The sequence below is a fragment of the Lithobates pipiens genome, unplaced genomic scaffold (assembly GCF_037356315.1).
Source record: "Lithobates pipiens isolate NorthernLeopardFrog02 unplaced genomic scaffold, aLitPip1_a1.2 Scaffold_27, whole genome shotgun sequence".
In the NCBI taxonomy this organism is placed as follows: Eukaryota; Metazoa; Chordata; class Amphibia; order Anura; family Ranidae; genus Lithobates; species Lithobates pipiens.
Window position 1 is genome coordinate 22,036,550 of NW_027507788.1, and position 134,281 is coordinate 22,170,830.

General features: G+C 44.3%; 1 protein-coding gene across 2 annotated transcripts; it reads left to right on the plus strand.

Annotated features, from left to right (window-relative positions):
* The first annotated feature begins 28,180 nt into the window (after window positions 1–28,180).
* On the plus strand, window positions 28,181–121,291 carry LOC143933647 (pregnancy-specific beta-1-glycoprotein 7-like). Of its 2 annotated transcripts, XM_077456599.1 has the most exons (12): window positions 28,181–28,306; window positions 34,245–34,556; window positions 49,146–49,430; window positions 52,263–52,538; window positions 60,145–60,384; window positions 64,448–64,759; window positions 66,331–66,450; window positions 73,189–73,262; window positions 79,257–79,316; window positions 89,410–89,471; window positions 114,189–114,250; window positions 119,138–121,291. In XM_077456599.1, the coding sequence occupies exons 1-11, from the start codon at window positions 28,210–28,212 to the stop codon at window positions 114,196–114,198; spliced, it is 1,848 nt and encodes a 615-aa protein (XP_077312725.1). In that variant the 5' UTR covers window positions 28,181–28,209; the 3' UTR covers window positions 114,199–114,250; window positions 119,138–121,291. The 2 variants fall into 2 exon arrangements, with proteins under 2 accessions (XP_077312725.1, XP_077312726.1); XM_077456600.1 differs by lacking the exon at window positions 89,410–89,471.
* The last annotated feature ends 12,990 nt before the right edge of the window (window positions 121,292–134,281 follow it).

A 134,281-nucleotide genomic window follows, 5' to 3' on the forward strand; every position in this document is an offset into this window, starting at 1 on the left:
TATTTAATCCCTCAAACTTCCATTAATATATTTGGCACTAGCTTTTCTTGTTGTGTGTCTAATTTTTATCAGGTCTATTCAATAAGTGTCAGAGAAATTGCAAAATCGAAGCCAAAGTGGCTGAAGTAGTAAGAAAAAAAAAAGGCTCTCATTGGGGGTTATTTACGAAAGGCACTTGGAAGCGCAGTCACTGTAGATCTGAAATGAGGGGAAGCTCTGCTGATTTTATCATCTAATCATGTGCAAGCTAAAATTTAGTTTTTTATTTTCCTTCTATGTCCCCCTCAGATCTACAGCGACTGCCTTTCGTAAATAACCCCCATTGAAATATTTTTAGTTCAGCTTTTTTGGCCTATATTTTACCATTTCCCTAAAAAAATTACCGCATTTCACTGCATAGAGCATTAAAACTGATTTTTATAAAAACATTTATTAAAATATTTGAATACAATTAATACATAACACTAGATTACATCTTTGTATTTTTTTTTTTTTTTTTGTTTATTAGGGTAAACATTTAACAAAACTTAAAAAAAGAACATTTATTTTACCATTTCCCTAAAAAAATTACCACATTTCACTGCATAGAGCATTAAAACTGATCTTTAATAAAAACATTTATTAAAATATTTGAATAAAATTAATACAAAACACTAGATTACATCTTAGTTTTTTTTGTTTTTTTTTGTTTATTAGCGGGAACGTTTAACAAAAAACTTAAATATTTTTAGTTCAGCTTTTTTGGCCTATATTTTATCATTTCCCTAAAAAAATGAATGCATTTCAGTGCATAGATAGAGCATTAAGACAAAACTGATCTTTATAAAAAACATTTATTAAAATATTTGAATAAAATTAATACATAACACTAGATTACATCTTTGTTTTTTGTTTGTTTTTTGTTTATTAGCGGGAACATTTAACAAAAAACTTAAATATTTTTAGTTCAGCTTTTTTGGGCTATATTTTACCATTTCTTTAAAAAAAATGGCCGCATTTCACTGCATAGAGCATTAATACAAAACTGATCTTTATAAAAACATTTATTAAAAGATTTGAATACAATTAATACATAACACTAGATTACATCTTTGTATTTTTTTTTTTTTTGTTTTTTTTTTGTTTATTAGGGTGAACATTTAACAAAACTTAAAAAAATAACATTTATATTATGAAAAAGAACATTCTCAAAAACAATAAAAATGATACAAAAAAAGAAAGAAAAAAAAAACAACACACACACAAAACAAATATTGCAGTAATATGCGATACTCTGTGAAACAGTGATAAAGTGCGCTAATTCGAGACGCTAAACAGCAAAAAGACAACTATGCATAAATGACTATCCCTAATTAAAAATAAAATAAAAAAATACAATAATATGAGATAATATGTTAAACAGCGATAAAGGTGCTTGAATCAAAAGCAGGTATTCATCTGATTTTACATAAAAAACAAGTCCCCAAATAATAAAGTCCATGTCCATCAAAAAGTGATGAGATGTGAAGATCACGTGCTCAAAAAACAGTTCTTGAAAGTTGCGAACACAATTGTTCCCACCATCCCGGCATCCACCAGGAGTGTGCCCTAGCAGCTCACCTTCAACAAAGACCACGACAGGTCTAGCAGCGCTTTGGTATACAAATCCTTAATGGCGGTTCACCTTCCACTCTCCTCTCCTAGCCTGCATTGAAATCCACAGCTGGTCTGACAAGGCTTTAACCACTTCAGCCCCGGAGCATTTGGCTGGCCAAAGACCACAGTGCTTTTTGCGATTCAGCGCTGCGTTGCTTTAACTGACAATTGCGCGGTCATGCGACGTGGCTCCCAAACAAAATTGACGTCCTTTTTTCCCCCACAAATAGAGATTTCTTTGGTATTTGATCATCTCTGCGTTTTTTATTTTTTTGCGCTATAAACAAAAAAAGAGCGACAATTTTGAAAAAAGCGCATTGTTTTTTACTTTTTGCTATAATAAATATCCCCAAAAAATATATAAAACATTTTTTTCCTCAGTTTAGGCCGATATGTATTCTTCTACATATTTTTGGTAAAAAAAAAAAAAATCGCAATAAGCATTTATTGATTGGTTTGCACAAAAGTTATAGCGTCTACAAAATAAGGGATAGTTTTATGGCATTTTTATTAATATTTTTTTTTTTTATCTAGTAATGGCGGCGATCAGCGTTTTTTATTGTGACAGCGACATTGTGGCGGACACATCGGACACTTTTGGCGCTATTTTGGGACCATTCACATTTATACAGCGATAAGTGCGATTAAAAATGCACTGATTACTGTGTAAATGTGACTGGCAGTGAAGGGGTTAACCAGGAGGGGGCACTGCAGGGGTTAAGTGTGTCCTAGAGAGTGATTTTAACTGTGGGGGGGGGGGGCTGTGTGTGACACAACACTGATCACTGCTCCCAATTTCAAGGAGCAGTGATCAGTGACAGTATCGCTAGGCAGAACGGGGAAACGCTTGTTTACATTAGCATCTCCCCGTTCTTCCTCTCAGTGAGACAATCGGGGGTCGGGACCCGCGGTCAGACTTACGGATTTTGCGGGTGGCGCGTGCCTGCTATCCAAGCCTCACGAGATCACATAAAATTAACGTGATTTCGCACAGTGGAGCCAACCTGCCGCAGTAAAACTGCGGCGGCTGGTCCGCAAGCGGTTAATATATATCGATCCTTTATGAAAAATCCCGTTCTACTCCACTCTCCTCTCCTAAAAGCGCCACTAGACCTTTTGTGGTCTTTGTTTAAGGTGAGCTGCTAGCATATAAACAAGGAAAAATAACTGAAATCCATATCAGATCTCATTAATACCACTTACCTCTCTGCACACCACACCCCAGCACCAATTTTAGAAAAACCTTAGGCTGCCCATACACTATACAATTTTCTTATTACATTTCCTTTAGATTTACCTTCATCCATGTAGTGCAAGGGCCTGCCTGATTGCATACAAATTGAAAGGGTTTAGGTTTGACCTCATATTATATTTGGTAAAACTAAAGGAGCGTTGAACAAGAAAATTGTATAGTGCAGGGATACACAATTAGCGGACCTCCAGCTGTTGGAGAACTACAATTCCCATGAGGCATAGCAAGACTCTGACAGCCACAAGCATGACACCCAGAGACAGAGGCATGATGGGACTTGTAGTTTTGCAACAGCTGGAGGTCCGCTAATTGCATAGCCCTGGTATAGTGCATTGTATAGTGTATGGCCAGCCTTACACACAGCAGGGAGCAATGATAAAAATTCAGCCACAGTGACCCCTGTGGTGGGATGACTATTGCACAACAGAACTGAACCAAAAGTTGCAGCAGACTTGCAGAATGTTTGCAAAGAAAGTTGATCTGGAGTCATGCAATGTCGACTTGCTGCAATTGTGCAACAAACTTGTGAAGCCTGGCAAGTCTAGCAAGAGCTTAGCAAGTCATTTTAAAACTTGCAGCACAATTACTTGCTATCTGGGAGATTTGTGGAGAGCACGACTAATAGTTGTCCTGTGGACAGATTCTCCCACCTGAGCTGTGGATCTCTGCAGCTCCTCCAGAGTTACCAGGAGCCTCTTGGCTGCTTCTCTGATTAATGTTCTCCTTGCCCGGCCTGTCAGTTTAGGTGGATGACCATGTCTTGGTAGGTTTGTAGTTGTGCTATACTCTTTCCATTTTCCGATGAGTGCTCTGTAAGATGGTCAAAGCTCGGGATATTTTTTTATAACCTAACCCTGCTTTAAACTTCTCTACAACTTTATCCCTGACCTGTCTGGTGTGTTCCTTGGCCTTCACGAAGCTATTTGCACACTAAGTTTCTCCAACAAACCTCTGAGGGTGTCAAAGAACAGCTGTATTTATACTGAGATTAAATGACACACAGGTGGACTCTATTTAATAATTGGGTGACTTCTGAAGGCAATTGGTTCCACTAGATTTTAGTTAGGGGTATCAGAGTAAAGGGGGTCTGAATGCAAATGCACGCCACACTTTTCACATATTTATTTGCAAAAAAAAATGGAAAACCATTTATCATTATTCTTCCATGTCACAATTATGTTCCACTTTGTGTTGGTCTAAACCTGCTTGTGTTACATCAGAGGGGTGCGGGGTCACCCATACATCACAGGGAACACCGGGTTTCCCCTTGCATCAGAGGGGGGCGGGGTCAGGTGACGGGTGGCCCCGCCCTCCGTATATAAGAAACGTCAGACCGCCGGAATCCTTGCAGTGTCTCCTCTGCGGAGACAGAAGAAGGATGGATTCGCTGCGCTGGATGAGATGAGCCATCGCTGGAGAGATGACCGTCCGTCGCTGGATAGCAAGAATGGATTACCGCCGCTGGAATCTTTTTTTTTATTTTATTTTTTAATAAAGGAATTTTTCAAAAGTGTGTTTGTCTTATTTAACTATTTTTTTACACTTTCTTTGTGAAATGGTAGGGGTACTTTTGTACCCCCTTACCATTTCAAACGGGGGGGGCGGGATCTGGGGGTCCCCTTGTTAAAGAGGGCTTCCAGATTCTGATAAGCCCCCCGCCCGCAGACCTCCACAACCACCGGCCACGGTTGTGGGGATGAGGCCCTTGTCCTCATCAACATGGGGACAAGGTGCTTTGAGGGGTCACAGACCCCCAAAGCATCCTCCCAATGTTGAGGGCATGTGGCCTGGTACGGTTCAGGAGGGAGGGGGGGCGCTCTCTCGTCCCCCCCTCTTTTCCTACGGCCTGCCAGGTTGCGTGCTCAGGATAAAGGGTCTGGTATGGATTTTTAGGGGGACCCCCACGTCAATTTTTTTTTAAATTTGACGCGGGGTTCCCCTTAATATCCATACCAGACCTGAAGGGTCTGGTTATGGATATTTAGGGGGAACCCCACGTCAAATTTTTTCTTAAATTTGAGGCAGGGTTCTCCTTAATATCCATACCAGACCTGAAGGGCCTGGTAATTAAATTTGGGGGACCCCCACGCTTTTTTTTTTATTTATTTATTTTTTTATCAATGACTTTCAATGAGTGTTCTCTGTATTACGGAGCCGACAATTCATAATAGCTGCGAGTGATTTTAAAGGACTTTTTTTCCTGCATAAATGACACTTTGTGCAGGGACAGTTCTAAGCACCAGACACATGCGCCCCTTCACAGGCATACTATAGACAACCCCCCCCTACGAAATTTAAAGGAATATTACACTTTTATTGTTTCACTTTAATCATTAATAAAATCACTGCTCCTGAAAAAACGGCCGTTTTTAAAACTTTTTTTTGCATTGATACATGTCCCCTGGGGCAGGACCCGGGTCCCCAAACACTTTTTAGGGCAGTAACTTGCAGAATCTTTTCTCTCTGTCAAATCTTTTTTCTCTGTCGAATATTTTCTCTATATAATCTTGGACTAATAGAGGTAAGGTTAGGCACATTCGACCACAGGTTCTATAGACAGATTGTTATCGTCAGAGTCATGTCGAATCTCCTATTCTATATCGAACTGTTGTAACAATGAAAACCAAAATAAAGCATTTATTTATGTCGGATCTTTCTTTTTTCGGATTCTGTGCTTTCATTATCGTTTGTCAAAACGAAAACGAAAATAGCTGAAATTCGGACGAAAATGCATTCGGACGAAAACGAATGCACATGTCTAATGTCTAGTGTGACGCATGATTATCTGCCATGACATTGTAAGTGCTTGCATGAAATGCATGTTAACAGATGAGATGTGATGATTTCATGTATAACAACAACATACATAAGTTGGACTTGATGGACTTGTTTTTCCACCTCACCTCCTATGTAACTATGTATCTATGTAACAATATTGATGTAATTTATGTTAAATTTAGCAGCATATGATACTCTATAATCTGATCCTGAGGAAGCTACGCAATTAAGCAAAACATGTCGACCAGCGAATATAATGCACACAACTCCAATCCTCGAGCCTTATTTACTTTGAAGTAGATGTATATATAATGGGTCTAATGAAAGGACTCGTGTAGCATATTGTTTTAATGGGATGTTAACGCAATGTGTGTGATATTTTAACAATTGTACAATAAAGTTTTTATATTTTTATACAAAATTAATTTTGTCTCATGTGAGTGCCAGTAAAGTCTTCCATTATAGCAAGATGCTTTCTTGTATATCTTATTTTTGCTAAAGCTGTAGCATGGGTAGAGGTCTTCTATTTTTTCCACTGCTCTCTATCCTGCAGCAACCCTCTCTGCATCAAAAGCAGCCGGCGGGGGAGGAGAGAAGGGAAGCCGGAGGCACTGTGGGAGGGGGGCCCGGGCACACACGGGGGAATCATGTGGGCAGAACAGGGAGGGGGATAGGTGTGGAGGGGGCAATTACAGAACAATGTCCTGTGCCTATGTCTCTCCCTGCAGCAGCTAAAAGCCAGTGGGAGGGAGAGAAATTGGCTTTTAGCTGCTGCAGGGAGAGACACAGACACCTTGTTCTGTAATTATAAATAAATGTAGAATCTGCGCTGGACTATAAAAAATAAAGCAGCTTGCTGAAAATTGTGATACCAATCCCTGATAAATATAAAGAAAAATGCAGCACTACAACTCATAAATGCATAAATTATCAATACAGACAAATATATGTACAAAGTGCAATATGAAACATCAATTAAGTTGTAAACCAACAAATTAATAAAATCACTCAATCAACTTTTCAAAAAGCTGTGTATATCTACAACCATGTATAAATGGCAATTGTAAAATTTAAATAAACTTTGTAAAACGTTTAGATAAATTTTGTAAAAAGTTTAGATAGACTTTATATTCTATATTAACTTCTTCGCACACTTTTCCAGTACAGAACCTATTTCGGTAAATATGGGTTTGGCAGGACTTGAGTTGTGATTGTCTATCCTCTCTAAATATTCTGTAATAATCCAGATCACACCTGTCCTCACCTCCTCCAAGCTGCCTGATTGTTCCTTTTTCCTGTGATCTTGCCAGGTGCCAAGCCCAGGAACCCGCCACCACCACTTCGTATAACACTCAACTCCAAACAATGTGCTCCACATTGATGACGCTCAAACCATTAAAGTTTATTTGACAGGCAACACACACTGCGACCTTCCAGCTTAATAGTGTTGCGCTACCCTGTAGGAGCCGCTGATGAATATGGGTATCTCCCACTCTGCACAGCTAGGCACACAATTTTTCCAAACACACTGTAGTTAGAAAACAGTCCTTGCAGCTCCAGTGTAGCAGAAAAGAGGTCTTAGTGCTTAGCTATCCTATTCCTGTGGCTACTGATCCCAGTACCACCCCTTCTGGCTGCAGCTGCCCCTTTCACTAGCCCTCCTAGCTACTTCTCCACAGTCCTCACAGACTGACTCTACATCCATCTCAGACTGCTTGTACCCAGTCCCTTCAGGCATGCCTCTCAGTCCTCTAAATGTATCACTCACCAGCCCTCCTGGCTGTCTTCCTCCCTAGAGATTTGCCCTGCAGTATTCTCCTGCTCTCCTCTCTTTGCTCCTGTGCCTCCTGGTCCAGATCCCTCCCTGTGTAATGAGAAGGGGCCCCTTCCGCATCTGAGGCCAGGCCTGAATTCACCCCCCCCCCCCCCAGACTAGGGGGCTACCCTCAAAGGCCTCTGACAGTCTAATACTCCATCTCCAGCTTCCACCCAAACTCCACAACTTATTTGTTTGTGATTGGTCAGGTCCCTCATGAATACTCCAGGAAGCTCCTCCTCCCCTCCACTGCCATTTTTCTGGAATCTTCTGCTAGTTTCCAGAAGTAGGGGGGGGGGGGGCGGTCTTAGAGATGCTGCCTGTGAGTCATACCAGCCTCCCAAGCCACTCGACCCTGACCCAGAAAAACACACAGGCTTGGCTGCCAGCCAAGCCTGAATTTACCTATACTAACAAAAAAAAAAAACTAACACTAGCACTCTGTAAATCTAAAACTGACCATGGTGTGTTCTACTGCTTATTATGGTCAGTTTTTAATAGGAAAGCAGAGGGACTGGCAGGAACACCAGGGATAGCACCCAACGAAGCAGTACAAAGAGAACAGGATACTTTTTCTTACAAGTACATGGTACAGTCGACACATATTAGTGTAGCACTAACCCCCGAAGGAGCTGCTGGTTTGATTGGGCTTACCGTTACCTTCTTCATCTCGATTTGCGTCTTGGGGTTTCCCATGGTAGATGGCCCAGAAACTTTAGAGACTGACGACAGATCCGCTTAAAGGGATTTTTATTTGCAAAAACGTAGTTAACAAACAGTCTCTTAGTATAGGATCAGAGGGTTAGGAAGAAAGTTCAGGTACTCTTAGTGTCAAAGTCAATAATAAAGCACTTGCTTACTTCGACTAATTCCAGAGAATAGCCATTCACAGCTGGATGTTCATTCAGTTGGACAGTCCCTCTCTCACAAGGCCTAGCAACCAACAAGGTGCTTAAATCAGGAATAAGTCTCTGCCACAGACGTTGTTGTAGAACATGTAGGAAACCAGGACTTGTAGAACACTCGTGTGGTACCAGTATCTTTCAGTCGGTTTGGCTATACCCACGAGATTGGATTCACTTAGGTCCCTCCCCTAACCTTAAAGCACCCAACCAGACTGTGTTTCCATGCCTGCCGGAAGAGACAGTGCCCCCTATGGCCAGGCTGAACACCCTATGGTCCAGTCAGAGTGATGCTGAGGTCCAAATTTGGAATAATTATACTCAAACCAAATTGCAGTTCAGGTGTAACATTAAATTAAAAAAAACACCCGCAGCTGTACTGTGGCAAGGTGGCACAGCTGTGTGAAACAACGTGCCTGTACGTCGTTCTGCATAACAGCCACTGGGTGGCGCGCGTGTGCGCACACATTGGACACAGGGGGAGCCAATCAACTGGTCGATGTTCGCCTGAACCCATTGATCGTTCCCCAGAAAGATAGAACGACGGTCTACCGATGTAAACAAGGCAAGGAAACTGTGATCTTGTGTTTCTGCTAATCAGGAACATGGATCTCTGTGTCCATGCAGTGAGCCCACCCCCCCCCCCCCCCCACAGTAAGAAAGCACAAACAGGGAACGCACTTAACCCTTTGATCGCCCCTGATGTTAACCCCTTCCCTGCCAGTGTAATTTACTGTGATTTGAAAAAGTACTCACTGAAATTTTCCACATTTTGTCATGTTAATCAATGATGAAGCAATATGAAGCAAAGCCCGGCCAATCGGGAAGCGGGCTTTGACACCGGTCACCAGATTGGCCAAAAGGAGGAGCTGGAAGCCACCATGGAGGAGAGGACTCGGAGCTGAGCCGCTACACGCTGCCTGCCTCCGGCGGACACGGAGGAGAGGACTCAGAGCCAAGCCGATACAAGCTGCCTACCACCTGCGTGATGTGGTACGTGCTGGATGTACCGCTTGGGGGGGCTAATTGTGTGCCACTCGGTGGGGTGATGGGTGGTTGCTTGCCTCCCAACATATGTATTACTATGTGGGACAAAAAGATATATGAATAAAACTTTTTTTTTTTTTTAACCAGTGACGGCTACAGCGCGGATCTCCTTTGTCGGGATTACATCTATTGACGTCGTCCCGTGCACGAGCGGCCTGCGCGCCCCCTGAGGGGCGCGCGCGGTGCGCTCTGTGATCGGCGAGTCTATGAGACTCGCCTGATCACGGATCCGAGCAAGGGGTCGATCCCAACCCCTTACCACATGATCAGCTGTCAGCCAATGACAGCTGATCATGTGATACAACGGAGCCGGTAATCGGCTATTATTCCTCCTCGCACTATCAGCGCGAGGAGAAAAAAAAAAGCCGATCACCGGCGGCCGTGATCGGGACATCAGTCCCGATCACGGCCAGCCCTGCCAGTGCCCACCTGCTCCCTGCCAGTGCCACCTCATCAATAAATAAGTGCCCCCTGTCAGTGCCACCCAGCAGTACCCACAGTGCCACTCAGCAGTGCCCACAGTGCCACCCATCAGTGCCGGCAATCTGCCTCAACAACGGTGCTGCACCCCAGTGCCACATATCCGTGCCCATCAGTGTCATCTACCAGTGCCCATCAGTGCCGCCCATCAGTGCCCAGCAGTGACACCTATCAGAGCCACCTATCAGTGCCACCTATCAGTGCCCATCAGTCCCATCTATCAGTGGTACCTATCAGTGCCCCTTAGTGCCACCCATCCGTGCCACCCATTCGTGCCACCTATCCATGCCATCTTATCTGTGCCCATCTGTGCCCATCAGTGCCGCCTTATCTGTGCCCATCCATCAGTACTACCTTATCTGTGCCTATCGGTGCCACCTTATCTGTGCCTATTGGTGCCACCTTAACTAAGCCTATCAGTGCCCACCAGTGCAGCCTATCAGTGCCCACCAGTGCAGCCTATCAGTGTCGCCTCATCAGCGCACTTCAATGAAGGAGAAAAATGACCTGTTTGCAAAATTTTATAACAAACTATTAAACATGATTTTTTTTTTTTTTTTGCATCTTTTTTTGTTTGTTTACCAAAAAATAAAACTCCCAGCTGTAATTAAATACCACCAAAAGAAAGCTCTATTTGTGGGAAAAAAATGATAAAAATTTCATTTGGGTACAGTGTTGTATGGCCACGCAATTGTCATTCAAAGTGCATCAGCGCTGAAAGCTGAAAATTGGTCTGGGCAGGAGGGGGGTTTAAGTACCCAGTAAGCAAGTGGTTAATATATAGAAAAAGATTTTCTTATGTATATTCGTGTATTATAGGTGTCTTCATTGCTTGAGTATACTTGTTCTATAGGCAATACTCAAGATGTGGTACTCAGGCCTATAATATATGAAGTGTATTCTATTTGCTCAGTCATGGGCAACTAAATATATACCAAATAGCGATATCCTGAGACTGGTCAACACAACCAGAACTAGCAAGTGTTGATGGGCCTGAACCCACCGGAAACTGTCACGAGATAGCAGGCTGTCAGCTGTGGCCAGGGAATTCTCTGCCCAACAGCCACAGGTAACAAATGAGTAGAGATGCTAGTGATATCATTGACCAAATATGGCCACATGACCATTGTTTCCTGCAGGTTTAGACTGAAGTGAGTTGAGCCCAAAGTTTATCTCATCAACAGTTACTTGCCAATTTTGGTTGTGGTGACAGTTCTGACGTTCTTCTTGCTGGTCTCTGACTGGTCTAGTCTTCACCCTCACGGCTGATGCTGTCACGCCAGAACACTTGCACTGGCAGGAGTGCCAACCCTCATTTGAGAAGACTAGAATGATGGTTGTGTTTCAGGGACTTGGATTATGACAAGTCCATCCCCTGGAACAAAAAGGAGGCAATCATAATCATTAACTCCCGGTAGCCATCTATCATGTGGCCACTTCCTGTTGGTCTGGGCTGAACTAGGCTCAGCCTTAACCTTAGCTCATTACTACTGGCAAGGTCAACGGATACGGTTGTGTCCATTAAGGTAAGTATTACTCTGTGTTAGCTTAATCCCTAGAAAACCTAGTAACATCACAACCAAGAGATAAGTTTTAGTATAAGTGTGTGATGGGCTGACCTTTTCTAAGTACAACCCAGAGTTTTTAAATTACTTTTGGATGAGTAAGGGTTAGACCCAGTGGCGTAACTAGAACCTTCAGGGCCCCGATGCAAGAAACCATGAAGGGCCCCCCTGAACCCCAGCCAGGGCCCTTCCCTCCGAGTCCGGTGGTGGAACTCCAGGGCGTGGTTACAGGTATGACCTTTGTGAGCCCTGTAGTTCCACCACTGGTATCAGTAGTTTTTTTTTATTAGTTTTTTTTTTTAATTTTTACGTGCCCCATTGGGGGACTGTCCCTGTCTGGCTGGGGAGAACAGACATCAGACTGAGTGGCAATGCATGGAGAGGGGTACTCTGAGGAGCCGGCCGAGGACACAGGTCATGCAGGGAATGCACAACTAAAGAGCAGCCAGTGCGATAGTCGAGCATGGAGCTCTGCTAGTCACCCTCCACCTCCAACCACCCGTGTGCATGGTGCACTGGTACCCCTAGCTGCCTATGCTGCTGCCGGCCATATGTAGAGGGGGCTGCATGGGCCCTCTGCATCACAGGGCCCGGTTGCGGTCGCAACTGCTGCACCCCCTATAGTTACGCCCCTGGTTAGACCTTCTTTAAAAAAATTTTCAAAAGCTGTTTGTGTCAGATCAGGGTCAATTTCCCCTTGCTTCCAATGACCATTACAGAAGAAAATGGGAAAGGCTACCCAATGGGCAATGAAAACTGGACAGAGGTTTAAACCATTGACCACAGTACCAAAAATGTAAATTTATTTAGATCTGGTTCATACCAGTGCGGCTTTGAAGGCGTGATTTCAAAGCCGCAGATCTGTGCGTTTTACACCTCCGATTTCTTTGCGGCTTGCAACTTCCTTTAACAGAAGTCTATGCAAGTCACAATGAAATCGGAAACAAGTACCGCAGAAACCTTTTTCAGAGTCTCTGCGATATGAATTGTGGCAATTTGAACATTTCAGATATGAATTGTGGTAATTTGAACATTTCAATTGCCATCAATAGGGTGGGACTTGTCATGTGATTTGGAACTGTCAAATTGCGTGACAAATCACACTGGTGTCCATGAGGGTTTAGTGCTGAAAATAATTGTAACGCTCATTAAAGTAAAGATTAACCATTTTACCAGAAACCTTTTTTGCTCTGAATACTTCCTCTTCTGAGAGATAACACAAACATTCTAATAGTTAAAAAAAAAAAGCATGATTTGATAACCTGAAGGGACTTTCACCTAGGTTATATGACCCTTTAATCATTTTCTTTTGGTTTTGGTTAAACAAAGTACAAGTATTCAATCCACAAACAATATAATGTAGCGCTAACAAGTGCTGAAAAAAACATATGATCAATAAAAAAGAAGAAAAAATGAATAAACTCCAAGTGTTCAGTAAATACAAGAAGGCCTTAAGCCTTGTACACGCGGTCGGAGAATTCGTCGGAATGTGTCCTATCGGACCGTGTCGTCAGATAATCCGACTGTGTGTGGTATGCATCGGACTGATTCCGTCCGAATCTCCGTCCGACCCAATTTTCCAACATGTTGGAAATATTTCCTGACCAACTGGGCTGGTCGGACGTAATCTGATCATGTGTAGAGAATTTTGATCGGACCAAGTGCCACGCATGCTCAGATCAAATTCCTACATCAAAGCTATTGGCTACTAGCCTGAATCTAGAAGAGCCCGAAGCGAAAACGAAATAAAATGAAGAGATAGCGCAGGGCGGGCATGACAGAGTTAACAGGGTACAGAGAGGGTTAGGTCTTTCTTGATTGGAGGAGCGGTGGGGAGGAGGGGACAGGAGAGTAAAAAGGAGCTGGCCCCTCCCCCCTCCATCATCAGTGCAGAGAACAGGAACAAGCTTGCCGCCCTGGGCAGCTCAGGACGGGCACGTGGAGTGGAAGGGAGGTTTGTAGCGGCCGGCCGCGGTTTGGGCTGGGTCGGTCGGGCCCAGCCGCCATCACCCGCGATCGCGGCGCTCGGGGGGGGGGGGGTTACTACCCTGGCATGCTGCGGCTGCGCGACCTGCGCATGCCGCCCGTTCGGAGCGGGGGCGGCAGGCACCGGGTTCAGGCACTCAGCACGGCCCGCGGCCTCCGGCGGGCGGAGGGGTCTCAGCGTTTCTCTGCAGCCCTCCGGATAGCGGCCTTCATTCCATACGGCCCGCCCTGTCGTTCCGATGGGGGGCCGAACCTCGGTGGCGGGACTCCCGGCCTTGGGTTGCGGGGTGGACCACTGCACCGGGTGGTGACCCTCGTGGTCCAGCCCGCGGCATCGGCGGGGGCTAGCGGATGGCAGAGCGGCGGTGGGGGCCGCACCCAGCGATGGCCGCCTGGCCTCCTCTGCCTGGGCAGGCAGCTCTCCTTGGTCGGGGGACATGGCGGCTCGGGGCCTCGCACAGCGCTGGCCGCCGGGCCTACACTGCCTCCGCAGGCGGCTCTCCGCGGGCGGGGCAGCACCCGGCGATAGCCGCCGGGCCTACACTGCCTCGGCAGGCGGCTCTCCGGACCGGACATGGACATGTGCTCGGCAGGGGGGGCAGGCTGGGGGGACCGAGGCGCCCCACCCCCCCCCCGTTTGTGGCCCTCCTAGAGGAACGCGCAGACCCAGCAGTGGCCGCCGGGCCTGCACTGCCTCGGCAGGCGGCTCTCCAGACACCGGACATGGACATGTGCTCGACAGCGGGGGGCAGGCTGGGGGGACCGAGGCGCCCCACCCCCCCCCCCCCCCCCCGTTTGTGGCCCTACTAGAGGAACGCGCAGGCCCAGCAGTGGCCGCCGGGCCTGCACTGCCTCGGCAGGCGGCTCTCCGGGCACCGGACAAGGACATGTGCACGGCAGCGGGGGGCAGGCTGGGGGGACCGAGGCGCCTCACCCCCCCCCCCGTTTGTGGCCATCCGGGAGGAACACGCTGACCCAGCAGTGGCCGCCGGGCCGGCACTGCCTCGGCGGGCGGCTCTCCGGGCACCAGTTTTTGGCCCGGCTGGGGGGACCAGGAAACCCAAAACCCAGTTGGCGGCCATCTCGGAGCCAGCTGGTGGACCACGCGGGTCGGAGCCCCGTCGGGCAGACCTTGTTCAGCTGCGGGCGCCAGGCTGCCGTTCCCTCAGCTGGCAGTTCCAACAGACGAAGACGGACCGGAGGGCTTCCGGCCTCGTGGATCATCTCCATCCTGGGGGATGCTTCCCCAGAAGGGCTGCACCTCACGGGGGACAGTTGGTCAAATGCGGCGAACAAGGAGGCGGAAGGAGTGCCCCAGGATTGATCGGCGGCGAGGGTGGCCAGTCTTGCGGATGGTGGGACTCTTCCTAGGCAGTCAGGTATGCTACTTTGCAATTTTCTATTTCTTGGTAGTTAGTACGGGTAGGGGGAGGCCACAGTGGGGGGTAGAGGCACTCGCGCCTGTTTGCATGCGGGTGTTCCCCTGGGTTCGTCCGTCCTATCGTCACGTCGGTGCCAGGGCGGTACGGGAGTGCGGGAGTTTAATGGTTGGGGGAAGGGGCAACGGGTCCGGTCTGCAGCCGGGTTTGTGCGGAAGGGCATGGGGCTCTGGCCGGGACAGTAGGGGGAGAGCGCTGCTGGCCCAGCTGGCGCAGAGCGACAGGGGGGCATTACATGCCCTTGAGGTGGGGTTTTTGCAAGGGCAATAGATGGGGATGCCGGGTTTTTTCCATGTTGGGTGCGGACGCAATTCGGGTTTCAGTGTTTTCAAGGAAAGGGGGGCCGGGGAGCAGTGACCCGGAGACAGGGGTGCTGGGCCGCATGGGGCACGGGCAACAGCAGGGCTGGGCCCGGCGGAGGGATGGGTGTCCTGTCCTACTGGGGGAAATAGTGGGGGGGTCCTAGCTGAGGTGGGGGGCCCCGTCCTACTTGGGAGGGAGCATGGTGGGTTGTGCCGACCTGAGTTTGGGGGTTCCTTCCTGCCGGAAGACTCGTGGGGAGGGGCTAGCGTAGGTATGGGGTTTGTTTCATTTTCTTGCTAGGCACAACGGGCTTTGGTGCTCAGTTGCGTGGGGGGTGCCCTACTGGGCACTACACAAAAAATAAAAAAATAAAAAATAAAATAAAAAAATAAAAAAACCTACATAAATAAACAATCACATAAAAGGCAAAATGACAACGTAGATAAATATATAGTGAGGGTTGGGGCACAAACGGTAGTTGCCTAGTGGTTTGGGTGTGGTTGTAGTAGGGGGTTCTTTTCTTAACGGTGGATATCGGGGGGCTAGGCCCATCGGATGTATGGGTGTCCCTGCTCGACGGTGTAATAATGGTGGTTGGGTCCATTGGAGGTGTTGGGGGGTCCTGTGGGGCTGGGGGATATCAGTGGGTTGGGCCCATCGGAGGTACAGGGCCCCTTCCTATCTGAACTGGGGTCGGTCGGTCCCATCGGAGGTAGGGGCGGCCCCTTTTCATAACGGTGGAGGGGTGTTGGGCGGGCCCATCGGAGGATGGGTGGCCCTTCCTGACGGTGGAGACGGAGTGGTCTGGCCCATCAGAGGTATGGGGGGATTTTTTACTAATGGTGGAGAACTGTTGGTTATGCCCTTCGGAGGTATGGGGGGCTCTTCCTAACGGTGAAGTGATGTTTGGTCGGTCCCATCAGTGGTATGGGCGGCCCCTTCCTGACGATGGAGAAAGGTTGGTTGGGCCCAGCAGGTTTGGGTGGCCCTGCCTAAACTGTTCACATATGGTGGTGGAGCCCATCGGTGGTATGGTGCTTTTATGATGGTGGAAACTTTTGATTGGGCCCGCGGTGGGGTGTGGTTTCCCTTCCTGACGTGATGGTGGTGGCGGGTGAGTATCTGGTAGGTATGGAAGTAGAGACTTATGTATTCACGGTGGTGACTTCGGGCTACTGAGTACATATCTGGTGAGTACGCAAGCAGTTCAGTATACCATCGCGGTGGTGACATCAGGGTGGCAAGTAAGTATACGGTAAGTAGTAGAGTAGGCAATGGTGGGTTTATGGGCCTGCACGGGCTGTAGATGGGACGTTAGCTTATTGTATTACCTGCATTAAACTTGTTGGTACGTGATGGGGGATTTCACAGTTGGTGATTGATGGCGCTTTGGGGGGTGATCGGGCAGGTTGGTGATGGGCTATAGGCGTTTACGGGCGCGTGTCCGGCCGGACGGGCTGTGGGGTTTCCTTCGTGGGCCGGGGGAATAAGGTTTTCCTCTTGGATTCAGAGTATGTCGGTTGGGAGGTACGAGGCATGGCCATGGGAGTGTGCTGGCCATTAAGGGAGGTAGGTCTGTGTAGGGGTGCTGTGGGGCGCTTCCAAGGGGTCATTGTGCGGGCAGTTTCGGCTTCCACGTCATGTGGGGTTTGGGGATCAGCGGTCCTTGGTAGGGTGTTGCCACCTCCTAGGGGCAGAACGTCATCCTAAAAGCAGGAAGGCTTGGGAGTTGGGCTGCTTCATAAGGGGATATTGCAGTATTCTTGTCATTGGTGCATCGGGCAGGGATGGTACTGTGGGTCCCGGGGAGAGGGTTGCGGGTTAGTTTCTGGGTTCAGTGAGTTGGGTATGTTTCTTTAACTCGCAGTGCTGCTGTCGCTTCATTGCCATTTGGAGGACGAGCGCTATCGGTGTCTCCCCTCCCCACACGCGAAAAGTCGGGACACGTAGAGCTCTGTGCAGTGGTAGCTGCAGAGGACTGGGTTTGGGGCCATTGTTTTTGTTTTTCGGGTTATGTCGGCAAGGGGGTTTCGTGGTGCACAATGGCTTTCCCTGGGTTTGCGGCAGGGGCTGGTGGGAGAGGCCAGCTGGGTAGCCTTTCCAGTAGATTTGGGGGGCATGGTACTACGGTACTAGAGGGGTAATGATGGGCTTGAGCGGCTGGTCCGAAGGCGGGGGGCCGTGGCGACGGTGGGGGAATGTCCACCATGTTCATATTCCTCGTCAGTTTGTTTGAGAGGTCATGGGCGTCGGGTTATTTCCTCGGGATTGCATTGTCTCACTTTTGCGGCAGTGGGTATGCGGCCAGGTGTGGGTCGGGTTCAGGTCCGGTTTTCAGCTCATTTGCGGGGTAACCGAGTTGGTCCTAGGGGTATATGTGTGTATACATACATCTCTGTAGCTAATATTTTGTTTTGTTGTTCCTTTTTTCCTCTTTCTTTCTCACATCCTGTCGACGATTTCAGGTGCGGGCAGGCTGCCAAGGTTTTTTCTTTTTTCTTTTCTTTTAATTTTTTGGGCCCTTGTATGGGTTTCAGGGGACAAGTGAGGCAGACTGTCGGAGTGGGGGACACTGTTTTGGGCATGGCTATACGAGCGGCCGGCTCTCTTTGAGCAGGAGTGCCGGGCAGGCTGGGGAGCGCGGCATGCCTGTAGGGCGCAGAATAGGCACTACTGGATGGGGCCCGCCGTATACTGCCGGTCAAAAGGTTTGTGGTTACCATGTGCGCTTGATGTCCATGTGGGTGGCTACGAGGGTGCTGAAGGTGGAGTTGGGCACACACGCGGGGCTTTCCTGGCGGAGGCTGTGTGGGGGCCCCGCAGCATTGCCCGTTTAATTGTAGATTGGACTGCCTGGCAGCTGGGGCTGGAAATAGTTAACTAAAAAGGGTAATGGGGATGTCGGCCTGTGTGGGGTCAGGAATGTTGGCTGGGCAGCAGGTGGTTAGAGCTGGACATGGATACTGGTAGGTGCTTCTGGGGTAGGGAAGTGACCTTTATTCTGGGCGGAGGAATTTGGGGGCCCGGGGGTTTGCAGGTGGCAGCTGGAGAGCGTAGGGGTTGGTGGGGCTCCCAAGGGTAAGGTGTTCCCCTTGGGCGCTGTGGCGGGTGTTGGTCTTGGCTGGTGAATGAAGAAACCTCGGATAAGGAGAGTAGGGACCCATTGGTGGTATGGGTCCCGATGGTGGTATTCCAGCTAACGGTGGTTTTAGCTGGAATTTGGTTAACGGGTGCACTGCGGTCAGTTGGTTGTCTCCGAGCCAGTATGTCGGCTAGAGGCCTATTAGCAGATATAAAAGGTTCCGCAGTGCATTAGTATTATTATTAGTATTATTATTATTAAATAGAGGGTATGTGTAGTGCCCGCCAAGACCAATGCGAATATCAGATGTTTATGGTTATGTTCATTTAAATTTATTAATAAAGGGGCTGCTACGGCCAATTTTACCCCAACTTGGTGTGGTCTCTATTAATTGGGAATGGTAATGGGGCCTGTAGCAAGGTTTGTCCGTTAGCATAGAGGGACAGTACATCTGTTATACAATAGTCAAGAAGAGCCCGGAGCGAAAACGAAATAAAATGAAGAGATAGCGCAGGGCGGGCATGACAGAGTTAACAGGGTACAGAGAGGGTTAGGTCTTTCTTGATTGGAGGAGCGGTGGGGAGGAGGGGACAGGAGAGTAAAAAGGAGCTGGCCCCTCCCCCCTCCATCATCAGTGCAGAGAACAGGAACAAGCTTCCCACCCACCCTCCCTGTTTGTTTTTCGTACTTGACTTTGTTTCTTCCGACAGATCGGTGTGTACTCAGGATGTCGTTGCAGCGGGCGGGTGTTGGTCTTGGCTGGTGAATGAAGAAACCTCGGATAAGGAGAGTAGGGACCCATTGGTGGTATGGGTCCCGATGGTGGTATTCCAGCTAACGGTGGTTTTAGCTGGAATTTGGTTAACGGGTGCACTGCGGTCAGTTGGTTGTCTCCGAGCCAGTATGTCGGCTAGAGGCCTATTAGCAGATATAAAAGGTTCCGCAGTGCATTAGTATTATTATTAGTATTATTATTATTAAATAGAGGGTATGTGTAGTGCCCGCCAAGACCAATGCGAATATCAGATGTTTATGGTTATGTTCATTTAAATTTATTAATAAAGGGGCTGCTACGGCCAATTTTACCCCAACTTGGTGTGGTCTCTATTAATTGGGAATGGTAATGGGGCCTGTAGCAAGGTTTGTCCGTTAGCATAGAGGGACAGTACATCTGTTATACAATAGTCAAGTCCCATCGTAACGAAATTACGTCATCACGTTCAGAAAGATCGGATTTTTCGACAACTTAGTCCGATCGTGTGTATGCAACAGTTTCGGATACAATCCATCAGACTAAATCTGACGGACAAAATCCGACGGATTTGGTTGGCAGAATCTCCGACCGTGTGTACAGGGGCTTAGAGTCCTCATAGGACAAAAATATGATATTTCACATAATATAGAAGCTAAAAGGTGATCTTGAAGACATCTTAAAGCAGTGAATTCTAGGTAAAGACGAACAAGATGGGTACTCTTACCAGAACCATAAGGTCATTCGTGCATATAAAGATAAATGGATCTCCACAGGTCTGCCAGCCGTTGAGATTGCAGTCTTCTGGTCATAGGAGGAATGATCCGTATCATCCCCAAGATTCCTTTTCCCAAGGGTCCCGATGGAATGGACGGACTAACTCAACTCCAACAAAAAAAACAGGAATGATGGATAACTCCAAACTCATATAGAGGATCACATAAGGGACAAAAAAGAACAACTTCCCATAGTGTAGATGAAAAAATATATATCGGATAGCTGTTTATTGGCATAAAATCTGCGAATACAGGATATAAAATAAATTTTTAAATAAAAATAAAAACGTGATCACATAAAAGGAAGCAATACAGGGAACATGACTACCATCCCCATACGTGTTTCGTCCCATAGGACTTCAACAAGGGCATCTAACTGTTCCCCTGTATTGCACACAAATATATAGACTACTAAGTACATTACAATTCCAATAACAACCTAGATTCTACAATCGGTAGTAATGTCTTTTCTGATAGGACAAAATCACTCACATAATAGTAGTATTCAATCAACTAGCAAAATCCTGAGTTTATGAGGACTGAAACAGCAACCTATGAGCAGCTAAGCGATGTGGCGGTGACGGTGTAAACTGAAGCCACAGGACATTGAAGGGCAAAATGCCTTGTTCTTGTGTTGGGACTACATTGTTCAAATGCTTCCCAACACAGGCCTATGGAGCTGGTGTGAACGAGCCCTTATCAGTTATATGGTTCTGAGGACCTCACCCATCTAAGTTATGAACAAGAAGAAAGGGGGAGTTTCCAGCAACATTTTCCCCAATCTGTTTTCCTGATACAGTACAGTGAGTGGGTGTTGTAATTGTATAACATGTGTGTAATTGATATGATCACCAGGTGAACATGAACATAAAGGAAAAAAAAACTTAAAAAAATAAAAAATAAAAAATGCAGCCATCACATCTAAAAGCTGTAATAAAAATGTTAGATCTGTTGATTTATTTGATACGATCTGTTGATTTGATTGATTGATTTATTTAATGACAAGAGTTAGTTCTATGCCGTGTGGAGCCTATATATGTGCTTTGATGAAGTCGTATGTACTAATGTTTATATACAGTCACACTTGCAAATATTTTTATATGTTTATTCTCAAGTTTATACAGTAAGTCCATTGCTGAGTACTGTTATGTTTGTGTGAAATATGTGGCCTATGTTAAGGCTGTCATATACCGTGTGTTTTTTGTATCTGTGTTAAAATTCTTAATAAACAGAACTTTACAAAAAAAAAAATTTTGTTATTGGTTTTAGATATATTTTACTGGCCACATGATTGTTCCAGGTCAGTGATTTAGAAAGTACTAATGCCAGAATCACACTGACAAACCTGGAGCCTCTATACTTAAAATTACCCTGTCACCACAGGGTCACTTGAAAATTAACTTCCCTGGCGGTACGATTATTTCAGATTTTAGGTGCTGAAAGCGGTACAATTATTTTGCATGAAAATTTGGCGTTTTATATTGTAGGCCTGTAATTCTTAGGAATAACTCACTTAAATCTGTCCAAACCAGAGTCTAGCAGACATCCCGGGTATGATAAAGTTTGAAAAATTAAATCATAAATTATAATATAATAAATAACTATAAATAATTGTACCAAATAATAAGATAATAATAAAAAATATTCAATAATGTAATCAAATCAAAAACACTGAAATTTGCTCAGTTGCAGAATTGTCACTGTCATTACTTTTCAGTATTTGATGACGGATCTCCCCACAAATCGCTATCGCTCAATTCTGCGAGTGATTCCAATTTATTATCGCTGTTTTCTAGCTGGTCTAAAACCATTTTTCATGTAAAGGGACAGTTTTGGTTGCTATGGACAATCTCCAGTTTTCAGGCATAAAGAACAGTTTTTATAATATAAAACTGCATGCAGGACACTGGACAGAACACTAGGGACAAAGGGGATGTGAAATTATTACATACAGCAATGTAATCTGTAAGATTACATTATACTGTATGTAATGTGTGTGTTTTACTTTTTGAATTTGGTGCCGTTCTCCGTCACCGTGCGTCGCAACGCTCGCAGGGAACGGAGCTCTGCGATGTGATAGATCGAGCGGAGGACCGCTCGCTCGTACAGCGGGGAGACATCGCTGGATCCAGGGGACAAGGTAAATAAGCTCTTCCTAGATCCAGCGATGCGGTCTCGAGTCTGGCTCGGGGTTACCGCTAATGGTACTAAATTTTCACCCCGAGCCAGACTCGGGAATACCGCCAGGGGGGTTAAAGTGGACGTTCACCCTAGAATTACTCTATGAATATTAAACAGCCATTTAGAATGAGTTCTTTGATAAATGTATAGCACCATGTTTGGATTCTGTCAATGCTCTGTTTGTCCAGAATTGAAAACTGCTTGCCATTCACCAGCGACACCAAGCAACTTATGGTGCCACTTAGGGGTTTATTTACTAAGGCTAGAGAGGGCAAAATTAGTCACAATCCTGCATAGAAACCATTCAGCTTCCAGGCTTTATTGCCAAAGCTTAATTGAACAAGCTGAGGTTAGAAGCTGATTGGTTTCGATGCAGAAATGGGACTAATTTTGCCTTCGCTAGCTTTAGTAAATAAACCCCTAAGGGGTATCCCCAAACTTTGTACATCTTGTAATTAAAAATCCAGATGGGGAAGAGGGGGTGTGTCCAAATTCCGGTATGTGAAGAACCCTTTGTTGGAGCTCCAGACCACGCTTTCATTATCCTGAGAAGCCCCAGGCTTGGAATTTTGTCACCCATCCATCAGATTCGCCTTGGGAACACACCGGGCGCATGACCATGGTAAATAAATATGTTCCGAGTATCGATATAACGCCCACGGATCGGCTCACTTGCTCGCTTCGCACACGAGGTGAGCCAAGATGGTGCCCAGTCGGCAGAAGTGTAGCACAGCTCTCCAGCTCTGAATGACCACCTGTGGACCGAGGGGGAAATGGACTGGTTAGAACCAACTGACCCTCTAGTGAATCCTCTGCACTCTCTTTCGTCAGAACCGGGGGAGGGTGGCTCCAGTGCACAAATAATAGACACAATTAAGAGCTGCCATGCAGTGCTATTTACACAAATCAAGACCATACGGGTGGACTTTGCCTTACTGAAAGATGATGTACACAAAATTAGACACAGGGTCACCAACGATGAACAGCGTATTAGTGCAGTGGAGGATGATCTTAACCCACTGATGGTACAAATGAAGGATGTAGCAGTGGACCACAAGTTCCAGGAGGCTAAACTTGGGGACATTGAAGACTCTGAAGGAATAACCTCCACTTCCTGGGATTTCCAGAGGGATTGGAGGGCAAACGCCCTGAGGAGTTCCTAATGTCCTGGCTAAAGCAAACCTTTGGAGCTGATTGCTTTACCACCTGTTTGCTATAGAAAGGACCCATAGAGTCCCCTTAAGGGCCTCTCAGCCGGGTAGATACCCCTGGCCCATGCTTGCCTGCTTCCTGTTCTTCAGGGATAAACAATCCTGCACAGGGCCCACACCATGCCTGAACTGACAACCACATTACTATCTTCCCAGATTTTTCTGCTGCTACACAGAAGCAACATGCAGCCTTTCAAAATGTGAAGCAGGGGTTGAGAGAGCACATCTTGCCGTATAGTATGCTTTATCCAGCCAGGCTGAGAGTGGTGCACTAAGATAAAACTCAATTTGTCACCTCTCCTAAAGAAGTGAATCACTGGATAGAGTCGTTGAGACCTGCATAACATGATCTTGCAACTCTCCTGGACTGATATATCCACTTGGGGACTGGAGGGGACCCTCCAGGCTGATGGTTCTGGAATGCTGCCCACTGTACATAACTTACTTTATTTCCGGTTTCAGTAATTCTTGACTGTCCAAGGGCTGTCGGGTTAATATGAATAGTTCTGCAATCAACGCTGTTCACCTACTGCTCTGCTGAATACCACATACTCATCCTTGATCTTCCTGTCTGGCTGGACTGGGAGAAATACCCCCCTCTAGGGTGACTTTATTCACTGGTTCATCGTTTGGGGTGAAACCCAGTGGGATCTTTGGGGCTATGGGCAGGGTGGGGAAATGGGGTTTGGGATCCTCTGTTTTGGCTCACAGTTTTTTACTTTTTGTTCTTTAGTTCTTTATGTTTTTTTCTTTACCGAAAAGGTTTTGTATGCCTTCTATTAATGTTAACAGTTGCCTTATTGCATATATGTGTTTCTCTCACTGTTGCCCCCAGATGAGGGGTGGGGGTGGAGTGCTCTGGCCCCATCTAGAAGGCTCAGTAATTTCCTAGCTTTGATTACTCACGGTATCAACTATGCAGACTCTTAATAAATTATATTGGAATGTGAGTGGCCTCAATTCCAAGATTAAGCGGGCCTTTGTTTTTAAATACATACAAAAACTTAAACCAAGTATCATCTTCCTCCAAGAATCACATCTGGTTGGCTCCAAAGCGCTAGTCCTTCATAGGGCGTTTGGGGGCAGAGCATTTCACTCTACGTACTCAAACTATGCCAGGGGAGTATCTGTATTGGTGTCCAAATCTCTACTGTACACTACCAGGACTGTCAAAATAGATCCTTTTGGTAGGTTTGTAATCCTGGTCCTTGTCATTAATAATAGACCATATACATTTCTGGTGTTGTATATACCACCCCCGTTTACAGTGGGGATGTGGGAAATGGTGATGGTGGTCCAGGTGGTGGAGGGACCTATAATTCTTGCAGTGTCATCACCGGCAATAGATAAGTTATTAATTAATTAATTAACGTTGATGCTAAAATACTAGCCAAACTCCTGGCCACACCATTAAGTAAAGTGATAGCTTCAGTTAGTCATCCCCATTAGACAGGTTTTATAGCTGCAAGGTTGACAGTCATGAACCTACATCACCTCTTCACTATTGTGCAATCGGAAGGACCTACTCCAAACACCCAGGTGGTGGTGTCATTAGACACCCATAAAGCTTTTGACTCCATTGAGTGGCCATATCTAATAGCGGTCCTTGGGCGGCTTGGATTTGGTCCCAAATTCATAGCCTAGGTGCAACTACTGTATGCCAAACCAGTAGCCCGACTGAGGGTAGATAATACCATTATGGATTCCTTTGCAATAGCTAGGGGCACTTGGCAGAGGTGCCCACTGTCGCCCCTGTTGTATATAAGCATCTGGCACAATTTTTCCTTGGTCTCCTATTGATTACATTATCGTACACCATTTTACTATTGTCCCGTTCATGTGTTTTGGCATCCAGTGCCAAATTGCCTTAGTCCCCCATTGATTTACTTATCAAGCACTATTTTCCTGTTGAATAGGGTAAAGGTACAATCGTATATGATGGACACTATAGGCAGTGGGGTTGGGGGGGGAGGCTGGGGCCCCTAATGGGTCCCCAAAAAGCCCCGGGTCTCAGGGATGAATCACTGTATTAGTAGCCCTGAGTGCCGACGAGCAGGGACTGATCTGATCCTGAGCACTGCCAAGTGCCGCCGAGTGCGGCCGAGTCACATAGCAGGTCCCACCTTCTGGAGCCTGCAGCGCCTATGATGGACATCCCACTGGTCCAATGGCAGGACCGTGGGACGTGTGACATCCATCATAGGTGCTGCAGGCTCCAGAAGGTGCTAATTACAATGCGGCCATCATGCCCCATGGCTCCCTGCTGTGATGATGGACACACCGCACACCATGGCTGAGTTGAGCTGCAGGACACATGAGGTCTCCTGGCCAGGTAGGTCAGTGTGTGTCACTACCGGCAGTTATGAAGGTCAGTGTATGTAGTCAGGTAGGTCAGTACATGTCAGGTAGGTCAGTGCATGTCAGGTAGGTCAGTGTGTGTCAGGTAGGTCAGTGCATGTCAGGTAGGTCAATGCGTGTCAGGTAGGATAGTGCATGTCAGGCAGGTCAGTGCGTGCCAGGTAGGTAGGTCAGTATGTGTCAAGTAGGTCAATGCATGTCAAGTAGGTTAGTGTGTGTCAGGTAGGTAGGTCAATGTATGTAAGTTAGGTAGGTCAGTGTGTCAGGCAGGTCAGTTTAGTGGTCAGCATTGATAGGCACCGGTAAGCCAGGCAGCAACCAGCAAGTGAGCTTACCCCCGCCACACAACCCTACCACCCAGGCAAAAAAAACCTGGTCTTTTTGCCACCTAGCAACTCCCCAGGCTTGAAGAGCAGTTGCTCCAGAGCTTAGTAAATGAGCAGAATTTCTGCAGACTTCTATCATCCAATCATGTGCAAGCAAAGATACAGTTCTTTTCATTTTCCTTGCACGTGATCGGGTATTCTTTGCAAAGTGAAGCTTTACCTAATTCACTAAGCTCTGGAGCAACTGCATTCAAAGAGTGCAACTGCACTTTGCAAAGTGCACAGTCTATTTGCCTTTAGTAAATCAATCAATAAGCCCTTGTACACACAGTCAGACATTCTGATGGAAAATGTCCGATCGGACCATGTTGTCGGATAATCTGACTGTGTGTGGGCTCCATCAGACTGTTTCCGTCGGAATATCCGACGGACAAAGTTTTAGAGCTGGGCTATAAAACTTTCCGACAACATGATCCGATCGGACTTTGTCCGATTGTGTGTAGAGAATTCCGATCGGACAAAGTGCCATGCATGCTCAGATCAAATTCCTAGACCAAAGCTATTGGCTACTAGCCTGAACGTAGTCCCATCATAACGAAATAACGTCCTCACGTTACGTACGATCGGATTTTCCGACAACTTTGTCCGACTGTGTGTATGCAATGCCAGTCTCGGACAAAATCCGTCGGACAAAATACGACGGATTTTGTTGTCGGAATCTCCGACCGTGTGTACAAGGGCTAAAAGGGGCTCAAAAGGTAGGTAGGGGCAGAGACAAGGGTTAAATCCAAAAGGGAGGAGTTTCTGTGCAAATTTTTTTTGAGCCCTGATTATTATACAGGATATATATAGTGCCAACAGTTTGCTCAGCACTTTACAATATAAAGGGGGGCAGTACAATTACAACACAGTTCAATACAGAAGAAATAGGGAGTCCCGCAGCTAGCATCCACTAGGGGGAGGTAGGCGCAGGGACGGCATGACATGTGCTGGACTGCACAGTCGTCGTTTTAAGGGGAGGTGGGCTGCTTTAAGAACGTGGGGTGGGCGGAGCCGGGGCGGAGCCACGGCGGCCATCTCGTGCCAGCAAGGGTCAGTGATAGCAGTTGCAGAGCGGAGGAGGAAGGAATCCCCACCCACCCTCCCTGGTTTTTTGGTACGGGGTTTTGGTCTCGGGTGCTCGTTTGCTTCTTTGGGCGGTTCAGGGGTCTTTAGATGAAGAAGTGAGGTACAGGTAAAAAGGCCTGTTGTACCCATCCATGGGATGGGAGTGGTTGTAGGTACTTCCAGGTTACGAGGGTTTAACCTGGAAGGGTTTAAAACGGGTAGGTCACTGCTACAGTTGGTTATTGCCTCCGAGACAGGGGTTGCCGCCTGGAGGTCAAAAGGTTACAGTTGAAGTTGTAGGCAGTGACCAATTTGATGTTGGGATGCTATGTACCCATGACCCCTTGGAAAGGCTGGGAAAGTTATTTTCGTAATTAATGTTGGTATTTATTAAAGATTATATTTTGGTTAATAATAATAAAAAAGTTTAGGCCTGATGGCCATTTACTCCAAAATCTGTCCAGTCATTTTTAAGAGGGACAAGGTTGGGAGGGGGCGGGAAGCCGGGTTTAAGGTTACGAGGTATATAGATACAACACTGGGTTGAGTCCTACAAATGTCAAGGACCAGTGTGTATGCAACACAAGTGTCGGACAAAATCCGTCGGACAAAATCCGACGGATTTCGTTGTCGGAATGTCCGACCGTGTGTACAAGGGCTATGAGTTTGCCAGCAGGTTCCAGTGCTAATAGCTGGACAACCAGAGATGGACACCAAAAAAATGGAGTTATGCATTTATCAAGGTACATTTTTTTATATTGCTGTACAGTACATGTGACTGTGAGTCTCTGTAAAAAAAAAAAAGATGTATACTTTGCTTTCCATCAGCTCATGTCTTCAAACTAAGTAGCTTTGCTGCTCCCCACATTGAAGATATTCAACACTTGGGGCTCCCCCTGCCACATGTTGTATTTCATCTCATCAGCTCATACATCACCATAGGCAAAAAAAACAAAAAAATAAAATAAAATGCATTTTATAGCTAAAAAAAAAGACAAGAGTTAATTCAGTCTATCAACATCCATCCATAGCAGATACAGCATATCAGTTTTGGTAGGACTGACCCTTGAATCAATCTCTGCACATAGTTAATTGTCAGCACACTTCTACTTCCTACACACCAGATGCAAATGAAGTATTGCTGTTATAAATACCTTATTGACGTTGTGTACACACAAAAAACAGATCACCTTCCTCATTACCATCTTTATTGGATGATACCCTGCCTACTCTCACACAGACGCACACACACTAGCAGAACCTTGAACACAATGAACACAAAGATCTTCCAGTGGGCTCTTGTTATTTCAGGTAAGGTGACCGCTTTTGGGGGGTGCTCTACCTAAAGCCTTGTACACACGGTCAGAGAATCCGTTAGAATGCGTCGTATCGGACCGTGTCGTCGGATAATCGGACTGTGTGTGGTCTGCATCAGACTGATTCCGTTCGAATCTCCGTCGGACCAAATTTTCCAACATGTTGGAAATATTTTCCGACCAACTGGTTTGATCGGACATGTTCCGATCATGTGTAGAGAATTCCGATCGGACAAAGTGCCACGCATGCTCAGATCAAATTCCTACACCAAAGCTATTGGCTACTAGCCTGAACGTAGTCCCGTCGTAACGAAATTAAGTCGTCACGTTCTGAATGATCGGATTTTTCGACAACTTAGTCCGACCGTGTGTATGCAACAGTTTCGGACAAGATCTGATGGGCAAAATCCGACGGACAAAATCTGACGGATTTGGTTGGCAGAATGTCCGACCGTGTGTACAGGGGCTTAGAGTATATAATTATGCAGGTTTAGTGATCTTGAGGGATGCCCCACTTGAAATAACCAAGGCTCTCTGAACTAATTTCCAATGGTCTGATCCCACAGCTATGCATTTTTTTGGAGCTTCATAAAGTAGCTGTAGACCCTAACTGAATGGCATGGCTTTCTAAAGCATTGTGTATCTTAAACCATTTTTTTCATGTTAGTAAAAAACAAAAAAAGGAAGAAAAGTAATAACTGTATTTTCGATTTCCTGTATACATGTATGTGGTCCAACAACAGCTGAATATCACTGCTCAGGGGAAGTTTTCTTATTATGACAATGGTAGGACATGCCTATACAATGAGCATGGTCATGGTTGCCCATGCCCTCCACCCAAAAGGGCATGACAATGCAGGAGAGCCGTTGGGGGACTGGGACAAGCTCTTACAAGCTCTTGCAATCCTATGACAGGAAGTGCCCGGACAAGGACCTTCATGGCAGGATCACCACTCATTATTTTAATGAAAGCTGAAATATTGAAAAGATTATGGGCTTGGTTTACTAAAAACTGGAGAGTGAAAAATCTGGTTCAGCTGTGCACGGTAGCCAGTCAGCTTCTAACTTCAGCTTGTTAATTTAAATTTTGACCAAAGATAGATTTATTTGTAAACATTTAGGCAAAAATAGAAAGCATAATTTCAGAAGAAGAACCTCCTAACAACTGTGAAGCATGGTGGAAATGCTATTGTTTGGGTTTGCTTTGCTTCCTCAGAACCTGGGCAGCTTACAGACATTGATGTAATAAAGAATTCATAGTTGACTCATAGGGGTTGTTTTACTAAAACTGGAGAGTGCAATGCCTTTCTAAAGCATTGTGTATCATAAACCATTATTTTTGATGTTACAATATACAGTTTTCACTTTGCTTCCTTTTTTGTCTTTTACTATTATCTATAGACATGTATGTGGTCCAACAACAGCTGAATATCTCTGCTCAGGGAAAGTTATCTTATGGTGACAATGGTGGGACATGCCTACACAATGAGCATGGTCATGGTTACCCATGCCCTCCACCCAAAAGGGCATGACAATGCAGGAGAGCCGATGTGAGACTGAGATAAGCTGTTGCCACCCTATGACAGGAAGTGCCTGGACGCTCTTACAGTAAAGAACCCTCTACATAGTTTAAGGTTAAACCTCTTTTCTTCTAATTTTAATGAGTGTCCATGAGTCTTGTTAAACCCCCTTCCGTGAAATTTTTTTATCCCTATTGTGGGGTCACCAGTCCTGTATTTGTATATTGAAATCATATCCCCTCTCAAGAGTCTCTTCTCCAGAGAGAATAAGTTCAGTGCTCACAAACTTTCCTCATAAATAATGTCCTCAAGACCTTTTATTAGCTTTGTTGCCCTTCTTTGTACTCGCTCCATTTCCAGTACATCCTTCCTAAGGACTGGTGCCCAGAACTGGACAGCATACTCTAGGTGCGGCCGGACCAGAGTCTTGTAGAGCGGGAGAATTATAATTGTTATCTCTGGAGTTGATCTCCTTTCTAATGCATGCCAATATTCTGTTTGCTTTTTTAGCAGCAGCTTGGCATTGCATGCCATTGCTGAGCCTATCATCTACTTGTCTACTTGGACCCCCAGGTCCTTTTCCATTCTGGGTTCCCCCAGAGGCTCTCCCCCCAGTATATAGACTGCATTCATATTTTTGCCACCCAAATGCTTTATTTTAAATGTTTCTACATTGAACCTCATTTGCTATGTAGTTGCCCACCCCATACACAGTATGTCTAAAATCCTAGCAATTATTACATTATTGGGTTTACATCATCTGTGTAAACCTTAATCTCAACATCAACTGTCTATTTGGGGCTTTATCGGCAGAGAATAATGCGAGGAACAACTTTAGCTATTATAGGGGGGCTTTATCATGAACAATCTGATATCAGTCTAGACTTCAACTCTTATTTCCTTGCATCTTCTCATTATTTTATATCTGAGCATAAACAAAAACAACACATCACCCCTATATTAGGGGATTGTGAACATCCCCTAATATAGAGGTGAGCACCCTTGGCACTTGCGAAAAGATGCTGATACATGGCAAAAAACAAAAGGTCTGAGGGGAGGATAAGGAAGAAGGGGGGGGGGGGGTGAGGAAAGAGGGTGGGAGAAATAAAGGACCAAAAGTGGATGCATGGAGGGAAATAGAAGTATCGCCCCCCCCCCCCCCCCCCGCCGCGCTCTGGTGCCCTCCGCCACTTACCGGAGCCGTCAGCAGCGGCAGAGGCGATCAGATCTTCACCCTTGGAGGGCATGGAGACGAATGAGGGGAAGATGGTCACCCATCTCCATAACAATGTAAGGCGGAAGCGATGTTATAACGTCACTTCCGCCCATAGCTCTGAAAGGGCCAATTTATTTATTTTTATGACAATTTTATTTTTATTTTTATTGCATTTAAGGGTGAATATGAGATCTGAGGTCTTTTTGACCCCAGATCTCATATTTAAGAGGTCCTGCTATTTATTCTATCACAAGGGATGTTTACATTCCTTGTAATAAGAATAAAAGTGACACCATTTTCTTTTAAAAAAAGCCTTGTAAAAATAAAAAATAAAAGATAAAATAAATAAGCCCCGCCGAGCTCACATGCAGAAGCGAACGCATACATGAGTAGCGCCCGCATATGAAAATGGTGTTCGAACCACACATGTGAGGTATCACCACGATCTGTAGACCGAGAGCAATAATTCTAGCCCTAGACCTCCTCTGTAAGTTAAAACATGCAACCTGTAGAATTTTTTAAACGTCACCTATGGAGATTTTTAAAGGTAAAAGTTTGTCGCCATGCCCAATTTTTTTTTAATTTAAAAAAAGTGTATTTTTTCCAAAGCGCAAAAGTTATAGCATCTACAAAATAGGGGATAGTTTTCTGGCATTTTTATTATAATTTTTTTATGTATTTTAAATGGAGGCAATCTGCGATTTTATTGGGACTGCAACATTATTGTGGACACATCGGACAATTTTGACACATTTTTGGGATCATTGGCATTAATACAGCGATCAATGCTATAGAAAATGCATTGATTACTGTAAAAATGGCACTGGCAGGGAAGGGGTTAACACTAGGGGGCGATCAAGAGGTTAATGTGTTCCCTAGTGTGTGTTCTAACTGAAGGGGGGGGGGACTGTGCAAGGGAGATGACAGATCGCTGTTCATACTCTGTGTGAACAGACAATCTGTCTGTTCTCCCCTCAGAGAACGGGAAACTGTGTGTGCAACTATATGAGGCTTTAATGTTTGGGTTTACTGTACATGTACTTTACTTTTAACGAGGATTCAATTTGGAACATTTGGATTTTAGATTCTATCACCTTGCCAAAGCCTTTATCAGGTGTTTTCATATTATCTGTGGACTTTTATATATTTTATCTTACATCGAAAGTCGAGGCAGAAGTCATAAAACACAAGTTATGTATTAATAAAAAAACAAGATTTATTTCTTATGCAGCTAGTGTAAGTACTTTTGTAACTGTAGGTGTTAAAGTAGAACTAAAGAAAAAAATATTTTAAACCTTTGTTTTAACATAAATTCCTATGTGCCTCTGCGTTTTTTGGTTCAATTGATTTCAATAGAGAAGCTGCAGAAAAGCATATAGTAAATGCAGCAAAATCGCGGTAAAAAAACGCGGAAAGCACAGCAAAAAATACTGCAGAAATGCTCAAAAGCCACGTGCATAGATGTGAATTGTGCCTAAGGAATGCACTGATACCTATATTGGCATTGGTGCCGATACTGATACCGGTATTGGTGACAATACAAAGCATTTGTGTGAGTATCGGTACTCGTGCAAATGCTCCCTATACCAAAACCGAAACTTTGCGGTACGATTTGCGTCAATACAAAATGAATGGGCGCAAATCACACTGCAAAGAAACGCATGCGATTTAAACATGAATTCTGTGCGATTCACAAGTCGCAAGACATGTCAAAATCAATGGTTACCTATGAGAACCGTCTTAACTGGTTCAATTTGTGTCGGTCTGAGTTTGAAAATGCTTCCTTCACTACTTTGGTCTGACATGGGCACAATTTTAGACCATTGATTTGAATGGAAGTCAGTATCATCATCTTAACTTATCCAACTTGTGGCATGCAACTTGTGCTCTGAGGATCTTGAGAGGAAACCCCAAGCCAAAATGTAAAAAACAAAACAAAAAACTTTGTTGGGTCCCCCCCAAGACCATACCAGACCCCTTCCCTCTGGTATGGATTTTGAGAGGAAAAAAAATGTGTGGGAACCCCCCACAAATCCAGACCAGACCCTTATCCGAGCATGCAGCCCAAAGGGGGGGGGCGAGTGTGTGCCCCCCCGGACCATACCAGGCCACATGCCCTCAACATGGGGGGGTGCTTTGTTGATGGGGACAAAGGCCTCTTCCCAACAACCCTGGGCAGTCGTTGTTGGGGTCTGCGGACAGGGGGATTATTGGATTCTGGAAGCCTCCTTTTAAGATTATTGGGATCTGGGCCCCCAGATCCCGCCCTCCCATGTGAATGAGTATGAGGTACGTTGTACCCCTACCCATTTCCCCCCCCCCAAAAAAAAAACTGTGTAGTGTAAATAAAAACAAGAGAAGGTTTTTGACAATTCCCTTATTAAAAGTGAAGAATGTCCCCCGTCCATAGTTCCAACATGTCTTCTTTCTCCGGTTCCGCCACTGATGTGTTCTTCCAGGTCTTCTCTCTCAGGTGCTGTGCTCTTCCTCCGGTTTTCTCCCCCTGTTGCTTTCTTCTCTGCCACTGCTATCTTCTCCACCGCCAATCCGGTCCTCCTCTGATGCTGGCTCCCACCTTTGTGTCATCTCAGATGTCTGCCTATTCTTATACAGCCATGGGGTGTAGGCTCTGTCCCTTGTGACATCACATTTAGGGCATGTGGCCTGGTATGGTTCCCACCCTTTCCTGACCTACCAAGCTGCATGCTTGGATAAGGGACTGGTATGTTTTTTTTGTTTTTGTTTTTTTTAGCGTGGGGTTTTCCCTCAAAATCCATACTAGACCAAAGAGTCTGGTATACTCTCGTTTTTTTGTTCTTTTGTTTTGTTTTGTTTTTGCTGTGGGGTCCCCCCAGAATTTTTTACCAGACTCAAAAAATAGTATCGGTACTTAAAAAATAGAATCGGTACTTGTACACATTGTAGAAAAAATAGTATCGGTACTTGTACACATTGTAGAAAAAAAAATTGTATCGGTGCATCCCTAGAAACCAGTGTACTCAAACAAAGCCCATGCACACACAGGGAGGACATGCGAAGTCTATGCAGGTAGTGTCAGTGTTGGGATTCGAACTGGGGGCCCCCGGTATTTTTTTAGGTTAACTTTTATTCAGTAAAAGCAATTAATCAGAATAGTTGTGACTCGCTCTAAAAGCATAGAGAAGCCTTTATCATGACTTTGCATTTTGATTTTACAGGTGCGCTTTCATCATTTGCGCAGATTAGCGCGCCTATTGGTGGATCCGGATACCTCTATGCAACGGGGATAAGCATCACTCCGCTCCACCAGAAAGCCTGGACAATGGATGGTTCATCTATTGTAATTGCAGATCTTAAGCCTGATTCAAATCCAGTATACCTTGGTCGATGCCTTGGAAACAAGTGCGAACTGTTTGAAAATGGGACGCTGAGAATTGATCAGCTGATCAACACAGATAACAAAACTTACACGGTTACTACCAGGCTTGGAGGTGTAACGTCGACTGAAAGGGTCCCGCTTAATGTATATAGTAAGTAACTCTACTTTTCTGCAGAACTGTTTTTTTATGTGAAAATGTTTATATGATTTTATTCCAATGCTCTTATAGTGGAAGTACAATTCATTTTCACTGAGCATCCAATCTCTTCTTAAAAGGTGAAAAAGCGGTGCATTTCCTGCATGTTGGTAGGCAGGCAACCCCAGCAAAGCAGTATGGCTTCTTTCTCATTCTCGAGATTTAGCAGCATTAATGTACAGTATGTGAACCCTCACTATGTAAAATATCCCATTCCCATTTAACCACTTTAATACCAGATACTTTTCATCCCCTTTCTGCCCAGGCCATTTTTTTAGCTCTCAGCGCTGACAATAGCGGTCATGCAACGCTGTACTCAAATACATTTTTAATCATTTTCTTCTTTCTTCTTTTGGTGGTAATTAATCACTGCTACTAAAAAAAGAACAGAAAATTTTGAAAAAAAAAAAAAAAGATTTTCTTTCTTAAATTTTGTAAATAAGTATTTTTTCTCCTTCAGTGATATGCACTGATGAGGCTGCACTGATGGGCACTGATGAAGGGGCATTTATGGGCACTGATTAGGTGGCACTGATGAGGAGGCACTAATATGCCGCACTGATGGTCACTGATAGGTGGCACTGATGAGGCTGCACTGATGGGCACTGATGAGGGGGCATTTATGGGCAATCATTAGGTGGCACTGATGAGGAGGCACTAATGGTCACTGATGAGGCTGCACTTATAGGCGGCACTGATGGGCACTGATGAGGGGGCATTTATGGGCACTGATTAGGTGGCACTGATGAGGAGGGACTAATATGCTGCACTGATGGTCACTGATAGGTGGCACTGATGAGGCTGCACTTATAGGCAGCACTGATGAGGGGGAATTTATGGGCACTGATATGCTGCACTGATGGTCACTGATAGGTGGCACTGATGAGGCTGCACTGATAGGCTGCACTGATGGGCGCTGATGAGGGGGCATTTATGGGCACTGATTAGGTGGCACTGATGAGGAGGCACTAATATGCCACACTGATGGTCACTGATAGGTGGCACTGATGAGGCTGCACTTATAGGCGGCACTGATGAGGGGGAATTTATGGGCACTGATATGCTGCACTGATGGTCACTGATAGGTGGCACTGATGAGGCTGCACTGATGGGCGCTGATGAGGGGGCATTTATGGGCACTGATTAGGTGGCACTGATGAGGAGGCACTAATATGCCACACTGATGGTCACTGATAGGTGGCACTGATATGTGGCACTGATGAGCACTGATAGGAGGCACTGGTGGGCACTAATAGGCAGCACAGATAGGCAGCACAGATAGGCAGCGCTGATGGGCGCTGCTAATGGGCACTGATGGGTGGCACTGATGGGTAGGCACTGAAAGGCTGCACTAATTGGCTTTACTAATGGGCACTGATTGGTGTCACTGATGGGCACTGCTTGGTGTCACTGACGGGCACTTATTGGTGGCGCACTCTGTCAGTGTAAGGCAAGGAGAGTTGATTATCAGCACTTCCACATTTACATGTGACCATCTGTGATTGGACACAGCCAATCACATGGTTAAAGGACTGTGTCATAGGAACACGGCATGGCCATGATCGCCACGCCGCGCACCCCCATGGATGTGCGATAGTTCAGGGGCATCATCATATGATGAGAGCCGCACTGCTCCTCTGTAAATTGACGGTGGGCGGATGGCAAGTGGTTAAAATAGAAATAAAAGACGAAATATGTATGTATACATATAAAAAACATTATGCATACGCTTTTTCTATGTTTTAAAGGTGAACACATACCCTCTGTTCTCCGCTGAATAAGGCGTTTAGAGAGCTGGGGGAGGAGAAACAGCAGTACACTAGTATGCCCAGTGAATGGCTGTGCAGGGGGCATGACAGGACAAGTTTGACCATTGGAGGAGAACGAGTTGAATTCCCAGCAAAGCTAGAGAACTGACCACACTGTGCTCACATGCCTAGTGTGGTCAGTTCTTAAGTTCTTAAGGAAAGCAACGGAACTGGCAAGAACACCAGGGATTTCACACAAAGGAAGTAATACAAAGAGAGCAAGATACTTTTTCATACAAGTACATGGTATAGTATGCATATATCACACCAACAACAAGTCAATGCAATTTGTCTGTATGTGAACACCCGATAAGATATCAAACTCGGCTGTCCTCACTGAACTGTAAATGCAAACAGTGTTATTTTTTTTTTTTTAACAATTTTACAACCCCCCCCCCCCCCACACACACACACACACACACACACACGCACACCAATGTAATGGAGATCTAGAATGGAAGAAATGTTTTGGACTTCAGCCTGGTTGACAACATGGCTCCCTCCACACATACAGTGGAGTATTTGAGTGTGGCCACAGAGAACAGGAAGGGTGTTATTCCCACGATTACCATGTGAAAAAATAAACCTTAAATGAAGAAAACGAATGCGGCCACCTCATCTAAGAGCTAGCAAGCTGTAATACATTACATTATAGTTTTTGGGTTTAGGCTTCATGGGCATATTAAAATTCTCCTATCTTCGCTGAATCTTTCTGCCAGGAGCTGGCAGAAAAATCAAGCATGAAAACGTGCGTTTATGCGAATTTACAGGCATGTGGCATTTAGAAGTGTATGAACTGGATGAAAAGCCTAACCGACCCTGCCTACCGTATAAAAAATATCTGTATACTTACCTAAACCCACCCATAGGCTCCCATAGTTCAGCTGTTGTCCTGCTGTCCTTTCTCTCCCCTGCAGCAGGCACTTACTGACACAGGGGAGCCAGAGCTGTGGGATCATGTGACTGGACTAGGGCAGATCAAATATAGGTACAGTGCTGTGAAAAAGTATTTGCCCCCTTCCTGATTTTTATTTTATTTTTTGCATATTTGTCACACTTAAATGATTCAGAGGGTAAAACAAATGTTAATATTAAACAAAGCTAACCCGTGTAAATACAAAATACAGTTTCTAAATGAGGATTTAATTTTTTAAGGGAAAAAAAATCTGTCCAAACCTGTCTGGCTTTATGCGAAAAAGTAATTGCCCCCTAAACTTAATAACTGATTGTGCCACCCTTGGCGGCAACACCTGCAATCAAGCATTTGCGATAACTGGCAACGATCTCTTTCACATTGCTGTGAAGCACTTTTGGCCCACTCTTCTTTGCAGAATTGCTTTAATTCAGCCAAATTGGAGGGTTTTCCAGCATGAATGGCCTGTGTATGATCATAATACAGAATCTCAATTGGATTTAAGTCCGGACTTTGACTAGGCCACTCCAAAACCTTCATTTTATTTTTTGTTGAGCCATTCAGAGGTGGACTTGCTGGTGTGTTTCGGAGATCGTTGTCCTGCTGCATAATCCGAGCGCACTTAAAGGGGTTGTAAAGGTAAATTTTTTATTTTCTACATAGGTTCCTTTAAGCTAATGCATTGTTGGTTCACTTACCTTTTCCTTTGATTTCCCTTCTAAATGTTTTTTTGCTTTGTCTGAATATCTCACTTCCTGTTTCTCCTCAGTAAACTTCTCACCATCATCCGAGCGGTGGTTAGTCAGCCAGAACAGCTTACTGAACAGCTTACTGAGGAGGAACAGGAAGTGAGAAATTCAGACAAAGAAAACAAAGAAAAAAAACATTTAGAAGGGAAATCGAAGGAAAAGATAAGTGAACCAACAATGCACTAGCTTAAAGGAACCTATGTAGAAAATAAAAAAATTACCTTTACAACCCCTTTAAGCTTGAGGCCACAAACTGATGGCCGGACATTCTCCTTTAGGACTTTCTGGTAGAGCTCAGAATCCATGGTTCCATCAATTATGGTAAGTCATCCAGGTCCAGAAATGTGTTAGTTTTACTCCAGATGAAACAAAAAGTTCAACTTTTGTCTCATCAGTCCACAGAATATTTGCCCAAAAGTCTTGGGGATAATAAAGATGTTTTTTGGCGAATGTGAGATGAGCCTTTGTGTGTTTTTCGGTCAGCAGTTGCTTTGGCCTTGGAACTCTCCCCTGGATGCAATCTTTGCCCGGTCTCTTTCTTATTGTTGAATCAACACTGATCTTAAGAGTCCATTGACACAGGGGCAACTTTGGATCCGACTTCAATGGACTCTTAAGGTCCATTTCTGGTAGAGTTCAGAATCCATGGTTCCATCAATTATGGTAAGTCATCCAGGTCCAGAAATGTGTTAGTTTTACTCCAGATGAAACAAAAAGTTCAACTTTTGTCTCATCAGTCCACAGAATATTTGCCCAAAAGTCTTGGGGATAATAAAGATGTTTTTTGGCGAATGTGAGATGAGCCTTTGTGTGTTTTTCGGTCAGCAGTTGCTTTGGCCTTGGAACTCTCCCCTGGATGCAATCTTTGCCCGGTCTCTTTCTTATTGTTGAATCAACACTGATCTTAAGAGTCCATTGACACAGGGGCAACTTTGGATCCGACTTCAATGGACTCTTAAGGTCCATTTCTGGTAGAGTTCAGAATCCATGGTTCCATCAATTATGGTAAGTCATCCAGGTCCAGAAGCTGCAAAGCAGCCCCAGACCATCACCCAAGTCGCCTCAAGTCGCGCTACATGAAAAAAATCGATGTAAGTGAATGGATCCGTCTTAATGCACACTACTGCAGTCTGTCCGACTTCAGAAAAGGTTCCTGTACTACTTCAATCCGACTTCTAGGCGACTTGTACCCATAGAATTCAATGGAAGTCGCCTCCAAGTCCGATCTCCATTTATATTAAAGCGGGAGTCCGCCATTTTTTTTTTTTAAAAGCCAACAGCTACAAATACTGCAGCTGCTGACTTTTAAAATAATGGCACTTACCCACCCAGCGCGCCCGCGATGTCGGCACCCGAAGCCGATCTCTCGATCGTCTCTCGGGTGCTGCCGTCCCCATCTTGGGTATGGGAATCAGGAAGTGGAGCCTTGCGGCTTCATTTCCCGGTTCCCTACTGCGCATGCGCGAGTCGCGCTGTGCAATAAGGATGGTCCCCGCTGTCTCTGGGATCTGTGTGTTTCCCAGCAGGCAGCGGGGGACCTTCGGAAAGGGGCGTAGATTCTGCAGAAAGGGGCGTATCTTCTGAAGAATCTACGCCCGAAGTGGGTTCAGATATCTGTACTGTACAGGTACCTGCACCCCCCTCCCCCCTGAAAGGTGCCAATAGTGGCGCCGGAGGGGGGGAGGGCTCCAATGAGTGGAAGCTCCACCTTAGGGTGGACCTCCGCTTTAAAGTGACTTAACAGGAAAAGTCGCCTATCTAATGATAAAAACCGGCACGGGTTCCCCTCCAGTGTCCAACCAAGCCCTTAGATCTGGTATGGATTTTAAGAGGAACCTGGAGCTGCCTAATAAATTACTTTAAAGAGGAAGTAAACCCTGATGAGTTTACTTCCTCTTTCATTCCCTGCAAAGGTAAAGCATAATGGACTACTATGCATCGCATAGTAGCCAATTATGTGTCACTTACCTGACACAGGAGCCAGGCTTACCTGTAGGTCAAAGTGTGTTGTAAGGGTTTACAACCACTTTAAAAACCTGTGTAGTGTGCTTTTTATTGACACTTTTTTTCCCTCAGGTGAATGGGTAGGGGTATGATGTACCCCATACTCATTCACATAGGGTGAAAGCCGGGATCTGGGGGCCCCCTTAGTGTCCAAGTTGCCTCCCAAAGTCGCGCTGCAAGTCGTGTGTGAATGGGTTCTAACTGAAGCAAGTGAGGTCTGCAGTTCTTTAGATGTCATTCTGGGTTATTTTATGATCTCCTGGATGAATCTTCAAGCTCTTGGAGTAGTTTTGGTAGGTCGGCCACTTCTGGAAAAGTTCACCACTGTTCCAAGTTTTTTCCACTGATGGATAATATCTCTTACTGTGGTTCACTGGAGTCCCAAAGCCCTCGATATTAGACTTGTGCACAATGGAAAATTTAGTTTAGTTTCGGTTCGTTGTCATTCGTAAAATACATCATTTCGTTCTGTTATATTCGTTATGTTACGTTAAAACGTTTTCGGATAATTCGTTATTATTCGTAGAGTGTCGAATTCATTTGTTCGTATTCGTTGAAATTCGCTATTTATGTATGTATAGACATTCGTGATAATGATCCGTAGTTTGGAAAGTTGTTTGTTTATTGAATCTTTTAACACACACAATGACAACGTCTCTTCTCCTCGGCTCAAATACAACACAACACCCTTCTCACTCAGTTCTCAGGAATGCACTTTGCCAGTAATCCATCCTCCGGCACAAAATTAATTAGCTGATTGGACTATAAGATTTACTTTGAGCTGACCTTTTGTTTCATTAGATCTTTAAAGAATTACCGAATCATTCATTCAAATTAATTCGTTATATTTCTTTCGTATTCTTTGTAATTCGTTATTTTTTATTCGAACATTCGGATGCATCCGAATGTCCGAAAGATGAAAAATTCAGCCAAATTTCGATTCGTTAGGAAACGAATTGCACAAGCCTACTAGATATGGCTTTATAACCCTTTCCAGACTGATACATGTCAGTAATTAAGTTTCTCACCTGTTCTTGAATTTCTTTAGATTGTGGCATGATGTGTTGCTTTTTAAGATCTTTTTTTTCGCGTGCTTCACTTTGTCGGACAGCTTCTACCTAAATGATTTCTTGATTCAACAGGTCTGGCAGTAATCAGGCCTGGGCGTGGCAAGTGAAATTTAACTTGAAATGTGAAATGTGGCTAATCACAGTTCATTCATGACTTAACCTGATTCACACCTATGGCATTTTTAATGCTTTTTGTATTTTGCAGAATTGCACTACAGAACGTGTTCCACAGGACACAATGTTAAGGCTATGGGGGGGGGGGGGGGGGATTATTCTTTCACATAGGGCCAGGCAGGTTTGGATAGCTCTTTGCCTTAATAAATTAAATCATTTAAAAACTGCATTTTGTATTTACTCGGGTTATCTTTGTGTAATATAAAAATGTGTTTGATAATCTGAATTATTTCAGTGTGCAAAATATGCAAAAGAATAAAGGAAGAAAGGGGGCAAATACTTTTCACAGCATTGTAAGTATATTGGTCTTTTTTATACAGGTTAGGCAGGATAAGTAGGAGAAGGGGGAGGGGAACAGTTTTAGGAATAAATATAGTTAGGCTTTCGTTTCACTTTAGGCAAAACAACTATGAACAGTTGTGCTCATAAGTTTACATACCCTGGCAGAATTTATGATTTCTTGGCCATTTTTCAGAGAATATAAATAACTAAAAAACTGTTTCTTTCATTCATGGTTGGTGTTTGGCTGAAGTCATTTATTATCAATCAACTGTGTTTACTCTTTTTAAATCATAATCACAATAGAAACTACTCAAACGACCCTGATCAAAAGTTTACATACCCCAGTTCTTAATATCGTGTATTGCCCCCTTTAACATCAATGACAGCTTGAAGTCTTTTGTGGTATTTGTGGATGAGGCTCTTTATCTTCTTAGATGGTAATGCTGCCCATACCACTTGGCAAAAAGCCTCCAGTTCCTGTAAATTCTTGGGCTGTTTTTCATGAACAGTACGTTTGGGATCTCACCCAGAGGGGCTCAATGATATTGAGGTCAGGAGACTGAGATGTTCTCTCCAGAACCTTCACTTTATTCTGCTGTAGCCAATGACAGGTCGACTTGGCCTTTTGTTTTGGATCATTGTCATGTTGGAATGTCCAAGTACGTTCCATGCACAGCTTCCTGGCTGATGAATGCAAATGTTCCTCCAGTGTTTTTTGATAACATTCTGCATTCATCTTGCCATCAATTTTGACCAAATTTCCTGTGTCTTTGTAGCTCACACATCCCCCAAAACATCAGCGATCCACCTCCGTGTTTCACAGTAGGAATGGTGAACGTTTCATCATAGGCCTTGTTGACTCCTCTCCAAATGTAGTGTTCATGGTTGTGGCCAAAAAGCTAAATTTTGGTCTCATCACTCCAAATGACTTTGTGCCAGAAGGTTTGAGGCTTATCTCTGAGCTGTTTGGCGTATTGTAAGTGGGATACTTTGTAGTATTTGCATAGTAATGTTTTTTTCTGGCGACTCGACCATGCAGTCCATCTTTCTTCAAGTGCCTCCTCCTGCTACATGTAACCACATGTTTTCAGAGCTCTGTATTTCACCTGAGGTTATTTGTGGGTTTTTCTTTGCACCCCGAACAATTTTTCTGGCAGTTGTGGCTGACATTTTAGTTGGTCTACCTGACCGTGGTTTGGTTTCAACAGAACCCCTCGTTTTCCACTTCTCGATTAGAGTTTGAACACTACTGATTGCCATTCTCAATTCCTTGGATATCTTTTTATATCCCTTTCCTGTTTTATACAGTTGAACTACCTTTTCCCACAGATCCTTTGACAATTCTTTTGCTTTCCCCATGACTCAGAATCCAGAAACGTCAGTGCAGCACTGGGTGAAAGATGCAAGGGTCTGTCAGGAGTCCAGAAACACATTAACCTTTCATACACACACTAATTACAAGCAAACAGATCACGGGTGAGGATGGTTACCTTTCATAGCCATTCAAACCCCTTTGTGTCAACTTGTGTGCATGTTATCAGACCAAAATCACTTTTGATCATTGTCATTTGGGTTGTTTCTGTTGTGATTATGATTTAAAAAGAGTAAACACAGTTGACTGATAATAAATGGCTTCAGCTAAACACTAACCATGAGTGAAAGAAATGTTTTTGTGTTATCATTCATATTCTCTGAAAAATGGCCAAGAAATCATAAATTCTGCCAGGGTATGTAAACTTATGAGCACAACTGTGTATATTGCATTTAAAGAATTTTCTTTTCCCTGTCTGCCTTCACTGGGAAAACCCCATAGCAGAGATAGAGAGAGCAATAAAAACCAGTCAGCAGTTTTATCCTTTGCCCACACTATTCAACAGGAAAATATAATGTACCAGAAAACTGTCTATGCAGATAACGGGTATCTGTAGATAAAAACATACTGCACAGCTCTGACTGAAGTTGCATAATGCCATTGCTATCCGTGTAAGCAAATGGAATACCCCAAGGATGATGCTTAGACATTGCTAAGTGAGGCCTAGGGTTTGATTCACTTAAACTGGAGAGTGCAAAAACTGGTACGGCTGTGAATAGAAACCAGCTTCCAGTTTATTTATTTTTTGCCAAAGCTTAACCACTAGGCGTCCGCGCTATGGCCGAAAGACGGCTACAGAGCAGACGCTAACTGCCGGGAGGCCGTCCCTGGACGTCCTCCTGTTTACTTCTGCGTTGCCCGCTCCCGCGAGCACGCATCGGGGAAGTTCTGTGCTGGCCGTGTCCCCTGGACACAGCCAGTCACAGATCGCTGTAAACGGCCAATCACAGCGGCCATTTACAGCGCAATCGGTGTGCCCAATGAGAGATGATCTCATATGTAAACATAGGAGATCATCTCTCATCGCCGGCTTTCCCTCCTCACACAGACAGCGTGTGAGGAGGGAGAGATGAGCGGCTGCAGCGGCCGTAAAAAATTAAAAAAATAAAGTACCCACAATGTCACTGCCACCTGTCCCCAGTGCCACCTGTCAGTGCCATCTGTCCCCAGTGCCACCTGTCAGTGCCATCTGTCCCCAGTGCCACTTGTCCTCAGTGCCAGCTGTCAGTGCCATTTGCCCCAGTGCCACCTGCCAGTGCCTTTTGCCCCAGTGCCACTTGTCAGTGACATCTGTCCCCAGTGCCACATATAAGCGCCATCTGTCATCAGTGCCAGGTATAAGTGCCATCAATCATCAGTGCCACATAGTGCCATCTGTCATCAGTGCCATATCAGTGTCACGTGTCATTAGTGCCACATATTAGTGCCATCTGTCATCAGTGCCATGTATCAGTTTCATCTGTCATCAGTACCACCTGTCAGTGTCATGTGCCATCTGTTATCAGTGTCACGTGTCATCAATGCCACGTATCAGTGCCATCTGTCATCAGTGCCACATATTAGTGTCATCTGTCATCAGTGTCACGTGTCATCAGTGCCACGTATTAGTGCCATCTGTCATCAGTGCCACATCAGTGTCACGTGTCATCAGTGCCATCTGCCATCAGTGCCACATCAGTGTCACTGTCCTGGTGCTCCAGGGCCTTCAAAAGTGTAATAGGTAGTCAACAAGTTAGATGTATAATTTATGCTTCTAGAACACGTGATGGTGCTCCTTGCATGTTGGGCCTCTCTGAGTGGCTAGGCTGTGGAAAAGTCCCCACATATGTGGTATCATAATACTCAGGAGGAGTAGCAGAATTTATTTTGGGGTGTCATTTGTGGTATACATATTCCATGTGAGAGAAATAACCTATTATGCCACGTACACACGTATCAGACTATCCGGCGGACTTAGTCTGACGGACAAACCGCCGGACTGCCCACCGGACTTTTCGAACGAGCTACCTGCCCACACACGGTACTTTTGCGGCGGACTAGGTCCGGCGGACTTAGTCCGCTGGACTATCCGCCGTACCGCCGGACTATCTGCCGTACTTTTGAAATGAACGGACTCGCCCACACACACAGAGGAAAGTCCGTTCATTTTGAGTTAGGTAGCCGGGACCAGCAAAGGAGGTGTCGCTGCCCCCGTAACCTGGTATGGAGTTAAAGGGGAATCCCTACGCCGAAAAAACGGCGTGGGGGTCCCCCTCTAGGTCCATATCAGACCCTTATCCGAGCACACTACCCGGCCGGTCAGGAAAGGGGATTGGGACGAGCGAGCGCCCCCCCCCCCCACCTCCTGAGCCGAACCAGGCCGCGTGCTCTCAACATGGGGGAGTGCTTCAGAAGGCAGTTCTGAAGCTAAAACGGGGTCCGAGCCGGTACTAGCAAGGTGTACCTAATAAAGTGGCCGGTGAGTGTATATCTATATAAATATAGATACACTGTATGTATATATATATATATATATATATATATATATATATATATATTTATATTTACTCTCAGATAGTTTGTTTAAAGAAAGTATGTAGATACTAAGTACAAGTGATTACAGAGTTAGTCATAATCAAGATACCGACCAATCTGCAACAACATAATCGCTACAGTATTTCTGCTGACTCTACATCTGTATGAAATTGTACACTAAGCTATAACGCAACTCAACGACCAATTAAAAAAAAAATGATATCCCATCAATCAAACCAACATTGTCTTCTATCACCCACCACGACCACACAGCAACACTCAGACTGGGTGATGGAGTGGCAAGAATGGGAGCTAATCATGGGTGCTCTGCATTTAAATGTACTGACAGGAAAGAAACCAACAGTAGGAGGCAGCAATATGAGCAGAGAGATGACCCTGATGAGCCTGTTCCTGCTCTTTTGCTGCCCAATCAGCAGCCTGGAGTGAAAAGAGGAGAGCACTAGGTTCTAGGTTGGCTGTACAAAAGAATGATGTACAAAATAAAGTTAAAGTGTAACTTCCCTTTTGTTGAGAAAAAAAAAACATTCCGCCATGAGTGATCTGTGTACATTACAAGGATTTTAACAACCTTTGTTGCAGATTGCTACCTTTTGTTATTCTGAAGAAATCCCTCTGTGTTTGTCTGTGCCTCTGTACTGAGTGAGTCTAATGGGAGTGGTTTCATAATTAACTGTCAGGTGTGCAGCTGCAGAGCACTAACGAGGAAATCTGCTGGGCCTGCATCCCTAGACATGCTCCTATTGAAGGTATCTCTCCAAAAAATAAATTTTTGTTACAGGGGATGACTGAAATCTGACTTGTATCACACAGTCGGAATTTTGAGATGAGAGCTTTTCGTTGGAAAATGCTCCATCGCAATTTAGCTGTGCGAAGCAAAAGATTGAGAGCAGGTTCTCAATTTTTTCCCGACGGAGAAAGTTTCGGAAATTCTGATTGTGTGTATGCAATTCCGACGCACAAAAACTCACGCATGCTCAGATTCAACTACGAGATGGAAGCTATTGGCTACTGGCTATTGAACTTCCCTTTTATAGCCTCGTCATACGTGTTGAATGTCACCGCATTCTTGGCGGTCGGAATTTGGTGTGACCGTGTGTATGCAGGACAGCTTGAGCGAAATCCTGTTGGAATTCCGTTGGGAAAACCACCAGCTTTTTCCGATCAAAATTCTGATCATGTGTACGCGGCATTAGGCAGACTTCGAGGAAATTTGGCGAGCCAATCACACAAGCAGGAAATTATGTTTCTGGGGGGCGGTCAGTATACATTCTGTGTACAGAACAGCTCCAGGTAGCCATATTGCATTGCGTTCTCAGAAAATTACAGCGGCTGCAGATTGAAAAGGAAAGGTCATTTTTAATAACATTCAATTACAATATGATTAGTGTCGTGATTATATGCGCTATATTATTTTTTCTTTATTTGCTATTTTTTTTTTCTCCAGGAAAGTGGAGTTACCCCTTAACCTTTGCAACCAATTACATTTCAGTTAACATTAATTAGATCAGTAAGAATTGCAGTTGTCTTTGTGCACCATTTTATTGAATCTTGACTTTAAGTTGGTTGATTGGGTGTGGTCTGTTCATATGGCATTTTTTTTATTTTATTTTAAAGCCTTTTAAAGTTATCAGGGTCTTCGTAAGGCTTTCGAGGTAATAGTTAACTTAGTCATATGTAAATTTCCAGTTATCAGAAGTTCCAACAGATAATAGTGTTGAAGTTCCTTGTACCAATATCTTCCATATAATAATTATCCACGCTTCCTGGCTGGAATTTGAACTCACAAACTCAATAATTTAATTTTTTTTTCTTGGAATAAGAATTACTTCGTCACATTACATAGTTACATAGTAGGTGAGGTTGAAAAAAGACACAAGTCCATCAAGTCCAACCTATGTAAAATTAGTATTATTATTATATTTTTATATTATTATACATATTATTACAAATATCTACTATTCTATTTTATAAAATACAGTAAAACCTTGGATTGCGAGCAAATGAAATGAAAGCCTCCGCTGGACAATCCGCGGGAGTTTGCAGCGGAGGTCCACCGGACTTTTCAAATGAATGGACTTGCCCACACACGGAGTAAAGTCCGTTAATTTTGAACGTAACTCCATGTAGACGGGACTAGCAAAGGAAGTCAATGTCACCACCTCTATCGGTGAGATTGACACTTTGCTAGCCCTGTCGCCTGGTATGGATTTTAAGGGGAACCCCTACACCGAAAAAACGGCGTGGGAGCCCCCCAAAGTCCATACCAGACCCTTATCCGAGCCCGCAGCCCGGCCGGTCAGGAAAGGGGGTGGGGATGAGCGAGCGCCCCCCCCCCCCAACCATACCAGGCTGCGTGCCCTCAACATGGGGGGTGCTTTGAGGAAGGGGAGGCCCTGCGGCCCCCCCAAGTCAAAGCACCTTGTCCCCATGTTGATGAGGACAAGGGCCTCTTCCCGACAACCCTGGCCATTGGTTGTCGGGTCTGCGGGCGGGGGGCTTATCGGAATCCGGGAGCCCCCTTTAATAAGGGGCCCTATTCCTCCTGCATATAAGATACTATTCTGCCAACTGACGCCAGCAATGGGGGTACCATTTCTCCCACTGACACTATTCCTGGGGCACTAGTCCTCCCTATGATACCAATGATGGGGCACTATTTCTCACCCTTATACCAGATGTGGTGATGTTTACCCCCATTAATGCCAGGACAGAATTTCCACTCATGCTGGCCACAGACTGCCAACCCCACCCCAAAGTCTAAAGAACAATAAACTGGCCCTTTGTTTTGGAAGGTTGGAGACTCCTGGCCTAGCACGTTGTCCTATATTTGGGCAGTGGTCCCTTAATGGAAGAATATTGGGCTGTTTATTGACCACTCTAAGCCCTTGTACACGCGCTCGGACATTCCGACAACAAAATCCGTCTGATTTGTTTCCGATGGATTTTGGCCAAAACTGGTGTTGCATACACATGGTAGGACAAAGTTGTCAGAAAATTTGATCGTTCAGAACATGATGACGTTTGTTCGTTGTGACGGGACTACGTTGCGGCTAGTAGCCAATAGCTTTGGTCTCGTAATTTGATCTGAACATGCGTGGCACTTTGTCCGATCGGACCATGTTGTCAGAAAATTTTATATCCAGCTCTCAAACTTTGTTGGTCGGACATTCCGACGGAAAAAGTCCAATGGAGCCCACACACGGTCGGAATATCCGACAACGCGGTCCGATCTGACATTTTCTGTCGGAATTTCCTACCGTGTGTACAAGGGCTAAGAAATTTTTTCTCCCCCTGCTTAGAAAGAGACACTAAACTCTACAGGTTAATATACTTTTATGTGTTGTGCTAAGTGAAATGATGATGACCAAGAGTTTACATTATTTTTAATAATGATTTGTACTGGAAATAATATCTTTATATACAATTAGTAGAATTCATCTGATCTAGGAAAATAACCAGATTGTCATTGTTTTCTCTATTTTGCCTTCTTCTTGAGGAGCAGGATTGAAAATTAGTCAAACCGATCGAACTTCCTTGTTTTATCTCTTCCTCACCATGGTACCTGTGATGTGGCTTCTAGTTTATTGTGCTGCAAAAACAAATATCCTAACTTTTCTTATTTTTGTTTACTCCACAGACCTACTCACTTCCCCAACTATCAGTGTTTCTTCCTCCATCCGCCCGGTGAATGGTACCACCCTGCGTCTAACATGCAATTCAGGAGTTCAGACCGTGCACAAGGTCTACTTCTATCAAAATGGCCAGGTCGTTAATTGTAACCTGCCTCATCTGTCCTGCAATGACTCCAGCCCCATCTTAAATTTCAATCCAATCCTGGACATCGACACTGGATACTACACTTGTGTCATCCAGAATCCAGTGAGCCAGAACAGTAGCACAGCTCTGTTCGTAAATGTTGCAGGTAAGAATCAGATTAAAATGATGAGATGTGCTAAAGATAGCTAAGACAAAACTAAAATTCAGCATTTTTGCCCATTTAATTTCCACAAGCAGGGCCCTCCTATTTCTTCTGTATTGAACTGTGTTGTAATTGTACTGTCCACCTTTATATTTTAAAGTGCTGAGCAAACTGTTGGCACTGTATATATCCTGTATAATAATCAGGGCTTTTTTTTCTAAAAAAATAAGCACAGGAACTCCCCCTTTTGGATTTAAAGCAGTAGTAAACCCGCTATTTTTTTATTTTTTTAACACCTGCAAAGCAAAAGGCACAATGAGCTAGTATGCACCGCATACTAGCTCATTATGAAATACTTACCTTAGAACGAGGCCCCGACATCTGGCCCGATCCACGCCGAGGGAGCTGACATGCTCCCTCTGCGTTTCTTCCGGGTATCGCGGCTCCGGCGCTGTGAGTGGCCGGAGCCGCGATATCGTCACTCCCGCGCATGCGTGCGGGAGATTTCATTCCGGCCGGTCGGCCACTACCGGATTTTCAGGCCGAGAATCCCCTTGTGCGCATGCGCCGCTGCCGTACAGGTTTAGGAGATATTTTTTTTACCTACAGGTAAGCCTTATTATAGGCTTTCCTGTAGGTAAATGTTAAAAAAATGAGTTTACAACCACTTTAACCCTTGTCTCTGCCCCTACCTACCTTTTGAGCCCCTTTTAGCCCTTGTACACACGGTCGGAGATTCCGACAACCAAATCCGTTGGATTTTGTCCGACGGATTTTGTCCGAAACTGTTGCATACACACGGTCGGACAAAGTTGTTGTAAAATCCGACGTGATGACGTTATTTCGTTACGACGGGACTACGTTCACGCTAGTAGCCAATAGCTTTGGTGTAGGAATTTGATCTGAGCATGCGTGGCACTCTGTCCGATCGGAATTCTCTACACATGATCGGAGTATGTCCGATCGGAGCATTTTGTTGGAAAATTTTACCAACAAGTTGGAAAACTTGGTCCGTCGGATACTCCGACGGAAACAGTCCGATGTAGACCACACAGTAGGAATTTCCGACAAAATGGTCTGATCTCACACATTCTGTCGGAATCTCCGACCGTGTGTACAAGGGCTTAGAGAACGCAGAACCAAGTACCATTTGTGGTACTAAGAAATTTGTTGAAATCTGTTAAAGAGGAAGTAAACCCTGATGAGTTTACTTCCTCTTTTTTTCCCTGCAAAGGCAAAGCATAATGGACTACTATGCATCGCATAGTAGCCCATTATGTGTCACTTACCTGACACAGGAGCCAGCGAAGTCGCGCTGTCCCCTGTAGTCCGCCGCATCCATCTTGCGTGTGGCGTCTCGCAGCTCCGCCGCTGTCATTCGGCGAAGCCGCGATGACGTCACTCCCGCGCATGCGCACGGGAGTCGACAAATGCGGCAGCTCCATTTTTGGAACTGCCGCGTTCAGTGCGCCTGCGCGCCGCTGTCTACGGCGCATGCGCCGTAGACAGCGGTGCCCGTCTTCGGGCAAATATCTCCTAAACCATATAGGTTTAGGAGATATTGCTAGGACCTACAGGTAAGCCTTAATCTAGGCTTACCTGTAGGTCAAAGTGGTTTGTAAGGGTTTACAACCACTTTAATGATAAGAAAGAAAAGCAGTAAAATAGATCCCCTACAATATACAACAATATATAAGAAAGACGTGCAGTGCTAAAAAAAATCTAAAATAAATAAATGAAACGTTCATCAAAAATAAATTGGTTGAAGACAATCAAAACAAAGTCCTCTAATTGATAAATCCGGATAAGGACACATAGGAAAGCCACCACCAGCACCCAATACTACTGATTCTTATGCCCCATACACACTATCAGATTTAATGCAGATTTTTTTCCTTCAGATTTACCAAAACCATGTAGTGGAAGGGCCTGCCTGATTGCATACCAATTAAAACTCATAAGGTTTGACCTCATATTATATGGTTTTGGTAAATCTGAAGGAAAAACTCAGCAGAAAAACTGATAGTGTGTATGGGGCTTTACCATCAGTGTGTAGGGTACACACAATAAATGTATAGGTTATGAACCCAACAATCCTCCTTCACAGATAGATCACCTCCACAGAGAGTCAAAACACCTCATTCAATAAGGGAAAAAGACCTCCAAGACCTCCTCCATAGATAGGAATTCCACGGATAAACTCCAGCATCTTTGGTGATGAAAGATCTGAGAAGTTCATAGGGCTCTTTGATGGTCACTTCTACAGAACCATCAAAGAGCCCTATGAACTTCTCAGATCTTTCATCGCCAAAGATGCTGGAGTTTATCCTTGGGGTTTTTTTGCATTAAAATTTTAAAAAGTGTATTTTTTTCCAAAAACTGCATTTGAAATGTAACCTAAAAAATTGCAAAACCCACCAATTTATTCTCTAGGGCAGTGGTGGCGAACCTTGGCACCCCAGATGTTTTGGAACTACATTTCCCATGATGCTCATGCCCCCTGCAGTGTAGTTGAGCATCATGGGAAATGATCTGAGCATGCGTGGCACTTGATCCGATCAAAATTCTCTACACATGATCGGACTTTGTCCGATCGGCCCAGTTGGTCGGGAAATATTTCCAACATGTTATCAGTGTTCATTGGTATCACACGGAATCAGTCCGATGCATACCACACACAGTCGGATTATCCGACAACACGGTCCGATAGGACACATTCCGACGGATTCTCCGACCGTGTGTACAAGGGCTAAGACTTCCTGAGTAACAGACATTTCGCTATTTGTTCTTGTCTGGGGATTCTTCTAAAACCATATACTGTGTTCTGATTGACAGTCAATGTTTCTGAAGTGACTATTAGCAATAATGCTACACGTCCAAACACTGTGGACAAGGATTCCGTGGCTCTGAAGTGTTCATCATACGGAACAGATGTAAGCTACAAATGGACATTCATGGGGTCACCACTGCCACCGAACCCCCGATATCACCTTACGAACAATGGTTCCACCCTCATCATCAGTCCCGTGACAAGGAACGAACAGGGGCCTTTCGTTTGTGAGGTCGGCAACTACTTGAATAACGACATCAGCAATCCCTACTACCTGACTTGTAAGTGCCTTGCAAACTTCATAGCCATGCTAAAGTGTACCCATTGGCTGTATCTTAGAATGGCCATAAATGGTTACCTATCAATCCAGTGCTAGAAAGCTTGATTCTTAGCCAATGCTTGCAGTACTTCTATGTGCAGGTTATTTTTCCTACATAACATAATGGGATCTCCTTGTGTGATAACGAGAGTTCATTTTTGCTCCTTAGGGAGGTAACTGACAGTTTACTCAATTTAGGGCAGGGGTGCCCAACCTTTTGAAGAGCGAGGGCCACTTAAGTGAATTGGTAACTGGTCGCGGGCCACAATGAGTGGAGTGGGAGGATGACAAATCCGTGTCCACTGACACAGCTCACTCTACTCTGTGAGCTCTCTGATCCAATCCGATTCGCCCAGATGGAAAGGGCAGATCCCTTTCTATTTTTTTTAGGTAGGCGAGTGTAAACAGACACAAGTCCACTTACATCTGCTGTTCCATAGAGGTGAGGTCGGACCAATCATGTGAAATGGGCCTAAGGCTGCTTTCACACCAATGCGCTGCGATTTGCCTAAACCGCAGGTGAAGCTCAGTGTAGATTTTCTGCAGGTTAGCTGCACTTTGCCGTAAACTTCTATTACCGTATTTATCGGCGTATAACACGCACTTTTTTCCCCTTAAAAGTAGGGGAAAATCGTGGGTGCGTGTTATACACCGATCCCCCGTAGTTCTGAGCCTCTGGGCGGTTTTCGGCCACCCTCGGCTCTTCAAGGCGGCCTTTGGCCATTATTGGCGGCTTTAGGCTGCCTTCGGCCGTTCTCGGCAGCTTTCGGCTGCCTTCGTCTCTTCTCTGCGGCTTCCGGCCACTTTCGGCCGCTCTCGGCGGCCGAAAGCTGCTGAGGACGGCCAAAATCTGCTGAGAAGAGCTGAAGGCGGCCCGAGGCTGCCGAGAACGGACGAAGGCGGGCAAAAGCTGCCGAGAAGAGCCGAAGGCGGCCCGAGGCCGCTGAGAATGGCCGAAGGCGGCCGAAAGCTGCCGAGAAGAGCGAAGGCGGCCGAAAGCTGCCGAGAACAACTACGCGCCACCGAGATACACATCCGGCTCTGTATCTCGGCGGCGGCATTTAAAAAAAATGAAAAAGAGACCATTTGAATAGACGAGGCTGCAATGGTGGACAAGGCTGCATAAGGCTGCAATGGTGGACAAGGCTGCATAAGGCTGCATGACAAGACTGCAATGGTGGACAAGGCTGCATGACAAGGCAGATGACACTGATGGGCATTTAGATGTAAGATTTTTTTTTCCTTTAAACTTCCCTCCTAAAAGTTTTTTTCCTTAAAATTCCCTCCTAAACTTGGGGTGCGTGTTATACGCCGATAAATACGGTATATCCTGCAAGTTTGGCGCACTTTCTGAATGCGCAACAAACCCGCAGGTAATAACAGAAGTCTATGGCTCAATGCAGGTAACCCACAGCTGCACTGCACCTGCGGATTAGTTTGAAAGCAGCCCAGTAACCACTGCAAAACAGATATATCAATATATACTGGGAATTTAGTAGTAAACTTACATTTAATAGCCATCTTGCATTCTGGTATCGCTGGCTGTTGCTGTCCTAGGCAGAGTGCATTTGGTATCACTCCGCCTGTGACAGGAGCGGGCACTATACAGAAAGCATTGGCTTATGTGGCTCTGCTCCACAGCCACTTGCTTGCACTACCAGCAGATTCATTCACAAAACTGCTGCTCTGGGATGGCGGGATAGCAACCCGTGATCTGGGCTTGCCAACCTGCCATCTTAGAGCAGGAGGCCGAGGGCCAAATTAAAGGGCTCCGCGGGCCACTGGTTGGGCACCCCTGATTTAGGGTGTGGAAATGAGACATTCATTATTAGATAAGGTGCAAAGGTTTCCCCCCACCGTTTTGGAAATGGGACTTTAAAGGCTCAAAGAATATACATTTGGTTATATTTAAAAGTATCTTTTTATTGATAGAAAAAGTAATTACTATACAATACACAAAGTCACATTATCAAATAGTGCATAAAAGGTAGGGTACGGAAATACTTATAACATAGTAGCACAAAGTTGCTGTAATAGTCACTATGCAGAGGTTGCACAGGCAAATTACAACACGTTTCAGAGTTCTTTTTTTTTTTTGTTTACAAACTTTTTTATTGAGTAAAAAAGGTGGTACAAAACCGACATGGCATAAGTAAAATGAAAGTCACAGAGAGTCAGGTATACACATGGACAATATAACATACATATGTAACAGTAATACATTTCGTTATATAAGAAAAATGAAGATATGTATTATAATCTTTGTTACAGTGATTTATACACGACCTTAAAGAGGAAGTAAACCCTTATGAGTTCCTCTTTCATTCCCTGCGAACGCAAAGCATAATGGACTACTCTGCATCGCATAGTAGTCCATTATGTGTGACTTACCTGACACAGGAGCCAGCGATGTCACCGCTGTCCCCTGTAGTCCGGCGCATCCATCTTCTCGGTGGGGTCTCGCAGCTGCGCCGCTGTCATTCGGCGAAGCCGCGATGACGTCACTCCCGCGCATGCGCACGGGAGCCGACACGCGTGGCAGCTTCGTCGTTGAAAATGACGCGCTCAGTGCGCCTGTGCGCCGCTGTCTACGGCGCATGCGCCATAGACAGTGGTGCCTGTATTCGGGCAAATATCTCCTAAACCGTGTAGGTTTAGGAGATATTTCTTGGACCTACAGGTAAGCCTTAATCTAGGCTTACCTGTAGGTAAAAGTGTGTTGTAAGGGTTTACAACCACTTTAATCTACAAGTTATGGAGGGGTATGTTGTTGTGAGTTAAAGAACCCATTGCTATGTTCGAACCAGGGATCCCATTTTTTATATATATATATATATATATATATATATATGGCTCATGTTCTGAACAGTGTGATACATTTTTTCCATTAAATTAATGTTACTAATTCTCGTTTTGAGATGTACTAATGGGACAGTTGGTGTTTTCCAGTGAAATACAATTAGCCAGTGGATTGCTACACATATAGTGTGTATTAATCTCATATTGTGGGTAGAGAGACCTATAATGGGAGAGAAAAGAAGGCACTTGTGTAAGGTTACAGTAATATTTTTATGAAATTTTGGAGGCAAATTTCTCTAAAAGTGATCTTTTAGCAATTCCAAAAGATGTGTGAGAATGATCCAGTGGAGTTGCATTCTCTAAAGCATGATGGGGAGGAGGTAGGGAAGATGGGGTGGAGTTTGATTGGGGTATAGTACCATCTTGTAAATACCTTCAAAGCAGTCTCTTTGATGGCAATGGATTTAGTGCATTTGTGCAAATTGTTTAAACAGTTATCCCAGTTACGTTTCAGAGTTCTAAGACTCCTTCATCAGGGAGGTTTCTGCACTGTAATGTTGATATGGTCTATGGGTAGAGAAATTGTGTCACATTAAACTGACCACATAGCTATGTACGAACACATACGTGCCATTGCTTCAGTGATTGTGCCGTTACCAGCTGCTCCCACGCGCATAGCTCCGGCCAATCACAGCGCCAGAACATGTGATAACCAGAAGTAACTCCGGGAACGATGTCGGCCGCCGAAGCGGTGTATGAAGACGGCTGCAGGGGCTTCGATCTTAGGTAAGTAATTCATAATGAGGTAGTATGCTATGCCAGTGAGCTTTGTCTTGCAGGGTTTTTTTTTTGTCCTAGGATTTACAACCATTTTAATGTGTTTGTACATAACTATGTAGTTAAATTGCACTTCTAGAGACTCAATTTCTCTACCAGCGCGAGGAAGAAAAATAGGCGATTACCGGCTCTGTTGTGTCACATGATCAGCTGTCATTGGCTGACAGCTGATCACGTGATAAGGGGCCGGGGTCGATCCGTGATCAGGCGAGTCTCATAGACTCGCTGATCACAGAGCATGCTGCGCGTGCCCCTCAGGGGGCGCGCAGGCCACTCGTGTACGGAACGACGTCAATAGACGTCGTGCCGGCAAAGCAGGTCCGCGCTGTAGCCGTCATTCGGCTATAGCGCGGATCTCTAGTGCTTGAAACACTTCTACTTAAAAAATCACCCTTTCATATATATTTTCTTTATAACAAAGTTCTTAGATCATCAGATACTAATTATAATCATCTCTGTGACCTACAATATCATACATAATTCAAATGACTTATAATCACCATATAGGTATTTTGAAATATTTCTGACTTGCATATCCATTCACATCTCTCTAACACCATGTGTTGAGATGGACTTTGAGCAGTCCCATGGATGTTTAAAGATGACTTAGTTTGTCCAAACAGTTCCTAAAAATTCGCACAATGAGTTGTGTTAGCCAAGGTGTTAGCTTTTTAAACAGTTCCTCGCTCAAAGACAATAGTTTAGGCCAGGTGGGGGTTATTTCTGTGTCCAACAACCTTTTGTCTTCATGGCTGTTATTTGTCGCTTCTGTTTATCCACTAAAACCAGGTAAATATCTCCTTGTTTTGTGACGAGATACACTATTATTCCATCGAGTTTCTGTCTCAATGCAGGCTTGTAAAACTTTAAAGATGGTTGATGACGCATTAAGCTTTGTAAAGCGTATGAGTTCACCTATTTTGTATTAAATGGTTCCAAGAGGTGAACAGTTCAACTATCGCAAACCACAGTTCATCTACTTTTTGAGGCCTACTGAAATCTCTCATCTCTGCCATTAAATATTAAATGTATTATTTAAATGTAAATGTATTAAATGTATTATTATTATTTTTTCCTTAAAGTGGTGTTGCCACCAAAAAAAAAAAAAAAAAAGCTTAAAATTCATAAAAAAATAAATAATTGGGAAAAAAAAAGTTTTACTGACCTCTAAATGCCTGTTGCTAGGGGGTCCCTCGTAGTCTGCCTCCTTCAATGCCCGGGCACTGACATCACTTCCCCACACAGTCACCTGGGGCCTGCCACGTGTCCCAGATGACTGTGCGGTGTAACAGCGGAGCAAGGAACGATGGGGGGCTTCGTTCCCCCGCATCGCTGGACCCTGGGACAGTGTTCGATTATTAAAAGTTAGCAGCTGCAGTATTTGTAGCTGCTGACTTTTACAGTTTTTTTTTTTAGGGGCACCCCACTTTAATGCATTCACAACATCGACCACACCCAATATGTTTCGTCAGCACGCTCTGATGACGTAATTTATAGTACTTAGCACACACCTAACAGAGAGCGCGAGTTTAATTAATAAAATCTGCATATGCAGAGCAGATATGGACACAGCCTACTCTGTAGGCCTTCCAATCTGATCGGCCTAGATGGAAGGGGATAAATCCCCTTATGTGAATTGTATTGAAGGTAGGCGGGTGTAAATGGGCACAAGTCCGTTTACATCTGCCGCTTCATAGAGGTGAATGGAGAGTCTGATTTGGTCAGACTGATCGTGTTGAAGGGGCCTAAGGCTTTCACACTGATGCGCTGAGGTTTACCCGCATCGTAGGTGTAGCGCAGTGCACCTGTGGCTTTCCTGTGGGTTAGCTGCACTTTGCCATAGACTTCTATTATATCCTATAGGTGTGGTGCACTTTCTGAAAGCTCACCAATAACAGAAGTCTATGGCTCAGTGCACGTAACCCACAGGTGCAATGCGCTGCACCTGCGGATCAATTTTAAGCAGCCCAGAGTAACCACTGCAGAATCGATATGCTCATATATACACTGTGGTTTTGTAATACATTTACCTTTAAAGAGTTTGTTAACCCAAAAAAATAAATAAATGGATCCTGCTCCTTTAAAGCATGTTATATGATACAGTGCTTGTACTGTGTCATTTGGCCCTCTGTAACACCTAAAAAACCTGGCTGATACTGCCAGTTTCTCCCCACCCCTCTGTAAACTGACCACAGTGTATCATGGCTGCTGAGACCAGACATCGTGGTCAGTTTACGTGCCTCCTTCATCCCCAGCCTGCTATCTGCTCTCCTTTCTGCTCCTGTGTCCTCCTCCCCCCACTATCTGTGTGTGAGCCGCCCCCCCCCCCCCCCCCCCTCCTGCTGCTCTCATAACACTAACCTGTATACACCATCAGCACTGCCTCCTATTGCAGTGTTCCCCTCTGTGAATGATTTATAAGTATAAATGCTGTAAATACCTAATTTAAGAGCTGAGATTGCGATCACATGACCAGCCAGCTCTCTCCTCCTCTCCTCCTCCCATCCAGACTGACATCAGTAGAGGGATCTCAGCACCCTGCTGCATCTCTCAGGGGAGGAAAGGAGAGAGCTGGCCAGTCATGTGATTGCAATCTCACTAGTGAAATTAGGTATTTGCAGAATTTATTTTTATAAATCACATACAGAGGGGGATACTAAAATAAGAGGCAGTGCTGATGGTGTATACAAGTTAGAGTGGCTTAACAACCACTTTAATAACAGTCTTCCATTTAGGTATTGCCGGCAGTTGCTGGCCAAGGCAGAGGGCATTTGGTATCACTTCACTTGAGACAGGAGCCGGCGTTATGCAGGAAGCATCAGCTTATGCGGCTATTCTCTGCTTTCGCTTGCTTCCTCAGCCACTGGCTTCATTCACAACACGGATGCATTGGGATAGCTGATTCCAGAGCAGGATGTCGTGGGCCACTGGTTGGGCACCCCAGGGACTGCAGGCGGCTGATGCCAGGTCAAGTTCAGGTGCTTATGCCATTCATTTAATGCATTTAATGGTTAATTAAAGTGGTTGTATACTCAAATTTTTAACTTTTACCTACAGGAAAGCCTATAATAAGGCTTACCTGTAGGTAAAAAAAAATATCTCCTAAAACCGATATTCCCCTCGGTATGCGCCGCTGACTGCAGCGGCGCATGCGCACAAGGGGATTCTCGGCCTGAAAATCCGGCAGTGGCCGGCCAGCCGGAATGAAATCTCCCGTGCGCATGCGCGGGAGTGACGATATCGCTGCTCCGGCCACTCACAGCGCCGGAGCCGCGATACCCGGAAGAAATGCAGAGGGAGCATGTCAGCTCCCTCGGCGTGGATTGGGCCAGATGTCAGGGCCTCGTTCTAAGGTAAGTATTTCATAATGAGCTAGTATGCGGTGTATACTAGCTCATTATGCCTTTTGCAGGTTTAAAAAAAAAAAATTTGCGGGTTTACTACCGCTTTAATAAAGAGCTGCATTCATGTATGTCTTATATAAATATACATAAGTATGTGTAGATTTGGAAAAACATGTTTATAAAAACTAGAAGAATAAAAATTGAAGACTATGCATTCAAGGAATTGTATTGGTCACTGAGCAAATTTTCCCCTTCTGTAGAGCACAGTCTTTTCTCAGTTATTACTATTTATGTTGGATCTGTCTCAAAGGAACTTGACGAAAAATCCAGCATAAAAAATGCTTGGTCTGATGCGTATTTACAAATGTTAATGCCCATTTATGCACATATGGCATTTCATTTCGTTATAGAGGCTAGAATATGAATTTGTTCAAGCCATTAGAGATGAAATGTCAGGAAACATGTTCGTTTATACGTTCTAAAAGTGGCTTTTATGTCCTACTTATAATCATGAGGCCTTCGTTTTCTTAATATGCTGCTTCTTTTTTTATTTCTCATGCCATAATGACTTTTGTTTTGCAATTATAGGGCTGCCAAATGGGCAGATTACATGTGATGCCCAGGGGTCAGGCCGAAACATCCAACTTTATTGCTCCTGGCCTGGAGGGTACCCACCTGCTCAGGTTCACATGACATACCAAACTGAAAACTTAACAGAGTTGGATGGAGTTAGGCTCGAGATACCATTTGACCAATTCCCCCTTGGAAGTCCGCTGTCTTGCACTGGAACACATCAGGGATCTAATGAAACCTGCACAGTGCTTATCGGTAAGACACATAGGCACGATTTATAAAAGCTTTTGCATGGGTTACATGTGGAGATGTTGGCAGTAGAACGCAATAAGTATAAAGTGGTCATTTTACACATGTGGGCTTAGAAATTAAAGCAGAACTCCAGGAATTATATTTATTGCCAATTTACAGGGGTTCCGCTTGGCAGGCAGCAATTATCCATATCTGGAGGGCCTACATACAGTGATAGCACAAACTTCCGGGGTCCTCCTCCATTGGCTTCCCCTCTGCACACTAAAAACAGGGGGGTTGCTTGCTTGCTAGGCATAGACCCCAACATGGAATGCATTGTATTTTTTTCAGCGCACACAAGGCATTGTCTGATAGGATGAGGCTAGATTGTGACATCAACCACCCCTTCACTCAACCTTGTCCAATCAAAGAACACCTTGTAGTCGCTGAAAAAATGCAAGGCTTTCTCTGAATGGTGATAAGAGATCCCTGTGTTCGGTGTGCTGAGGTGAAGACCCTCAAGCAGGACCAGGAAGATCTCATCTATGACTGTATGTACTAGTTTTCCACAGATCCAGTGGCCCTCCAGATACAAGAAATATAATTACATTGTACCAAGCCAGACCAATGTAAGTTGTAAAGATAATTCCTGAAGTTCACACCTCCTGGGTTTCACATCTACAAGTTTTGTTAGGGCATTACTAAAACACACATGAAAGCATGTGTAGTGCTACAGTGCCACCTGTAATCACTGCACACTTTATTAGGAACACTTGTTCAATTGCTTGGTAACACAAACTGCTAATCAGCCAATCACATGGTAGCCACTCAATGCATTAAGGCATCTAGACATGGTTAAGGTGACTTGCTGAAGTTCAAACTGAGCATTGGAATGGAGTAGTAAGGGGATTTAGGTGACTTTGAACGTGGCATGGTTGTTGGTGCCAGACGGGCTGGTCTGAGTATTTCAAAAACTGCTGATCTACTGGGATTTTCACACACAACCATCTCTCAGCTTCACAAAGAATGGTCTGAAAAAGAGAAAATACCCAGTGGGTGGCAGTTGTGCAGAGTAAAATGCCTTGTTGAGGTCAGAGGAGAATAGGCAGACTGGTTCAAGATCATAGAAAGGCAACAGTAATGCCGTGTCTTCCCGACGGACTTTCAGCGGAGGTCCTACGGACTTTCTGAACGAGCTGACTTGCGTACACACGAACGGACTTTCGCGTGTCATTGCCGTCTTCTTCTTCTTACTTCTTCTGTTCTTCCGATGTTGACATGACGCAATGTCTTATATAGGCATAAGGAGCGGGGTCACCGGGTGATGTCACGTGGTTACCCTGCCCCTTATGATGTCACAGTCCTAGCATGCCCCGGGAAGAAAAAGTCCAACGGAGCCCACACACGATCTAATTGTCTGACAGATTCTGGTCTGCCAGACCAAGTCTGCCAGAAAATCCGATCGTGTGTACGCTGCATTACTCAAATATCCAAACAAAAGAACTTGCCACTCCAGGTGAGACAGGAAGCCTAATGATATCACAGGTGCCCGCCTCGGCATACGATCAACACTGAAGAAATGGCTGCACTCCAAGATCCATCAAAATTCTTATTTAATAATGAACATCCCAAGTGTTACAGACAGTTCAAATGGTAGACGCGTTTCACACACTAACAAGTGTACTTATTCATTACTGATGAATGAATAAGCGCACCTGTTAGTGTGTGAAACGCGTCTACCATTTGAACTGTCTGTAACACTTGGTGGTTATTCAATGTTGAGTAACTCAAATAACCACTTGTTACAAACAAGGTATGCAGAATACCATCTCTGAACGCTTAACACATCGAACCTTGAAGCAGATGGGCTACAGCACCAGAAGACCACACCGGGTTCCACTCCTGTCAGCTAAGAACAGAAAACGGAGGCTAAAATTCACACAGGCTCACCAAAATTGGACAGTAGAAGATTGGCTGGTCTGATGAGTATTGATTTCAGCTGGAATATTCAGATAGTAGGGTCAAAGTTTGGGTTAAACAAAAGGAAAGTATGGATCCATCCTGCCTTGTATCAACGGTTCAGGCTGGTGGTGGTGTAATGGTGTGGGGGATATATTATAGGCACATTTTAGGCCCTTTAGTACCAATTGATTATCGTTTAAATGCCATGGCCTATCTGAGCATTTTTCCTGACCATGTCCATCCCTTGACTACAATGAGGTAACTGTGCTCCAATGGCCTCCACAGTCACCAGACAGACACAGTCACCAGACCGAATCTCCGTTCCACCACATCCCAAAGGTGCTCTATAGGATTGAGATCTGGTGACTGTGGAGGCCATTGGAGTACAGTGACCTCATTGTTACATAATTACTATATGTAATTATGTAACAATGAGGTCACTGTACTCCCATTTTTAAAGAGCACTGTGTTTAATAAGAAACTTGCACAGAGCCATTTAGAATATCTCTGTACCTTGTGATCACTGTGAAGTGTAACATTTCCAGATATTTACTGTACAAGAATCCCAGCTCATGTCACTGCTTACAAGCAGTCAGTGCCCTCCTCTGCCCTGTATGCATCAGCTGGGTGCTCAAGCCCAGAAGTCCACATTTTCTCCACTATACATTGAAATCAATTGAAAAGGATGGAAGAGCAATGACATTTTGCTCTGAATGTTTAATCTACTGGCAGCACGCACAGACACTCCGGCTGGGAGCCAAGCTTCTAATGGGTTTCAACAATTGCAGGGCTTAGATGTTATGGGTGAAACGCGTTGAAACGCGCTTCCTGTAAGTGGATTAAACATTCAGAGCACGATGCCATTGCTCTTCCGCCCCTTTCAGTTTATGTTCAGGTAATTGTTATCTCTCACAGAGCTTACAGTACTCCCCTTGCTTTAATCAGATTTTCTGTACAGAAGGATGGTGCCATCTTGGTTCTGGCATCATCCAGCATCAACACCTACTTCCTGGATTGAAATGCTGGCTCAGAGTCATGTGATTCTTTATGCCTTTGCAGTTCTTGGTTGTAGTTATAAATGCTTTCTACGGATTAGTCCCTACTAGAGCTTCTCACCTTATGACTCATTACCAAGTGGAAATGTTGCAGCTTGGTCACTGGTGGAGGAAAAGCTTCTTTCGACCTGCAGAAAACTGATGACATCATCTGAGCCTAGACTTCCCTGCCTCCCTCATAAGTACAACACGCATAGCAAAATACATACCTTCAGGGTTGTTCTGGAGATCCTAACTGTGCGGCTTTCCCAGCTTAGCATGAAAAATGTCCCACTGGAACCATGTGCCTACTACAAAAGCAGACTGTAGCCTCATTCATCCCTATGGCTGGGCCCATTCTCTTGGTGGATACAGCCTTCCAAATGAGTATGGAACCGCTACAGAAATGAATGAGGATGTTCTGCACATGCGCAGGGCCTGGCTGGTACATGGGGTTCTGCACAACAAAGATCCCAAGAACAAGGCTGATTTATGCGCACCACACATTACCTGACTGTACAATCTCTTTTAGATCCAACCACAACTATATAGGGGCCTGACTGACTGGATACTGGTTATTTGGATAATTACGTTAGGTCCTTGTATTACAAAGTACTTATAAAGTTTCATAGTTAGTAAGGTTGAATAAAGACACTAGTCCATCCTGAGTGAGTGTCTACCCCTCTCCCTGAACATTGCACACTCACATCGGTCCCTACCCTCAAGGAGCCCACAATCTAAGGTCCCCATTCATATACTAGGGCCAATTTTGTACAGAAGCCAATTAACCTACCTGCATGTCTTTGGAGTGTTGGAGGAAACCCACACAGGCACAGGGAGAACATGCAAACTCCAGGCAGGTAGTGTCGTGGTTGAGATTCAAACCAGCGACCCTTTTTACTGCTAGGTGAGAGTGCTAACCACTACACCACTGTGCCGCCCAGTTGAGTGCAAAAAGATAGTATGTTCAGGTTGTAAAGTGTATGGTGAGTTCTGCACTGATGAGGTAGGTGGTAAAAAATATTTGTTCAACAATTTCTGAGAACATGTAAAAGTTTAGCTTCTTTAATATGTGTTAATTTGCTTTTCAGATAATCCCCAATACCCAGGGTTCAATGCCAGCACAAGGTTCGTAAAGAAGGGCAACAGTGTCTTCTTCCCAGTTACCCTAAGCAGCGCAAAGACTGCCCAGATCTTTCCGTCCAAATTTTCCTGGTTTCAGATGGAACCAACCCAAACAGAGCTGTCCACTGGAGAAAATTTCTCAATTGTATCAAGTGATTATTCGTCTGTACTGATTATTCACTATATAAGTGAAGAATTGGCTGGGCGTTATATGTGCAAAGCTGGGAATGCAATCGGAAACAACTCCTTTATATTTAATGTAGAGGTAGAAAAAGAAGGTAAGCTATTCATAATGGGTTGGACATTTTTTTATTATTTTTTTTTTTTTTTTTAGTATGTCGAATCATTTTTATTAAGAATTTTTAAAACATTTATGTGTCCAGTTCTGATGATATATCAAATCAAATAGGGCACATGGGCGCAACACTCAGAGTACAAACTTAACCATAAGTAGAAATAATCTCCATCTAAAAGACAAAGCTATCAAGACTATCACGTAAATCTGTAGAATGTGTACTATCAACCAATCGAGTACAGGAAAGTAACCATTGGAAAATTCTGTGTACATGGTAGACAGAGGAATTCCACTCAAGCTTGTCTTGCATACACACGGTCACACAAAAGTTATCGGAACTTTCGTCCGTCAAGAACGCGATGACGTACAACACTACGACAAGCCGAGAAAATGAAGTTCATTGCTTTCGAGCATACATCGAATTGTTTCCGAGCATGCGTGATTTTTTGCACGTCCGAAGTGCATATAGACGATCACATTTTCGTATAGGAACTTTTCCCGACCGAAAAATAGAGAACCTGCTCTCAATCTTTTGCTGGCTGGAATTCAGCAAAAGACTGATGGAGCATACACACGGTCGAATTTTCCGACAAAAAAGCTCTCATCTGAGTTTTGCTGGCAGAATTTCCAATTGTGTGTACGCGGCATAAGTTAAAGCGGGAGTTCCGCCGTTTTTTGTTTTTTTTTAAAGCCAGCAGCTACAAATACTGCAGCTGCTGACTTTTAAAATAAGGACACTTACCCGCCCAGCGCGCCCGCGATGTCGGCACCTGAAGCCTATCTCTCGATCGTCTCTCGGGTGCTGCCGCCGCCATCTTATGAATGAATGAATGAATGAATGAATGAAATACTTGTATAGCGCACAATGCGAACTGAATCGCCTCTAGGCGATCTTAGGTGTGGGAATCAGGAAGTGGAGCCTTGCGGCTTCATTTCCCAGTTCCCTACTGCGCATGCGCGCGTCGCGCTGCGCAATAAGGAAGGTCACCGCTGTCTCTGGGATCTGTGTGTTTTCCAGCAGACAGCGGGGGACCTGCGGAAAGGGGCGTAAATATCCACAGATTCTGCGGATATCTATGCCGGAAGTGGGTGGAGATACCTGTACTGTACAGGTACCTGCACCCCCCTCCCCCCTGAAAGGTGCCAATTGTGGTGCCGAGGGGGGGGAGGGTTCCAATGAGCGGAAGCTCCACTTTAGGGTGGAGCTCCGCTTTAAGCCTATTACTGCTGTAAAGAAAAAAAATATATCCACAGCACGTGTAAGCCCATAATTTCGGAGAAAACATCTCTTATTATTCTCTGTTATATAGTTTTTTGTTATATTTTGCATCATTAGGTTCCATGCAATGTTACATTTTTGTCCTTATAGCCACAATAGCTTATATTCAATATATCATATATCAAGATATTACTATAGCAAATATTTACTAGTTGCTCACACTGATCTAAACTACTGAAAAATGTAATAGAATTGGATAATATAGGTTACTGCAAATTATTGTAAGACCATAATACATAAGCAAGGTGGACTCATTATTTGTTTTTTTCATTCAGTTCTTACAGATGATGACATACTCTCAGTTGGAGCTATAGCTGGCATAGTGATTGGCTCGCTTGCTGTTTTGGCGGTGATCGTTCTAATTGTTGTACATGTAACATGTAGCAACAATAAAGGTACAAAAAACCCAGGGTTTCATGTAATTAAATAGTAGGAATTAATACCTTGCTTGTTGAAGGTTGCTGAGAGACACTAGACTAATAAGTATCAGCAGAATACCCAAGCTCAAGTACCATTTTAAAAAAGGTGGCAGGATATCGGATATTTATTCTAGAACCATTTCAAACCAGCATTAGGTTTCCATGATCCTTGCGGGTTCCAGGCCATAATCATTTTTGGACAGCCGTAGTCCAACACTAAGCCCAGGAGATGAAATATTGCCTAAAGAACATGACCTGTGGTATAAATTTTGCCCTGGTTGTGGACCAAAACATAGCAGGTGCAGCAAGTGTGCCAACTCCTGCAAGCATGGACGGAGCTTGAGTGGTTGCAGGGGGCTCGTACGGCCTCCCTGTCATATTTGGTCTTACACTGTGTCACTGGGGAAAAGCACTGTGTTACCCTGAGTAAGTAATTCGGTAAATTCAGAGGTCCTGGGTCAGCTGGGCTGGGGCCTGCCCAGTCCCATCACAGGCCCTCTGAGTGTTCAGTTTCACCTATATAGGGTTACAGGGCAAGCTCTTTCCTCCAGCAGTGTACTCTCTGCTCAGCCTACCTGCCCAGTACTGCCCCTCTCTCCCCACCCTGCTCAGCACTGCTCAGCCCTGCACATGCACACAAGGTGGGGGCACACAGGCCACACTCTAGGCTGCTGGGTGAAAGCAGCGGGCTTGTGAGTGAATCTGGAAGTCAGAGGGTCTGCCCACCCTGGGCATGTATCAGGTCAGGCCCTCTGAGTTTCCTCTTTTATATCCAAGCCTACCGCCTTCACCGGGCAGTTCAGGGTCTTTCCCCATCTTGTGTGCACATGCAGCCGGCCGTAGGAGAGAGAGAAGAGAGACAGTGGAACAGCCACCATACTGCTTCAATATCTTGGTGAGAGTATCTTGGCGCATGGTGGAAGCAGCAGATGGTAGTGGGGGGGGGGGGGGGGGGGGGGCACAGGTCAACTTTTGCATCGGGATCCTCAAGCTATGCCTCTGCCTTCAAGACATTTTAGGTTAAGGTGGCCATACAGGGTCCAGTAAAACTGGTACTCAATTGCCTATTTACCCACTCCTCTGGCTGCATGTGTTAACTAAAGCCGGCCTTATGCCCCGTACACACGAGCGGACTTTTCGACATCCAAACTCCGACGGACTGAGTCCGGCGGACTATCCGATCGTGTGTGGGCTGCAACGCACTTTAGCGAAGCTAAAGTCTGACGGACTTTAGAAATGAAGCATGCTTTAAATTTTCCCGACGGAACTCCGCCGGACCCGGTCCCCTTTGAAAAATCCGCTCGTGTGTGTGCTACTCCGACGGACTAAAACCGACGCTAGGGCAGCTATTGGCTACTGTCTAGGAACTTCCTACGTCGAATCCAGTCGTACGTCATCACGTTCAACTCCGTCGGAGTTTGGTGTGATGGTGTGTGGTCAAGTCCGTTCGGTCGAAAAGTCCGCCAGAACTCCGTCGGAACTCCGGCGGAACTCCTTTGGAGGTCTGTCAGACTTAATCCCTCTCGTGTGTACGGGGCATTAGATGTACATGTATGGACAGGCTAATTGTACCTAAGTAGATCGATCAATCAACTTGGGTACAATCAGCCTGTTGGGTTTTTATGCGATTATTGCCAGCAGCTGTAGCTGCTAGCAAAAATCGCTGTGTGTTCTCCTAGCCAGGATAGCCCCCCCCCCCCGTGCCCCCCCCCCCCCCACCGCCAGGAGAACACAATAGCTCCCCGACTGTGTGGATGGGGGTATTGAGAGATTTTGGTTGCAGGAACAAACTGCTTCATCTATGGCTGGCTTTAGCTTAAGAGTGCTGTATAGTACAGCACTGTAATACAATGCATTCACGATGTGCACAGAGAAAGCAACATGCTACTTCCTATCAGTATGGTTGTAGTCTGTAACTAGGGCAGAGCTGATCTAGATCTGTTCTGCCTCCCCCTGCAGCAAGAGATCATTGCAATATGGATCTATTGCTTGACAATTAAAGCAATGGTGTATGTTTAGAAGAAAGGCAAAATAAAATAATGGCAATATAAATACTAATAAATTCATTACATCAGTCAATCAATTCATTGATAAACCTAAAAACAACTGTAACAGGGTGTACAAACATGGCTACCAGTAATGGTAAATTGTGGTTTGGCGATTGAGGGGCTGTAAAACTGCACTCATTAACTTACCATATTTTACCTTTCCCTGGCTGTCTGTGTAAGCCAATTTGTCCCTTAAAAAAACATTGACTACAAAGCCTAAAAAGGATGAGGTATGGAATAGAAATATCTCCCAAATGAAAAAAAAAAAAACATTCTAGGACTCAAAATAGCATGGAAAGAAAAGTGTTAGCCCTTTTACACACGGTCGGAGAATCCGTCGGAATGTGTCCTATCGGACCGTGTTGTCGGATAATCCGACTGTGTGTGGTATGCATCAGACTGATTCCGTCGGAATATCTGTCAGACCCAATTTTCCAACTTGTTGGAAATATTTTCTGACCAACAGGTCCGATTGGACAAACTCCGATCATGTGTAGAGAATTCCGATCGGACAAAGTGCCACGCATGCTCAGATCAAATTCCTACATCAATGCTATTGGCTAGTAGCCTGAACGTAGTCCCATCGTAACGAAATTACGTCATCACATTCTGAATGATCGTATTTTTCGACAACTTAGTCCGACCGTGTGTATGCAACAGTTTCGGACAAGATCCGACGGGCAAAATCCGACGGATTTGGTTGTCGAAATCTCCGACTGTGTGTACAGGGGCTTAGGGGAATATTTATAAAGTAGTAAATGCAACATTATCTGAATATTTTACTGGAGGCGAGTCAATGACTATTTATTAATAGTGGAATCACTCCTATTGCCACATCCGTAATAATTGGAGGTAGGAGGGAAAGGGAAAAAAACTTAAGGTTTGGACTTTAGAGGTATTTTAGACAACATGAAACATGTAAAAATATAAACTTTATTTGTACAATACAATAAAAATAATTAGCATGAAGCAAAAACATGGAGCTTAAAAACATGTGTTCACATATGTGTAAAATGTAGACAACATGGACATAATACTATAAAAGTGTGCTGTTGCACCATGTAAGATGACTGAGCCCCTGGGCGTCAACGCGTTTCGCTGGTTCGCTTCATCAGGTCACACGCAGGGGTAGTCTGAGAGAAACATGTCTCACTATATTAAAACAAAACCAAACATCATACTTTCATACATCATATTGTCACATATGTAAAACGAAAGAATCATTGGACTCATAAGCAGTATAATAAGCTGGATATATATTCACCTTGTCTGCATCCAAAAAAAAAAAAAACACACACACACACACACACACACACACGTAAAAAGCTCTCCCTGGGCGGAGACCGGAGCAAAAGAACAAACCGAATGGTCTAATTCTAACACACGTCACTGTGAGCAAAAGGCTAATATAATCAGACTAAGTAACAATAGTTACCACATAGAAAAACCAACCGTCATACAAAAAATATATATATACAAAAGAAATCATTGACTGTAATTTAAAACACATGCACTTGTAGTTTATGTCTGGTGAAGGTCACATGCACTTCTTTATAAATATACTCCTTAGGGACTAAAGAGAATAGAAAATATGTACTGAAATATAAATTAAGGGCTTCACACAAACTGCCTCACGAGCTGCTGGTGTGCACTTGGAGAAAACATTAAAGAGTAACTCCACTTTTGTTAAAAACAAAACAAAAAAAACAATCCCCTCTGGGTGATCGATGTACATTGCAGGGGTTTTAACCCCTTCCCACAGAGTGTACGCAGATGTGTGTACTCGGCTTTCGGGGGGGTATACCGGGATGATGCCCACACCTGCAGGCATCATCCCGGTACCGTTTTTCAGAGCCAGCAATCGGCTTTCCAACAATAACAACCGATGCGGAAAAAAGCCGCTCAACTGTTATGCCGGAGGAGCAGGAGGGGACATCCACCCCCTCCCACCGGCTCCCGCCGCTCTTACTGGGGCCCCTGTTCAATCGGGAGCCCCGATCGAACATCTGCTATATCTAGCGGTTAGGGAGAGACTGGCTTGAAGCCGTAAGCGGCTTCATTCCAGTCTCCTAATCGTAAACATGGAAGCGACGTCATGACCTCACTTCCCATTTTCTCGGCTGCCAATGGCGCCGGTTTTAAAAAAAAATACAGTATTCAGAATCACCGAAAATGGCGATCTGAATACATTGAAGTGTAAAGGAGGGGTGGGGGGTCTTTTAGACCCCCGATCCCTCCATAAAGAGTACCTATCACCACCTATTACTGTCACAAGGGATGTTTGCATTGCTTGTGACAGCAATAAAAGTGATCAAATTTTTTTATTTTTTTTTAAAACAATGTATTAATTGTAAAATAAATAAGGAATTTTTTTTTTTAAACGCCCCCGTCCCCGCAAGCTCACGCAGCAAAGAAAACACATGCGGAAGTCACGCCCGCATATGTAAACGGTATTCAAATCACACATGTGAGGTATCGCCGCGATTTTTGTTCAAAGAATGTTGGCTCCCACTTGTCTTGCATACACACGGTCACACAAATGTTGGCCAACAATTACGAACGTGGGAACGTGGTGATGTAAAAGACGTACAACAAGCCGGGAAAACAGGAAGTTCAATAGCCAGTGCGGCTCCTTCTACTTTTGTGCGTCGGACTTGTGTACACACGATCAGAAATTCCGACGACAACGTTTTGTTGATGGAAAATTTGAGAACCTGCTAGCCAACATTTGTTGGCGGAAAGTCCGACAACAAATGTTCAATGAAGCATACACACGGTCGGACTTTCAGCCAACAAGCTCACATCCAACATTTGTTGTCGGAAAATCTGATTGTGTGTACGGGGCATTACAGTGGATAATAGAAATGCTGTATAATTATTCAGAAAATAGGTGCAGCACTCTATAGCCTCATACACACGATCGGACTTCAGACAAACTTTTCCGTGGATTTCTGTCCAAAGGCCGTTGACCGTGAACTTGGTATGCATACACATGGTAGGACATTTTCAGCCAACTTTCACCAAATCACGTGGTTTTTCAGCTCTTTACTGCCACCCTTTGGTCAACTTCTGTATTGTTGTCTGATCTTTTGCATTGGTTCTGAGCATGCGTGTTTGTACTTTGGACTAAAGTCCGATGAACTTGTGTACACACGATAGGATTTTGCACCATAAGACTTTTGTTGCCGGAAAGTTTATCTGTTTGCACAGGGAACATTTGTCCGAGGAAAATCGAAAAAGTTTGTCCGATGGAGCATACACATGGCCAGATTTTTCCTTAAAACAGGTAATTTGCATGTTTGTTGTCAAAAAGTCTGATCGTGTGTATGGGCCTTTAACCCCCCTGACGGTATTCCCCAGTCTGGCTTGGGTGGAATTTTTATACCAAAAGCGGTAACCCCGAGTCAGACTCGGGACCGCATCGCTGGATCCAGGAGGAGGTTTACTTACCTTCTCTCTCGGATGCAGCGTTGTCTCCCCGCTGAGACACGGCTCGCTCGATCTATCACATCGCCGATCTCTGTTCCCTGCGAGCGTTGCGACGCACGGGGACGGAGATCGGCGCCAAATTAAAAAAGTGAAACACACAGTATACATACAGTATAATGTAATTTTACAGATTGCATTGCTGTATGTAAATATTTCACATCCCCTTTGTCCCTAGTGGTCTGTCCAGTGTCCTGCATGCAGTTTTATATAATAAAAACTGTTCTTTATGCCTGGAAACTGGAGATTGTCCATAGCAACCAAAACTGTCCCTTTACATCAAAAATGGTTTTAGACCAGCTAGAAAACAGCGATAATAAATTGGAATCACTCGCAGAATTGAGCGATAGCGATTTGTGGGGAGATCCGTCATCAAATACTGAAAAGTAATGACAGTGACAATTCTGCAACTCAGCAAATTTCAGTGTTTTTGATTTGATTACATTATTGAATAATTTTTATTATTGTTGTATTATTATTTGGTACAATTATTTATAATTATTTATTATATTATAATTTATGATTTCATTTTTCAAACTTTATCATACCCGGGATGTCTGCTAGACTCTGGTTTGGACAGATTTAACAGAGTTATTACTAAGAATTACAGGACTACCATATAAAACGCCAAATTTTCATGCAAAATAATTGTACCGCTTTTAGCACCTAAAATCCGAAAAAATCGTACCGCCAGGGAGGTTAAGGCCCATACACACGATCGGACTTTGACAACAACGGTCCGACTGTATGCTCCATCGGACAATTGTTGTTGATTTTTCAATGAACAAATGTTCGCTGCGCATGCTCTCAAACTTTCGACAACAAATGTCCGATGGAGGATAATCCGATTGTGTGGGCCAGCTCAGAGAAAAGCAGGATAGTGATGTTGCTATTATTTAGGGAGAGACTTTGGGTTTGATTTACTAAAGCGAAATGGGTTGTGCACTTCACAAAGTGTTGTTGCTCCAAATCTTAGTAAATGAGGTAAACCTTCACTTTGCAAAGAATACCCAATCACGTGCAAGGAAAATTTGAAAAAATGCATTTTTGTTTGAAAATGACTGGATGATGGAAGTCAGCAGAGGTTCTGCTCATTTATTAAGCTCTGGAGCAACTGCACTTTGCATTGATTGGTTATCAACAGATTCTAACTACCTGCTGACATTTTTTTTTTCCTTAGGCAGCACACCAAACACTGAGTCTTCTACTGGAAATACATCTTCTGAACCCATATCTGTACAGGGTACACAACCGGTGAGTGTGGGAGGAGGTTGATAAAGGTTCCTTTTACACGAGGCAGACTCAGTTTTGCTCAGCAGGGGATCTGTCTGCTGATCAGTCCGTGTCTGCCCAGTTTTTAAGAGTGGACACGGATAGAAATTGCTCTGCTCTATATGTCTGTCTATATGTCTCCACTGTCTGTTTACACCCAACTGCCCTCCAAACCAATCCACCTAGATAAAAGGGGGCGGATCCCCTTTTTTTAAATCGGATTGGAGTCAGACTTGTGCGTTTACACCTGTCATTGCATAGGGGTACCCGCCATTCCATAGAGGCCGGGTACAAACTTATGCAAATTTGATGCAGATTCCCCCACATTCAATTCGCATGATAGGAGACTGTGACCGGCTCTCTATGGAGCGGGTTCACACATCTCCGGGATGGCTGCGGAGCGCACTGGAAAGGGGTCCTATGCATTTTTGGCTTTGTTTCAGGTCTGAATTCAGGCAAAAATGTGGACCTGATTTGCCCCTGAAACAGAACAGGAATGGAAACGACCCCTTGGTGCAAGTCGCGGTCATGGCCGCAGCAAATGTGAACCTGGCCTAAATGGAGGGTCCTGATCGAAGCCTTCATGAAAGGGGCCTAAGGATTCAGGAATTAATACCAAATGGACCAATAACATTTAACAAGTATAACCAAAGGCAAAACTTTTTCTGTTTTGGATAGAGTCCAGAGGAATTAGAACATCTATCAGGTTTATGTTTATATACTCACAGTATACTGTATGTACAGTATATATATATATATATATATATATATATATACACATACACTGTACATATATGTATATATATATATATATATATATATATATATATATATATATATATATATACACACACACACAGTATCTCACAAAAGTAAGCACACCCCTCGCATTTTTGTAAATATTTTATTCTATCTTTTCATGTGACAACACTGAAGAAATGACACTTTTCTACAATGTAAAGTAGTGAGTGTACAGCTTGTATAATAGTGTAAATTTTCTGTCCCCCTCAAAATAACTCAACACACAGCCATTAATGTCTAAACCACTGGCGGTTTGTGGGCTTTCTCACAAAAAATGTGAGGGGTGTACTCACTTCTGTGAGATACAGTATATGTGTGTGTGTGTATATATATATATATATATATATATATATATATATATATACACAGTGCCTTGAGAAAGTATTCATACCCCTTGAAATTTTACACATTTTGTCATACAACTAAAAACGCTAATTATTTTTATTGGGATTTTATGTGACAGACCAACACAAAGTGTCACATAATTGTGAAGTGGGAGGAAAATGATAAATGGTTTTCCAATTTTTTTTACTAATAAATATGTGAAAAGTGTGGTGTACATTTGTATAGCGCCCCCCTGAGTCAATACTTTGTAGAACCACCTTTCACTGCAATTACAGCTGCAAGTCTTTTTGGGTATGTCTCTACCAGATTTGCACATCTAAAGAGTGACATTTTTGCCCATTCTTCTTTGCAAAATAGCTCAAGCTCTGTCAGATTGGATGGAGAGCGTCTGTGAACAGCAATTTTCAAATCTTGCCACAGATTTTCAATTGGATTTAGGTCTGGACTTTGACTGGGCCATTCTAACACACGAATATGCTTTGATCTAAACCATTCCATTGTAGCTCTGGCTGTATGTTTAGGGTCACTGCTGGAAGGTGAACCTCTGTCCCAGTCTCGAGTCTTTTGCAGGTTTTCTTCTAGGATTGCCTTGTATTTGGCTCCATCCATCTTCCTATCAACTCTGACTAGCTTCCCTGTCCCTGCTGAAGAAAAACATCCCCATAACATGATGCTGCCACCACCATGTTTCACGGTGGGGAGGGTGTGTTCAGGGTGATGTGCAGTGTTAGTTTTCCCCCACACATAGCGTTTTGCGTTTAGGCCAAAAAGTTAAATTTTGGTCTCATCTGACCAGAGCACCTTCATCCACGTTTGCTCACAAGGCTTCTCGCAAACTGCAAATGGGACTTTTTATGGCTTTCTTTTAACAATGTCTTTCTTCTTGCCACTCTTCCATAAAGGCCAGATTTGTGGCGTGCACAACTAATAGTTGTCCTGTGAAAAGATTCTCCCACCTGAGCTGTGGATCTCTGCAGCTCCTCCAGAGTTACCATGGACCTCTTGGTTGCTTCTCTGATTTAATGCTCTCCTTGACCGGCCTGTCAGTTTAGGTGGACGGCCATGTCTTGGTAGGATTGCTGTTGTGCCATACTCTTTGCATTTTCGGATGATGGATTGAACAGAGCTCCATGAGATGGTCAAAGCTTGGGATATTTTTTAATAACCTAACCCTTGGACAATTCCAGGCCACATGCCCTCAACATGGGAGGTGGGTGCTTTTGGGCAGGGGGGCTCTGCGCACCCCACCCCAAAGCACTTTGTCCCCATGTTGATGGAGTATTTGAAATACCCATTCTTCTCTGTTTTATTCTTACTTTTCTCTGTGCACCAATTCCAGGATGGACCAGAGTGGACTGAAGGGGATTAAAGCATACCGTGCCTAAACCCAAAAACATACATTTTTAAATTGCAGCTTGCCTATCCTTTTGATCTGCTGGCTGCATTCATTTTCTTATTAGGCTTTTTTTCCTTTAATTTTCGCCTGTGACCGTAAACTTTAAAACAAGGATAACATTCAACACTTGAAGTTCTCTCAGTGTTGGTTCCCTAGATGAGATCTCTGATGGAGCCTCTACCAACCCTACCCCGAAGGGAATACTTTCCCTGGGCTGTAACCTCACATAATAGTATTCCATAGGTTACCTTTTCCCATCAACCTCTACCCTAAATTCTTCTGGCCCCAGATTATAAAGAAAGAGGCTAGTCCTACCAACAGTAACCAACCAGGGGAGGGGTTTTGCTAAAAATAAGTATTACCCCCTACTTACAAGAGAAAATTTTGCAACTCATTAGAAGAAGAGCTAAGGGAAAATTTTCTAGTGGGGACTCTTCAATCTCTATTCATTTTGGAGAGATTTTTTATTTATTTTTTCCTGTTCCTTTTTCTAGGACAATAAGTAAGACCCCTTTCACACCAGGGCGTTTTGCAGGCGCTATAGCGTTAGAAATAGCGTCTGCAATCCACCCAAAAAAAGCTGCACCATTGTCTGTAGTGTGAAAGCCCGAGGCCAGCAGCTTCTTTGGAGCGGTGTGTTTACTGCTCCTCCACCGCTGCTCCCCATTGAAATCAATGGGGCAGCGCTGTAATACCACCGGCAAAACGCGTATTGCGGCGCGGCGTATTGCGGCGCGGCGTATTGCGGAGCGGCGTATTGCTGGCGGTTTTAACCCTTTTTCGGCCGCTAGTGGGAGTAAAAGCACCCCGCTAGCGGTCAAAATGTGCCGCAAATCCGGCAGTAAACGCCGCTAAAAATAGCAGCGTTTTACCGCCCACGCTATGGGCGGTGTGGTGTGAAAGGGGTCTAACATGAAGGTTTAATTAAACATTGTTCTCTTTCTGCTGTGTCATGCTCTGAGGTTCTTCAGGTTAACTGTGTTTATGTGTACAGCTGAATGTTACAATGTAGCTTGTTGCAACTGTTGTCCTTATGCCGCCGACACACAACCGGACTTTCCGGCAGAAGAGATCTGACGGTCTTCCCGATGGACTTTCCACGGAGTTATGATGGACTTCCGAACGAATAGACTTGCCCCCACTCGAACAGACTAAAGTCCGTTCGAAAGTCCATTCGTTTTGAACGTAATGAGGTACGACGGGACTATAAAAGGAAGTTCAATAGCCAGTAGTCAATAGCTGCCCTTGCGTCGTATTTGGTCCTTCGGACTTGCATACAGATGAACGGTTTTCTCTATAGGAATTGAGTCCATCGGAGAGATTTGAAACATGCTCCATTTCTAGGTCCATCGGAATTTTTTAAAGAAAAACAATCAGACTATCCCACACATGATCGGACTATCCGACGGAATGATTCCGTCAGACCTATTCTGCCTGAAAGTCCATTCGTGTGTACGCGGCATTAGGTGTTTACCTGCCGAGCTGGTGGACCTGAGAAGAAAAGGTTAACACTGTTGGTCAGGTTTTCCCATCTTTTTTTTTTCAAGAAGTTACTGCCCCCTGCAGGTCATACCATATAAATAGTGGCTCAGTTTTGCCCAAGAGAGAGTTTCCAGATACACTGTCAAGCTGTAGCTATTATTCTGACATTTTGCCCTTTTGTAGCAAAAGTTGACCTTTGGCAGGTGAAGAAAGAAGAGATAGCAGAATTTTGAATGTGTAGGACTAGAATTGAAACCCTAAGTGGCTGTGGCAGTGCCCTTATGGTGTAAGAAAAATTAATTAGATACAAATCGAGTCTAACGCGGGGCAGTTAGACTCGAATCGGACCATAACGTGTGCAACGGAGAAGCGTGGTGTAGCGCCGTGCATGACACACATGGAAACAACTTTGGTTTTGGCAAGTAGATGGGAAAAGGACAGCATTTGAAAGATTCGTAAGTTCCGCTGCGGGAACTGAACATACGACATGGAGGATACAACGAATGGCAACGATTTGAACATGACACAAATACATAGTAACAAATCCTACCTGCGACAGTGAGCAAGGCTTAAAAACCACGAATAAGCAACCGCAACACACTGTATTCGGGAACAACAGATTCACAAACACTAAGTGAGCTGAAGAGTCGGCCTGGTGACTTAACGAATCTTGCACTGGAACTGACAAGGAGCATGGGCGAGTGGGCTGCTTAAATACCCTCCAGGCTACTCCCATAAATTCAGGCCACCATACTAGCCCACTGGGCTGGTTCTGAGAGAAAGTAACCTTAATGCAACTAGACTGTGTTTCCATGCCTGCCGCAAGTGACATCGCCACCTATGGCTAGGCAGAACACTCGGCAGTCCAGTCAGACTGATACTGAGGTCAAATTTTAGAGTAATCAAACCCAAACCAAACTACGGTTTAAGGGTAACATTAAAGCGGGGTTCCACCCTAAAGTGGAACTTCCGCTGATCGGAACCCCCCCCCCCGGTGTCACAATTGGCACCTTTCAGGGGGGTGGAGATACCTGTCAAAGACAGGTATTTACACCCACTTCCAGGCATAGACTCCCGTGGGAGTCTATGCCTCTTCCTGTCCTGCCGCGCTGTCTGCTGGGACACACGCGGGTCCCAGAGACAGCGCGGAGAATTCCTATTGCGCTGCGTGACTCGCGCATGCGCAGTGCGTAAATGGGAAGTGAAGCCGATTCGCTTCACTTCCTGATTCCCTCACCTAGAATGGTAGCGGCAGCAGCCGAGAGCCGAGCGATCGATCGGCCTCGGCTGCCGGCATCGCTGGAACCCGGGACAGGTGAGTGTCCATTTATTAAAAGTCAGCAGCTGCAGTATTTATAGCTGCTGGCTTTTAATATTTTTTTCCCCAGTACAGTCCCGTTTTAAATTTTAAAAAAAACATAGCGCATGCTCTTCAGGAGCCGGCGCTACACTTTCTATATATTTTTCCCAATAAATCTTCATTAATTGTTTGCAAACTTTTTTTTTTATGTACTTTTTATCTGGCGCACACGGAGTGCATTGTACAATGTACACTCCCAATATCTCAAAGATGAAAAGAGTACATCTGAATGCCAGGATGATGAAACTCCGGCAAGCATCCGCAGGAGTTACACCATCACTGACCACCTAGTAAGGAGATGCCAAGTCCAGAACAGGAATTTAAGAAGATGGTAGAAACATGGACCTGCCATTGCTAGAGGAGGGCAGACTACAAGATATGGAGGTACATTTTTCTTTAATGTACACTGCATATTTTAGCAATATGGCAAATGCTACTAGGAACCCTGGCCATCCAATTTCAACTTTAGTACTCAGCATCTACCAAATACTAAAATGTCATTTCTAAGTGGACCTCTTGCTAACATTGTATAACAGTTTAAATGTTAATCTTGCAGCAAATAGCTAATGTATTTTTTTTTTTTTACATACAGGCAAACAGTCCTGGACCCAAACCCGCTGAAGAAGATCCAACTGGTGGGAATATCTATGAGGTATGAAACAGTAAAAAAATGTAAGGTGTACAATGCTTGGTTACATCATGACTCTGCAGCTGCATTCTCACCATCCTCTTTTGCTACTTACATCCATAATATACATATGATATTTTAATGATATTTTAATCAGCATACATTTGTCGGTTATATGCTGAAGTGAATATCTAGCTGTGCGCAATTTATGTAAATGTTGGGAAAAAAGTACAGAAAAATGTTCAAGGTTGCATTGGTTTACTTTTTATAGGCTTCTGTTCCCCTCTACTTTCAGCTGTTGATCCTCCCAGTAAATTTGATATTTTTCAATTTCCTTTAACAACCCAAGCTGTCCTGTAAAAGTGTCAGCTAGAGGGCTGAGACAAACCATTTACTCACGAACACGGGGTGCTTAACCACTGGGCAACTGCCCATGTACTGCAGACGAGCGGGCACAGCAACGTACCTGTACATCGCTGCCTAAATCCGGGTTTAGAGCACTCATGCGTGCCCCCCCGGCCGGCCCTCCGCTGTGATTGTACACAGCGGGAGCCTGTCAGCAAGTTCCGTCCATGATTCACGACCGGGACCTGCTGATCGGCTGTGTGCAATCACTGCCCAGAGCTCTGGGTTGTTTACCAGAGGGAGCGATCTGTCAGCAGAGATGAGAAACTGAGAGATCTAGTAGTAACACTGTACACACAGTACACATAGTTAGACACCTATTCAACCCTTTGATCACCCTAGATCAGTGTCCTCAAGGCACCCCAACAGGTCATGTTTTCAGGATTTCCCTCAGATGAAACGGCTGTGGTAATTACTAAATCACCTGTGCAAAATAATGGAGAGCCTGAAAACATGACCTGCTGTGGCATCTTGAGGACTGGAGTTGAGAAACACTGCCCTAGATGTTAAACCCTTCCCAGCCAGTGTCATTAGTACAGTACAGTGACAGTGTATTGTATTATCACTGTATTAGTGTCACTGGTGATGTCAGTTAGTCAGTCCCTCCCCCCCAGCGTCAGTTAGTGTCAGATTGGCCGCCGCACTATCGAGCTCTGTTATAAGTCGTTGCCATTAGTAGTATAAAAAATAAAAATTCCAGTATATATACACCATAGTTTGTAGGTAAATACATTAAACAATATAAACTTACTGCGATTTTTTTTTTTTTTTTATCAAAAACATAGCAGAATAAATATTGGCCTAAATTCATGAAGAAATTAGATTTTTTTTTATTTTTTATTATTGGATGTGTTTTATAGCAGAAAGTAAAAAGTGTTTTTTTTTAAATGTGGGTCTTATTGTATACCGTAGATGTTTATATCACAAAAAAGAAGAAAACTAGTGGAGATCAACTACCATCAAATGAAAACTCTATTTGTGTGAAAAAAATTGCTAAAAATTTTGTTTGACCGCACAATTACCAGTTAAAGTAGCGAGGTACTGAATTGCAAAAAATGGCCTGGTCATGAGAGCCGAACAAAAGTCGGTCCGACTTTGAAAATGGTCCCTGTACTACTTCATGTGAATGAGTATGGGGAACATTGTACCTGTACCCATTCACCTAAAAAAAAAATGTCCTCGTACGCATTCACATAGGGTGGAGGGCCGGGATCTGGGGGCCTCCTTGTTAAAGGGGGCTTCCAGATTCTGATAGACCCCCCCCTGCAGACCCTGTCAGCCAATGATCAGGGTTGTCGGGAAGAGGCCCTTGTCCCCATGAATATGGGGACAAGGTGCTTTGGGGTTGGGGCGTAGGGCCCCCCTTCCCCAAAGCATGGTATGTTCAGGAGGGGGGGCTCGCTTGTCCCCTCCCCCTTTCCTGAAATCCCAGACAGCATGCTCTGATAAGGGTCTGGTATAGATTTTGGGGGAATCCACGCTGTTTTTTTGGAGTGAGGAGTTCCCCTTAAAATCTATGCCAGACTGAAGGGTCTGGTATGGTCTTGGAGGGGGAACCCATCCCATTTTTTTTTTTTTATTTGGCGAGGAGTTTCTCCTAAAGATTCATACCAAACCAAGTGCCTGGCAGTTGGATCGCCGTTCATTGAAGTCGGACTTCAAGTCGCAGGCCAACGTCGGATCCACAGTCGCACGACTGTCATGTCATACCAGTGTGAACCCGGCCTCACACAGATTTCTGATCAGGTCCACCTGTCAGTTTTTCAGGTGGACCTGATCGGAGCCTCCATTCACCGCTATGGGGCAGTGGATGACATGTCCGCTGACACCCTGTGAAATCCAGGAAACCATATTTTCCATCCATCTGGTGGATTAGATTGGATGAAAACAGACAGACGGTACATTTTAATCCGATCTCCCCATAGAGGAGAATGGGGGCTTTGACAGGTCCCTCTCTGCACAGTCAGTGGAGACGGACCTGTCATCCGCCTGCTCAGTGGGGATCAGTGGAAAAATCTCCCACTTTGCAAAGCGGAGCCCGTCTGGCGGATCGACTGTGTGAAAGGGGCCTTATGCAAAGGAAATAAAAACTTTGCATAATTGTGTAAAAAGTGTTTGCTGAAGTTGGGTTTTAATTTTGTCACCTAAGTACACAGGGGGTAGGGGAACAACTCAGCCCTAGACCTCCTCTCTGCTCCTCAGAACTCCCAAAAAACCCTTTGCCACTTAGATCCTTTTCTACAAACATTGCATACATTTTGTTTCAGTGCACCGTGCATGCTACTGTAGCGATGGACACGTGGGGTTGCTACGTGTTACAGCATCCACACATTTCACCCTGCTGCCAGACATCCATTAGACACACTTCTCAGTCAATGAACAGTCTCTTGCTTTTTGTTATTTTTATTAGGGGATTCAACTTGGTTGGCGAAAAGGGACATGGGATGCCCATAAGATGAATTTTACTTTGTAGAATAAAAGTAACTATGTCACACTTCTCAGCAGAACAAGATGGCTGACCCTAAACTTGACAGACTTTTACCTCAGAACACTTCTTCCAGCACTCTTCCTCCAGCACACTACTTCACTGTCCAATTTTAGTATCCTGTCACACCATCAGCATGACTAGGCTTCACTCTGAATAAGTTCCATTTTAATTGATGACCCTTTGTAGGCTGGGGTCTGCAGTACCCATTGTGGCAGCAACCGATTTACTTAGGAAGAATAAATGGTGATGGACTACTGATTCCAAGTCCAACTTGCAAATCCTGCCCGCCCTCCTGGCTGCAGCCACTTGACACAAACTCTCAGAGTCTCTCCCTCTGGCTCTACATCCAGCTCCTCTGGCACGTCTCTTCCAGAGCTTTCCACTGTGCTTTCCACTCACCGACACCTACCCTGGATCCTTCCTGAATGACTTTACTCCAGACTAGCGGACCAACTGTCTCCTCCTGCTCCTGTTCCAGGACACCTTTCTATGACTGTGTAAGGAGAGGCTCCCCCCCAGCTCCCGAGCTCCCCACCTGAGGTACACCCCCCCCAGAAAGGGGGATCCCTCTGACATGGCTTACACTCCATCATCCAGTTCACCCAGCCGATAACTCCTTCCTTCCCCAGCAGGCTGACCATGGGTATATTTAGGGGGCTTGCCCCCTGCCAATCCTTGTTGGAGATTGGTCAGAGCTCCTCACATGCACCCCATGTCACTTCAGCTCTCGGCCCTGCCCCTTTTCCAGAACCTTCTCCCTGGAAACAGAGGAGGCGCACAAGAGCTGAAGTACATTTCAGTCACCTACTAAACCACTCCCCTGCCCCCAGATCAAAACAAACAGGCCTATCTCATAGCATAGGCTTGCTTAAATTTACCTGCACTGGTAGTTTACACAAAAACCTACACTAGCACCAACCTACCTAAGGTAGAGGGTGCTACACTACTATTAGTTCCATCTCCTACCTCACATAGGGAAGTGGGTAGGGTTGCCAAATTTAAACCCAAACACATATGAATTACACCTGTTACACCGGTTCTGGGGATAATTTAATGCAGATAAGACACCAAGTGAGTTTAATTACCACCTTAATCAGCCATAGAACCTATGTAATTCATGTGCGTTCAGTTTTAAAGGGGTAAGGTGGCAAACCTAAAAGGGGGAGGGGATGTAGTTTGCAATTCTCACCCTGGGCACCTGAAAACCTTGTCCCTGAAGTGGGTTCATCTCATCTCATCAACACTGACTTCTCCACAGTTTGACCATGCTACTGCCCAAAGGTGTCTACAATTACCCTCCATAAATACAGTGAAGGGGTGAGCATAGTCACCTTAAGACAGGAAGTGTAATACTGGCTGGACCAACAGGGAAAAATAACGGAAAGAAGACTTATGCCCTGTACACACGGTCGGACATTCCGACGACAAGCTAGTCCTCATAGAAAAAAAATAGCCGTCATGCTGTAGTAATTCCCAATTATTTTATTTAAAAAGCTAAAAAATTGTTACACTCACATGTTATGTGCCAGTATGCCGGCATGAAGCTTGTTCAGCCGTGTGAATGGGTTCCAGTTAGCCGGCATGCATTCCCCTTTGATTTCCCGTGCTGCGTACTCTGCAAGCCTCACTCTCGTGCGGAAGGCGTTCACATCACAAAGTCCTAGCAGCCTTCCGCACGAGAGTGAGGCTTGGAGCACACGAAGCTTTTTAAATAAAATAATTGAGAATTAATACACCATGATGGCTATTTAATTTCTAGCAGGAATAGCTAAGCACTATACCCAATAGCACATTGCCTGAAGAGTATACAGACTAACCCGTTGTGAGGAGTGGTTATCCGTTTAATGAACCAAAGGCAAGCATTCATCTGTATCTTCTGAGTCTCATATATATATATATATATATATATATATATATATTTTGGGGGGGGGGGTTTGAATACAACATATATATATATTTTTTTAGGTATTGCTCATACAATATTTGGCACAATGGATATGGTTTAAAGGTTTATTGCAATCAGTGCAAACTGGCTGGCTTGATTTAGATGGGGTGTTAAGGCACGGTATTTTATATTAGTGGTGAAGTATATATATATTATATACAATTCATTTCCTTGTAAGGTTGGCGCAGTCCACGTATATTATATATAAAATCGTTTCATAACCCACTCACGAAGGGGTTATTTTGACTACAGCAAACTCAATTAGCATATTATATCTGTGCGCCGGTATCTCTCTTTAGATATTTATCCCTCCAATTGCCCTGGTGACCATTATCACCAAATCAGGAAATAAGGGGAAACCCAGTAATTTTCAGTTTTCATCAGAGGAAGCCCCCGTACACATGGTCGGACATTTCGACAACAAAATCCGTTGGATTTTTTCCGACAGATTTTGTCCAAAACTGGTGTTGCCTACACACAGTCGGACAAAGTTGTCGTGAAATCCGATCATTCAAAACGTGAGGACATTCGTTCGTTACGACAGGACTACGTTGCAGCTAGTAGCCAATAGCTTTAGTCTCGTAATTTGATCTGAGCATGCGTGGTAATTTGTCCGATTGGAATTCTCTACAAACGATCGGACAAAGTCTGATTGGATCATGTTGTCAGAAAATGTTATATCCAGCTCTCAAACTTTGTAGGTCGGACATTCCGACGGAAAAAGTCAGAAGGAGCCCACAAACGGTCGGATTATCCGACAACATGGTCCAATCGGACATTTTCCGTTGGAATTTCCGACCGTGTGAACAAGGGCTAAGATTTGTAGTCTTACACACAAGACATCTATGGCAAACAAATATCAAGAAGGAGGATATAAAATATTGACTAGATGGTGCAGAATACCGGCAGTATTGAACCGGATATATCCACAAATATCCAACCTCTGCTGGCGATGCCAGGGGGCAGAGAGTACTCAGGTACACATATTCTGGGAATGCCCTGGAGTGAAAGAATTTTGGAAGATGGTCGCGGAAACAATGAAGAAAATGACTGAAGTGTCTCCAGCAGACGGATTTTGTGGTCAGAATGTCCGACCGTGTGTACAAGGGCTTTGTTTTCTATAGGTCTGATAAAGTTACCCCCAGGTCTCTTTCCCATGATTGTAGAAACACTAAATCTTGTGGTGCTTTCGACTCCACCTACAGGGAGTACATAGCTGATAATGCAAGTTTCAAAGGTTCCTCCTTTAGACATATCTGCTCAAATTTAGATGGTGTACGTACTGTTAACTGTCGTGATGTTATTGATCGGAGATAGGCCTTCAGCTGTATTTGCCTAAATGGATCTAATTCCCCTGAAAACTCTCCTTCAACCTCCTCACCAGTCATCACATGATTATCTCTTACAAAATCTCGCAGCCTGCTATCTCCTCTTCTCGTTAAATTCCTAAACCCATGGTCTAGCAGACCTGGTTCGAAACTCGGTGTGCCCAAGATTGGGATCATGGGACCTGGATACCTCGACATCTCGGTTTTCTTGAATATCTTTTTAACTGATCGAAGAGCTGCACCTATTGTAGGGTGTCTCTTCACTACCTGAGGTATCTCAGCATAAATGAGCCATGCAATCCCCTCCAAGAGTATAGCGGTAACCGCTTGTTCCATGCAGATCCATGGTTTTCCCTTTTTCAATGTACACCACTCCATTATGCGTGCTAAATGTGACGCTTCGTAATATCCAACCTCTCCTCTTTCTTTTGGTGGAACTAGGATGTCCCTCCACACTCTCGTGGGTTTCCCTGCCCATATAAACCTCACAAACCTTGCTCTCAGCTCTATCAAAAATCCTGGGGTAATCTTATTATAATCAGTAGGGTCTGGAACAGATATAGCAATTTGGGCATGACATACATTTTTATGATGTTAATTCTACCAAACCACGTAAAGACTTCCTTATCTCACCGCTGTAAGTCTGATTTTATCTGTCTCACTGACGGAGTGAAATTGAGTTCAAATACTCATCTAACAATCAACTAATCAACCAATCAACTCATCTACTCAATCTAATTTATTTGGTAGTTTTGTCCCTAAGTAACATATATGCGAGTCTGTCCATCTAAGCCCTTGTACACACAGTCGGAGATTCCGACAACCAAATCCGTCGGATTTTGTCCGTCGGATTTTGTCTGACGGATTTTGTCCGAAACTGTTGCATACACACGGTCGGACGAAGTTGTCGGAAAATCCGATCGTTCAGAACGTGATGACCTTTTTCCGTTACGATGTGACTACGTTCACGCTAGTAGCCAATAGCTTTGATGTAGGAATTTGATCTGAGCATGCGTGGCACTTTGTCCGATCGTAATTCTCTACACATGATCGGAGCATGTCCGATCGGAGCATTTTGTCGGAAAATATTTCCGGCAAGTTGGAAAATTTGGTCCGACGGATATTCTGACGGAAACAGTCCGATGCAGACCACACACAAAACGCTCCGATCGGACACATTCCGTCGGAATCTCCAACCGTGTGTACAAGGACTTAAAGTGAAATGAGAGGACAATTGATTTTGTAGGCCAGTGTTTACTTCCACTCCCATTGCTTCAGATTTGCTATAATTTATCTTAAAGTTGGAGATCTCTCCATATTTGCGCATTTCCGATATTAAGGATGAAAGCAACATAACTGGAGCGGTTATAAAAAAATAGCAAATCGCCTGCATAAGCCGCAAGCTTATGTTCTTCTCCTTTGGTTGAGATGCCTCTGATATCTGGATTAGCACGTATGCTTCTCAGGAAGGGTTCTAGTGTAAGGATAAAGATAATAGGTGAGAGTGGACATCCCTGCCACGTTCCATTGTATATAGAAAAGGGTTCCGATATTATGTCATTTATTTTAACCCTTGCTCTTGGACAAGAGTATAGACTATTAATCCAATTGAGCATTCCACTACCCAGTCCTATATGTTGCAATGTGGGTTTCAGGAATGTCCAGTCTACTCTGTCAAAGGCTTTTTCTGCGTCTACAGAGATAAGTACTAAAGGTTTCTGATGACATTGAGCATAGTATATTGCACTCAGAGCCCTTTGTGTATTCTCTCTGCCTTCTCTATCCGGGGTGAACCCCAATTGATCAGGATGTATTAGGGCCAGGATATGTGTCATTAATCTAGTGGCGAGTATTTTCGTTAGAATCTTAAGGTCCACGCTTAACAATGAGATTGGGCGATAGCTAGCGCATTGTGCTGGCTCTTTTCCCTCCTTAGGGATTACTGTAATATGAGCCCTCAATGTCTCTACAGGCATCTTTTGTCCTTCCTGAATTGAATTAAACGCTACTAGATATTCCGGTGCCAGTTTTTCAGCATAGGGTTTATAATAAAGCAATGTGTACCCATCTGGTCCTGGTGCTGGTGCTTTACCTGTTTTTACTGATTTAAGGGCCTCTATATATCCCTCTTTTGTAATTGGTCCGTCTACAGCACTTGTTCCCTCTTCAGATATCTTCGGCATTCCCGACGCTAGTATATATTCCTTTGCCGCCTCCCCTCTTTTAGAAATCGTCCCTGCCAATACTTGAGGCTCAATTTGATATAGACCCGTATAAAAGTCTCTAAATTCTTTTGCAATTGCCTGTGAGGAACTCACCAGTGCGTCCCCAAACTTTTGGATAAGATCGATATGGTTCCGTGCTCTCATCTCTCTAAGCGCATTTGCCATCAGCCTGCTTGGTTTATTTCCATTTATTTCCAAAGCTTTTGCTTTGTCCATTAATAACAAATTTTATTAATCTCAAAGGCGTGTTAATATCTCTACTCCGTTTGCAACGCAAGAGTTTTCTTATGTGCCCTTTCAAGTGCACGGATTTCTCCAAGCAGGGAGTCAAGCTTTGCGCCCATTGAGCGTTTTCTATATGCTCCTAAAGTTATTAGAACCCCTCTAATATAACATTTATGCGCTTCCCATATACATAATGGGGTTGTTTCCTCTGATTTGTTCTGTTGACTTCATACTCCAATGTACCTAGTGACCCGATCTGTGGATTACGTGTGCTGGGTACTTACATTGCACCCCTTTAGTAACTTCAAACCAGACAAGGGCAAAGTTTCAAACATTTCCTTAAGCGTGTACATGTGGCAGCACAGTGATGTAGTGGTTAGCACTCTCACCTAGCAGTAAGAAGGGTCGCTGGTTCAAATCCCAACCACGACACTACCTGCCTGGAGTTTGCATGTTCTCCCTGTGCCTGTGTGGGTTTCCTCCGGGTACTCCGGTTTCCTCCCACGCTCCAAAGACATGCAGGTAGGTTAATTGGCTTCTGTCCAAAATTGGCCCTAGTATGTGAATGGGGACCTTGGATTGTGGGCTCCTTGAGGGTAGGGACCGATGTGAGTGTGCAATGTACAGGGATAGGGACAATTGTAGACACTCACTCAGGTTGAACTGGATGGACTGGTGTCTTTATTCAACCTAACAAACTATGAAACTATGAGACAACCTCTTGCAGCGAGGGAGATGTTGTTGGAGCTCCTTTACCCCCGCGATCCATCTCTCATAGCGATGGGAGCACATCTTCATTGCTGAGGCCCTGAGCCTGCACACAGGTACAGAAGAGTTACGTGAAATGAAGTGCACGCATGTTGTCCGCACTGTGTGCACGGCAGGACCCCAATACTGGGAGTGAGGTAGCGGTGATTATACTGGACAGGTGGAAAGTTCATTGGCTCTGTGTGTCCCTCCTAAATGGACGAGTGACCGTGTTGGTGTATATGACATTGGTAGAGTATACTAGAGTATGTTCATGTTTAGTCATCTGTCCAGGTTGTGAGTGTGGATCAAGTAAAAGGTACCCAATATATATGGCAGTGACCCTGTGCAAATTGCATAGCGTAGACCAGAAGAACATACCCCAGGGCGAGCCTCCCATGTGACCCTTGCTTGGTGCCCAATGAGGAGAGAAACATGGAGGATATGATGACCACCTTGTCACCATCGAACGAGTGGCTTAGGGGGAGTGTTGACCTAGCATCTCTAGAAGAGGGCAGATTAAGAGATAATGAACTACGTTTTCTCTCATTTGCAATTATGCACTTGATAGTTTAACATCATGGCAGGTTCAGCTAGGACCCTTGTCAGCTTAGTTCCACTTTAGCGCTCAGCCTCTACTAAATACTAAAATGTTATTTCTAAGGAGACGTCAGTGTAGCATGTGTAAGAATTTAAATGTTGATCCTGCAGCAAATATGAATTATATTACATTTTTTTTTTACATACCTGACAGCAACCTGACCCTCAACCCGTAGACCCAGTGCAGTCTATGAATCCTCAGACGGTCTCTTTCAGGTATGAAATAGTTACACACTATGTAAAAGTGCTTGCTTCATGACTCTGCGGCTACCGCTTTAGCCCCATACACACTATCAGATTTTCTGCTGATTTTTGTCTTCAGATTTACCAAAACCATGTAGTGGAAGGGCCTGCCTGATTGCATACACATTGAAACTCTTAAGGTTTGACCTCATATTATATGGTTTTGGTAAATCTGAAGGAAAAAGTCAGCAGAAAATCTGATAGTGTGTATGGGGCTTAAGTCAAGCTAAATCACTTCAGGCTGGCCTCTTTTGCATATATAGCTAAGTAAAACATTAATAATAAGTGCCTTTACTGTTTAAAATCCAGTAATACACTGTCTCATCCTACTCTGCACATGCTCAGTTGCTCTTTATTTTTAGGGACTATACCTAATTTGTAGAGGCTGATCTGCTGCCAGTCTAATTTCAAGATTTACTGCTACTCAGGTGCTCTGGGCTTCAGAAAAAAATGGTAGCCTCCAGCAGAAATAATGCTGGAGGCAATTTACAGCACACACTAATGTTGGTAGCAAAATTATTACTGTGGAATGTATGTTACTTGCTAAAGAGCATTATTTTTATTGGTTATAGGTAAAGTTCAACTTTAAACATTAATTGTTGGTTACGTTGTGGAATATATTTCGAGGGGTGCGCAAATTATGTAAATATTGTGTTGTAAAAAAGTACGTAAAAGGCATAGTATCCAAATCTGCTACCAAATTACAGCCCTATCTGTCACAAAAAAAAAAAAAAATGTTTGGGGAAGACAAATGATAAAAGGTATGAGGTGCTGAACCAAGACATCTTCAAAAGGAAAAATGATTAACCACCTCAATACAGGGCACTTACACCTCCTTCCTGCCCAGACCAGTTTTCAGCTTTCAGCGCTCTTACAGTTTGAATGACAATTACTCAGTCATGCAACACAGTACCCATATGAAACTTGTGTTCTTTTTTCACACAAATAGAGCTTTCTTTTGGTGGTATTTAATCACTAGGGTTTTTTTTTTTTTTTTTATTTGTTGTGCTATAAATAAAAAAAGGCCGTAAATTTTGTGAAAAAAATGCTTTTTTCTTTGTTTCTTTCATAAAATTTTGCTAATTGGTAATTTTTCTTCATAAATTTTGGGCAAAATTTATACTGCTACATTTCTTTGGTAAAAATTACCCAAATTAGTATATATTATTTGGTCTTTGTGAAAGTTATAGAGTCTACAAACTATGGTGCCAATCACTGAAAATTGATCACATCTGATGAGGCCTTCAGTACATCAGGTGTATCTCATTTCTTGAGACACTAACTAGTCAGGAAAGTACAAATACCCCCCGAATGACCCCTTTTTAGAAAGTAGACATTCCAAGGTATTAAGTAAATAGCATGGTGAGTTTTTTTAAGTTGTAATGTTTTCCCACAATCCTTTGCAAATTGAAGATTTTTTTTTTTTTTTTTTTTTACAAAATTGTCACATTATCAGGTTATTTCTCACACACAGCATATGCATACAACAAATTACACCCCAAAATACATTCTGCTACTTTTCCCGAGTATTCCATTTTGGAAAGCAAACAGCCCAACGTATAATCTATGAGGGAGAATGCGTCTTTTGAATGGTTAATTTTTTTCCAGAAGTTTTTGGAAAACGTGGAAAAAAAATGAAAACACATTTTTTTTACGCAAAGTTGTCAGTTTATAATATATCTCCAACACATAGCATGTATATAGCAAAAATGACACCCCAAAACATATTCTGCTACTTTTCCAGAGTATGGTCATATGATATGTGTGATCCTTTTACACAACCTGGCCACATACAGAGGACCAACATTGAAGTAGTACCTTCAGACGAGCTAGGAGCATAAATTACATATCTCATTTCATTCCTACCTATCACACTTTTGAAGGTCCTGGAGCACCAGGACAATGGAATTACCCACAAAATGACCCCATTTTGGAAAGCAAACACCCCAACGTATATTCTGAGGCATGGGCTGAAGATAGGTACTCGGGTACTCTGATGGGCTGGAGACAGGTACTCGGATAACTTGATGAGGTGCAGACAGGTACTCTGATGGCCTGGTGACAGGTATTCAGTTATTCTGATGGGCTGGTGACAGGTACTCGTGTACTCTGATGGGCTGGTGATAAGTACTCGGGTACTCTGATGGCCTGGTGACAAGTACTTGGGTACTCTGATGGCCTGGCGACAGGTACTCAGGTACTCTAATGGCCTGGTGACAGGTACTCGGTTACTCTGAAGGGCTGGTGACAGGCACTTGGGTACTCTGATGGGCTGGTGACAGGTACTCGGTTACTCTGATGGCCAGGTGACAGGTACTTGGATACTCTGATGGGCTACAGATAGGTACTCGGGCACTCTGATGGGCTGGTGACAGGTATTCGGGTATTATGAAGGGCAGTGACAAGTACTCAGGTACTCTGTACTCATATGGACTGTGACAGGTCCTTAAAGGACTTTTATGGACCTAATAGCTAGCGATTTGTGTCACTACAGTCTGTCCCTGCTCCACACAGCAAGCTCTCCCTACACTGACAAAAGACAGAATGTAAAATGGCCACCAGATCAGGTCTATTTATAAGGTATGGGGAATGTCCAATTGTCCATGTGCTGAAATGTCTCAATTGGCTGTCCTGTACCCCATCATGGATGTGTAATCATGGGTCAAAGTTCTTTCACAATGTAAACGCATATGTCCGCCGTGCGAACAGCGCCAGAAGTCCGCCAGTTTGGCGAATTGCAAACATGCAAAATTTGCCGCAAACCGACCGCCAGGCGAACCGCAAGGCCATCCCAAATGGGCACTCGTAGGTGGCACTGATGGGTACTTATGGGTGGCACTGATGGGTACTTATGGGTGGCACTGATAGGTGACATGGATGGGCACTGATATGTGGGCACTTATGGGCATGGATGGGCACTTATAGGTGGTGCTTATGGACACTGATGGGTTGCACTGATGACACTGATTGGTGGCACTGGTGGGTGGCATTGCTGGGCATCACTAATGTCATGTTATATAATGGTGCCAGTCAGTGCCCATTTGTGGACACTGATTGGCACAGATTGGGCATAATTTGCACATGTGGATGGCCATAGGGTACATACCTGGCCATCCACATGTTGCCCCCTTCCTTGGGGATCCTGGCAGCTTTCCTGATGGTCCAGTGTGGGCATCCGAGGGGGGGGCTGCGCTGATAAACAATCAGTGTAGACCCCCCCCCCATCAGGAGAGCTCCCGATCAGCTCTCCTCTACTCATGTCTTTCAGACGCGAGTGAGGAAAAGCCAATCAACGGCTTTTCCTGTTGACATCGTGATCAGCCGTGTTTGGACATGGCTGATTACGTGGTAAAGAGCCTCCTTTAAAATGTGTTTTTAAAAGAAAAAATATACACAAGAAAACTGTACGATTTTTGTGTGTTTTATATTCTGCATAAAACATCAATGATGTTCTTCAGTTTTTGTTGAACATCATTGATGTTTTCCTTTATATTTTCTACATCATGATTGTACCCCATTATCTCCCCGATGAGGATCTGGGCACTTTCACCTGTGAAATGAGATTCTTCTTCCACAACATCCACATCACCTAAAATGAAAAAAAAAAACACACCATGGGGGTTATTTATGAAAGGCAAATCCACTTTACACTACAAGTGCAAACTACGAGTGCAAAGTGCACTTGGAAGTGCAGTGGCTGTAGATCTGAGGGGGACATGCAAGGAAAATAAAAAACAGCATTTTAGCTTGCACATGATTGGATCATAAAATCAGCAGAGCTTCCTCTCATTTCAGATCTACCCCTCAGATTTACAGTGACTTTACTTCCAAGTGCACTTTCTGTGCAATTTCTAGTGTACTTTGCACTTGTAGTTTGTTCTGGTGTCCCACACTAGTGCTCCTGCGTCCAGATGTGTAAAAAGCTGCTGAGTGTCCTCTCCTTACACTGAATCAAGTTTCCATTTCATTCTAGTTACAAACCCATCTAGACAACAAACTTATTTTAATACAAATAGACCTGAACAAATGTAGTTAACCTGTATCTGCCAAAAACATCTTATAAGTGGGCGAATGAACGATGTTTGCTATGATATGACCGTCTACTGTGCCCATGAACATGAAAGTTGCCATTTTAAACTGTACAACTGTAAAGAAAAGCACATGGAGCAGCATGTAAGTAATAATAATAATAGGAACACACGACAACGACTTACTTTTTTGAAGAACTCTCTTGATTTTTCTATACTGTTCCTGCTCCCTCAATTTCAGGTCTGACCAGTGTTTCCTCAGTTGCTCCTTGGATCGTCATACCCCAAAATTCCTGTGCAGACTTTTCACAACTTTAGTCATGATCTTGGCCTTTCTGACACTTGGGTTTAGGTAAGGTCCATACTTCCCATCATAGTCGGGTCCTCTTCAAGATGTCCACCATCTCTATAAAGGACATATTTGAGGCCTTAAATCTCCCCCGGATCGGGACATTAGTTTCTGCAGGCTTTCGTCATTGCTGCTCTCTTCTGCAGGCAGTTGCTCTTTCTCCGCCAAGTGCTCTCCCACTGGGCTGAAAGACAAGGGGTGGGGAATAGACTAGAAAGAACGTCAGGGGCGGGCGGAGTTTCACACATGCGCAGTGTATATAAAGCATAACACACGTGCGTCGTATGTACGATCTGTGAGAGGAGGAAGGAGTATCGGAAGCGCCGATCGTTGGAATGAATGTACAATTTTAATTTGGTGCATCGGTGGCCTATACTGCTTATAGATTGAGGCCTATATTGGGTCAAGATTAGGAGAGTTTTGCCTGACATTAGGGTTTGTCTTGTTTAGTGTCTTGCAGAGAAAATGGATCCCTTCATTGATATGGAATTTCTATCAATATTCATTGACATGTTAAGGCAGCTGCCCTGTCTGTGGCAGGTGAACCACCCATTTTTTTTATAACAAAACTGTCATGGTTATGCAGTGATCTTCCTGTGTTTGCTTACCTTCCCTCATGTCTTCAGACTAAGAAGCCAGCCATTTCCACCTGGTGGTTTTTATAACCTCTCCTCTAAGCATGGCTCCACCCCAGGCCCTATCAGGGAGCCCTATATTAACCTGTGCACTGCAGGCTTCAGTGCGGATCAACCATTGTGTATTCTTTGTGTGTTAGCTTCCGCTTGCCTGCTGTGTGCTCTGCTACTGGTTTCCGTTACCGACTTTGGCGTGTTCTGACTATCCCTGCTTGCCTGTGACCCTGACCTTTTGGCGTGTACCCAACTATTCTTGTCTGCCTGTGGCCCCGACCTTGGCTTTGTCCCTCACCATCCCTATCCTCCTGTTGCCTACTGTGGGTGTGAGCTGGGGGACCCTGGGGGTCCCGACCTGGAGCCAGTTGCAGCCAAGTCCATCCTCACCACTCGAGGCTCTGGTGAACACCTGCTGGCTCTTAGACTCCGCGCCCCAGGGAATCTCACGCTCTATCCCCAGTGGGATCTGTCCCCCATCTGCAGCAGTCACTTGTAGGGTCCACAACCTTGTGGTGCACTCCGGATCCCTACGGTGTGCACCTGTCACCTCGCCTCAAGGTGACCTGACAAAAACAAAGAGGCAGGCAGCGCTGGAGAAACTGCTTGAATTTGTGAAGCCAATTATCCCCATGGCAGACATCAAGTATTTAAAGTCCAAAATTGGTGCCATGAGGAGTACTTATGTTAGGGAGCTCAAGAAGGTCCAGGATTCTCTGAGACCAGGAGCTGCAGTAGGTGACATTTTTGTACCCAGGCTGTGGTACTATGACAGACTACATTTTCTGTCAGACCAGAGTGAACCCAGGCCAGCACTCTCCGGTCTTCCTTAAGGCTTCCTTCCCCCCCAGCTGAGGCTTCCGATGACCAACCTGGACCTATCAACATATGGAGGAGCCCAGCTTGAGTCAGGTATGGTATTCTTAAAAATATTTCTGGTTGTCAAATTAATGATGTTAAATAGATGTTATTTTTGATCACTAATTTATGATTTCACAAAGTGTTTTACATATCAATAGACAGTAGTAGACAAAAATGATTGTGACAAGAATGCAAAATGCTGGGATCAGAATGATAGTCGTTTCTATTTATTAACATTCAATTTGCAACAGTCATAAGCTGAAAATTGTGTGTAATTGCTGAACAAAAAAAAATTAACTATATCCCTTTTTCTCGTTCAAAAGATTTATTTGTTTTGGAAATAATAAATAACAACAAATACAGAATATTTGACAAAAAATATTAAAATATAACATTGAAGTACAGAAGTTGTATATAAAATAAATACATAAATAAATAAATATATGAATAAATAAAAATAAACACACAAAAACAAGAGAACTTTACTCAATCATTTCAAACCCATGGAAATGGATTCAATTTATAATAAACTGCAGTTATCCAAGTGATAATAAAAACAAAGAATGATAAACACTCTGAATTGAGGTGAGAAGTTTGTATAAGCTAAAGTAAACTGGAGCATAAGAGTTGTTTATAGCTGAAGATTTGAGGATCTCAATAAACTGGAGAAGGCAAGAATATATCTATTTTACATATTTGAACAAAGCTGAATCTTGGCCGCAGGTTCAATTATATATGAATAACAAATACTGCAATATAAGAAAAGGTTGTATTTGGAAAATAAAAATAAAAATAATAGTAGTCTTTGAAGAAGCAAGGAAGAAGAAAATGGTAAAAAGAAATAAGGCCAAAAAGGAGGGGAAGAGATGACTACTTAACTCCATTTTGGCATGTATGAAAGATTGGTTCATTCTAATTTTGGTTTCTGCAATATTCACAACTGATGTTTTCCATGCATTGGCTATTGTCTGTTTTGCGGCTATCAGAAACGTGAAGAATAGCTTGAATTGATTCTGTGTGAGAGAAACTGGTTTTAGATTAAGGAGAGCTGACATTGGGTCCGGTAAAACAGAACAGTCGAATAGTTTTGAGATAATCAGGAAGACCTTCTTCCAGAATGTGTGCACAATAGGACAATGCCACCAAATGTGCATATATGTACCCTGTTCCAGACAGCCGTGAAAACAGAGGCCTGAATCATCTATTGTAAATTTGGCTATTCTGACAGGACCCAAATACCATATTGTAAGCACTTTATATGATGTCTCAACCGCCAAAATGTTTGTAGAAGAAGGTTTAGTGTTAGACCAGATATGAGACCAAGTCTTGGGATCAATCGTACACTCAAGATCTTTTTCCCAATTGGATATATATGTAGGTAACATTGTGTTAGATTTAGTTATCAATTGGGAATAGATTATAGAGATACAACCCTTAACGTGAGATTCTTTGAGGCAAATTCTTTCAAATTGGGAAATAGTATGTAGATTATCACTAGAATTGAGGAAAGCAGTATAAAAAAATTAAAAAAATTTAATTTGTAGATATCTGAAAAGTTCAGATTGGGGTAGCCCCGAGGTTTCACATAATTCTGGGAAGGGTCGTATCGAGGATGATGAAGTTATATCATATAGGCAAGTAATGCCAGTCTTAAGCCGCGTACACACGGGCGGACTGTCTGGCCAACTTAGTCCGTCAGACAATCCGACGGACAGTCCGTCCTACTTTCGAATGAACGGACTTGACCACACACGGATGCACAAACAGTCCGTCGAAAGCTTGCGTGATGACGTGTACAGCACGTACGACGGGACTAGAAATAGGAAGTCCAATACACAGCAATGCAACCTTTCGCCGTGTAAATCCTTTCTGAGCATGCGCCATTCTTAGTCCGTCCAACTAGCCTACTGACGAGCGGCTTGTCCGCTGAAACCAAAGTATGACGGACAGTATTTCGAAAAATCCGAAATACTTAGTCCGCCAGACTGCACGCTGAAAAAGTCAGCTGAAGCCCACACACGAGCGGACTGTCCGCTGAAATGTGTTTCGACTGACTAAGTTGGCCAGACATGCGGCTTTAGACCAGGCTTTAAAAGTCTTGGGATATTTCCAGAATTATGATAGAAGGTTGGATTTTTATGGAAAGAAAGAAGCGGTTTATGTGGAGATTGTAAGCCATGTGAGATTTTATGTCTATCCCGCAATGATAAGGAATGTCTAGAAATTGGGTTCTTTAAAGCTTTGCGATCTGCAGGTTGTAACGATAGTAAATTATTTATAGTAAAAGGGTCACAGTCTATAGCCTCGATGGAGACCCACATAGGAATCTCTGTAGTCGAGTGATATTTTGTTAATTGTGCTAACTGAGCCGCTTTATAGTACATTGTAAAATCTGGGAATCCCAGACCAACCATAGATTTAGGGAGAACTAAGGTTTTCTTATGTAGCCGGGGTTTTATTTTATCCCAAGTGAATTGTATTGCCCTTTGCTGGATCAAGCTGAGAAAATAAGCAGGAATATGAATTGGAAGCGTTCTAAATAAATATAAAAATTTGGGAAGTATGGTCATTTTTATAATGTTAATTTTTCCAAACCACGAGATCAGTAGGGATGACCAGTTAGATTATAAACTGGTAACGTGTTTCAATAAAGCCGGAAAATTAGCTACAAATAAATCTGAAGTATTATGAGTGAGTTGAATACCTAAATATGGAAGACAGCGATCTGCCCATTTAAAGGGTAGAGAATCTTGTAGAGTTTGTTTAACTTTTTCGTTAAGTGAGATATTTAGTGCCAGTGATTTTTGGACATTAACTTTATGGCCTGAGATAAGTGAAAATTCATGTAATACAACCATAAGGTTTGGGGCAGAAATTTGTGGTGAGGACAAAAATAGCAGAATGTCATCCTCAAATAAGCATATTTTATGATGACATCCACCTAAATCTATACCCGTGATTGTAGGTTCCATCCTTATTCTTTCTGCTAGGGGTTCAATGAGTAGAGCATATAATAATGGAGAGAGTGGACATCCTTGACGTGTCCCTCTCTGTATATTAAATTCATCCGATTTGTACCCTGCATATTTAATGTAGGCTTTGGGGTCATGATATAATGCGGAAATCCATTGCAAAAAATGTGGACCATAGCCCCATTTATTAAGGGTGAATTGCATGTAAGACCATGATACAGTGTCGAATGCTTTCTTAATGTCTAAAGAAAGAAAACAGGTTGGGATACAAAATATTTTAGCGGCATGTGACAAAAGTGCTGCACGTCTTATATTATCGCCAGCTTGTCGAATAGGGATGAAACCTACTTGGTCACGGTGTATAAGGTTACCAATAATCTTATTTAATCTATTGGCTAAAATTTTGGCCAGAATTTTTACGTCCAAATTTAATAAAGAAATAGGGCGATAGTTTGACCAAATTGATTCATCCAAATGTGGTTTGGGTATCATGCAAATAATTGCAGTCAGATTCCCTCCTGAAGGAATGACCCTCCAAGAGGGAATTGAAAGTATTCATCAAAACCGGTGATAGAATATCTGCATATGTTTTGTAATAAAGAGCAAAATCCATCTGGACCAGGCCTTTTGTTTAATTTCAGATTCTTAATAACTTCAAATACCTCCTCAATAGACACAGATTCCTCCATCATTTCCAATTGTGTTTTAGATAATATAGGGAGGGATATGTGAGGGAAAAAAATCATTTGCTTTGGATGGGTCTAACTCATTATCGGATGAGTATAAGTTTTTTAATTGTGATTTAAATTTATTTAAGATTTTCAGTGGATTGTGTATATATCTCTGGAAGTTTTAAGACGGATAGGTTTAGTTGGATTATGGCAGGATTTTAGAACCTTGGCTAAAAGTGTGTTTGGTTTGTTTGCGTTCATATAAAAGTTACGTTGTGATCTTTTAATGGTTTTGCCTGCACATTCGGTAAGGAATAAATCAAATTCCAATTTGGCTTTATCTAATTCTGCTTTGGAAAAAGAAGAGGGGTTACATTAAAACGCCATATGGCATGACTTAAAATTTGTTTCTAAAGTGCGGCAAAGGGCTTTTCGTTCTCTGTTGAATATATTGGCTTGTTGTAAACATATGCCATGGATAACAGGTTTGTGTGCTTCCCATATAGTGGTTTGAGAAACGTCAGGTGTAGAATTATGTAATAGGTAGTCCTTAAGTGCGAGTTCAATATTATTTTTATGTACTGGGTTTTTGAGTAAAAAATCTCTTAATAGCCATGTTGAATCCTTTGCTCTTAGAACTATAGAAGACATAGTACTGTATATTGCACTGGTCCAATGGTCCGACCAAGGGATGGGAACTAGTTTTGAAGTTAAAATTTCTGGCACCATACCGTGGATATAAATATATGGTCTATTCTTAAAAATGAACGTTGGAGGTGTGAGTAATGTGTGAATTGTCTCTTGGTAGGAGTTACTGTCCTAAAAAGTGTTTGGGGACCTGGGTCCTGCCCCAGGGGACATGTATCAATGCAAAAAAAAGTTTTAAAAGTGAAAGTTTTTTGGGAGCAGTGATTTTAATAATGCTTAAAGTGAAACAATAAAAGTGTAATATTCCTTTAAATTTCATACCTGGGGGGTGTCTATAGTATGCCTGTAAAGGGGCACATGTTTCCCGTATTTAGAACTGTCCCTGCACAAAGTGTCATTTCAGTAGGACAAAAGGTAATTTAAAATCACTCGCGGCTATAATGAATTGGCGGCTCCCCGTAATACAGAGAACAGCCATTGAAAGTCATTGATAAAAAAAAAAAAGTGGGGTTCCCCCAAATTCAATTACCAGGCCCTACAGGTCTGGTATGGATTTTAAGGGGAATGCAATGCCAATTTATTTTTTTTAAATGGCGTGGAGTTCCCCCTAAAAATCCATACCAGACCCTTTATCCAAGCACGCAACCTGGCAGGCCGCAGGAAAAGAGGGGGGATGAGAGAGCGCCCCCCCTCCTATACCACAGGCAGGCAGCTGCAGTAATTACAGTCGGTGTACTGTGTCACCTGCCCAGTGTGCACCTAAAGCTACCCCAATTGCTGGTTTTCCCATCTCCCTGCAGGCCATTAGTATGTCTGGAAGGCCAACAAGAAGAGGCAGACAGTCACGAGCCAATAAAAGAGGGCAAGCAGGCTCTGTGTCTAGAGACAACAGTGCTGGTCATGGACGTGGTGCATTGTCATCAGCACATGGCCATGGGAGGACACGCTTGTCCTTATTTTCGGCAGCTGGATGTGTTGAGCTGCATCATGCCGAAGACTTGGTAGAGTGGATGACCAAGCCCTCCTCATCCTCTTCATCCTCTCTCACCCAGGCTCAGGGTACTGGCAAAGAAGCTGAAAACATGTCATCAGTCACTCCTTCCCTAGACCCACCATGTCCTCCTGAGGAGTCCCCCGAACTGTTTGAGCACAGTGTTGGGTACATGCTCCAGGAGGATGCCCAGCATTTTGAAGGCTCTGATGATGATACCCAGCTAGAGGAAGGCAGTAGCTTGAGCACAGAGAGAGGGGATGCTCAAGAAGGACAACAATCTTGCAGTCATGTTTCACCAGCTGCAGCATACTGCCAGGTTTGCTCCAGTGATGAAGAGGGAGGGGATGATGAGGTCACTGACTCCACATGGGTGCCTGATAGGAGAGAGGAGGAGGAGGCACATCTCCCACGAGGCAGGCCAGCTTAAGGGCAACACACCGACTGAATCACACCGCAGAGCTCCGTCTGTGCAGGGAGCTGCCTCTGCGTGTTATTCCAAAAGTTCTTTGGTGTGGGCCTTTTTCGAGATGAGTGCATCAGATCGCATCGCTGCTATTTGCAACAGATGTCTCAAGCGTGTCTCGCGTGGCCAAAACATCAGCCGCTTGGGCACCACATGCTTGACCAGACATATGTTGACCTGCCATGCAGCTCGTTGGCAAGCATACCTTAAAGACTCACACCAAAGAACAAAGAGGACCTCTCCTTGCTCCTCATCAGCTGGCATCTCCAACCCCACTAGACCTTCAGTCCTCTCTGAAACCTGCTCTGAGAGGAATGAAGGTGTAGAATTAGGTGTGTCACAGCCAAGTGCTTCCGGGAACTCTGCTAGCAGTACGCCAATGTCCGATTGTACCAGGCAAATTTCCCTGCCCCAGCTGCTGGACCATCAATAGAAGTTCACTCCCAGCCATCCTCATGCCCAGTGGTTGAATGCTAGCTTGGCTAAATTCCTAGCACTTCAACTGCTGCCTTTTCAGTTGGCAGACTCGGTCCCCTTCCGTGAGTTTATGCAATGTGCGGTTCCTCAGTGGCAGGTTCCCAAACACCACTTTTTCTCACGGAAGGCAATTCCGGCTCTCTACCGGCATGTGGAAGGCAATGTCCATGCCTCGCTGGACAGGGCGGTCAGCGGTAAGGGGCTGACTTATGGTCCAGCAGGCATGGACAGGGACGTTACCTATCTTTCACGACACATTGGGTCGCTTTTCTGGCAGCTGGAAAGGATGCAGGACAAGGTGCAGAAGTGTTTGAGGTTGTTCCGCCACCACGCCTCCAAAATTCTACTACTGGTTGTGACACACCTCTCTCCTCCACCCCCTCCTCTTCTTCTTCCTCCATGGTCTCTTCCTGTGCTTTGTCCTCGGAACCAGCGGTGCTCCGAAGGCGTTCAAGGGGCTACGCAAGTACGCAGGCAAAAAGATGCCATGCTGTGCTTGCGCTGGTGTGTTTGGGGGACAGGAGCCACACTGGGGAAGATATTTGGACAGCTCATACCCCAGACGAAGTCACTTTATGACGAAACATGCGTCGGGTGGTCCAGATGTGCTGATGCAATTACGTTGACCTTCTGAACGGGCTTTCGCATGCCGACCGGCATTTCATGCTTTTTTACTGCTATGTTTGTGATTATATTTTGTTTATTTAAATAAAAATATCCTGCCTGGTTTACGCTATGGGAGGCTTTCTTTGTGTTTTCCGAGTTACCATCTAAACCATTGCCTACTTATGTGGAAATCTCCATGGTCCATTCGAAAGTGTTTCCGTAATTGGAGTCGGGATTGGTGCAGTTCGGGTGACAAATTCAATGAGCGTTTACATACCACTTTCTGGTAAGCGTGCATTCCCAATGTTGACTCACGGGTTTCTGGCTTGGTGAAGGTGGATCGCACGGCTGACTGGCACCCTCTCAACCACTTCAGCCCCGGACCAATTGTCAGCTTAAGGACCAGAGATCTTTTTACAATTTCGCACTGCACTGCTTTAACTGGTAATTGCGCGGTAATGCAATGTTGTACCCAAACGAAATTTGCGTCCTTTCCTTCCCACAAATAGAGCTTTCTTTTGATGGTATTTGATTGCCTCTGCGATATTTATTTTTTACGATATAAAAGGAAAAAGACTGAAAATAAGAAAAATCAAATAAACTAAATTTTAGTCATACATTTAGGCCAAAATTTATTCAGCCACATGTCTTTGGTAAAAAAAATGTCAATAAGCGTATATTTATTGGTTTGCGCAAAAGTTATAGCGTCTACAAACTAGAGTACATTTTCTGGAATTTACACAGCTTTTAATTTACGACTGCCTATCTCATTTCTTGAGGTGCTAAAATGGCAGGGCAGCACAACCCCCCCCCCCCCAAATGACCCAATTTTGGAAAGTAGACACCCCAAGGAAATTGCTGAGGGGCATGTTGAGCCCATTGAATTTTTTTTTTTGTCCCAAGTGATTGAATAATGACACAAAAAAAAAAAAAAAAAGTTTACAAAAAGTTGTCACTAAATGATATATTGCTCACACATGCCATAGTTATATGTGGAATTGCACCCCAAAATATATTCTGCTGCTACTCCTGAGTACGAGGATACCACATATATGGGACTTTTTGGGAATCTAGCTGCGTACGGCACCCCGAAAACCAATCACTGCCTTCAGGATTTCTAAGGGTGCAAATTTTTGATTTCACTCCTCACTACCTATCACAGTTTCGAAGGCCATAAAATGCCAAAATAACACAAACCCCCGCCCCCAAATGACCCCATTTTGGAAAGTAGACACCCCATTGAATATACTGAGGGGCATGTTGAGCCCATTATATATTTTATTTTTTTGCCAGAAGTTGCAGGAATATTACAATTTTTATTTTTTTTGCACAAAGTTGTCACTAAATGATATATTGCTCACACATGCTATGGACATAAGTGAAATTACACCCCAAAATAAATTCTACTGCTTCTCCTGAGTATGGGGATACCACACGTGGGGGACTTTTTGGGAGCCTAGCCATGTACGGGACCCCGAAAACCAAGCACTGCCTTCAGGATTTAAATATAAAACGCTACCAAAAAAAACTGTTAGCGATCGCAGGGATTAGGCCTGACTCTGCGAACGCTGCAGTTATGTGTTTAGTGTTTTGTAAGTGACAGTGATCGATTGATACTGCACTTGGGTGGGCTGGGCAGAGGGGAAAACGCAGGTGCCAGCAGGTATCTGGGCTGATCCCGCTAACAATGCGTTTTTTTGGAACCCTAAACTGCTGGGGACGCTAGTATAGATCTGATCAGATCAGATATTGATCTGTTCAGATACTATACCACTACGGGAGGTGTATGCTTTGCGTGTGGGTGTTAGCGGTACTGGCACTAACCTAGCGCTGCCTGGGGCGACGCAGACCCTCACCCTAAAACCTAATTGATATCACCTGCCCGGTGATCAGGGGGTTAAACCTTTATTGGGTAATAAATGGGGGGTGCCCTGATGCTATAAAAAGCAAACTAACTAACCAGAGTCACCCGTAACACTTATACGGTGATCACTGGTGAAAGGGTTAACTAGGGGCAATCAGGGGGTTTAAATCTTTATTAAGTAGTATATGGGGGTCCCTGCCGCTATATAAAAACCTGACGGGGAACCTAAATAACTACCTGGCTAACCAGCGTCACCAGTGGCACTTATACAGTGATTGCTGGTGAAAGGGTTAACTAGGGGCAATCAGGGGGTTAAAACCATTATTGGGTAGTATATCGGAGTACCTAGCGCTATAAAAACCTGGCGGTGAACCTAAAAAAATAACTAGCTACCTAGCGGCACCAGTGACACTAATGCAGCGATCATAAAAACGATCGCTTAGTGACACTGGCAAAAGGGGGGGAAAGGGTTAACTCTAGGGGCAATCAGGGGGTAAAATCTTTATGGGGGGTAGGGGGCTACCCTGGACCTAACACTAACTGCCCTGACAGTTTTTACTGTCACAACTGACACTAAATGCAGTAATCAGTAAATAAATGATCACTGCAATAAGTGACACTGTGACTGGGAGGGGGGGCGGGGGGGATCGGGGGGGATTTGTGTGCCTATGTGTACCTACATGTCAGTGTAGTGTTGGTGCACACTTACTATGTGTTCTCCTCGCATTCCGGTCAAAAAGACCGCACCGAGGAGAATGACATTACTTCCTCCCTGCCTGTGTTTACACTACACAGACGGGGGAAGCTTCTCATTCGCCAGGAGCGATCGAGAGGGGATGGCCAGAAACCAACGGCCATCCCCTCATCCCGGTTTGCTCCTGAAGCGAAACGGACCGCCGCAGCCAGCGGGAGGGGGTCCGATTGGACCCCCCACCCGCTGGAAGGCAAGCACGTACATGTACGTGCTTGTGCCTGTCGGTGCCATTCTGCCGACGTACATTGCCATGCGGCGGTCCTTAAGTGGTTAAAGAGATATCTCTTCCATTATAAAGACTTTTTTTTGGACTTTTTCCTCATTGGTTGTGGTTCACTGGTTCACCTTCTTTATGGATATAATTTTTTATTAATTTGTCACTGTTTTTTTATCTTATTTAATTATAATTAATAATCACTGTATTTATTTATAATTATTTATTGATTATGATTAATTTAAATTAGTTTACTTATAGTCAATAATTAATGAATTTATTTATTCATTTATAATTATTTATTCACTTTTTGAATATAATCAACTGTTATTAATCACTATATTAATTTAATCATATTTAATTTTTGAGCATTTATCACTTAATTTTGAATGTATATGAATTGTTTTAGCTGATTTCACTTAATTATATATACTATTGGAATTATCTGATTCATTTTCATTTTCTTGCACAAACAGTAATAGCCTCAGCGGGGGTAGGTAGCGCAGCTAATTTTGGTCTCTATATGCGTATGGACAGCTCTGCAGGGGCAGGGTGAGAAGTGGTTGACGCCAAGCCAGCTTAAGACAGGAATGGTGGTTTGCGACAATGACACCAACCTCCTCTCCGCCCTCCAACAGGGACAACTGACCCATGTGCCCTGTGTGGCTCACATCCTTAACCTGGTGGTGCAGCGGTTCTTGGGCAGGTACCCGGGCTTACAGGATGTCCTGAGGCAGGCCAGGAAAGTATGTGTGCATTTCCGCCAATCATATAATGCCTGTGCTCGGCTGGCTGAGCTCCAAAAGGAGTTGAACCTGCCCAAGAACCGCCTTATATGTGACATGCCCACCAGGTGGAACTCAACACTGGCCATGCTGCAGCGGTTTCACATGCAGCAGAGGGTCATCAATGAGTACCTGTGTGACTACGGCATCAGAACAGGGTCAGGGGAGCTTGTTTTTTTGTTCACCACGCCAGTGGGGCATGATCAGGAATGCATGCACTGTCCTGTCACCATTTGAGGAGGCCACGAGGATGGTGAGCAGTGACAGTGCATGCATCAGTGACACTGTACCTCTTGTCCACCTGTTGGAGCATACGCTGCATGGAATAATTGACAGGGCACTTGAGGCAGAACAGAGGCAGGAAGAGGAGGACTTCCTTGCCTCTCAAGGCCCCCTTTATCCAGACAGTGTTCCTGCTGTCCCACCCATCACACAGGAAGAGGAGGAGGAGGAAGAGGAGGAGGGGTGTGTCAGCATGGAGGTGGAGCCTGGCACTCAGCATCAGCAGCAGTCTTTTAGGGATGATTTACAGTCCCAAGAAACCAGTGGAATTATACATGGCTGGGAGGAGGTAGCTGCAGATCGTGTTGTCCTTAGTGACCGAGAGGACTCCGGACCGAATGCCTCAGCTATCCTACGCTGCATGGCCTCCCTGATCCTGCAACGCCTGTGGAAGGATCCTCATATTCTTCGGATCAAGGAGAGGGATCATTACTGGCTGGCAACTCTCCTTGATCCACGGTACAAGGGTAAGGCTGCGATCTTGCCGTCACAGAGGGAGCAGAGGATGAGACATCTCCGGGAGGCCTTGCAGAAAGGTCTGTGCAATGCGTTTCCAGAGACTGGGAAGTTACAAACTCCTGGTCCTGGACAACGTGCTGCTGAGGCTTCGGTCAGTCACAGAAGGAGCGGTGGAGAAGGTGGGCGTCTGATCGATGCGTTCAGACAATTTTTTAGTCCGCAGCCCCAAGGTATGATCGGTTCCAGCAACCATCGCCAGCGTCTGATTTACATGGTGCAGGAATACCTAGGGGCAAGGTCGGACTTGGACACATTTCCCATTGAAAATCCTCTGGCTTACTGGGCACTAAGTGTAAGGGTAAGCAATTGAGCTACTGGCCTGTCCTGCATCCAGCGTTCTTTCGGAGCGCACACTCAGTGCTGCTGGAGGCTTTGTAAATGATCACAGGGTGCGCCTGTCCACCAACTCGGTTGATCGACTGACCTTCATAAAGATGAATCAGTCTTGGATCACCACCAGTAACCAAATAATTTTTTTTTAATTGTCACATCCCTTCAAGACTGCCTATGCTGATGCTGAGTGACTGTCCTGTTATGTTGACTGACTATCCTCTTCCTCCTCAATGATCCTGCTGATAGCTTGGAAGAACATTTTTTGTTCTGGGTGCCGCCACCAGTGGCTAAGGCCCAATTTTTCAGCCCCTGTTTAACAGGGGCGTGTAATTAAAATTTTTGATGCAATACTTTGCAGCAGGGCTCATTCCTGCACTCCAACTAGAGTATCTGGGAGAGGTTGTAGTCTCGTGGCACCAGCACCAGTGCCTAAGGCCCAATTTTTCAGCTCCTGTTTAACAGGGGCATGTAATTAATTTTTTTTGATGCAATACTTTGCAGCAGGGCTCATTTCTGCACTGCAACTAGAGTATCTGTGAGGGGTTGCAGTGTTGTGGCACCAGTGCCTAAGGCCCAATTTTTCACCCCCTGTTTAACAGGTGCATGCAATTACAATTCTTGATATAATATTTCACAGCAGGGCCCGTTCCAGCACCCACTGAGAGTAACTGTGAGGACTTACAGTGTTGTGGCACCAGCACCACCACCACCACAACCAACAAAGGCCCATTAAGGGCAGGCCCCTACTTTCAAGCATCCAACTTACAAACGTCTCCTACTTGCAAATGGAAGGAGACAACAGGAAGTGAGATGAAAAAAGACGGACGGCAAAAAAAATTATACAGGGGTGATAACCCTTCCCTATGTTTTCCAAAAAGCTTAAAAATTGATTTTTTGACTGGAGCTACACTTTAAAAATGTACCAGTTCAAAATTACAAACAAATTCTACTTAAAACAACAAACCTTCACAGTCCTTGTCTTGTTTGCACCGCCTGTATACTGCTGTTCTGTGAATATAGGGCCTGGGGGACCCCACGCAGCTGGTAATGGGCCATATTGCCAGAACCAGACATTACATTAAAACCGCAAGCAGTTTTAAATGACTTTTTTTCCATTAAATGTCATTTTGTGCAGGGACTGTTCTAAACACAGGAAACGCATGCCACTTCACAGGGATACTATAGATACCCCCCAGGCATGATATTTAAAGGAATATTTCACTTTTTTTTTCACTTTAATCGTCATTAAAATCAGTGCTTGATTTTGAACATTCAAGTCACATAGACTTTAATGGGGTTCTAAAGTTCGTACGAATCTTGGTTCCGTTCGAAGGCTCTGATGGGAACGAACCGGGGGGGGGGTGTTCGGCTCATCCCTACTCTTCAGTGGTGTTGCTTCAACAAATCAATAAGCCAGAGGCCTACAATACCTCTCCCCGGTGGCTAAGTGAATTTGGTAACTACACAGTCTCTTGGACTGTATTACCAGAGTGCTTTACCAGGCCAGAGATACTCCGTACCTCTTCCTGATGGCCTAGCACGCGGCAATAAGCGGACTACTGCTCCCAGCCAGTCCATAACTGCAAACGCTGCCTTCCCCGGCCACAGCACTCTGCACTACTCTCGTCAATCAATCCTCCTTTAGGTTCTTTCACACTGATCTTCTCCAAAGGGCAAGTTCTGTGTTCCCCGGTCGCAGAACTTTGTTCTACTCTCATCAGTCCTAATTTTGCTTCTTCTTCACTAACCTTCTCCAAAGGACAAGTCTTGTGTTCCCCGGTCACAGCAGCTTGACACCAACTCCATGGTAATTATCTTTATCCGGGAATAAATCCTAGCAGCTACTCCAGCCCTCCTCCGCGCTCGGTGTGCCCCACACATGGGGACTCCCTGTGGCAGCTACCTAAAACTCCATTCTCCTTTTTTTTCCTGCACTGTCACAATCCCCTTAGCAGCATGTGACCCCAGCTTATATGGGAGGCCTGCCCCCTGGCAATACCGAATGCAGCTCCTCACATGAGCTGCCTGCCACTCAAATCTCAGGTCCAACCTCTGTTCCTGAACAATCTTCCTGAAAGCAGGGGAGGCGCCTCTGAGTCAGAGCACAGGTGATCACACCCACTACTACACTAAACACTCTCAACCTCAAATCAAACAAACAGGCCTAACCTAAAGCACAGGCCCATCTAAATTTGCCTAAACTGATATCTTAAACCCATAAAAATCCTATTCTAACACCTACCTAAGGTTAGAGGGTGCTAGACTTGCAATGGGCATATTAACACATATAAAAGGGTAACAACTGTTAGGCTGCTTTCACACTGATCTGCAAAAGCATCGCAGTGCACCTGCGGCTTTCCTGCAGGTGAACTGCACTAAGCCATGGACTTCTATTACATCCTGTAGGTTTGGTGTGCATTCTGAAAGCACACCAACAGTCCTGAATGCAGGCGTTCAGAAATGTCCATTATGCTATTAAAAATTTATAATTTTAGGTTTGCCTCTCAACCCCAAAAACAGTCTCAGCCCCTCTGGCACACCTGGCACTGTGCACTGGTGAGCAGTCATGTTGAAACAGGAAGGGGCAATCCCCAAACTGTTCCCACAAAGTTGGGAGCATGAAATTTTCCAAAATGTCTTGGTATCCCGATGCCTTAAGATTTCTCTTCACTGGAACTAAGGGGCCAAGCCCAACCCCTGAAAAGCAATCCCACATCATAATCCCCCCTTCACCAAATGATTTGGACCAATGCACAAAGCAAGGTCCATAAACACACGGATGAGCAAGTTTGGGGTGGAGGAACTTGACTGGCCTGCACAGAGTCTTAACCTCAACCTGGTATAACACCTTTGGGATGAATTAGAGAGGAGACTGCGAATCAGGTTTTTTCATCCAACATCAGTGCCTGACTTCACAAATTCGCTTCTGGAAGAATGGTCAAACATTCCCATAGACACATTCCTAAACCTTGTGGACAGCCTTCCCAAAAGAGTTGAAGCTGTTATAGCTACAAAGGGTGTATCAACTCGATATTGATTGAACCCTATGAACTAAGACTGGGATACCATTAAAGTTCATGTACATGTAAAGGCAGGTGTCCCAATACTTTTGGTAATATAGTGTATGTATATGTTACACAAGGTTGGGTAGTCCATAAGCCCAGCTGGTGTACAAATGTGTACATGGGAAACCACCCTTTTCTGCTTCTGTACCATCCACGGCAGTGATGATGAGCTGTCATGGACATTTCTGGTCTTTGGTAGCTCCTGAACATGTGACCACTGTATGAGCCAATCACAGTGGTCACATGATGTAGGTTTGAAGCACTCTTACCATTTAACCACTTGACCACTGGGCACTTAAACCCTCTTAATAACCAGACCAATTTTCAGCTTTCGATGCTCTCACATTTTGAATGACAATTAATCAGTCATGCCAGTCATGCCTATAACACCTAACACCTATGAAATGTTTGTCCTGTTTTTCACACAAATAGAGCTTTCTTTTGGTGGCATTTAATAACCGCTGGTTTTTTTTATTTTGTGCGCTGTAAAAGAAAAACAGAACATTCTGTAAAAAAATGCATTTTTTTTCATTTCTGTTATAAAATTTAGCAAATTAGTAATTTTCCTTCATATATTTTGGCTAAAATTTATACCACAACATATCTTTGGTTAAAAATAACCCAAATCAGTGTATATTATTTGGTCTTTGTGAAAGTTATAGAGTCTACAAGCTATGATGCCAATCTCTGAAAATTGATCACATCTGAAGTACTGACGGCCTATCTAATTTCTTGAAACCCTAACAAGCCAGGAAAGTACAAATACTCCCCAAATGACCCATTTTTGGAAAGTAGACATTCCAATGTTTTTAGTAAGAGGCATGGTGAGTTTTTTGAAGTTGTATTTTTTTCCCACAATTCTTTGCAAAATCAAGATTTTCTTTTCTTTTTTTTTTCACAAAATTGTTATATTAGCAGGTAATTTCTCACACACAGCATATGTATAGCACAAATTACATCCCAAAACACATTCTACTACTCCTCCTGAGTATGGCGATACCACATGTGTGAGACTTTTCCACAGCGTGGCCACTTACAGAGGCCCAAAATGCAAAATCAGGCGTTCTTGGAGCATAGATTACACATATAATTTCTTGACTACCTCTTACAATTTTGAAGGCCCTGGAGAACCAGGACAATGGAAACGCCCCAAAAATTACCCCATTTTGGAAAGAAAACAACCCAATGTATAATCTATGAGGCATATAGAGTCTTTTGAACATGTGATTTTTTTTTGTACAAGTTTTTGGAAAATGTGTAAAGAAAATGAAAACGCATTTTTTTTTTTTTTTTACACAATGTTGTCAATTTACACAATATTTCTAACACATAACTTGTACATACCAAAAATTTCACCCCAAAATAGATTCTCCTACTCCTCCTAAGTACGGCAATACCTAATGTGTGAGACTTTTCCACAGCATAGCCACATACAGAAGACCAACATGCAGGGAGCACCATCAGGTGTTCTAGGGACATAAGTTTCAAATCTAATTTGACTACCTATTACAATTTTGTGAGGCACTGTAGTGGCATGGATGTGGCATGGATGAGCATGAATGGGTATGGATAAACCGTGAATGGGGATGGCTAAGCATGAATGAGTATGGATGGGTATGGCTGAGTATGGCTGGGTATAGATGGGATGGCTGGGTACAGCTGAGTATGGCTGGGTATGACGATTGAGTATGGCTGATTACGGTTGGGTATGGCTGGGTCCGGCTGGGTATGGCTGAATATGGCTGAGTACGGCTGGGTATGGCTGAGTATGGAGGTGTATGACTGAGTACGATTGAGTATGGCTGGGTATGGCTAAGTTCGGCTGGGTATGGCTGCGTAAGGCTGGGTATGGCTAAGTATGGCTGGGTATGGCTGAGTATGGATGGGTATGGATAATTATGGATGGGGGTGAATGGGATGGCTGAGCATGGATGGATGAGTATTGCTTAGGATGGATGGATGGATGGATGAGTATGCTGAGTATGGATGAGGATGGATGGATGAGTATGCTGAGTATGGATGAGTGAGCATGGATGGATGCAGGGGTCCTGGGGAAAAAAGTGTGGGAACTCCCACCCAAGATTCACTCGCCCACCAAAAGAAAAAGAAAAATGATACGCTCACATGCACGAACGCTTCAAAAGTGGTATTTTTCATCCAATTTTCGTATTGTGTGTATGAAGCTTAACTGTTAGTACATAAAAAAACAATACTCAATAAACATAAATACGGTAATTCTCAGAATAATCAGCATTCATTCAATTGTGCTTCCATGCAAATGTGAACATCGTGTTCTGATCTTTATTGGGGAATTTTATTTTGTATATAGAGTGTTTATGTGGAGAGTTTACACTTTTCATTGAACAGAGTTTGGATAACACAGGGTTAAACAGAAAGGTGATAAATGAACTGCACATTATCTGGACAGAATGCTTGGGGAGATAGTGATGTGTTCCTGCTTAGGAGATGTATGTTAGCTTGGGGGGCTGCAAACTCTGCAGGGGCTCCAACACACACTCGCTGCTATTCCAACCCTTCACATATTTCCACATAAACTTCCCTCCTGGCATTAAACTTTGCCAGGTATTGTGTTCAGCTTACCACCCCAAACTGATGTTCCTCCCTCAGCTCACCTCTCTCCCGGCATGTCCTGTGAGCAGAATAGCTGTGCTCCTCCTCTGGGTTCTCTCATCATATGGCACTGAAGATAGAGGAGGGGGGGATTCAGCGGGACACACAGAGCAAGTATGCAGGAGACTGGGGGGGGGGGGTGTGAGGAGACAAAATCAGGAGGGGCCGGCGGGGAGGAGCTCCTCACGAGAGGTCTGACTAAATACAATCTCTTAGCAGCAGGGACCTGATCTACCTGTCAGCTAGCTGTAATTGTCAGGTAGATCGAAGCGGAAGCTGTCATGGGGCCCCCTACTGGCAATGCCTGAATGGTCAGGTGTGCGGCACTTACTATTGCGAGCTGTGTCGGTGGCTGCTGGTGTAGCACCTGTCACACAGCTTTCATACTTCAAAGTCTCGCAGGACACGGCTGCTAACGGGAACTGAGTTCTTGTTGTGGAAAAAGTACAGGAACTCCGTTCCCATGCATTCCGGCAGGTCTTGAGCCTTGGATGGATGAGTATGCTGAGTATGGATGGGTATGCAGAGTATGGATAGATGGGTATGCAGAGTATGGATGGATGGGTATACAGAGTATGGATGGATGGGTATGCAGAGTATGGATGGGTATGCAGAGTATGGATGGTTATGGATGGGTATGCATTGTATGGATGGGTATGCAGAGTATGGATGGGTATGCAGAGTATGGATGGGTATGCAGAGTATGGATGGGTATGCATTGTATGGATGGGTATGCATTGTATGGATGGGTATGCAGAGTATGGATGGGTATGCAGAGTATGGATGGGTATTCAGAGTATGGATGGGTATGCAGAGTATGGGTGGTTATGGATGGGTATGCAGAGTATGGATGGGTATGCATTGTATGGATGGGTATGCAGAGTATGGATGGGTATGCAGAGTATAAATGGGTATGCAGAGTATGGATGGTTATGCAGAGTATGGATGGTTATACAGAGTATGGATGGGTGAGCATGGATGGATGTATGGATGGATCTGTCACTGAGCAGCTCTGTGGGTACTACACATGCAGCCCACAGCGCTGCTGCCGCCATCTCTCCCCTCTCCGCTCACACTGGACGGAGAGGGGAGGGAGGAACCGAAAATCACGCTGATTTCTTTGCATGTGATCGCTCCGTCATTTGACGGAGCAATCATGTGTTAAGCGGCCGCAATCAGTGGCTGTTCACCGTGATCCGCAGGGGGCGTCTGAGAGCGGGATTCTGGGAGGACCTCACTGTACGCCCTCCCAGAGTAAGCAACCACCCTGTAGCCGTCATTCGGCAATGGGCCCGTTGCTAAGTGGTTAACATGAATCCATTAAAACTTTTTATAAATGGTTATATGAACCATGACCAACTTATTTTAAATATTAATGTATACCAATGTTGTCAAAAAATTACATTTTATAGTTCTTATTTGTGTTTGTGAGGGATTGTGAAGGATTTAAATCTGCTCATTGCATATTTCCGCTGTATTTTGATTAATGACTTAAATAGGAACTCTGCACTATACACTAAACATTTTCTCTCTTCTTATAAATAGCCCGTATTAGGACGCTACTCTACACTTATTAACAAACTATTTTCAAGTCAAAGCAACAAATAGTAAGTAACCAACATATATTGACTGATATATAAAATGATAACGAGCAACACTGTCTTCTCTAAAGGCAACAACTAGCTATCAGCTGACTGGGTCACAGGAGAATAAAATGACTCCTGTGACCCACAAGAGAAGTATGGCCACAATTGTTTTAGACATACAGTATCTCACAAAAGTGAGTACACCCCTCACATTTTTGTAAATATTTCATTCTATCTTTTCATGTGACAACACTGAAGCTACAATCTAAAGTAGTGAGTATACAGCTTGTATAACATTTGCTGTCCCCTCAAAATAACTCAACACACAGCCATTAAAGTCTAAACTGCTGGCAACAAAAGTGAGTACACCCCTAAGTGTAGAGGGGTGTACTCACTTTTGTGAGATACTGTATATGCATATATAACCCATAGTGCTTTGGGAATCTTTTCTTATTTTATTTGTAAAAAGTACTGCAAGCAAAAAGTAATGTACACACGATCGGACTATCCTGCAGACTTAGTCCGGTGGACCAGAGTCCGCCGAACAATTCGATCGTGTGTGGGCTCCAGCGGACTTTCTCTTCCCAAAAGGCCGGCGGCCTTAGAAAGAAGACTTGACTCAAAATTGTCCGCCGGACTCGACTTTCTAGAGGACAATCCTCTCGTCTGTGTGCTAGTCCACCGGACTTTCCAAATGAACAGACTTGCCCACACACGGACTAAAGTCAGTTCATTTTGAACATGACTTCAGGTACAACGGGACTAGAAAAGGAAGTCAATGTTGACGCTCCCATCTGCAAGACTGACACCTCGAGAGCCCGGTATGGGTTTTAAGGGTAATCCCTATGCCAAAAAATGGCGTGGGGGTCCCCCCAACATCCATACCAGACCCTTATCCGAGCACGCAGCCCGGCCTGTCAAGAAAGGGATGGGGACGAGTGAGCGCCCCCCCCCCCCTCCTGAACTATACCAGGCCGCATGCCCTCAACATGGGGGGGTGGACACTTTGGGGAAAGGGGACGACCTGTGGCCACAGTCCCAGCATCCCACATTCCCAGCATCCCCCGGGACTGTGACGTCATAAGGGGCAGGGTCACCATGTCACATCACTTGGTGACCCTGCCCCTTATGCCTATATAAGTCGCCGCACACTGTGTCCACGGCATTACAGCGGGAGAGAACGTTGTGTCAACATCCGAAGAACACAAGAAGGAAGAAGAAGACAACGACGAAGACGACAAACGAGAAAGCCGGGCTCCTCCGATAACAAAAGAGTGGCAAAAGAGCAGAAGATAGCGGAGGAGCCCCGGCAAGAAGAACCAGAAAAGTCGGAAGAAGACCCCCGGAGCTGCCTAATAAACTACTTTAAAAACCTGTGTAGTGTGTTTTTTTATTGACACTTTTTCCCACAGGTGAATGGGTAGGGGTACAATGTACCCCATGCTCATTCTCATAGGGTGGGGGGGCCGGGATCTGGGGGGCTCCCTTATTAAAGGGGTCTCCAGGATTCCGATAAGCCCCCTGCCCGCAGACCCCGACAACCAACGGCTAGGGTTGTTGGGAAGAGGCCCTTGTCCTCGTCAACATGGGGACAAGGTTCTTTGGGGTGGGGAGGCCGCAGGGCGCCCCCCTTCCCCAAAGCACCCACCCCCCCATGTTGAGGGCATGCGGTCTGGTACGTTTCGGGGGGGGGGGGCGCTTGCTCATCCCCCCCCCTTTCCTGACCAGCTGGGCTGCGTACTCAGATAAGGGTCTGGTGTGGATTTTGGGGGGACCCCCACGCCGTTTTTCGGCATAGGGGTTAACCTTAAAACCCATACCAGGCGACGAGGCTCACAAGGTGTCAATCTCGCGGATCGAAGCGGCGACATTGACTTCCTTCTCTAGTCCCATCGTACCTGAAGTCACGTTCAAAATGAATGGACTTTAGTCCATGTGTGGGCAAGTCCGTTCATTTGTAAAGTCCTGCGGACCTCCGCTGCACAGTCCGGCGGATTGTCCGATCGTGTGTATGCAGCATTAGAAATAGGGTTAAAGCCCATATCCAGCGTTTGCATTTTCCCCCAGACTTCCCCCAGTATGAAAACCTCTTTCAGGTGATTGTAAAGCTTTAATTTATTTTACATTAAAATAATAAACATGTTATACTTGCCTGCTTTGTACAGTGGTTTTGCAGAGTGGCCCCGGATCCTCCTCTTCTCGGGTCCCACGCCGGCGCTTCAGGCTCCTCTCTCCTGTCGAGTGCCCCCACAGCAAGCAGCTTGCTATGGGGCACCCGAGCCCCTGCTCTGTGTGTCCATTCACACACGGAGCTGTGGTCATGCCCTCTCCTGATTGGCTATTGGCAGCAGCAGCAGTCAGTGAGCCAATCAGGAGTGCAAGTCCCTGGAAAGCAAGGCTTTCCTAGACATCGCCAGATCAAGAGGTGGCTCGGGTAAGTATTAAGGGGGGTTGCTGCACACAGAAGGTTAGAATGCATGAAAGTAAAAAATCATGTGCCCTTACAACCACTTTTAGGTTGCTAGATTATAAATTGGCCTTTAAAGTGACTCTCTTACAAAAATTCAAGTTTAATAGTCCTCTGCCTGCTTTGTTTTGGGGCCCAGCTTCCAGAGTTCAGTTCCTCTTAAAAATATATAATTTTCCTTAAAGTGGCTGTGAGTCCTCATCTTAAAATAAAAAATAAAACAAACCATTCAGTTTAACCACTTCAGCCCCGGAAGATTTGGCTGCTGAATGACTGGGCCATTTTTTGCGATTCGTCACTCCGTCGTTTTAACTGATGGTTACGCTGTCACGCATCGTTATATCCAAACAAAATTGATGTCTTTTTTCCCCCACAAATAGAGCTTTCTTTTGGTGGTATTTGATCACCTTTGCAGTTTTTATTTTTTGCGCTATAAACGAAAAAATAGTGACAATTTAGAAAAAAACACAATATTTTGTACTTTTTGCTATAATAAATATCCCCATTTATTTTTTTTAAAAAGCTAATTTTTTTACAGTTTAGGCTGATATGTACTCTTCTACAAATTTTTGGTAAAAAAAATCACAATAAGCGTATATTGATTGGTTTGCGCAAAAGTTATACCCTACAAAATAGGGGATAGATTTAGAGCATTATTATTATTATTATTTACTAGCAATGGCAGCGATCTGCGATTTTTCTCAGAACTCCGACATTATGGCGGACACATCGGACACTTTTGACACATTTTTGGGACCATTAGCATTTATACAGTGATCAATGCTATAAAAATGCACTGATTACTGTAAAAATTTCACTGGCAGGGAAGGGATTAACACTAGGGGGTTCTAACTGAAGGGGGAGGGGACTGACCTAGAGGTGACAGATCATGGTTCCTAGCTAATAGGAACTCACGATCTGTTACGCCTCACAGAACAGAACAGGGATTTGTGGGTTTACACCCACACTTCCCTGTTCTGCCTCTCGTGCCCATAATCGCTCGTGGCCGGCAGTCGTCGCAACCATCGGCCACGAGCATCGGCACCCCCGCTGTGCAGCGGGAGTGTGCGCGCACTTCCTATCCCGATCCCGTGACCCGAGGTATAGCTATGATGGCTCTCGGGATTGTGCCGACCTGCCATACCTGTAAAATTATGGCGGCTGGTTGACAAGGGGTTAAAATATACATGAAAGGCAAAACATTTGTATATACATATAAAAAAAAGGGTATTTATGATGTTTTTATAAGTGACCACATACCCTCTGGTTTCAGCTGCATAAGAGCTAGGGGAGGAGAAACAGCAGCACACTGAGCTTTCCAGTGAAAGGCTGTAAAGGAAGGGGTATGTCAGGAGAAGTCTGAGGAGAGAAGGCTGAGTTCCCAGCATAGCTAGAGAGCTGACCACTGTGTGTTCTCCTGCTTAGTGTGGTCAGTTTTTAATAGGAAAGCAGAGGGGACTACCAGGAACACCAGGGATTTCACATAAAGGAAGAAATACAAAGAGAACAGGATACTTTTTCATACAAGTTCCTGGTACAGCAGACACATATCAGGAATATGAAATGTTTGGTTTACATGCAATTTAGGGTAGGGTGCCCAGACATCCCCGGTTTCCAGGGACAGTCCCCGGATTGAGGACACTGTCCACGGACCAAGTCTGTCCCCGGTTTTGTCCCCGGATTGGATTTGAACAGAGACTGGGGGAAATTTCAAAAACATAAACCCCTTTCTGATGATCCTGTGCTGGTCGGAGCGGAGGGAATATTTTTTTCAGTATCGGGGTCCATGTTCTTCTGCCTTGGCTCTAGTCCCGGCCAGCTGCCTACCTGCTTATCTCTTTGCCTTCCCTGGCGGAGTGATCTTCCTCCGCTCCTAACCCAGTAGTAGCCGGGGCCCGGAGAGTAAGACTTCACAGGCTGTGAGTTGGGCGGCGGCGGCGAAGGGCAGAGAATTGCTGATTGCCGCCATTACTAGTAAAAAATAAAAATAAAATATGTCCCCGGATTTCATTTTAAAAATCTGGTCACCTTAATTTAGTGACTTAGTTAGACTTGCAGTTAGGGGGAGTAAAACCACCTGCATCCCCCTATGTACAAGCGCAGCTGGATAGGAATTTATACATGCCCAGACCGCTATGCTTTGTGGCCCAAGCAGAAATGATCCCCCCCTGTTGCCTTCAATGTATGGAACCACCCTACAACTGACTAGGGCCATGAATGGGGACGCTGGGGTTGACATATTGCCTCTTCGCTACGTGCCATAAACCTCTGAAAAGTGATCTGTCGTGATTCACTTCTCAGAAGTGGGGCAATAACAGCTACATGTCTGAACGTAGCCTTAGTGGTATAATAATTTAGAATGAAAGAAATAAATGTGTAAAAAGCTAAGTGTGTGACATGGAGAAACTTGTTATGATCTGCAATCACCATTTATATTTCAGGAGATAGGACCTGAAGACGGCAATACGGATTCAGCAATACAGAGCAATGTGGCGAGAATCCAAACTCAGCTTCGGCTTCAGAGGAAAGAAAATGCATCCTATAATCACAGTGAACTAATGGACATTACTAAAGCATTTTCCTGCTAATTTGGTTATAATGAAAGCCATTGAATATTTTGGATTATGAGTTTATATTACCATAGACACAAAGAAGCAGTGGAAGGAGTCAGCCACTGATATACAGTCCCTGTATAGCAACCTTCAAAAGGCTGGATCCATCTTTGGGAAATTTATCTTCATTTGGGGCTGATGCCTTACTCCAGCCATTGAACTTCATCTACTATCTTGGTGTTCTTTTTTTTAACCATTTGAACTGCAGGTGCCCATTTAAAATTGCATTGGATGGCATTAAAGTTGGACTACCAGCTGACGTTGTACACTCTTACGGCTACCCAATAAAGTCTATTTAATAGGTTATTAATACCCACCAATGCCCTTCCCCGTGGTCCTTGGCTCACTTGTCTTCTAAAGAAGCCACTTTATATCACCCTTGTAGTAGTAAGTTAAAGTGATTGTAAAGTCTCGTTATACCTACCTATTCTGTTGCAGTGGATTTGCACAGAGCAGCTCCGATCCTCCTCTTCTCATGTCCCTCTTCTGTTCACCTGGCCCCCCCCTCCTGTTCAGTACCCCCCCACAGCAAGCAGCTTGTTATAGGGACACCCGAGTCACAGCTCCCTGTGCCCATAGCTCCCAACTGTCCCTGATTTGGAGGGACTGTCCCTGATTTGGAACAATGTCCCTCTGTCCCTCTTTCCTCCTCATTTGTCCCCCTTTTTGGTCTGATCTATATAGTTGTATATAAAATGCACTTTTTATCTTTCAAAATAGTTTCCCGGTGCTAAACCTTTCATCCAATTTCTAAATTGCTGCATTTGCAAAAAAAATAAAAATTTTGTAACAATCAGGTTCTTTTTATTGAGAAGATAAATTGCAGAACAAGGACATAAAATAAAGAAAAGTAATCAAGATACAACGGCTAGATTACCAACAGACATGACATTGTAGGTGGCAGATGAATTCAATTAAAGGGGTTGTAAAGGTAAAAGTTTTTTCACCTTAATGCATTCTATGTATTAAGGTGAAAAAACATCTGACAATACTGCCCCCCCCCCAGCCCTCCATTATGAAATTTAAAAGCTAATATAAAGGAATAGGAGTAGTAAAAAAAAGTCCTAGTGGATTTAATTAACCTTTTTTTTGGTTAATTCTCCTTTAAGGGGGTGTGTCAGGGGGCGTGTCCCATGCCTACATACGTTTGTAAATAGGCGTCCCTCATTCCCATCTCAAAATGTTGGGAGGTATGCCTGTGCCCATTCAGACACGGAGCAACGGCCCCACCCCCTCTCTCTCCTGATTGGCTAACTGACTTTGAATGACAGCAGCGGGGGGTCAATGGAGCCACTGCTGTGTCTCAGGCAATCGGGAGGGAGAGTCTTGAATGGCCAAGACACTCGTGGATGTCGCTGGATAAAGATGGGGCTCAGGTAAGTGTTAGCGGGGTTGGACGAGGCTGCTACACACAGAATGCTTTTTTTTCTTAACCACTTACGGACCGCCCATCGTCATTATATGGGGGCACTTTGAAGAGGAATATCGTTGTTATGGCAGCAGCTAGCTGCCATAGCCCTGGTATCCTCTTCAACGGCGGGCCGTCCTCTTTAGAATAAAAGTGGTCTCTGCAGCGGATTCGCCACAAGATCACTTTTGTCGGCAGCGGGAGAGGAACCTCCCCTCCCGTTGTGATCCGGTGCCCTCTGCCACTTACCAGAGCCTCCGGCAGCAGCGGGGGTGATCAGGTCCTCTCCCTTCTGTGGTATGGAGCTGATGAGGGGAAGATGGACCCCACCCGTCTCCATACCATTGCAGGGCGGAAGCGACGTCAAAGCATCAAAACGTCACTTTTGCCCATAGCTCTTAAACTACTTTTTTTTTTTTTTTATTACATTTTAGTGGAAATATGAGATGTGAGGTCTTTTTGACCACAGATCTCATATTTAAGAGGTCCTGTCATGATTTGTTTTCTCTTACAAGGGATGTTTAAATTCATTGTAATAGGAATAAAAGTGACACAATTGTTTTTACTTTTTTTTTTTAAAAGAACAGTGTTAAAAGAAAAAATAAATAATAAAAAAATGTTTTTTTAACGCACCCCGTCCCCCCCGAGCTCACGTGCAGATGTGAACGCATAAGTGAGTAACGCCCGCATATGAAAACAGTGTTCAAACCACACGTGTGAGGTATCGCCGCGATCTACAGAGAGAGAGCAAGAATTCTAGCCCTAGACCTCCTCTGTAACTCAAAACATACAAACCTGTAGGACTTTTTAAAATGCCGCCTATGGAGATTTAAGGGTAAAAGTTTGTTGCCATTCCACGAGCGGGCGCAATTTTGAAATGTGACATGTTGGGTATCAATTTACTCGGCGTAACATTATCATTCACGATATATAAAAAAGGTGTATTTTTTTACAAAAAAAAGTGCGCTTGTAAGACTGCTGTGCAAATATGGTATGACAGAAAGTATTGGAATGACCTCCATTTTATTCTCTAGGGTGTTATAAAATAAATGTATTATGTTTGGGGGATTCTAAGTCATTTTCTATCCAAAAAAAGGATTTTAACCTGTAAACAACAAGTTTGAAAAATAGCCCCGGTCCTTAAGTGGTTAATGCATGAAGATAAAAAAGCTTCTGACTTTACAACCATTTTAAGTTTAAAAGTATAGCCAAGGATAAAATATACTGTAATTTTTTTTTCAAATCACAAGACCCCACTCAAGCACAGACATACTTTATATATGCAGACAGAATGCACATATCTGCAGGAAATATTATATCACACATATTAGATATCCCCACATTATCAATGCCTTTCACACGGGGGCATTTTTCAGGTATTTTAGCATTAAAAATAGTGCCTGAAAAGCGCCTCTCGAGCCACTCCAGTGCAAAAGTGCTTTCACTCTTGTGTGGTGTGCTTGCAGGATGGGGCAAAAGGCCGATTGAACTGAATGGGCATCGCTGCCGAAGTGCCTGCAAAGCGCTTTGGCAGTGGTGTTTTTTGGGCGCTATTAATCCTTTCTGAATAGCACTGCTATAACAGCGGTAAAGTGCTGCTAAAACTGCACCGCCCCAGTGTGAAATGGGTCTTAGAAAAATAATTTTAGGGTCATTCTTTTGGTTCAATTGTAAATTGATGTGTTATAACTGTCTGTATGTCATCTATTTACTATGCCAAATAGATTTTTTCAGAAAATTAAACATATTTATGTAAAAAAAAAAAAAATGGCTCATCAGTTTTTTTTTTAAAGTCCTGTACCTGTACTTTTCGTACGTGCCTGGAGTCCAATTGATTCCGCTCGTATGTTAGGCCGCATTTGCTCTAGATAATTTTAGGCAGGTTTTTTTTCCTTCTTTTGTACCACTGTTTTGTATGTGCCATATTTATCGGTGTATAACACACACTTTTTTCCCCTTAAAATCAGGGGGAAATCGCGGGTGCATGTTACACGCCGATCCTCCGCCATTTTGAGCCTCTGGGCAGCTTTTAGCCACCTTCAGCCCTTCTCGGTGGCTTTCGGACACCTTTGGCCATTCTTGGCAGGTTTCGGCCACCTTCGGCCGCTCTTGGCAGGTTTCGGCTGCCTTCGGCCATTCTCGGCAGGTTTTGGCCCCCTTCGGCCATTCTCGGCAGCTTTCAGCCGTTCTCGGCGGCTGAGTGCGGCCGAGAGCAGGCGAAAGCTGCTGAGAATGGCCAAAGGCAGCCGAAAGCTGACGAGAACTACCGAGGCCGCCGAGATACACAGGACACCCGGCTCTGTATCTCGGCGGCGCCATTTAAAAAAAAAAGCTGCAAATAAAACTGACAAGGCTGCAAATGATGGACAAGGCTGCAATTGACACTGACAAGGGTGCAACGATGGACAAGGCTGCATGAAAAAGCTGCATATGACACTGACAAGGGTGCAATGATGGACAAGGCTGCATTAAAAGGCTGCAAATGACACTGACAAGGGTGTAATGATGGACAAGGCTGCAGATGGACACTGATAAGGCTGCATAGATGGCCATTTAAATATAAGTTTTTTTCCTTAAACTTCCCTCCTAAACATGGGGTACCTGTTATACGCCAATAAATACGACATATATATATGTAGCGGATGACATTTGGGATCAAATTCCACACGCATTGTAAATTTTGTTTTTGCCTCAGGACCCTACAGTACTGAGGGTTAATTGTGTAGGTAAGCCATAACACCAGTTTGGCCAGGCCATGATTGATGTTCTGCCTGGTCATGTGAATGGTGAGGTGCACATGACAGGCTAGAACCAGGCCTGGTTGGATGTTTGGGTATGGCCCTCTCGGAGCCAATCAGCGGGAGTGCCCACTGAGGAGTCTGAGAGGGGGTACTTAAGCAGGTGTGGGTCACGTGTTTGGGGTTCCAGAGTTGTTTGAGAGACCCGTGTGGTCTTTTCTGGTTCCAGGACCGGGGTAGCCCCGTGAGGGGTCCCGGTCACGGGGTGTTTTGATATCCTGCAGAATGTTCCTGTCAGTGGCCCCTGATAGACCCGACTGGTCTGGGGTAGGGATCCGTCTGTTCCTGAGTCTTGAAACCTGTTGGTCCGAGGCACTGTAACTGAGGGAGGATTCAAGTGTCCGGGTGTGCTCTCGGCTTGGAGGGGCATCACAGCTCGTACAAGTGACCGGGGAGGACTCTTCGGAGGAGGGCCGGCAAGTGGCATCCTCAGAAGTGCCTGGTTACTGAATTCGGAAGGACATTGACGAGTCCACACTTTTCCTGTACCTCAAAGCCCACGTACACACGGTCGGAGATTTTGCCAACCAAATCCGTCAGATTTTGTCGGTCGGATTTAGGCCGACGGATTGTGTCCGAAACTGTTGCATACACACGGTCGGGCCAAGTTGGCGAAAAATCCAATCTTTCAGAACATGATGACGTAATTTCGTTACGATGGGACTACATTCAGGCTAGTAGCCAAAAGCTTTGATGTAGGAATTTGATCTGAGCATGCGTGGCACTTGGTCCGATCAAAATGCTCTACACATGATCGGATTAAGTCTGGTCGGGAAATATTTCCAACATGTTGGAAAATTGGATCCGATGGAGATTCGGACGGAATCAGTCCGATGCATACCACACACAGTCGGATTATCTGACGACACGGTCCGATAAGACGCATTCCGACGGATTCTCCGACCGTGTGTACAGGGCAAAAGGAAGCGGGAAACGTTCCAGGTACACTTGGAAAAAGGTTCCTGTTGATCTTCAGTTGATTGTTCAAGTTTTGAGTCAACGTGCTGACTGCCATGACCTCTGGCTAGAGGTCTGTCCAGCCTTGAAGTACCAAGCTGTGAGTGGCTACTCTCTGGGTGGAAGTAGAGACTTTGTTAAACCTGCAGTTCAAGGTACCTGAGTTCTTCACCTTCTGTTCTCAAAGAGACTGTGTTTTGTGAAAGTTCTACTTCCAAATAAAACCTTTTGAAATTACTTTATCTGTGTCAGTGTACAATTCGTTGGGTATCAACCCTGGGAACCCCTAGACACGGAGGAGCAGGCCAGGAGGAGGTAATCGGTAAGCCCATTCAGTCAAGGCCCTGCAACGGTTTATGGCCACTACATGTGGGGGCTCGTAGTCCGGGATTTACCATTACCTCGCAAGGCCTTGGAACAGAGGGTGAAGAATGTGTTGTAGAATCTCATATTAGCCAATGTATTTCATATTATTCACAATGATTTGTATATGTTTTATTGATAATATAATTATTGTTATTATTATTATTATTATTATTATTATTATTATTATTATTATATAGTGGTTTTATCAATACTTTTGGTAAATAGTAAAACAATAATTTTTAATCTTTATTAGTGTATAAATATAGAGAAAATGTTAAATGATGAGCTTTAGATGACCTCTCTGCTTCTTTTTCATACTTCTTTATGAGATAATTTACTGGGTGAAAGTTCATTAGAATAGATTTAAGTTCTATAGAACTGCCCCAGGTCCTTGAAATGCATATAAATCAAACAAATAAGATAACAAAACAGATTAAAATAATTATGTGGAATACAGGAAAGTTATTTACACAACATTAATTAAGTTTGACAGGGTCAAACAAAGGTCTGTTTGTACCCTCATTAAAACTGTTAAAATACATATACTGTATATATAGTGAGACATATAACACATCTGGTGGGGTTATTGAAAGTTCATTCTCTCAAGGTCGTAAATCTGTAATTCTTGAACTTTGTTAAAGCTTATATAGATAAGGAGGGTTTGATAACACAACTGGGTGCCAGACTGTCTCTACACAGGTGTTTTTAATTGGACAAAAGCAGTTATAAATCACTTTAATGAACATATAGGAATTCTGGGAACAATTAAGTTTATCTGGTTATAGAACAGGTGTCAAATTTATGGTTGGTTACATTGACGTAGATCTTAGCGACCAATCAAATGTAGGAGAGATGATTATGATAAGGCTCGTAAAAAAGGTATATAAAAATGCAAGGTCTACAATTGTTAGACAGACAAGTCAGATAGGAGCTCATATGGCTGAACTCTGTGTATCCTGCCCTATTGCAAGGGTCATAGAGGTCAGAACCAATGGACAAATATCCATAATATAATAATCCATGTCCATAACTTGTCTCCTCATATGAGTCAGAGAAGACTTCTTAACTTGTTCCAGATTGTGGTCTCAGGTGAATTTCCCTCACGAACTTGGTCGAGCTGGAACCCAGAACTCTGTTCTCTGTTGACTCTGGTCAATCGACTGGTCCCTGTCAGGTGATGGGTTCCCAAGAATTGGCAGAAAAGACCCATTCTGGCTCAAGGTGAGAACAATTCACAAGTGTTTCAATTTGGTTAGGGAATAAGAATACCTATATCTAATATGCTTGCATTGTAAGAGACTGTATAAATTAGACCTGTATGTTGTAATATTTTGTACATAAACATGTATGTTGTCAGCTGTTAATAAACCTGCATTGCTGCCTGGTTCGATACTTTACTATTCTACTTCAATTGCTGACTGGAGAGGGGCGTTAAGTAGCCAGTCTTGCCTAGGGTGCAAAATAGTCTAGTACGACCCTGATCCTGGACCCAGAATACTCCCCCCCCCCCCCACCCAATCCTTTTACTTGACAGTGAAAGGAAAAGCGATGGTGATGGGTTCATCTCTCATTCACCCTGCTCTCGCTCCTCCTGTTCTAGAGAATGCTTCCTGTCAGAATATCAATTGATTGGCTCCTTATGCTGCATCTTCTTCCCAATCTCCAACCCTGTCTTGCAGTTATGGCGCTGTCCCACCATATAAAAATGTCATTCAGCAAAATAATAAATTAAAGTTAAAAAAAAACAAAAAAAAACAGTCCATTGCAGATTGCTTTGTAGAAGGTGGTAGGCTTGCATGTGTGTAAAAAGCCTTAGCAATAAAGGAATTGTTGATTTTGATATTGATTAGGCTATTTGAAGGTTTGTAATCTTTCCCAGACCAGTAATAACTTAAAGAGAATTTTGTGTCTTTAAATGTGATTTCTTCCTGATTGAGGAGGACCATATCTGGTGAGAAATAATGGCAATAACAAAAAGGACTCTGCTTAAATACCCATGTCACAAGCTTGTTTAGTTAACAACATATGAATTATAAAGTGATGGTTTTGAAAATTTTATATAATAAAAAAAACGGTATTTGTCCCAAAAAGTTGGTTGGTGGATCATTGGGCTGATCCAAAAACAAACCTTCTGAGTCACTGTACCGAAACCCTGAGCCAGAGTTCTAGATTTAGATCTCAAGTGATATTAAATAAATAAATAAATATATATATATATATATATATATATATATATATATATATATATATATATATAAAATATATATTACTAAAAATATTTTTTTTAAAATAGAATACTTACTGATTGGTAGCAGGAATAATAAAATAAGGAAGACACTGTTGGGTTTCAGTTGCTCAGTGGTGTTGGGATTTGGAGGCTTCTCAAATTGTTGGAGTCCACCTTAGCTTTGGATATTTATATGTTGTTTTATGGCTTTGGGATATTGTTACAGCACAGTAAATAATTTCAATATACAAAACTCTTTGTATGGATAAGCATTTGCAGTTATACAAATCCCTGTATGATACACTCAATGTAAAGGTTATGTTGACAATGAATGTGAACCTAGTTCAACAGTAATACCTCCAGTGAAATTCTTAGTTGCTAAATAATTGGCCCAGATTTGTTTGCTAAGCCCTAAAGCTGTAAGCATGTTTCTCCGTATGGACAGATAGTCACATAGCCTGTATAGACGATACAAACCGGATCCAAGATGAACTATATTACCAAAAGCATTGGGACGCCTGCCTTTACACGCACATGAACTTTAATGGCATCCCAGTCTTAGTCCGTAGGGTTCAGTACAGGCATACCCAACTTTTAAGTACAGCTGGAAAGTGTAAAATCAGGCTTGCTTCTGCATAGAAACCAATGTGCTTCTAAGCCCAGCTTGTTCAATTAAGCTTTGGTAATAAAACCTGGAAGCTCATTGCTTTCTATGCAGAAGTGAGCCTGATTTTGCACTTTCCAGCTTTAGTAAATAAACCCCATTGTGTACTAAAAAGTTGGGTATGCCTGTATTCAGTTGGCACGCCCTTGCAGCTATAACAGCTTCAACTCTTCTGGGAAGGCTGTCCACAAGGTTTAGGAATGTGTCTATGGGAATGTTTGACCATTCCTCCAGAAGTGCATTTGTGAGGACAGGCACTGATGTAGACGAGAAGGCCTGGCTCGCAGTATGTGCTCTAATTCTTCTCAAAGGTGTTCTATCAGGTTGAGGTCAGGACTCTGTGAAGGCCAGTTAAATTCCTCCACCCCAAACTCACTCCTCCACATGTCTTTTTCTTTCCTTGTGTTTTTTGTTTTTTGCTTGTGATGATTGTAGCCATAATAGCACACTTGCAACAAAAAAACAACTGAATGCTGTCCATAATATGTTTTTATTTGCACTAACATTCAGAAAAAAAGTGATGTTGCCTTCTTGATCCAAGCAGCACCGTTTACCCCAAATGCTTTTCCAGAAAATTTTAAATTCCTTGTAAATCTCTTGTACAAATCTTTTTTTGCTGAGGACAGAAGACAAGTGACATCCTCAGATCCCGAAAAGTGGTAATAACAAGTGGGAAAGCATAGAATCATATGACATACATTCCATTATTGTCTGGAGACGCCCTTAAAAGCATCAAAAGACTACACTATACACTATACATTTTCCATTGATAAGTAAAATAGTGCTTTTTGAAAGAATGAATGCAAAACAGCTAAAGTTTCAGGAAAGGTCATATTGTTTAAGTGCATATTTTTGCATGTGAGTGTGTTTTTGACCTAAAAAAGGCAAAATTTCAAATAATGTTAAGACGTCAGCCTGGTAGGCTATTTGTGCATCCAGACCCCTCGGCATTAATAAAAAAATAAAAAAAATCTTAATATTTATTCAAAGCAGACCACAGCCAATTTCATGGAACAAATTGTGGTTGTTCCGTGCTGTGTGGCTCTGTGTACCAAATAAATAAATATGTTCTCATAAGGGCACAATGTCTTCTGGCATAAATAGCCTGGTGAGTTGGCTCCTTATACCTAATACCAACAGGTGCGTGCAGGAAAAGTTTTTTCTTGGGGTTGTGTATGTTACCAAGTGTTGGCTTTTCACTGCCAACAGAAAGAGAGGGACAAAGCAAAACAACAAAAAAGTCAAGACCATGCCAAGTTCAAGGAGGACAACAATTTAGTTAATCTTACAGTGTATATTAAAACTGTTGGTGGGAGATAACATTCTACTTTTGCTGATTTTTGGGATCAAAAGCTAACTGGAAATCAAAATTGGTAGAAATTTAATTAATATAGCTTTGTGTTCGGCCACCATAATTTGTAACAATTCTGAAAGCTTTAATTATATCTCTCTGCCATTCTTAGTTGACATTGGCTCTAGTTTAGGAGCAAAAAAGTGTATCAAAAATGTGGCGTGACTTGATAAAAACCAAGATTATGCCAACTGAAAAGCCTTTAAAGCAACAAATCACTTGATACTGAAGTAGAGTTTTAAACTGTGAAATGATTGATATCTTTGGAGGCAGAATACTGAGGTTGGAAGGTGATGGAAATCTCCCAAAATTTCCACAAATCCCTAACTGTTTATCCAATATAAATGCTATTCATTACAAAATGAGTTAATTGATTTATATATGATACATGTGTGTACAGTCCCACACACTATTAACCTGCAATAATTCCATAAAATATCTGTTTCAAGCCCCTCTTTTATCTCAAAATAGTGGCAGAAAATCGACTGGCCACAGTGCTTAGTGTCATAATTAAATCAGTTACAGGTTCAGGCAAAAAAGATTATATTATTGTCTGTGAAATTTTAATCATAGTGCTATGTTCATACACTTGTCTTGAGAGAAAAAAACAATTCTAAAAGATGACTGGGTAAGCTAAGGAAGAAAAATGGAGTAGTTAACCAAAACCAGAAGACCTTCAGGCCGCGTACACACGCGGGGACTGTCTGCCGAAACTAAGTTTGTCAAACAGTCCGCTCAAACTTTTGAATGAACGAACTTGCCCACACACGGCACTTTTTGAGCGGACAAATACGGCAAACTAAGTTCGTCGTACTAAGTCCGCGCAACTTTTGAAATGAACGGACTCGCTTACACACGAGGGAACAGTCCGCTCATTTCGAGCGCGTCTCCAGGTAGGCGGGGCCCGCGACGGAGACGTCGCGGGCTCCGCCGCCTGGAATGGACTTAAAGGGGAACCCCAACGCCGAAAAAAACGGCGTGGGGGTCCCCCCAAAGTCCACAACAGACCCTTGTCCGAGCACGCTACCCGGCCGGCCAGGAAAGGGGGGCGAGCGAGCGCGCCCCCCCCTCCTGAGCCGTACCAGGCCGCGTGCCCTCAACATGGGGGGTGCCTTGGGGAAGGGGGGGCCGCACGGCCCCCCCACCCCAAAGCACCTTGTCCCCATGTTGATGAGGACAAGGGCCTCTTCCCGACAACCCTGGCCGTTGGTTGTCGGGGTCTGCGGGCGGGGGGCTTATCGGAATCCGGGAGCCCCCTTTAATAAGGGGGCCCCCGGATACCGGCCCCCCACCCTATGTGAATGAGTATGGGGTACAATGTACCCCTACCCATTCACCTGTAAAATAAAAGTACCCAAAAAAATACACAACACACGAGATAAAATACTTTATTGCACAGCTCCGGGGGTCTTCCGTCTTCGGGGGTCTTCTCGCCGGACTCCTCCGCTATCTTCTTGTAGCTCTTTTGCTAGCGGAGGAGTCCGGCTTTCTTCCTCCCCGCCGCCGGCCTCTTCTCCCGACTTCGGGGGTCTTGTCCCCCTCTTCGGTTCTTCTGCCGGGCCACCGCGCCTTCTTGGAGCTCTTTTGTAGGCGGTGGCCCGGTCTTCTGTCGCCGCTGTCGCCGCCGCCTTCCATTCTTCTTCTTCTTCTTCTCCTTCTTCTTCTTCTCCAGGAGATGTTGACACGACGATCTCTCCGGCCGGAATGCCAGAGCCGCCCTGCGCTGCCACTTATATAGTGACAATGGGGCGGTGTCACATGGTATATGTCACATGGGTTGGTCACATGGGTTGATGTCACATGGGGACTATGACATCGTAAGGGGGCGGGGTCACCATGTGACCAACCCATGTGACATATACCATGTGACACCGCCCCATTGTTACTATATAAGTGGCAGCGCAGGGCGGCTCTGGCATTCCGGCCGGAGAGAGCGTCGTGTCAACATCTCCTGGAGAAGAAGAAGAAGAAGAAGAAGAAGGACGGAAGGCGGCGGCGACAGCGGCGACAGAAGACCGGGCCACCGCCTGCAAAAGAGCTACAAGAAGGCGCGGTGGCCCGGCAGAAGAACCGAAGAGGGGGACAAGACCCCTGAAGTCGGGAGAAGAGGCCGGCGGCGGGGAGGAAGAAAGCCGGACTCCTCCGCTAGCAAAAGAGCTACAAGAAGATAGCGGAGGAGTCCGGCGAGAAGACCCCCGAAGACGGAAGACCCCCGGAGCTGTGCAATAAAATATTTTATCTCGTGTGTACATTGTACCCCATACTCATTCACATAGGGTGGGGGGCCGGTATCCGGGGGCCCCCTTATTAAGTGTGGGGGCCGCGCTGCCCCCCCTTCCCCAAGGCACCCCCCATGTTGAGGGTACGCGGCCTGGTACGGCTCAGGAGGGGGGGCGCGCTCGCTCGCCCCCCTTTCCTGGCCGGCCGGGTAGCGTGCTCGGACAAGGGTCTGTTGTGGACTTTGGGGCGACCCCCACGCCGATTTTTTTCGGCGTTGGGGTTCCCCTTTAAGTTCATTCCAGGCGGTGGAGCCCGCGACGTCTCCGTCGCGGGCCCCGCCTACCTGGAGACGCTTTTGAAATGAGCAGACTTTTCTCCGAGCGGGAACAGTCCGCTCATTTTGAAAGTACAGCGGACTGGCCCACACACGAACCACACAAACCAAGTTTCAGCGGACAGTTTTTCGGATTTTCCGAAAAACTTTGTTCGTCAAACTGTCCGCTGAAACTGTCCGCTGAAGCCCACACACGAGCGGACTGTCCGCTGAAACACTGTTCAGCGGACAAAGTTGAGCGAACAGTCCCCGCGTGTGTACGCGGCCTCATGAAGACATTGTGGCAACGCTAGGGAAGATTCCCATAGAAGTTGGTAAAGAATGGTAGGTTCCAACGCACCTAATACCCGAACAAAAGACAGAACATGTCACAGGACATGTTTCACTGTTTAAATATAATCCAGTGCCACTTTCCCCACTGGGAGGCTATCCTTGGCTTTCCCCAGGAGAAGACTTGGCCTTTTTTAAGTGTTGGGGAGGAGCTCAAGAAATCTGTTGCTTCCACTTTATCACAGGTAATAACTTGAAATCCCTAGCAGACCTCCGTAGAGAATGGGTAACGTCGTCCTGGGGTGGTTGGAAGTGTATCCAGCTAAAAAGATTTTTTTAAACATTACGGGATGGTTTGAGACTCAGTGATTCCCTAACTGGGTTTGAGGTTATGTACCTGGATAGAAATAACTCAACCCACTTACTCTCCAAATTGTATAAACTTTCACTAGAGAAGCTAACCACTACGTCCCTCTATTACATTAAGGAATGGGAGAAGGAATTGGGTAAGGGGCTATCTGATGGTAGTATTAAGAAGATTACAACATTAGCTCACACTTCTTTAGTCAACTCAAAAGCTCAAGAATGTTGTTATAAATTCTTCTCGAGGTGGTATAGGGTACCTGGCAAACTGTCTCGCATATTTCTGACAGTGTTTGATCTTTGCTGGATGGGTTGTGGATAGAAAGACGCCTTCTTACATTCGTGGTGGGAAGGTCCTGTTATCTGACCTTTTTGGGTTTAAGTCTGTAACCTAATTATTAAGGTGACAAACTACCAGATTGCAGATGACACTCTCTCTATGGTATTTCACGACACAGTGAAATCGGTGGGTTCCTATAAACGGTCCTTGATGGCTCACCTCCTCAGTGCTGGCAAATATCTTATCCCAATCCACTGGAAATCGCCAGTGGCCCCTGCAATTGAAGAATGGATATTGAGGGTACAAGATATTATGGAGGGGAGGAATGGAGGCATCGTTGCACCAATACCTACAAATGTTGGGCCTTATAGATAAAAAAAATTTCCTCTTACTTGTATAAACAATTAATGTTGTAATGATGGAGAGCTGTTAAGTTATATTTTGCTTTTTTTGCTTCATACTGAGGCTTGCTGACCAGGAATTGTCATGTATACTTTTTCTTTTTCCTTGGAGCTGGATGGGCTTTGATGCCCCATCCTCTCCACTATGTGGTCCAGGCATTTTCTTCTGCTATTAGTCTGACGGTGTTTTTTTGCCCATCCCATCTTGTTTGTAGAACCCTGATGATGTCTCTTCACGGAATATTTTTGTAACACTCTTGAGAATGTTTGTGTTTGTATTATTTTCCCATTTTCCGAAACATGAAAATAAAGATTTTTAAAAATAAAATCCAGAAAGATTTCTGCAACAATTTGTGAAACACAACTACATTCTACAGTTAAAATGGCATACCAAAAAAAAAAAAATCATAAAAGAAAAATCAAAATGGTCTGAAAGTTAAAGAGAATTTAACGAACAGAGTCATTCTCAAAGATACATATATACATACATATAAATGTGCACATATAATATCCTAGATGTTTAAACAAACTGTCATTCTCATGTCAGAGCAGGAGGCAGGATATCAATGAAAGGAGAGCAGGAGGCACAACCATACTGGATGGAAGGTGGGAGCCAGAACTGCAAGAGTTAAGTTTCCATGATTAACTAGCTTGTGATTGGTTGCTAGGACACCAGGCAGTCCTAGCAACCAATCACCAGCTTGTAAATATGAAAAGTTAAAGTGGTTGTAAACCCTTACACTTACCTACACGGTTTAGGAGATATTTGCCGAAAAAGATGCCGCTGTCATTCAACGGAGCGCATGCGCCGTAGACAGCGGCGCACAGGTGCACTGAGCGTGCCGTGGTCAACGGCGATATGCCGCAAGTGGCAGCTCCCGCGTGCATGCACGGGAGTGACGTCATTGCGGCCCCGTTGAACGACAGCGGCGGAGCAGCGAGACCCACCGATAAGATGGATGCTCCGGACTACAGGGGACAGCGGTGACTTCGCTGGCTCCTGTGTCAGGTAAGCGACACATAATGGACTACCATGCGATGCATAGTAGTTCATTATGCTTTGCCTTTGCAGGGAATCAAAGAGGAAGTAAACTCATCAGGGTTTACTTTCTCTTTAACCCCTGCAGCTCCTGTTTCTGCCCTCCATTCAGTGCTGCTGTACCTCCTGCTCTCGGCTCTGTGTAAGCTCGAAACCATGGGCAAGAGAACATGGCTGTGAAGATGCATGGGGGGAAAGTACTGTGTGTGTGGGAGTGGTGATTTAAAGGAGAGCATTTGTGAATAGGGCAGAGTACATTATTGTGGGTGGGCGAGATGGTGATATGAAAGGGAAG

Coding starts and splice junctions, on each gene's coding strand:
- LOC143933647 (XM_077456599.1), top strand. CDS start 28,210: ATGATACCCTGCCTACTCTCACACAGACGCACACACACTAGCAGAACC. Junction 34,557..49,145: donor GGTCCCGCTTAATGTATATA/GTAAGTAACTCT, acceptor TTTACTCCACAG/ACCTACTCACTTCCCCAACT. Junction 52,539..60,144: donor CAATCCCTACTACCTGACTT/GTAAGTGCCTTG, acceptor TTGCAATTATAG/GGCTGCCAAATGGGCAGATT.